We start from the raw sequence: 144,179 nt of genomic DNA, 5'->3' as shown, positions 1-144,179 counted from the left end.
CTTGATTATTTGGCTCACTACGGGAACCACAAGATGTGGTTGAAACAGCAGTCTGAAGGTTCGTTTTTGTATGGAAACCACGTATTGAAACGTCAAATTGCACAAATGACCGAGGGGGCGGAGGCCAAATCAGGTGTCATTGTCTACTCAGCGTTCGACTTTCCCATAGGTTTTGGATTGATAAACAAATCGACAACCGATGTTCGCAATTCAGACGGGGACGCTGTGGCTGTGTTGAACCTGGCTGACTGTGGTTTGTACGTGCGTGAAGAGCGAGAAATTTTCGGTCTTGCAGGAACCCAAGAGCTCAAAGAACAGTTTAACAACTAGTATGTTGCAGACGTTAGATTTAGATAAACAAAGAAAATAACACCGTAGTTGTGTACATATATAGAATTCTTTGCATAAATAAAGAATACACTTTGAATAAGTTGTATAAATAATTTATATATAAAGCAAATAAACTTTTGCATATTTAGCATCTAGCCGCGTAGCTAAGAATTTATGATTATTCCGTCTTTGAACTAGATTGGGAGTATCAAAGGTGATGAAATTTGTTTATTGTTATTGTGAGATTTTCGTTATTTTTGAGCAATATTTTGCCAATGTTTAGGGCGGGGGAGCGGACTTCCTCCGCTGACTGGGCAGAAGTTGGGTGCTAAGTTAGACATGTACATATAGGTGACAACTCTATTGGCGGAATCCATGGGGACTTGTTTGATTCGCTTGACTTCATCAGTAATTTGTTTAACATAATCGTCGCATTGCGTGATGAGTTTGCGGTTGATAAAGTTTTTGGCGGTTTGTCTGTTCATTTGCTCGATATAGTTCATTTGTTTGTTTTGGAATTTTTCTCTAATAGTCTTTTCAGCTATCCACTTTTGCTTGAGACGGTGTTCCTCGCGCGCATCTTCGCTAATGACGCGGTGATAAGTATCAATTTGATCGACGTAACTTAATTTGAACGCTTCGAGCGCAGCTTCAAATTTGGCTTGCTGTTCGAGTTGCATCTGAGTGAGCTTGTCGCTCCAGATGTTGATTTCTTCGATTTGCATCATTTGGAATTTGCGTACCCAGGCCAGAATAAGAATTTTCCAGTCGTCAAGATTAAGCGGTTTGCTCAGGTCTATTCTGAGACCAATGGAAGCAAGCAAGTCGTCCAGATAGCTGACTTGAAGTGCACCAGCTTCGTCCACCACGAGAGGCAAAAACTCACCGTACCCAATGACGAACAAGAAATGCCTGATCAAAGGTTCAACGGCAGGATACATTTTAGCTTCTTCATCTTCCCCAAAATTAGTACACGTGTCGTACGCAGTCTAAAGAAAGCTGTGATAGCGGAAAACTTACTTCGAGTTCAGTTTCGATTTCAGGGAAAATAACAGCTAGATCATTTAAATAGTCGTCTAAACATACAGATGTATTGTTTCCCATAGTTAAAATTATGCTACGTGTTTATATTTGAACGATCAAGCATGCACTTTTACATGTAGCAATAAGGTGTACTATAATGCAGGTGAGATATTAGCGTTGCAAAACACCGCTGTCGAGCAAGCCGAGCAGCTACATTAAATATATACACAAAAAATAACATAAACACATTATATAATACACTTTATGCTTCTGAAAACAATTAGGGCTTTTCGCCACGCACTTAAACCCTTTGCAAAGGATTTTACTTAGCAAGCAGTTTCTGCAACACGTTTAATTGGAATGTTCGTTGTTGGTTCTGCAGCAGGAGTCGGCGCAGCACTCTGAAGTTCCGCAGCACTCATCTTCTTGGCAACAATCTTTGAGTTTGCAACATTCTGATTCTTTACAGCAGTCGTTATCTCCACAGCATTTATCGTCTTTAGCGCCGTTGAAGTTCATGGACGAAAGGTCGCCCATACCGGGCATACCGCCGAGATTTGACATGTCAGGCATTCCATCCATGCCAGGCATACCGCCCATACCGGGCATGCCACCCATGTTGCCAAACTTCGAAAAGTCGAGACCGTCCATGTTGAAATCGCCAGCCTCGTTCTTTTCGTCTTCATCGTCTGAGTCAACCCATCGACTCCAGTCGATCTTTATGTATCTTCTTTTGTCGTTTACAGGGGTTAAGCTTTCCCAGCTTTTAGCTTCTTTCTTAACCAGAATGAGAGAAATTCCGCGAGATTTCACGTATTTGCTCTCGTTGACGTCTATTTCGCTATACAGAGGCACTTCGAGAGTTTTTTCTTCTGAATTTACATGGTAGTGAACAACAAATGATTTTTCAGTAATTTTTACCGAAGCCTTATCGTCATCTACCGTGTTAACCGTAACGTACAAGGAAGTGGGTCTTTGTGCCCATGTGATTTCAATGTTGTTGCTAAAATGAGATCTCCACTAGTTTTCATACTTACCTCATAGTTATCTCTTTTGAAAAAATTTTTTATTATATTCAAATTTAATATTTTATGTTACGATCAAATCATAAATAAATTTAAAATAATATTTAATCGTCTGATTTTAAAATATCGCCTAATTTTGCACAAAAAGTTCATGGTCTTTTAAAATCGTGAACATCTATTTTTTATAAAGGCGGTTATTATCGATAATTAAGAAGAATTCTTAGTTTTAAGCTTAATAAAAATATTATAATATTGAAAACTCCAGACAAACATCATGTCACGAGTAGCCCGAGTTTTGCGTTCGTTGATAGGACGTGTGTCATCCGAAATCGGATTGGGTTCAATTCCCCAGTCCGATACTTCCGAAAAAGTAAGTTGCAGCGACGTATATATAGTTATTAGATCATCCTGTCGTCGCTTGCCCTGATTAAAATTTTGAAACACGGTCGAGCCGGGATTCCCATGGAAGTCATGGGGCTGATGCTCGGTGAATACGTCGATGAATTCACCATCAGCGTTGTGGATGTGTTTTCCATGCCTCAGTGCGGTAATTCTGTGTCTGTCGAGTCTATAGATCCTGTGTACCAAGCAACGATGCTGGACATGATTCGCAGAGTCAACAGACCGGAAACCGTAGTCGGTTGGTATCACAGTCACCCAGGCTTCGGATGTTGGCTGTCAGGAATCGATATCAGCACTCAGGAGTCGTTTGAGCGCCTTGATGAACGAGCTGTCGGACTTGTAATTGATCCCATTCAATCTGTCAAAGGAACTGTGGTAATCGACTGTTTCAGACTGATCCACAAAAGTTTTATGTTTTTAAACCTCGATCCACGCCAAATCAATTCCAACATTGGAAATTGCGCTCGTCCTAATGTTACTGCTCTTATACATGGACTCAACAAACACTACTTCAGTCTTGTCATTTCGTACAACAGGAACAAACTCGAGCAGAACTTGCTCTTGGCACTGATGAAAAACTCGTGGATTGACGACTTGAAAACCAAGCCGATAAACGAAGCCAAAGAAGAAAATATTGGTTTTTTGGAAAAACTCGAAGCTGCAAGCAAGGCCTACATCAGCCAAATAGAAGAAATTACTCTGTCACAAAGCGAAATAGTCATGAAGCAGGTCGAGAGAGAATGTGCTAAGAAAAAGATTCTGCACATAGCGGATCAAATGATCGACAATATTACAATTGACTCCATGAGACATTCCATTTTATATCAAATATTTTAGCTTAATCTACGAATAGTTATAAATGTACGTTTACGATGTAAAAATTTAAGAAGGCACGCTATTTTCCTATGTCGAACGCTAGGTAAGCAATTGAAATGTTCCATAGGGCGCAGTGCTCGTACGCTTCTGAGATCGAAGTTTTCAGCTTCAAACAGCACGTGACTTCTTTCATGTACAGGCGGTACTCCGGCTTCATTTCATCTCCGCCAAAAGTGTCGAGCAAATCAGCGAGGTCTTTGAATACATTGTTCCGGAATTTTCGCAATTTGTCATTCTTGTTGCAGCTAATTAACACAAGGATGTTTATGACGATCAGAACAGTGAGAAACGTTGTGTAGTCGTCTTTTTTTTCAAAAGCTATATTCATCAGGTATTTCGTGTCATAAAGGTATTTAGACTTTATTTCTATTTTTTGGCACAGCAAATATGCCAGCAGTACGAATTCGTATTTTGACCTAGCGTTTTGCATTAGAACCGGCACGTAGTAAGCCAATTTTTTAACATTTAGTTTGGCACTCGCCCACAACGGAATGCTCCGATTCTTTTTGATCCGGTCGATCAGAGGAACAAATGGCTCGTTAGGAACGTCAGAAAAGCTGTCTTCCGGCCTAATAAACTTTTTTTCTACCACATCGTCTTGTGTTTCTGTTTCTCCGTACACGCGCTTCCTAATCTCTTCCACAGTTAAACGCTTCAATAAAATCGCAGTTAGCACTGTGTAATTTTTTTTTGTGAAATCAATTTCTGCTACGATGCGCTGACAAAGCTTAGAAAAATATTGAAGTTGCAATTTTGCCTCTTCGTGTGTGCCACACGTAAGTGTCAGAGATCCAGAAATGTCGTTCATGTATTTAGGAAGCAGTGTATAAAATACTTCGTTTACCACTCTCTCTAAAGTTTTCAAGCAAATAGTAAGGTTTCTCACGCAAAGAGTAGCTTTCAACGTTACGTGCACTGGTAACTGCAAATCTTCTACGCGTTCCAGCCGAGCTTGGTCTAAATAGTCGATTCGTTTTTTTTCTAGCGGGTATAGTTCATTGATAATATCGACAGAATTTGCTCTCAACTGCTTGTCTAATATTTCCACGATTTGTTTTTTGCAGCTTGAATATTTTTTATACAACATGAACAAACATTTGATTTCGTTCGTTATAAATGGGTGGCAGATGAGTTCTCGGATGATATTAGCTTCAAATGTTTGTTCTGACGCTAACAAATCTACCAATTCGTACCTTGATTTTTCCAATTTTTTGTTTAGCTCAGGAAGCACCAGAGAAATTTTTAAAATCTGGTTTATTTCGTAAACATTTAACAAATGCTTCTCAGCTAACATTTTCTGATATCTTTCAAACAGTAAAGTCACCATCGTGTTTCTTGATGTTTCACTGATTAGAGAACTCTGTAACAACAACAGAACAGACTTTAAAATTAAAACAGGATTTTCTTCTATTTGACTTATCAACTTATGCATCAATTCGTCTGACGACATTAATTCTTTACCACCTTCTTTCACAACTTGAATAAATACTTTTACAGCTATAATGACGTATTTATTAGAATGCAAAAGTTTTGTGAAATGTTGCTCTCCAGCTAAGGTTTTGTAGTCTGTCAAGAAAATTTTTTCTAAGAAATCTGAAATCTCTTCTGTAATGCAAACTGTTTTCATCAAATCCGGCAACCATTTTTTCACGACCGATATTTCTTGTTTTGTAAGTTTTTTAGTTAAAAGATTAAGTAGAGCGACAAAGTACAAAACAAATACGTCTTTGTGATAATTTTTGAAAAATTTGCTTTTTATATTAGTAATCTTCTCGAGATTGAAATCAGGAAGCGCCGCAGTAATTATTGACAAATCAAACTTATTTTCAACTCTTGTAAGAAACTTAAACACGATTGTCGTTGTATCAGAAATATCAGTGAAATTGGTGGCTAGCAAGCTTGATAGCTCAGTCGTTGATAGCTTCCAGACTGCTGAAATGGCCAATGGCGATTTTTCGCCGATAGTATATATTAACTCATATAATGCACTTTTAGACAATTTCAAATGTTCAATATCAAGACTAGTTAAAAATGGTTGTGATATATTCATCTGTTCATGATCTAGCATTGCTAAAATACTGAGCTTGTCTATAATGTCAGCTGGATCAATCAAATTTAGTTCAGGACTTGAGAGTAACTTCATGAGTATATTCAGAAAATAACTAATTGTACTGCCTACTACATCGTTAACATCTGAATTTAAAGTAATATTATTGTAAAATTCAATCTTCCACTTAAGTTCGATTTCATCTATCTCTTCTAAAATCTCTTTAGTTTTTTCAGGAATATTTTGATATTTGCTAAGCTTAAAGTAATCCACAACCGAAATAAATAATTCATTTTTTTTTAGTAAGCTGGAAACATGATTATTTTCTAACAAAGCTTTAGCAAGATTATTAAGTAATATATATTCTTCAATTTTAAGCCTATGAACCATTGGAAGAGTTAAATCAACGTGAGAAAAAAAGCTGAAAAATATCTGTTCCACTAGTACGCTAAAATCTTGTTCATGCATATTATCAAACTTAGACAAAATCTTTAAAAGTAATTCTGAGAGTTTTTTATATAGATCAGGATTTAAACCAAGTTTCTGAATTCCCGCATTCATTATATCAAACCCATTAGCTAACTTAAACAATTGTTTTATATCACTGATTTCAGCAAGAGCTTCAATAACATTGACTATAACTTCCGTTATTTCAACTAAGCTATAACTATTGCTTTCAATGTCGATGGCAATTTGATCAAGAATTTTTGAAATTTCTTCAATCTTACTTTCGTTCGGATTTTTATTATAACTTGCTACTAATACATTAATAATAGCAGAAAGAATTATAGGTTTTTTATCTTTAGCCCAATTAAACAATTCTACTAATTTATTTGCTTTATTTGAATATAGAACTGAAGCATCGACTTTAGTAATAACTAATGAAATAACTTTTATTAATTTAGAAGCGTATAAAGATTCATTTTTGTCAATTAGTAAAATATTGTTAACCAAAACAGTAATTAAGCAGTTATCAGATTGATTAGTATTAATTAATAAATTTAGCAATAATTGACAACCTTGTGTACTTTTTGAAAATTTTTCTACAAGACTTGGGCAGTCAATTCCCGCTTGTTCATCAATTTTTTTCTGTAACAATTGTTTAAATAAATCATTGGAAACTAAATAATTGTAACAACAGTCACTGAATTCTGGAAGAACTGCAACATCTAGTATCAAATTGTAAAATTTAAACTTGAACGAGTGTGGTAATAATTGTTCAACCAATTTAATGTTTTCCACAGAAAATAAATATTTAAGAGTGTTTAAAAGTGAAAGATGGCTGTTGTCAAATTCTTGTATCGCTCGTAATTGTGTCAAAACATCGTTTTCATCTTGAATATATAAGTCATCTTTTAAACTTAATCTATTATTTCTTAAATTTAATTTAATATTTTCTACGAATATTATATCGAAATCTAAAATTAACCTCGCAAAGAATTCTTTAAGATTGGTTTGCTTTTTCACATGATTAGTCAAACTATGGATAATGAGTACTAATAAACAATATATCTGTTTTGTATCATTTAATATCAGCTTGAAATACAGCTTTAGTTTAGATAAAGATTTATTTATTATGTGTATATAGTATTCGTGCACAGGCTCTAATACCAATATTGATTGAATTTTTTTTAATTTCGACAAGACCAGCGTGGATAATGGGATAATTTGAGAAAATATCAGGAGTTCGAAATTGCTCTGCTCTGTTAAACAAAACTTATTTTCAAATTTTTGGAAAGCAGCTAAGATTGTGTCGTTCGTATTTATTTTATTTTGACATGGAGCATTTTTTATTAGTTTTACGATCAACGTAACACAAAGATTAATTACTTCACGATCAGTCGATGAAATAATCAGTCTGCACGTTGTAGTAATATAATCATTGATTGTTGTTTCGCATTTATACTTATGTCGATCTTCCAAGCTTATTAACAGTGATAATATAGATTTGGTCCAAGTTTTATCTTTGTTTAAAATGTTGTAAAAATTCTTCTCTATACCGTGACGAATTAAATATTCAGCTAACTCTTTGTTCTTTAGCAATAAAATATTTTTGTTGCATTTTTCAACAATGTCAGCGTTCATTGATTTATGCGATTCTTTTAAAGTTGCATAAAACAATTCAAATTCCGGCAACGTTTTAAGTATTACAAATGGAACGGATGCAATATGCTTGTATATTGCATATTTTATTTCTACTTCACTAGGAGATAAAGTTAAAATTTTAAACCCAAGTAACAAAACTTCTAAATTTCGAGTATCATATATTTTTCTGTTCGTGTTTATGATTGTTATTATATCAAATAATTTTGCTATATACAAATCGAATTCTTCTTTTTTGTCCACTTCATTCACTAATTTGATTAAAAGATTGTTTATTTCTAACTCGAGATTTATTTTTTGTGACAGCGTTTTATATATTTTACTAAAGTTTTCACCAAAATCTAAAGCCATCATAAAGAGTTTGAATGCATTTTTATATCTTGCTGTATTTTTGCGATCTTCGATTTCTTTAAGCATAGTGGTTAACAACGATTCAAGTACTAATTGATTTAAAACTTCGGTTGTATCGATACTACTAATAAATGAAATCACTTTTTGAAGTAATGAAAAAGCCCTATTGTATTTTTCAGCTTCATAGAAACTGAGAACGGTGTTAAAGCTTCCGTTAATTCTAGTAACTAAATTTTTAATCATGTTTCGTTTTTTTTCAAAGTGTATCATTATTGCTAAATTAACTTCTGAATCAGCAATATTTTTGAGTTTATCAACTAAATATGTGTATATTATATTATATTCCTCTTCTTTCATTTCTACTGTATCGATAGCTAGCACGATAGTATTACATAGCATCTCTCTTGCTTCGAACCACATTGGAAATAAAGCCGTACACTTAAGCATTTCAATCATTGTATCGTTATCAACGACTAATACCTCATTGTTTTCTTTTACTTTTGCAAATATCGTATGCAAAATCTTATAACCTATCATAATTGCATCAGATTTTTTCGACCATGAATTAATTAGTTTAACCATAGCTTGAATAAATTCGCAAACTTCAAGTGACTTGAAATTTTTTAAAAGCTCAGTTCTATTATTGATGTTTTCATGTATAGCATTCAGACACACTTCTAATTTTTTAACAACTTGCACTTTCTCTAAATTTTGATTTAAGTTCATTATTAGATAAGTGAAGTTCGCAAAATTATCATCATATACTAAGTATAATTCAGTATAAAACGATAATATTTCTGTTTGTTCGTTTTCTTCTGTTATTTTTACACCTTCAATTACTGAGTCAAATAAAAACGCTCTAAAATCGGCTACAAGACCAGTATCGAACGCAAACAATTTAGGTTTCCGAAAGACGAAATAAAGAAACACTAGCTTTTTATATTCTTTATCCTCAGTCGTTAATTTTGTTAGATCATATTTTGATTTCAAAATATGATTTATTATATGAGTAAAATTAATAACTGGATTGTCTTCTTCTTCTAACAATTTATGAAGTGTTTTTTTCCTATGGGCTATTTCCAGTAGATTTAATAAAGTGTCGAACTTTGCATCACAAAACACATTTGCCAATGATTCTTTTATGTAACTCAGTTGAAACATCAATTCACATCTTTCAATATGCATGAATTCGTTAGGTATTGAGCATAAACTCAAAACCAAATCAATAAACTTTGAAACTGTTACTCGATCAGAATTTAAGACTATTTTTAACAGTCTTTGAGTCAAAAAAGTACACAACTCAATATGAACCGATGGCATCTCATGAGTAACCAGCTTTCTGATTAAACTTAAAACCACTCTAAGGTCTATTACGCGACCTAATTGTTTAGTAGAAACGAAAGTACTATAAATAAACTCAAGAAACAATTTCATTAGTTTGACGGTACATTCTCTCATTTTTATCTTATCAATTACAGAAATGCAAAATTGTCGTTCAACGAGGTTATTAATAAATTGTGCATCTTTAATCAGTTTATCTGACAACAAGATAAAAATTCGTAGAATACATTCAAGCTTTTGTTCTTTATTTAACACTAGAGTATAAATTGTTTCCAAAGTGAACTTATATTTATTAAAATCATTAATATTAACTAATATCATAATGGCGCCTTCACAATTGTCAAGTAGCTTAGCATATTGGAGCACATTGAATAAGTAATCAATAGAATCAATTTGTTGAATTCTACTCATAAAATAAGGAGAATAAGAACACACCCAAAGGCGTTTATTAAGCCAATGATCAAATCTAACTTTATTAACAATATCAATTATACAGTCATCGTAAAATTTTTCATCCAAGTAGTTATCGAATATATGAATTATACTCATGTATAACTCGTCTTTATAAAGCAAATCGTCAAATAAGATTACTAAATTGCACAAATCTTCTTTGCTAATAGATTTTAGTTTCACTAGCTGTATAATTATATTGAGTAATTTTTCAAGCACTTCTTTGATATTAATTTGTGAGATAATTTTAGTGAAGTAGTTTAAAATTTGAAGAATTTTTATTCTGTTAATGACTTGCATTGTGTTCAGTTTATGAACAATCTTTGTACTTAGATCTAGTAAATTTTCAAATTCATGTACGGTAAAAATTTCAGGTGCTTCAAATAAAAGATATATTACTTCCAAAATGGAAGTTGAAATCGAAGTTTTATCGATTACACTTGCTATGAGATCACAGATAATTTTTTTATTTACATCCGGAGCAGAACTTTGAAGTAAATTTACAAGTGTGTCTAAACCTCCTTGTTCTACAAATATTAAAAAGTCACCTGAACTACACTTATTTAAAATCTTTTCAAATATACTTGTTGATAAATTAAAGACTGACGTTTTATTAACAAATTTATTCACATGATTCAGACACTTTCTAAGGTCATCTCCATTAATAAATTTTGAGGCATTTTCACCATATTTTACTTCTTTTACATTTAACTTAGTTATCAAATCTTTGAAAAAAACCTCAACAGGATCCAACATTAAAACTACCTAATCAAAATTAACAAGATTTTCTAAAAAACATTAGTAGCTGATACAAATTGTGAAAATGACACGAAACAACACACAATTTGCATGCATTTTAAAACGCATGTTCTGGAATTATATAAACTAAGTTTATTTTAATTAACGCATACGGATTTATTTAACAATTACATTAGCGTAGCGCTTGAACTATATTAATCATATTAAAATTTATATTTATATTTTCATAATCGCGTGTGTTAGTTCTTTTATATTAATACACCGATGTTAGAAAGTAGTTGCATTAATACTTAATGTTTTCTCAATCCAGTAACAATCTACGAGCTAGATTAGAAAGTCTACAGAGTCAAATTCAACAGTTTGAACATAAAATCAGTTTTGGTGTAGAGCAAAATTTAAAAGAACTTGATCTAAAATTTAAAGTAAGTAAACGAACGGAATTAATTTCAGAACTTATCTGAATCCTGTGACAACTTATATAACGATATTTTCAATGAGCAACAAGAACTTAGCATAAGCTGTCAAAACTTTCGAGCTCAACAAGAAGCTGAACTCGTTACTATTAAAAAAAAAACAGAGAATTTTTATTTGGATATTGAATATAAAAACAAGCAAAAACTTGAACATGCTTTTGAATCAGTTCAAGTTTTTACTGGCGTATTGGAGTCACTAGAACAGAATTCCACTGTTGAACTATTACGAGAAGAAGTACAAAAATTGATAAAAGTTCTGCAAGCTATGAACGACTATCTTCAAGAAAGAGCAGAGAAACAGCAAGATGTTCATGAAAAATTAATACTATACATCAAAAAAATAAACGACGAAATTCACGCTAGAACTAATAAAATGTATGCGCGGACGCTCGATTTCGGACAAATGATAACTAATTTTTATCGCGAAATGACAAAAAAGAACGAATCGAAAATTAATTTTGATAAAATAACACTAATGCTACAAAACGGCGAAGTCGTAAGTGACGATGTATTTGAACACTACATTGATAAATATTTAAATAACTTAAAAGTCGAAATTGAAGAAGAAATTGCAACTCGAATAGTTGCAGACGAAGATATCATGGCGATCTCACAACAATACATACAAACATTACAAAGATCTCTGGAAGCAAACGAAGCACTGCTTATTTTTACAGCCACTAATTCGAATTAGAGGAATTTGCCCACTTCGAAGCAGCTTGAATAAGTTGTTGTATATTTACTTCTGACACGTTTGACGTTTCATTCGGCATGACATAAGATATTGTTTCTTCGTATGTTCCGTTAGATTCATGAACTGTAGATAATTTGATGGGCTTTATTTTTTCTAATTCAGCCACTTTTTCTGCGTTGCCTTTATTGGCTTCAAAATCGATTTGCTTAGAAATAGTGTTATAGGCGGCTTCAAAACACCTTCGCTCGACTAGCATATCGAAAAGATTGGAATAGGCCGTGCTTACTCCAAACTTTGTAAACAATAATGGGAAACGGGACACAAGTTCAATAAATTCGTCAAGCATAGTAATCTTTGTTGCTGCATCAGCCAACACGATAAGAGCATTCAAGTATTTGTGACCTTGTAGATTTAAATTAAATAATTTTTCCCAAAGCCTGAACAAACTAGATAAACTACTGCGCGACAATGCAATTTCCAATATTTTGATTGCAGAGGTAATATTGTCGATGCGAATTTCTAAATCAACTAGCATTTCCCAAGAAGTAGTATTTTCTGGTTCAAGTTCAATATACTTAGCAACAATTTTTCGTGCGTTGTCAATATAGCCAAGGGATAATTCAAATTCCATATATGAATTAAACAACTTACGGTTTTTAAAAAATCCTATAGCATGGCCAAATGATAATCGAGCATTTGACAAATTCCCATTTCGAAAAACGAACTCAGACTGCTTTATCCACAATTTAGAAATACAAATATTAGCTATCTTACTTTTTTCGACCAAATTCGAAAAATAAAAAGTACAGAGAGTATAATTTTCTTCGACCATTTCTAAATAAGCCAAATAAAAATAAACTATGATAAAAAAAGTTCGGCATACAAGATCCTTCTTGGTAATGGTAAAATTGTCAATCAGCCTTATAAAAATTTTGTTTATCTCATTTTTAATAGGCTCGTTCAATTGAGACTTATATGGTTTAATCAGTTTAGCAAATAAAACTCTAAAGAGAAAGTAGTGGTTATGCAGACTGTTAGGATTTTCTTGTAATTTTCTAGAATAGTAAGTTTCAGACTCTTGTAGCAATAGTTTGTCTGACGCATTTAAACCACCTATTCGATATTTCAACTGAATAAGTTCTTTGTTGATGTTATGTAAAGCTGATCCGGATAACAAACCCGTTGCTTTTTGCAAAACAAACTCAGCTTCCTTAATCGACCTGTGCTCTTCTAAAAACCTTGCGTAGGCGATAAAAAAAACGTCAGTCAATTCTTGTGGATAAAAATTTTCAGAACAGTTTTCGAACCAGTACTGTGCAAGATCAAATTTTTTTTGAGCAATGCAATATCGCGCAAGTTCTAAATAACTTGAAACATCAGGTCGATCATGCGTCAGCTGCGACATCAATTTTCGCACAGCGAACTTGTTGTTTAGTTTTTCTTCGAAATCGATGAAACGAAGATAAACGGAAGTATCAGGTTTGTATGCAATCCAACGCGAAAATACGCGTCTAACTGAATACTCATCCCCATAGGTCCTTTCAAATTCCACATAACTATTCCAAAAAGAGTTATAGAGCGGTAAGTAACGATTCACCCGTTCAAAAAGATTTCTACAGCTATTTAAAAATTTAAATTCTCTCTCCATACGAATGTAGGCTTTCCAGATAGTAGTTGACATTGGAATTAGTTCCAAAGCTCTTTCAAATATACTTCGCGCCATATCGATATTGCCATGCAGGCATTCGAATTTGGCATATTGAACATAGACTCGTTCAGACTTCTTATGTTTTCGAAGCTCCTCTTCGTATTTAAACCGAATCTTCGCTATTTCAATAGGATCTGAAACTATTTTTTTCTCGTCTATATGAATCTTTTTTTGTATTTGCTCGTCTTGTTTGCTAATAAGAGAAGCATCATATAGTATTTGTTTCTCAGTAAGTTGAAATTCTGCAATTTTTTTTTCTATTACACGAAATGTTTGGCCTTCTGAATCGAACTGATTCATATTTAATCAAATTTTTAATTCATTTTAACCCTATCAACATTGAAAGCACAAGTAAATCTTTACTAAAACAGCAACGGTGACAATAATATCTATTAAATTATACTTAATTTGAATATTTAAAAATATAAATATTTAATAAGATTTGTAAATATGAACTTTAGCGGATAGCACGTACTGGCACTTGTTTTTCTGCGTATTCTTTCAATTGTAATTCCTCTTTTTTCTTCTTTTTATAATTTTCTTGTTCGGTCGACAGTATTCGATCAATGGGGAGAGTTTCACTCAAAACAAAATGCCTGATACTTGACCCTCGAATAACTATATTTTCAACTGTTACGGGGGCTTTGTTTTTGGCGATTATACGAACGTTTTTTAGATGAGTATTCATTCGAATATCCACTTTCGTTATAATCCCAATAATAGTAGTAGAGTTTTTTAATTCTATGACGACGTTAACATTTGTCAACCTTTGCAGCAAACGAACTAACTTCATTTAAATTATGTTTAATTCATAGTTTTTAAAATTGGCGAAAATATTTTTTAATACAATTTTACTTCTACTGGAGTTGGTAATTATTTTAAATGGTAAAAAACTAATAAAAAAAAGATGAAAGAGCGTTATAAAAAAAAGGCAAAAAACAGCGCTTGTACAACGGCATACAAATAGTATCTCCATGTGTTACTTGTCGATCAAAAACACATTTTATATTTCCGTGTAGGCCAACGGTCTCTTTGATAAGTCCTTTGCTTTTTCGTTTAGTGAACAGATAAACATTGGAATAGTACTCAGCATCATCTTTATTGTTAAACATTTTTTTTACAATACAGCGCTTTTTGTTAATTTTATGTGGATAGCCTGTTAGTAGAATACACCTGAGAATGATTTTTTGGGGGTCTGACAATAGATACTCGCCATGAATAACACTCATATTTTTGCACGGTCTGATTTTAATTTGTGTATCAAGATCGTTTTCACTTGCTTTTACGATTTCGTCAACTTCGTTTTTGTAATTAGATTTGAAAGACTGAAACCAACCGATGTATGACTCTCTAAACTGCTGAATGTAGCCAGCAGCGCTACCAATAGTTCTATTATCTTTGGTCGAATCAAGATACCTTAATTCTTTCAATTTTCCATTAGAAGTTAATACGTCATTTGTTTTTCGAGTATGAGACCAAAGAAACGTAGTTTCGTACCGTCTGAATCCTATTTGAATGAGGATATTTGACTTTCGAGCTATCACGACATTGGCTCTGTCGTCGAATCTGAAAGTTGAAAAATGATTGATAGATCTCATACGCTCAAGTGGTGTCAACGTGGAAGCAATTAAAGGGGTTCTTTGTTGTAATTTATTCATGATCGTACTAGAAGACAATTTACAAACAGATTCTAAATGCAAATAGGTGACCGGCAATTTAAAGTTAGCTACTATACTTTTGTACTTATCTTGAACTTTATGTAAGCTGTTTTTATACAGAGAAAGTGAAACACTTCTTATTTTAGGCATTTCGTTAAATATTGACAGCAATTTGTATTTTTCTGGCACTTCATCTGGAATTTCCCATTTAGAATTATGAAACGACCTAAGTGGGTGGTATTTAGAAAAGCGTTCTCGAACAGTGGTATCAGCTGGCGTGTCGACTTCGTCATCAAACTCACGTTCCCAAGGCTCTCTTGGTTGTAGTTCTAATGTAGATTGCGTAGATTCTAGGTCGTTTGAACCTATGCTACCGTCTGACTCATAATCTGAGTCTTCTATCGGAATTTCAGACTCGGAATCTTCGTTTGAAGAATGATTATATGTTTCATTCTCAAGTTTGTAATCGTCAATATTGTCGTAATTTTCAGTCACCTGTATATTTTGATTATTTGACTTTAAATTTTCAATATAGTCAAAGAATTCGTTGTTTGAAATGTCTAGGAATGAACTCTTTAATTTAGAATAATTCTCTAAAGATATTTCTTCTAATGTTTCAGATTTATCGTTTGAAAACAGATCTTTAACGTAAATAGCTTTGCAGATGTAATCACCAACTCCAGTAATATGAACCAGTGACTCAGTTGTAAATCCTAAACCCTTCATAAACCCAGCAACGGTGATTTCTGTGTCTGAAATTGGCTGAGCGTCAAGTATTTGCATGTAGCCACGGTTAGTTTTTTTCCACACGATTTTATCAGAACAACTTTTTATTAAAGAACCGAAAAATACCATCATAGGTAGTTTGATTTTGTATAATTTTGATTTTTCAATATCTGAATTTGATTGATGGAAGGTATACATCAATTTGGTAATGTCAAAAATGTTGGCATCAGCGCCAAAAGTAGTAGTTGCACTACGTGTCACGTTAGAAAAATTTTTTTCTATCAACTTCAATGCATCTTTCTCGTGATATTTTGCAAGCATGGCGAAAGTTAAAGTCGAAAAAACAGAAAAACCAGATAAACCTTGTTTCATAAGCAAAGAAATAAGTTCATTAGAGTACACATTGTATCCGGCATCATTTACATCACACTCTCCATAACAAATTAATACGTTATCTGCTATTTTCACTTTATCCATTACGTTAATGATGGACGAGTGAATACTGGGGGCATTCAAATCTGTACATTTGTAATGTTCCTCAGGGGTTTCATCGAGTATTATTTTGAGATATTTGTTATTGGCTACAGTAGATGGCAGAGGTACAACAAACAGACATTCATTTTTTACTGATTGGTACAAATCATTCAATGGTTTCAGCATAAAACCGTATTTTTTCTTTTCATTATCTGAATATTCAGAAATAACAAAACCCAGAATGGTTTTAACGACTAATTCTATGTTTACAGTTTCATTTAGCTTTATCAAAACCAAATTTATGAAAGTAAAATCAGACAAATGGCATTGCTGATACTTTTTCAATATCTCTTCTTTGTTTTTTTGTATCAAATGTTTTTTATTTTTGCGTTCTTGTTTACTTAAACATGTGTCTGCCTTCACTTTTAAAAAAACTTTACTCTTTTCTTTTTGTTTTTTATTAGATACAGGCATAAGTAATATAACAGTGCATTTTATGTAAAACAATGAGTTTGTTTTGTATTAAAAAATTATAGAAGTAAAATAATTATCACTTTTAAAGAAACAAATTCCGTATAATAGTAAAGACCTTTACGAACATAATGACTACTAGTTTTGTATTTTATTTTTGCATGCATCGTATTATAAATAAATTAAATGTCTAGCCAATTATCTAATGTAGACGAAATCCAAAATGGATTAAATCAGCTTGCAAATCGTGACCTAAACGCTTTGCTGTATCCTAGTAAATCGAAAGTTTATGATAAATATAATGAATACTACCGAAGCAAGTCTGTAAATTCAAATGAAACCAGAAGACAAAGAATTAGTCAAATATTAACACAAAAATCAGATATAGAATTTCTGGACCAAATCAACCCAGATATGGCTCATTTCGACTGGCATTTAATTCAAACGCATAACATTAAAACTATAAACAGTTTCGACGCTGATGAAAATGTAGCCAATACATTTGACAGCATTGATTTACGATATGAAGAGGCTGTGATAATACCAGCAATTGCTTCTGATGATGAAGAATTTTTTAATAACACAAATAAAGAGAAATTAAATGCATCTAATATAGAAAGTTTCCGAAAAAATAAAGACAAAGATATAAATAACGAGTTGAAAAGGTACATTCCTAATCTTGATTACAACTTTGTATCTGCGTCCATTAAAGACCGTACTGGACGCAAATATATTAATTTCCCCACCAAATATTGTAGTGACATTTTTAGCTTACAACCAGTTAAATATAAAAACCAAGTCACTCACGATTTTAATTTAAATCCTAGGCTGTCGTACAAGCAAAGTACGTTATCAAAAAAGATGTTCAATACTGAAAATCCTATTTTGGCTGATTTACCTACAAGAAGAGAGGGTTTATATCAAGGCATTATTAAAAAGAAACAGTTTAATCGCAAAAGTGATTCCCAGTTGATAGCTAGTGGAGGCCACTTTGGAGGAATTAATATGCCAAAATACAAAAGAAATTATTCCAAACCCAATACCAATTTTTCGTTTCAAGTTCAAACTATTAAATCAAGTAATTCTTGTTTAAACACTCAGGAAAAATCAAAAACAGAAGAGTCAATCAAGTCAAATGTATTATCTACTCAAGTCAAAACTGATAACAGTCCAAACTCATCATCCATACTTAACAAAATGTCTAAGAAAGAAAAAAAAGATATGCAATCAAATCTTCCGAAATCATTAGACTTGAGATACTCGGAGCTATTAGGAACGGAGTTCAATGAAAACAATGACGTATCTAAAATAACTGATTCAATTAGTTTTAAAACACCACTCACTAATCAAAAGGCATTAAGTAATCATCAAAACTCTACTTCTGATTTAACACAAAAAATTTCTGATGACCTAGAACCGATTGATCAGCCTGAGGGTGATGTTAACCCATATGTAATCGGTCAGGAGTTTGACATATCGCAATATGATAAAGACGTTCCTCCACAGCATTCATTTGAAAACATAGAAGTTAAAGTTAATTTAAATGAACATGATAATTTGACGGATATATTAAACAATATGAAGAAACTTAATACACTGAGCGTTGAACTCGAAAAAAAAATAGAAAAATTAGATTCTCTTGAAGAAAAAGTTAAAGATGTATTATCAACTTAGATTATGAAATCAAATCTACTCGTTTCTTTTAAAAAAAATTTTTTCTCTATGAAATATTATTTGCAACAAAAAGTTTACTACTAGAATTGCTTTAATGTTTTTTTGATAACTTTATAAATTAAGAAAAAAATAAGTCTTCAAAATTTTGAAAACTAATGAAGTATGCACAGCTTTATATTGGAGTGGCAGGTAGTGGAAAATCATCTTGTTGCAAGTATGTTCAAGAACACTTAAATTTACTTCAGCGAAAATGTTACGTTGTTAATTGGGATGTGGCAAGTGAAAACTTACCTTATGAAGCATATGCAGACGTAAGGGATGTCATTGATATCAAAGCTTATCAAAGTGATAATTTCCTGGGCCCGAATGGGGCTTTAATCGAAGCAATGGAATCCATTTCTACTGAATACGATTATCTTTCAGACGTTTTTGAAGACATTGAAGATTCTTCGTTTGTTTTAATTGACTGCCCAGGACAACTGGAACTTTATTCTAATTCAATGGCAATTTTTAACTTGATAAAACGACTTATCCAATTTGATTATTCCGTTATATGCATTTTTTGCATGGACATCGCATTTCTAAGTGATGTAAACAAGCTACTTGGCAGTGCCATATATGCTCTTTCATCCATGGTATTACTTGACGCTCCTTTTGTATGTGCTTTGACCAAATGGGATTTGTTGGATGAGTCAAGCGAGTATAATCAAGAAGACTTCAGCGTAAATTTTCAAGATTTAATTTCAATAACTCCAGGAAAACTTTCATTAAAACAGAAAAAGTACATTACCGCAATTCAAGAAACTTTGAACGATTGGAACATGTTATCTTTTAATAAATTGTCAATTGTTGATGATAATTTAATGTCTGAATTTCAAATTAAATGTGACTTAATTCACAATTATGAGCCCGCTAACAATAATTATTTATATGAAACAAGAGACGATAACGATTCAAGCTAAATTCAATTTTTTAATAAAATAGCAGACCATGAAATTAATAATAGTTTTTTTATTACCAGAAAAATCATATTGTTATGGTTATCCTATCTATATTGAATAAGTTCAAGCAATTAGATAAATCAGATTTCGAGCTTCTTTGTTAGCGTAAATCAAATGCATTACTATTTTTTTTTATGTTTGATCAATAATCCATTCAGATCACTCGCCAAAGATATTATACATGAGCATGAAAACAATAGCAATTTTAACGATTCAAACCCTAATATTGTTTTAGTAAGTTTTCGATTTATTTATTCTGTATTTTAGCAAGCGAAAATTCCATATATTATACCAAGAGCTAAATTCTCTTCGAACTCTAATACTCTTTCTCCAGAATCTACTTATCCAAAAATAAATTTTAATAAAGCTTATGGTGAAGATAATTTTAATGAGACAAATAGCAGTAAATCATCTTCAAAAAATACTATAAATCGAGCAAACAATGATGGCACAGCTCAGTTTGACTCATCCAACATCGGACATCAAAACAATTATTCTCATATTCAAGACGAAATTGCAAACAAACTTAAAGCAGACGATGAAAACGAAAAAGAGTTAATAAATAGGGAGAAAATTGCCTTAGAATCTAGTTTGTCAAGCAATAATGATGAAGTTGCTGACTTTGAGAAATCTATTGGCAACAAATTTAGAAACAATATTCAAAAAAACCTACATGCTTCCAACGACGATTCTTTCGTCAAAGACATAATCAAAAATGAACACAAATTAGCTAATAAATTACACAACTTTCAGCACAAAATTGATGTAGAAAACAAAAATGAAGAGAAAGAAAACGAAGAAAAATTAAAAGAAGAAGAAATGATGAATAGTTTTTCTAACATTCCTAGTACACAATCTAAACCACAAGAATTTCATTCAATTAACCACCAAGATCATAGCGATCATGACACTCATTGCGACCACTGTGTCAATAATACACCAAATCTTGCGACGGAGTCGAACTCTAAAATTAATCCGTACAAAGATCCCGGATGCCCAACAAAAGAAGTGTTTGACAAACTAAACTCAGTAAAACTTGAAACTAAGCCAACGTTACATTTAAGATATGAAAAAAGCGCAAATGGTAACGCTATGAATGAAAATAACCATTCCAAAAAATCTTTCCTTGAAGTTACCAGCGAACAAGCTGAAGTTTTAGATAAATATGCAAAAGATCTAAATGATAGATTGAAACAGGATCAAAAAGTTAAAGATAAATAAACAGATAACACATAATGTGATCAATTAAAATCACAACTATAGATCATAAAGCTCAATTACATCAATAAAAAAAACTTAGTTCTGACTAAGAACTGAGCGGATTGGGGCTGGATCACCACCTGGTTTGTTGAAAATTATTTCGCCGTTTTTGTAAATAACGACATTTGGAATTGAAGTAATATCTAAACTCTCAGCAATCTCTTTCATTCCTTCGTCATCAATGTTTATCTTGTAGAAATTCCATGAGGAAAATTCATTAGCGAGTTTTTCGAGTTCAGGAGCGAATCTTCGGCAAGGACCACACCAATCGGCGTAGAAATCGACTACGCATCGCCCAGAAGCGACCTTGTTTTTGTAAGTGTTAGAATCTTGAATTCGTTCAACCATTGGATAATTAATAAATTATTTATTATTATGTGTGTAATAATAATCTATTTAATTTATTACATTTTTTTATTTTCGTATTAATATTTTGTAATTACCAATCATTTTTATAATGTATTTATTTTACAAATGGAAGAAAGTTTCTTTAAATACAAATGATTTAATTAATTGTCTTGAAAATGATTCAAAAACTCTTCTAGTTATTTTATCTAAAAACAAAATAATTTTCATTCCTATATTAAACAATGTTGAACCAACAGATCCCCTGATTCCAAGAATTTATTTTGAACCTAAATTTATTTCAATCGAACAAACCGACCTTAAACTTCAATTAATCGATGAAACAAACCAAAATTTTTCTTTCATTGAACGCGAAAACAATAACAAACAAACGTATCTAAATGCTAGTCAATTTTCTTTAGATTCTTCCACTATGGAAACTAATAATTGCAAAGTGTGGCGGAACGTTTTACATTCTCGTGCTGATATTGAGTTTGCAAATATATCTGATTTATTTTTTAACGCAAATTCAAGGAATTTATATTTTTGTCTGTTCATTTCCTTTTTTGATAAAACTAACAAGTTGTTACTTTTTAATTATCATGATTTACTATACAAAATCCAACCAACATTCTTAACATTGAACATTAATACTTATTCCAAAAAACAGCCTGATTACCTTTTTATACAATCATTAAATAGTACTTTTGAAAACAAAAACACTTACTCCAACATTGATATTGACCAATTGATGCAAAATACTGTTTGTTGCCAAAATTTGAAGTATTTTTACCACAAGGTGTACGACATAAATCAAGATGATCGGCCAGACTTCTATTTTATGTGTTACGTAATAGATAATGTATTCTTATTTTATTCGTTAAATAATCTAGTCGATATTGAAACAGGCAGCAGTAATAATAGCATGAAAATAATTGGTGGATTTGAAATATCATCACTATCGTACTGTACTTTTTCCTCATTCAGAGATTTGCTATTTGATATTTGCTCCATCAATCAAATTTTAACTGTTATCATTTTAACACCTAACATGGATTTCTTGCTTGTCATTTTTGACAACCAATCAAGTAAATGGAAACTTGAATTTTCAAAACAGCTAAATCTCAAGATTCTTCCCATCGACGTTAAAATACTCTATTTTAATCATATTAATAAATCATTCGGATTGTTTATACTGTACACTGGAGTTTTAATATTTCCATTGTGTGACAATTCTTTTGAAAATATTGAAAACTTAATTTGCTTGAATGACAGTTTTAATACTTTTGATCTTTCGACCTTAAATATAAAGTTGGTTGACGAAACACTTACTATTGAAGTTTTTTCTCAAAGTCAAAGATACTTTTCTAAATTTGATATAAACAAATTAGCTACCTTAACTTATCAAAAATGGCAAGCGGTAGATTGTAAACCCGCTATTATAAAAGAGTCAAAAATCTGCATCAGAGATCTTTCTAAAATCTCATCGAATCTGAATTTAAGCAAAAAAAAATTTATGACATCTAGTTGTCTCGTTCACGCAATCAACTCAAATCTACTGGAAATCGATATTAAAGTTATTCCAAGTAGAAAACATATAATTCAAACATTGTTGGAAGATTTAAACTTGTACTATAACAATATAAATAATCCAAGTTTAAAAGATCACATTTGTTTTAAAAATTTAAATGCCATTAAAAGAAATATTGGATTATATTATTTTCACCCCATATATTGGAAACATATTAATTTCGAAAGTGGTGTTAATGTTTTTCAGTTATTCTCATCATTCTTTAAAATTGTTTTTGACAAAGAAAATATCCAAGAGTTGATAAGTGCTTTCAAAAATTGCACTAACGCAATTAAAAAAGAAAATAACAATCTTTTATTTAAGTTTTATATTTCTTTACTGGGTTGTTGGATTAATCAAGAATTGATTAGTACTGCTGAAACGGATGAATTAGAGAATATTTATAAATTTGTTTACCATATTGTCAAACAATGTAAAAAAACTGACGTCGTGTTTGATTCTAATTTTTTATTAATTGAATTTGACAGTTATTTATCCTATTTGATAGATAACCACGTTTATCAATTTTATGAAAAACATTATTGTAAGTTTAAGTTGAAAAATCATTTTAGATTGCCCACATTGCTGTTCCATAAATAAAAATGAAATAAGGTGTATTTATTGCGATAGTCCGATTATTAATTTAGTCAATCAAATCAACTGTAGCTGAAACATTTTTATTTGCGTTGATAACAAGTTTAAGAACTAAAACTAGTTTATTAATCAAAACAAGAACTTTTTTTTTGTTAGATATTTTGTAATATTTTTTTGCTAGCATTAAGGCTGAAGAATAATCTTGAAGATACAACTTTCTTTTAAGAGCGATATTCCAAAAAGAGTTTTCGTAAGGAAAACGTAAAATTGAATCATTTACAATATAGTCAAACAAATCATTGTCTCCAGCACGTACTGCGTAGTCTAAAACTATATATATGATTTCTTTTTTGCTTTTATTAGCTCTCAAAATACGTCTGACGATCCTGCTCAAATAGTCTTTCATGGTTCGACGACAGGCCTTTATTTTTTCATAAAGCTTTTGGTTTTTTTTCGCAGCATTGTCGCTTAATAGAACATTAATTTTCTGTTCAAGCAGACAACACAGATTTACTAGAAAACAATACCACGAAATAGAAAAAACAATACTGTCGAATTTCGAGTTTTTAATCAAAAAATTTTGCTCCAGCTGACGGTTTTGATTGGAAAGCGCAGTAATAGCTTCTTTTGGTATTAAATTCAACGAAGACGCCAAGAATAAAATCTTATTGTACTTAGAAGCATCGGTTTCACGATACCCTTGTACAACTTCGTATGGAGAAGCCATACGTTTTTCGTTTCAGAACTTAATTAATGTGGAAAAAATTTACTTGTCTTTATCAAAAATTAAGTAATTAATATGAATAAAGATTTTAGGGCGTCAGAAAAAATATTTCGATTAAATATATTTAGTAAATTTAGCATTGTTTTTTTTATTTGCACCCTACGAATTCCTCGCCGATTAAATGACAAGCCAAATGAAATATGTCAACACATTCCGATAATCGATGGGACGGAATAAACACTTCAAATGATTCTACATACCAAGAATGTTATGAAGTTGCTTCAACTGATCCAATGAATGTGAGTTTCGTTAAGTCTTATTATTTATGATTAGCAAATGACTAATTCAAACAATGAGAGTTTGCAAATAAAAGAGTCTCCTTTAATGATGAATAAGTCAGAAGTCAGCCCGAGCATTGCAGCAATTCAGCCATACGAAACGGCAACTAATCAAAATATTGTCAAATTATTTTTTCCAAGAAGTTCTATAACGACTGAGTTGCATGTGATGAAAGCTAAGTCCATGAAAAACAACAATAACGAGCTGTTTCAAAACGAAAACGAGATCCCTTGGTGGCAAGGATGTGATTGGTTGTGGTCTTCACACGTTGTTAACGGAAATGTTGTTTGGCCAGATAGTGCTAACAATACTCCCGTTGAACTTGTTCCAGTCTATGAAATAGATCGAGAACAATACAATAAAAACGTTTTGAAAAACACTATGTAAATAAATATATTATAAAAGGGTTTTGATTTAATCTTGCGACTTTGAGAAGTTTTAATACTGAGCATTTAATGAATAAATAAATAACTTAATTAGTTAATTAAACTTTAGTTATTTATTGTATTTTTTTAAAAATGTATACCGGAAGCTTTAATTCTTGTAAATATAAAAATGATTTAAAACACGAATTTGACACATTTGGGAAGTTTTCTGAACTTGATCAATCTCAGTTTTTCTCTCAGTCATATAATGTTTTTAAGAAGTTAACAAACCAAGAGATAGAAATACCGAAAAAATTTAGAACTAGCAATATTGTTTATTTGCGACAGAAATATAAAGCAGACTCGATTTCCAGATCGATGTCCAGTTTGTGTTACCGTAAAACAAACATCAATTCGAATAAATTGAATTTTACTAATTATATGTTTACTGATCAATTCGACGAATTATATAGTGCAACTTCTAAATCAAATTCTTTGACTAACAAGTCAGCTTGTACAATGGAACAAACGGATGGTACGTTTAACAGCAATTCTTTCGGTGGAACTGCACTTGAAAATCATAACACAAATAATTCGAATAATTTTTGCACTTTGAATTCTTTTTCGAGTGATACCAAAACTGCTGAGACTGTTGACTTTCAACAGTTATCTTTCAATGAACTTAAAGCTCAAATTGAATCTTTTACGATTGATGTTCATTTTTCTAATAGTTGTGATTTTAAAAAAATAAATAACAAATATTTATTGATTGATCAAATATCCGTCTCGAATTCTGCAGCTATCTACATCGCAAAAGATATATCAAAAAATACGCGTAACTCGTTATATTGTTTAAAAATCTTTGTTTCTGAAAAAAGCAGCCAAATGCTTGAAGAATTGATGCTAAGTTTAAAAGTATCAAAACTTAAGCATGTGGCAGAAGTATACGATTATTTTTATTACAATACCCAACTTTGTATTGTTATGCCTTATTTAGGAATTAATCTTTATGAATTCATCAATATTTTTAACGGTGAAGTGTCGCACGAATTACTTGTTGAGATTTTCAGACAAGTTGTAAAAGCGATTTTAGAACTTCACAAGAACAACATTGTTCATTGCGATATAAAACCTGAAAATATTTTAATAAATGTTGTGTCAGACAAAGTTGAAGTCAATCTAATTGATTTTGGCGTCTCATATGAAATTGACCAACTAAAACAATTTATAAATAGTCAAAACAATCCAGATAAATTTTATATACAAACTAGGCCATATAGAGCTCCTGAACTACTCTTGATGACTTCCATCAATGAAACGATAGACTGGTGGTCATTAGGATGTGTTATACTTGAAATTTACGCTGGGTATTGCGTGACGAACGCTGATTCGATTCATGAACTAATTGCAATTATAGAAGCAATAACTGTTGGAATTCCAATTGAAATGTTTCAAAAAACCAAAAATAATCACATTAACTTTAATTATGATGGATCATTCGATAATTATGAAGCTAATGAAAGGATAACCCCTATAAAAACAAATCCTTGGTTTTTTCATATAAAAAATCTTCTATCGTACCAAATAAATTTAAATTCAAAGTATATTCAACCAATTATTGAACTTTTGGAAATTCTACTCCAACCTGATCCGAAACATCGCACTTCTAACGACGAAATCTTAGAAATCGATTATTTCAAACTAGCTAATTAGTTACATAGACTAAACTATTAATTAAAAATCCTTAAACATATTTTAAGAGCGCTACTTTTTTAAAATATTTAATAGGTAAAAGGCCATTAATTCCCTCACTTAAAAGAACACCATTAGAACTAGTATAAAATATTATTCCATCTTCTACACAGGCTTTAGCGTCGACAAAAATAGCAATGTTACTGTTTTTCCGAACTCCACTTATTACGTTAATAGATCCTGGTAATCCTTTAGCAAAATGAATATTTAGACGATGCATTCTTCGCAGTCCGCCGTAAGCAAGTATATGTATTAGATTGATATGCGTTGTTCCGTGAATACAAGGATCTAAACGGATTGGATCTGTTAGTTTTTTATAAATCAATGATCGTTCAATTAAGTCCGAAGGGAAACTGTGACCCTGAGCGGCTCTAATGAAAATTTTTTTACAGTACTCATTATTTTTATAATATTCACATCGTTTTTCGTATGAACTGTTAATGGATTCTATGGAGTCTAAAATGCTTGAGGCTATATCCAAGTAAAAAAGATCATCTGAGCATACAAAGTTGTTTTTGTCAATTGGCTTAAATATTTGCACGTCCCAAACAGAAGCAGGAAGCTTGATTCGTTCAAAAGCGATGTTATATGATTTACACAAAGATGACAAAAATTTTCTTAAGGAGATTTTTCGGGGTCCACCGTGTACACTGGGCTTGTCATTAGAAACTATGTTTTTATTGTTTACGTCTGAATGTGTTAGTTGATTATTAATATCTGTTTGTTTGGAATCGTTACTAGTTTTTTTTGAGCACATAGAAATAGCGTCATCTAATTCGTCTATCAAATCATTGTTAATTTCATCGTTGTTTTGTATTGATGGATCAGTTCTAAAAATAGAATCTTCAGTAGACAATTCGTAAGGATCAAAATCTTTTTTACTGTCCTGTTGTTCAAATTCACCCTCATCATGAAATGAGCTTTCGTCGCTATCATGCCCCGATTCAGAATTACTTGACAAATATTCCGTCAGTTCAGGTATGTTAATGCTAGAAGAGAAATTGTTTAGTAAAGGATTTATAGACACATCTTCAAATTTTTTTTTAGACAGACTGTAAGACTTTTCTATTAAAATTACACTTTTTTCTTTTAAACCGTAATTTGTAGAATTAAATGCGAATGCATTACATGGGGCATTTAGTAACTGTTTGTCAGTAGTAGCAAGAATGTATCTCTGTTTGTAATTAGTTCGTATTACATATAAAATATCTTGCCAACTATAATCAGCAAGTTCTTTAAGGACTAAGAAAATGTCGAGTCTGACAAATGCGTCTTTTCTTAATTGTAATACTTTAGGATCTCCATGGCGAAGTAAATATGAAAGCGATTTGCAACATAAATAATGTTTATGGCTCCATGACATATTTTTATTTTCTAAATTTTACATTTACATGTTGAATTAAAATTTATAATAGCATATTAAACAAATCTCAGAATTTGTGTTAACAAAACTCGTTGCTTCATTTTTTAACATTCGACCCAGTGTGCCGTTGTTTTTTCTAAATTTTTTTATTTGATTCCCAATTTTCACTTATCGATAACTATTTCAAAATAATAGATAACATATGATCAGACATTTGATTATCTTTTCCAATTTAATTGTTTTTTGTATAGTAACAAATCATCTTGAGTATGCTCAACGTAAATCAGATTTTACGAAAAGCAGATTTAAGTCTTTTTATCAGAGCGAAACATTTAAAGAGATGGAATTGCAAAAACTAGGAATTAAAAATATGATTTCTAATTTCATTTTAACAAACGAGCTTAGACCAAACCAGCTTTTAAAAAACATTCAATCAGATTTGTGGGGAAATGATGAATCAAATATTGAATTTAAATTGATAAAGGAGAGTATTCGAAACGTTATCAAGGAAAACGAAAATATCACTATGGACGATAAGATTAAGTTTATTGATTGTTTCCAATTTAATTCCTTATTGTCTTGTGTGAATTTATTGGATAAAAAAGTACACAATATTGTTGAAGATATAGTGAAAATGCTGGAAGCTGAATTATTAGATACATATCTAAAAGCAAATTCAATTCCAAACACAAGTCAAGGTAAAAAGAATTATCCAATTGCAAACGTTGTATACAACGTGGATTGGAATAATTTGGGAGATGAGGATAATTATTTTGTGAATGTCAAAAACGATATGAGTATAAATTCAAATTCTAGCATGAGAGTTCCACAGAAAAATATAAAGGGTAATTTTTTCTCTCATCAAGAACATAAACAGATTCGTCGACCTATGAATTTGGAGTCAAAATATATAACCAGAAGCAATAAGGATAAGGATGTTGAAAATAAACAACTCGTCCAGTACAATTATGAATGTTATGATGAATATGATAAACTTATTGCTGATATTGAATTTACAACTAATTCTGTTCAAGTGGAGCAAGATGAATTAATGGGTAAAGTCGTTCAACTTTGCAGAAATATTAACACTAGAGATAAATTAAATGACTCTAAAAAAAAAATCTCGATTAAGCTTGAATCTAATAACTCAGATGAAATCAAAACAAGCATCACTAATCAAACGTTTTATCCAAATGAAAACTTCGAAAAGATATTTGATAATTTTGAAGAGATGTTCGATTCATTCGATGACGATTCGATGTACACAGATGACTTAGAGTTTCCAGTGAAAAACCAATTTTTTAAAGGTCAGGAAAATGAAAGCAAATTGAAAAACTTCAATACTTTCGATAATTACATAAACAATTTCGAACACACACGAATAATTACAGCTGGAACTCCAAAAGTAATTAAAGTATCGACTTACAATGAAATTCCAGTTCAGTCATCAATTAGAAATTTTAGTACGAAGTTTAGAAATGCCTCTGTTGAAAAAGAATATGATTATTTTCAAGAAGCAAATGAGACAAGTTCAAATAGCGACAGACCGTCAGTTTCTTTACTAAATCAAGATTTTACTAATAAAAAAAAATCGTCGCAGAATTTAACCGAAAACAATAACCCAATATTAATTAACAAACTTGTTAATCACGATCAATTTTTTACTACTAGCGAAGATACACAGATAAAAGATTTAAAATCGTCTAATATGACGGACAATAATCACTTGGTAAATAGTTTAATTATGCAACCACCCAGTCAAAAAGAATTTTCTCATGACAATGAATCTGTTTATATAGATCGTCGTACTGAAATAGATATAAATACAATATCAAGGATACCAAATGCTCAAGAAGAAAATATAGAACGAAATCAGTTTAAAAGAGATGAAAAAGTAAAAGAAATAATAATAGATCGACAAGAAGAAGAGAAACCTATTAATAATTCTCAAGCTGATATAAATTCAGACGAAAATGTAATTATTCAAAATACAGTTGAAAAACATTGTCCTTTGTTAGATAGTGCAAAGCACATTGTTGAAGAATTGCCAAAAAAAATACTTTCTCTGAACATTTTAGACGGCCACGATGAAAAAAATACCGTTATCATTTCGCAAAAACCACTTTCAGTAGTGAATAACCAAGTGCCAATGATGATTGAAAATCCACTTAACAAGGAAAACAATCAACTTTTACGTGGGTCTGCGGAAAAAACAAGCAAAATTAATGTAATTGACAAACCCAAACCTAATGAAATTGTTGTGCAGCCAATGAGCAATATTTTTGAAGAAAAGGAAATAAACGAAAAATCTGACCTAAAATCAAATGTTTATTTTTTCGACGATACTTTTTCTTCCAGCATAGTATATTCCGTTCTTGATAAACATAACGTTGATTTGGAGAAAACTGACATGAAAAACTTGGCCAATAACACTAACTTATCCTATTACTTCATCCACATGGATAAAAACAACTACTGTGTCTTAAATTCTGAAATGAAAAATGACTCTCTCGATAACGTTTACAATAAAATTCATATCAATAAAAGTCAGCAAAACTTTATTGTAATTAAAACAGAACAAAGTTTTCCTTCGAAAAGAGAAACAAAGCCTACATCTCAAGACCAAATCCTTTGTACTAAAAGGCGTTTTGAAGAATTCCCGATTATTTTAAAAAAATTAAACGATGTAAAAACGGTGATTATCGTCGCTTTGCCAGAAACTAAAACGACCGAAATAAAATCTTGGATTGACTACGTTAATAATCTCAACGTAAAAGTTATTACTTATAAAAACAACGAAAACCTTTACAAGAAGCTTGAAAATTATATAAAAACGCAAGCAAATGCAGTTCAATCTGAACTCTATTCAACATCGGAATCAAGTAGCACGGACGCGGCCCAAAATCCACGAACCATGGTAGTTCCGTTACAAAATCCATTAAATTTTGTGTTTAGTTCAACGGACCAGTTGTTAAACTTTCTTGGCGGGATAAACAAAAAAGTACAAAAAATATTGAATCCAAAGATATAAAAGTTATACATCAGATACTAGAGACTCATCAAGAAAAGGGTTCTCAGTTGCAAATTACCCAAATTAGTATCATCATTTGATTGGTTAAAATCTTTATTGTACTTCTCAAAAAAAAATTAACGACACAACGTTAGAAATATAGTACTATTTGATTTTGAATTAAATAAAATTTTGTTTTATTTATCAGGTTTTCCGGTATCCGTATCTATATTGAAATTTACTAATTATTGTATATTTTTCTGAATTTTCTCAATTTTTAACACAATATGGATAATAATTTAGAAACCGTATTGTTATCCGGTGTTTCTTCTGTTTTATCAGAAGATGACAAAAATTGTGTTCATCAAGTCGTAAGACCTATCGGTTTTAAATCTAAACCTGCTAGAAAGGATCCTGTTAACATAAAGTTTAGTTACAAGCTGGATCCTTTTCAGCAAGAAACCTGCAATGTCATTGACATTGAAGAAAACGTGTTGGTAGCGGCACACACTTCTGCTGGAAAGACCACAGTAGCTGATTACGCGATTCAGGCGTGTTTAGACGATAAATCTAAAGTAATATATACAAGTCCCATCAAAGCTCTCTCTAATCAAAAGTACAGGGATATTATGGATGTTCACTCTTCTAATGTTGGTCTCATGACTGGAGATGCTTGTTATAACCAGGAAGCTGCTATTTTAATTATGACGACAGAAATTTTGCATTCTATTTTGTTCAAAGGAAGCCAGCTGTTGCGAGAAGTTAAATGGGTGATATTCGACGAAGTTCACTACATGCGTGACAAAGAACGCGGGGTCGTGTGGGAAGAAACTATAGTTTTGTTACCAGAATCGGTCAAACTAATTTTTCTGTCGGCTACTATACCGAACTCTATTGAGTTTGCTAACTGGATTGCAAAAATAAAAAATAGTCCGTGCCATGTAATTAGTACAAATTTTCGACCTACACCACTGCGCCATTATTTGTTTCCTAGCGGAGGAAATCATTTAATTCTGGTTCAAAACGAATTAAGAAAGTTTCAATACAATAATGTCAAACACGCACTAGAGTCGATCAATGAAACTGACAATACTGCAGAACCAAAAAAGAAGAGACGTTTTAAAGAAGATTCGAACCAACTTACAAACCAAGAACTAGATATAAAAAAATTGTTGAATTTGTGTATCTCTTCCAAGTATCTCCCCATTATAGTTTTCGCGTTTTCAAAGAAAGAGGTCGAAAACAACGCTCAAATTTTTTGCAACTTAGATTTGACTACAGAACAAGAAAAAATTGCTATCGAGGAAGTGTACAACAGTGCGCTCGAAATAGTGTCATCTGAAGATAGAAAACTACCTCAGTTCAGCACACATCTCGCATATTTACGCACAGGAATTGGAGTCCATCATGGTGGACTGTTACCAATCATCAAGGAAATCACGGAAATCTTGTTTCAAGAAAACCTGCTTAAAATTCTGTTTAGCACAGAAACTTTTAGTATGGGAATTAACATGCCTGCTAGGTCTGTTATTTTCACAGGTCTGCAAAAATTCGATGGCGAACGTCAGCGCATGATAACGCCTGGAGAATATACTCAGATGAGTGGAAGAGCTGGAAGAAGGGGAATAGATACGCGTGGATACAGTATCGTTCTTTTAACCTCTAAGTATAAGGAGGAACAGCTTGAAAGGCTGTTTACCGGATCAGCTCTTATGCTTTCTAGTCAATTCTATTTGAAGTACTCTACAATTCTTAATTTACTTCGTATCCAAGGACTTTCGCCTATGTTCATTATAAAAAAGTCTTTTTTTAAATTTCAACTTGGTTTCAAAAGATTACAACTGGAAGAAGATCTGAAAGACTTGAATAAAAAAATAGCAAACTTGAATGTTCCCGCTATGTACAATACAGTTTTCTACAATGATTCAAACGTCAACGAAGACCCTGACAAAATTACACTGGACGAAAGAATCCTTCCCATGCTCGACACGACAAATTATGATTTAGCCAAATACAGCATAGAAACGTATCTCGAAATGGGATTAAGTGATTATTATGCTATGGTTAATGCGTACATTTCAGCCCACACAAACTATTCTTTTATCATTTCTTCTGCTCCTGAAACGTTTTTGAAGTTTTTGTCTGTCGGAAGGGTTATTTCCGTGTTCTTTTCCAACATGAAATTCTTCGACGGCCAAAACGCCGGTTTCGGTATTATCCTCGGGCTTAAAAAATTATTTTCCAACAGCAAAGATGCGAACGAAAATTTTATAGAAGTTTTGCTTCTGACATCTGATTCTTCTAATTCTGTGAACCCTATTGTTAATTTCATTACTAATACCAAGTTTTCTTGCTCACTGGATCATTTATCATATAGTATTATCAACATTGGATTATCAGATATAATCCTAATTACTAAATATGTTCTCAAATTTAAAATAACCGACCGTTCTGAGAACAACTTAAAAAAATCAATAGCAAACCTTATTACTTTGCTTAATCATAATGACGGAGAACTCGAAACGCTTGACTTCGAGAAATCTTCTACCGCTAAAAGTGAATTCAATAAAACTCTGTACAATAAACTTGCTACAAGCAAGTCAAATATAACTGAAATTAAAATGAAAATAGACAAGTTTAATCTTCGTAATTTTAGGTTATTCAGCGAAGTGTTAAAACTGTATTTCAAAAAAATAGACTTGATCAAGGAAAAATCATCTATCATGCAGGAGTTAACAAAATTTGACGAAGACGAACTTGATATTCAACTCCATAACATGATTAACGTCTTGAGAAAACTCAATTTTATTGATGAAACCAATGTTCCCACACAAAAAGGCGTAGTTTGTTGCGACATCAAGTCTGTTGATTGCTTGTATTTAGGAGAAATAATCTTCAACTATAAATGCTTGGACAAGCTATCACCCCCCTATATTGGAGCTTTACTTTCTATTCTTATTGACGATGAACGTATCAAAGATGCGAATCCCACCGCAGACAAAAAACTCATGAACATTTATAAATCTGTTTGTGAAATACTGACAAATGTAAATAAGGTTATACTAAATTTTAACGTCAAAAGTTCTTTTAAAAGCAATCTAAACAATTTTTCATCGGCTCTTATGATGCCTACGTTTGACTGGCTAAGCGGTAAATCTTTTTCATACATCTGTTCGACTTATAAACTTTACGAAGGAACAATAGTACGGTCGTTTAAACGTATCGAAGAGGTTTTACAAGAAGCTTGCTCTGTTGCACACTTATTGGGTAGTACTTCTTTGGAGGAATTGTTGATAGAAACTTTGAAGTTACATAGACATGGAATAATATTTACAAGCAGTTTATATTTAGTAGAATAAACAAAGCTTAATTCATTTACCTCAGCAAGTAAAGTAACATACAACAGAGCTTTCATAGTTTAAGTAGTTGATGCTGTATATTTATATATTATTTATTATGGTTAGAAAGTCAAGTTGTGCGTTTGAATAAAAGTAATAAAAGTTATCTGAGTATTCCCATTACTTAACTATCTGCGATGGTTTAGTTTATTATATCTGGTTATATTTTCGAGGAATTAAATAAGAATTTAACGAACCGTCAAAAGAGGTGTAGCTATAACGAATCCTGTTATATTGCTCCTCTGCAAATTGTTCGATGACATTCATTGCAACGTCTATCTTAACACGTGAACTAGCTTTAGGAATAACTAAACTGTTAAATAGCCATTCTGCGGCAATCTCCGCTAATGACGCTTTTTTGTTATTTATATCGAATAAAATTTGTTTAGATGATAATACCCAATTTTCAGGAGATTGTAACCAATAAGGATAGCTATCTAAATCTCCACCATCGTAATAATAATCTTCGTTCATTGTGTGCTTTCCTAGAATTTGAGATCTCAAAGCAAAATTATATGGCTTTATAGTGTTTAATTCACACCCTAGGTATTCTAATGGGTAAATATTTTTTCTAGTTTTTGAAGCGTCAACGATTCGTTTACCAAGTAAAACTTCGGTAAGAGATATTCCTGCGCCCCAGATATCGGAACTTAAACCAATATTAACTCGTTTTGATGAGTGCATATCTTTTCTTTTTTTCCCGAAAAATTCAATAAGCTTTTGTTCCGGAGACTCGTACCAAGCTGTTCCTCCTGTAAAATCTGTTGTAAAACCAAAGCTCGCCGTTCCTAAATCAATCAATTTAACATCTATTACAGTGTTGTCGTTATCGTCATGATGAAAATCACAGACAATATTATCAGGCTTTAAATCATTATGTCTAATATTTATAGAATGAAACTGCATCAATCTTTTTAAAGTGATTGCAGCCCATCGTAATTTGTAATAATTATAGTATGGTGGATAATATTCACAATCAGTATATTTTAATGATGAGGAAGATGATTTTAAACATGATAATGGTTTGATATCACTGAAAATATTGATGCCAGATTTTGGTTTAGCTTTCTTGACAATTTTTTTGTTATTGCTTTTGATCAGGTGGTCGTGGTTGACTTGCTGATGACAATGCCCAGAAAGATTATGATTGTTGTAGTTATGATTGTGCTCACATCTAATAAGATCGAAAAAATCAGGCCCACTCAATTTTCGTGTCATCAAAATACTGTTTCCAGGTTTATGATTATCAATATGGTATGCGATTAGTTCGCTTGAAGGCCATGCATCCATAATTGTTTTTGGTTTCAACCATTCATTCATCCGTGTGAAACTATAAACACTAGACTGTTGTTGCCACAATTTTAATTCTTCTTGGAACAGATATGCTAGCTTCATTTGCGTAAACATGTGACACTCCACTTCACGTTTTACACTCCTTCCATCCCTGTTGTTTTGATCAGCAACAAATTTGATTGCAACGGGAATTGCAACTTCATTATCTTCAGCTTTCCACAAATATCTATGTACTCTTCTGTTGCTACTGTTCTGAGAAATTATTAAAGAACTTTTCTCAGGGTAGCAGTACAAATTATTTTTTCCTTGCGTATCATTAGTCAATGGAGAAGCCTGGAAAGTGTAAGAAACGTTTTGTAGATTTGTTTTATTGAAACATGCAGAGGTTGTTATATCTTGTTTCGTTAAGAATTTACTGACACACTCAAAAATTTCAGATATATTTCTGTCACTAGAATTATATCTGTTTGATTGAGCTTCCTTTTCAAATCTTTCACGTGTAAGCTTTAAATTATTGTTATCTGTACTTATATTAATGTCATTGTTTGATTTGTTAGAACTTTTAAATCCAAATGCATTGTGCCCAAGAAACCCCCATTGATAGCTTTTGTGGTTAGTTTGATTAGTTTCTAAAATATATTAGTTCACGATAGTGGCATTATGTCAAACAAAACATGTCATTAACCGATTTAGTTTACTTACTTTTTGCTGTACTTGTGTATTTGGATAATGTAGAAAACCAGCGATTCATACGTGATACTTATATTTATTTAATGCTAAGTGATTAAAAACAAAAAACTTAACACTAAATGCGCAGCAAACTTAGTATGAAATTGTTCGTTTATTTCCGTGCGCCGTGTAGAAGTTGTCATAGAAAACTAAGTTTTCCCAAAAAACTAAATCTATTTATTACATATACACGATTAAGAAAGAAATTGCACAAGCAATTTATAATAAAATAAGAAAAACATAGTAAACCGTAGATTTGTTAAGTCGATAAGGCCACAGTCTAGTTTTCCAAGCGCTATTAATTGCATAAGAAAATTTATGAATGAAGTTTATATTTATTTTTGATTTGAATAAATTTTTTGAATATAGTGATAAAAAATACAAAAGTAGTTTTTCAAGTTTATCATATTCGCTTTATCGCGTATTCAGAATAATGCTATAATCAAAATGAACGCTGTATATTATGTTAGTATATCATTTGATTACAGATGAACTTCTATATGCCGGCTTTGATGAAATAAGAATTGATTATTTTATTGAGTTGCTTGTAAAACGATTTCGACTGACCAAAAATGAAAATTATTTATTAATAGACTCTGAAACATATTTTAAAAATCTTATATACGTTTTAATTTCCATTTTGAGCAACGAAAACATAATTACTACTGTTAACTTACAAATAATTTCTATTTATGAAAAACCTATACTAATTAAGCGTGCTCAAGAGCAAAGATATACATGCGTAACAGATTTTCCGCAATTATTAAAGGAAATTTTTGCCAGTTGTAACGTTACAACTAAATGTTCTGATCAATATATTCTTTGTGCATTTAATTTAAACGAAAGTTTTTTTTCTTCAAATACTGATGAGAAAAAAAAAATTATCACAGCTATTATTAAAAGTCGACGTGATGGTGTAACTCAATCTAATTTGCTCAGGTTAGTCGAAGGCAACGCTAATTCACTTTATCAGATTATTGATTCATTGCTCAAACAATTTATCATTACTAAAAGAACCTTAACAATAGAAAGCTCAAATATTCTCTTCGAGTCATCTTTCGACAACAAATTAAGGTACAATTCTGTATTATGGATAAGATCAAATTTTTCAATAGTTAACTTATTAAGAACGAATGTTTATTTCATGAGCAAAAGTAACAGCGAATTTATTGCAAAGGTGACGCAAATCATGACAAAATATTTAATGTCAAGTGCTACTAAACTTGTTCTTGAACGAGATTTCAAAAAAACTTTTATCGAAGAATATTCATATCTATTGTCTCAAAAGTCTAATATTTTTAGTTCGAAAGTGATGAACTCTATCTATAAGTTCTTTATTTCACTACTGTGTGAAAAACAACAAATATATTTAGTTACGTGCCATTGTTCTGATACAAATAAAGAAGAGCTCTGTATTTCATTACAAAAAGATTTTGATAATGAATTAAACAAGGTAAACAATGATTTAGACTTCACAGCGGAATTATTTAGTGATTCGGATAACGATTTTGAAACATCACAAACAGGTAATATAGAACATGATGAAACAGAAAATGAATCTTCAAACGCAGAATTTATACCTTTCAATGTTAGCAGCATTTGTAAAGCTAATTTTTTATTGTCAATCAGTCGTAATGCAGGAATTTCGCTAAAAGACTTATCCTACTTTATAAATTATCCTTTAAAAAGAATTTATACGTTAATGAACTTGATGGAAGATAAACATATATGGCGTAAAGTTTCTCATCGCGATGGTAAAATTTTCTATTATCAAATTTATTATGTATTAGATGAGAAAGCATATAAACTTGATAGTAACTGCTCTATGAGTGACAACGATAAAATTTTGTCTACTATGTCTTCAAAATCAAATCATTCGTTAAGGGAACTGAATTCAGTTCAATCTCATCGCATCTGTTGTGTCATTGAATATTTTAACGAAAATCCAATTGCTACAATTCCAATGATATCTGATTACTTACAAACGCGTGAACATCGAACAGGAAGTATAGATAGAAAAACTATAATTAGGTTACTCAACAACTTACTTAGTTTAGCGGACTTTCAATATATTAAGCAAAGTGATACTTCTATTGTAGCTACTACAAAATACATGTTTTATTATAATTCGAAACTAGTTGATTCTGAACTAGAAGCCGCACGATGGGTCATTGAAAGTGTCAGATCAAAAAGATCTGAAAATTGCAAACTCATGGCGACAAGAAATAACAAAATATTGTCTGATTTACTTAATATCAATAGTAATGTGCCTATTAAAAGTTTATCAATCGAAACAATTTCTACAAGTCAGCCATTGACGTTTGAATCAATTTCTCTTAACAAAGATGGAAAGTCATCTATTTCAAAGAAATACAGTCAACGAAATCTACTGTATTATGGATTCATTTATTATCCTATGCTGAGGCTGAAATATTTTCACGAGTTTTTGTGTACTCTGCTTAAAGAAAAGTCTAAATTTACTTCAAAAGAAATTGTAGAAAAACTCCCCTTCTACTTATATCTAGGTATAGTTGGCATCGGATTTGACTTGCCTGTTATTGATGAATACTTATTGAATCCAATATCAGATGATGTAAGTATAGGTTCAATCGATAAACACCAGCTTGATAAATTGTTTTGCGGACAATTTAAACTGGATTTTATGAATTTTGCCATACGGGCTATTATCAAACTATTGAAACAATTAAAAATTTTGAAGGTGTTGAATGTCTCAGTTATTAAAAACTATAGTTCAGAGAAATCAAATACCGGATTGTACAATATGATAAATATAAATCCATTCGTTTGGGAGATTGAACGAACAGTGCATTATAACTTTCCATCTATTTCAGTCGAACAAGAATTCATATTTCCAAAAGACTTTGATTTCTTTTGGAACTGTTTTAAAACAGAATCTTCTTTAAATGATAATTTTACGTCGTTTTTGATTGACGAAGAAAGTCCTGACCAATTTGCAAATTTTGTTATATTACAAACTATCACCAACAGAAACTGGAAAAATCAAGTTTTGCTGAAACCTTCTGAGCGTTACTTTATTATTGAATATGTGAAAGAAGCTATGAATGAGAGTAATACTGATGATGTATTAGCTGTTTTTAGTGAAGAAAATCATACTATAAATAGGGATTCGTCACATTTTCGAATCATGGCAGACAAATTAAATTTAGAAGTTAATGATGTAGTCGCTTTTGTTCGAAAATATTTCTTGTTTCTTTATCCTGGAAAGAAAGTATTTGAAAAAAACCTGACCGATTATAAGTTCTGCTGTCACTTATGTAACCAATATTATAATCAACTTCCTTCTATTATTTCGCATTATAAAACACAGCATAATCAAGAGATACCAGATGATTCTTCAGTTTATTATATTGAAAAAGAAAACCTAACTACTGTTGAAAAAGTGGAATGTGAAGTTGATTTTTATTTGGTTCTTTCGTTACTGAAAGATAAAAACTTTTCAGATAGTTATAATGTAAATGCTAACAGTGAATTTCGAAGTTACGTGTCACCAGTTTATGATGGAAACAATTTTTTCAATAAGATTAAAACCATACTTGAAATTATTAACGAAATATCGAAAAATGATTTGGATGTTTTATTGTTGTTAGCTTTGGGCCAAAAAGACAAAGACACCGATCATTTTTTGCAAAATTATAATATCGCTACTCAACAAGCTATACTTGACTATTTTGTTATGAATAGAAATTCAAAGACTGAATGTTATAATTTTATTCAAAACGTTACTAAGGAGTCAATTATAAAGCTGCTTGCATGCATAGTTTTAGCATTCAGATATCTAGTAAAATCAAATGAGTTTGGCGTTTATGAGTCAATTTTAGGTTCAACAAAAGAATCTTTGCAGTATATTTGCGATATTTCGCTGAAATCAGTTTTAGTTGTTGTTTTGGCGCATCTTTTTTATTCTAGTACTTCTTATTGTCACACTACTTGGTATATTTTAATATATTTTATTTTTCACGTTTACCCTTCATCGATTAGCAAGAAAGAACTAGAAAAACTTTTGAGATACGATAATCAAGGGATAATTGACACAGCTTTTGACAGTGATGACTGCTTTAGAAAAATCTATTCTAAACCGGAGTTTCTAGGTACAGATTTCCTGTCTCGAAATAGCATCAAAGAAAAATATTTATCTATATCAAATAAATCTGCTATATTCACTACGCCCAATTATATAGCTTTCACAACCATGTATAGTTCTATTTTATCCAGATTATTTACAAATGATAGTTGGGCTGGTAATTTACATTTAGAACCTTCAGACGAAAATTTGCTTTACTTTATGCGTATCGTTATTGAAGTGTTTAAACAGCACAATATCATTAAGCAGTATTCACCCGAAACTGTTTTTATAAATCAACTAAAAAAATTTGCATCGAGCATTCAAAAACCTAGTTTTAACAGAACAACCCTCCCTTGTAAAAAAAAGCTATTTGGAAGTAGAAATGAAGTTTTTTTTTGGAGTTACTACCAAGAGTTTGTTAAGCATATTTCTTCTTCACAGTTATTCGGTTTGAATTGCGATAAAATAACTGATCAACCGTTAGAATTTTTTGTAAAAGAACTCGCGAGAACAAATATTACTATTGACATTGTTTGGGCTAATTCAACATCAACTAGCGTTTTGAACTTCTCACAATATGAAGACATATTTAATATAGAACTAGCTGTTGATAACTACAATCACGAGTTGATAAGAACTTTTCAAGATATCGATAATGAGAACCAACGTAGAGCAAATACTGCGAATGAAGACTTAGTAATTTACGATTTTACTGATTATTTATCAAATAAAGAAAATGAATTTAATCAATTGTCAGATTCTGAAAGTTCTGACGAAACTTATAGTTATAAAATAGATTCTCAAAAAGCGGTATATGGAATTAATTTGCACTTGAAACATTTATTCCACGAACGCTTATGTATGACAAAACTTGTTCTGAACACAAGTAATCTTACTGTTATGACAAATGACCACCATCTTGTGCTTAAAAATGCTTCCCTCTGGAAGTTATATTCTTCAGGAAGCGAAGGACTTAATGAAAAAGTACTTGCCACACCACTCTTATATTTTGATTACTTATACACCCATAAACTGCCGATCAATACAAAGACACTGCAGGAGTATGATGAAAGTAGATCAAAATATGCATACTTCAGGTTCCCTGAAGACGAAGCTGAATATGCTGTCATTCAATCAATTAAAGTTTCATTGAGCTCTCACGAAGATGAAACGATTGGTTCACTGTTTAACTCGATTTCAAATGTGTTGAGCGATGACTTTAATTTTTTGTCTGTGTGGAAGAACGCCGTAATCAAGACAAATGGACGAATTTTTTATTTTTTGGTTTTCATTCATTTCCTTATCATACGATACGAAAACATTCATGAAATGAGTGTATCTCAAATAAAACAATTGCTACAAAATGAAACAAACTTAAGTTCGAACTACCAAGAACTTTGCGGGCTAGAAATTTTGGCATACATAGAAATATGTATTGACTTGTTGGTTATTATGAGAACAATAATACCTTTACCTAAAAATGAAGAGTTTATTTTTGTCAGTCCATCCTATAGTAAGAACTTTTTAGTTCCAGTACCGCATTATCTCGTGTCAATGGATTTTTTGCTTGCATGGAATCTCAAAGATAAAAAGAAAAAAAAATTAGACGCAAATGACGAATTTGAAAAGAATGCTAGACTGAATTATCACGCATACTTAAAAGAATTAAATTGTTCAGCTGAATCAGAATTAGAAACAAAGACTCATTTATTGGAGTGTTACAGTTTGAAACTTCTTAATGAATCAATTTGGAAGTCGTGTTTTATTCCACATAAACTTTGGGCATGGTATGGACCGTCTCCAGGTCTATTGATAGATTATATGATGCTGAATGGATCGATTAAAGACATGGACAAAGAATTCGTTGATAAAATGAGGCAACGCTTAGCAACGTTGATTTTGAAAGATCAAAAAAAACAAAACAGTCTAAATAAACTTCGACTGGCTTTCGCCAATTTCCGTACCGTTCTTATTCCGTTCATAGAGCCTTTGTGCAGAAGTTTTTTTACAAGCTTAACTTTCATTTCAAAGTTTTACACGTACCCGTCGTGTTTCGTTAGAGAAAATGGACGATTCAACGATACATGCGTTGCGTTTTTGACCAATTCCATATACAACTGTTTAAAAAAATCGCCTCTTATGACAAAAAAGTTGCTTTATAACAAAGTATGTCCTTTTTTTCAGTACTGCGAGTTTTCTCTTTTGTGTGACACATTAATTTCAGAAGGCGTGATTCATCAAATTCCACATACAAATAAATTGTACATTAAATAAATTTTGCGTTACATGATTGTTCTGTTTAAAAATTTAAGTCTGTCCATTAACGGATTCAGTGGAGAAAATTTATTTCCAAACTCATCAAGAGAGGTTATTTGTATTTTATTAACGTTAATTGGTGTATAATAAATATCTTGAACACTATTTAGTATGTCAATGATTCTTTTTTCGCTATACTGCTCGTTTCGAAAAATCAGTAGTAAGTCGTCGATATAACGATACAATGTTAGATTTGAGTATTTTTTCCGCATTTCAGCGTCGTGTCTTTGGTGGTATATATTGCACACGAGTGAAGAAATTGGGTTGCCCTGAATAATATGATCACCGGGATTAGTAATTTTTATAGTTTCATGTATATAGTCTATCCATTCGTAAGTTTGCATTTCTATTACTCGACAAGGATAGATGCTGATCCTACATATATTGGATAGCTTCAAGTATTTTTTTAAATCATTAATACTACAAACATACAACATTTTAATTTGGATTTCGCGACGAAATTCAAGTTTGACGTAACACTCTAGCAAAGAGAGACTGAAATTTTTTGTCAAAAACTTGAATTCTAACAAGCTGGAAAGTGGCACGTTGTCAAAACAATCTTTGAAATCTAGAACAACCAACGTACTATTATTAGAAGGAAGTAGAATGTCTTTTAATTGAACCTGTTCAACATTTACGAAATTCAGACGTAAAATAGTTTTGAGGATATTTAAAAATACTTGAAACAATTCTTTTAAATTTTCTGTAAAAGGAACATATCGATATTTAGAGCTCAAACAGTATACAGTTCTTTTTCTAATAAACTGATTAGATCCATTATAGTTTAACTTGTAGATGGTTCGCGGTAAGTAATAACTGCTGGGAAAACCATTTTTTGATATTGGTTTTTCTTTTTTATTGTAAAAATGATTATACGTAAAAAATAAAGTTTTCCTGTTTATATCGATAGCGATCCAGAAAAGATGGCTTACTACCGGCACAATAATGCCATAGCAATATAACATATGAAGCGGTTCTTTGAAATAGATTGTTTTTCGGCTGCTTAGGCTGACAAGTTTTCGTGTCAGCGAACGTACTAGTTTGACATCGAGAAGGAATTTAATATTTTGACAAGTTTTCGGTTTTTTTGCTAAATCGAATAGCTCTGTGAAGAGCTTGAGTAAGTTCGGAATTAACACATCCGATTTGCTAACACCAGTTATTTTTAAAATACTCTTGTTCATAAAAAGCAGACGATAAGATTCAGACAAATAAATTTTGTACAGTTTGTAGATTCTTTTTATGGAATCATACAAATCTGGTCTTCTACTAAACAAATACTGTTGAAACTGGTTTTTAAACTTGTTTATGCTTAGGTAGTTACTACAGTAAAAAGTTGTAAACTTGGATACATCATACTTCGGCTGTAGACTGTCGAATGATTTGTTTTTGAAAACATTTGTTTTAGATTTGACTTGTAAAAAATAACAATAAAATGAAATATACTTGTTACTTTCACCAACGTTTAAATTAGAATCTAAAACAATAACTTTATCGTTATCATCAATCGAAAATTTAATTACTAGATTTGAACACTTTCCGCTGAGAACTACAAGTGTTTCATAAACTCGTTTATCTATCATATTTTCCGCGTCATACGTACCGAAACTGGGCGAACTGATATTCAAATTCAAACCAGAATTAGCCAATTCAGTTATAGAATGTTGTTCGCGCAAAAACTCTAAAAAAAGCCAGTTTTTTAGTTTGGAATCATTTGCATTCATGTAGACAGCGCAGCAAAACCACCAGATTCAATTCCTCAAACTCATATCTAAAATGTACTGAATCGTTCGCAGCTGAAATACCGTTCAGTATTGAAATAATTGTGAAAGATGTTTACTACTGAGTTACAAACGCAATGCAAGAATTATATAGCAGAAATTAATTACAATTAATTATTGTTGAGACCATGTTAAAATTAGTTTATTAATTTAGAAAATAACTGATGTAGGGCAGCTTGATGAATGCAAGGATTATCTTCTGATTGAGATCCTAGCGTCTAGCGCATACGTACCATCCGCTTCTGCCAGTAAAGGATTGATTTCACATTCTAAAATTGTGTCTCTGTTTTCGTGTACTAGAAGGCTGAAGTTTTGAATATCCAGGTAGAGTTTGTCTAACGCAATTTTGGGATATCTTTGTGAATCGCTCAAGAACGCTTTGGAAATCTTCGTTTTTCTAACGAGTTTTTCAATTCCTTCGATTGTCATTAAAGGTAATGCTACAACAGTGTCTTTGAAAATTTCAACCATCGTACCGCCAGTTCCGAACATAAGGACTGGCCCAACTATTTGATCGTAGTAAGAACCAAGCACAACTTCATACCCTTTACTATTTTCAATCATCTTTTCAATAGTTACACCTTGTATGTTTTCTTTGGACGTGCAAGTTGAGATGTGATTATACGCATCGTATAGTTCATCGTCAGAACGAATATTCAAAAAGACTCCGCCTAAGTCACTTTTGTGTGATATACAAGTAGAATGAAGCTTGGCAACTACGGGATATTTTATTTTGTGAGCGGTTTTGATTAACTCCTGGGCGTTTTTACAAACATAAGTAGAAGCAACGTTTATTCCGTACAATTTCAAAATATCTTTGGATTGAGCGGCTGGAATAACAAAAATATTATTTTTTCTGCACTCGTTAATTATTTCGTCGGCTTTGGCTTTTCTACTTTTATCAGGAATGTATTCCATGATGTTTTCAATAGTCATGTTGTTTAAATTAACCATTATAGAAAGCACTTTGACTGCAATTTCTGGAAAAGCGAACGAAGGAATAGAATTTTCCAACAGCAGCTGAGCCCCACGATTAGTTTGCTCACCTCCTAGCCACGAACAAACAACAGGAGCATGTCGTTGATGTTTATATTTATTGACAACTTCAATTACATTCTTGGCGGCAAGTTCTGGGTTGGTTGTCGACTGGGGAGTAAGCAATATTATTATAGAAACGTCGCTTTTCAACTTACTTATAAGAATTTCCAAGGTTTTTCCATATACTGCGGGCGTTGCATCTCCTAAGATGTCAACAGGGTTAGAATGCGACCACGCAGCGGGAAGTATTGTATTCAGGTTTTCTATAATTTCAGCTGGCAAATCGATAATCTCTAATCCATAACGCTCGCATACATCAGTCGTTAACACACCGGGACCACCAGCATTGGTCAATATACACACATCCGAAGATTTTGTTGCAGGCTGCATCTCGATCAAGCAAATTAAATTTTGCAAATCTCCAATGTTGTTTACTAGAGTTACACCGCACCGCTCCATAACAAGTCTAATGACTTCATGGTTACCCGCCATTGATCCAGTATGGGAGACAGCTGCTTCGGCTGCTTTTTTCGATTTACCTCCTTTTAAGACAATTATTGGTTTTCCCTTAGTATGAACATAGCGCGCTGCTTCCATAAACTTTTTGACACAACCGATTGTTTCCATATAAATGACAATACGCAAAGTATTGGGGTCTTCCGCGAAATAGTTCAAAAAGTGGTACCATTCAACGTGACTCATCGATCCGATACTTATGAACGCACTAAAGCCAAAGTTATATTGCTCACACCATTCCAATAAAGAAGAACAAATAGCTCCAGATTGGCTAATAAAAGCTGTTGTACCAGGTTTGGACTTGTAAGCGGCGAAACTGGCGTTGAAGTTATGAAGCGGCGACTGTACTCCAAGACAATTAGGGCCTACAATCGCGATATTTGCGGTTTCAGCAATATCAATCAATTTTCTTTCAAGCTGTAAACCTTTTTCACCGATTTCCTTGAATCCGGCCGCAATAACGATGCAGACTTGTACCGTGCCCAACTTAGCGAGCGCTTCTAGCTGTGGAATGCATAATTCCGCTCTAACTACGATGACAGCCAAGTCTGGTTCGTAATCTTTCGCGCTGCTGACGTCTTTTAAACACTTTTGGCCATACACAGATTCTCGATTAGGATTTACAAGGCTTAGCTTATATTTTTTGTTTGGCTCTGAAACTAAGAAGTGAGTGATTGCGGAGCCTGAACTGCCAGCTCTGTCTGTTGCTCCGATTAGGATAACGGATTTCGGCTTTAGTAAAGCTTCAACGTGATGCTTCTGAATACACGACATTATTCAGTTATAATACATTTAAAAAGATTAAAAAGAATCAAATTTGGTAGTTTTCCTACTTAATAATTTTCACACATAAAAGAATTTCTTTGTGATTCAAAAATATTTTATATTATTTTTTTCTATTCGTCCATTTACGGTAAATGACAATTTTGTTATTTTGTTGCGAATTTAAAAATCTTTTTTTTTAAAAGCTTCGTTGTCGATGATTATTAAGCATATCGATTTTAATTAAAGTTTCAAGTTTTCAAATTAATTATGACTCAAACCTTTCAATCTAACAATGGAAGCGTAGTGGAATTTTCTCTGGAACAGGATACCTCTAAAAGGTGTATTATTCGTCCTTTTTGTCAAAACGATGCAGCTAAAATTCAGAACATCTGTTTTACTCAATATAGATCAACGTCAATTTCAGGGGTTAGCTATTATATCGTGTCGCATATCGATGATCTAATATTTCTTTGTATATTAGCTTTCTCGCTAATGAACATGAAAAAGGCCTTAATCGCGGTAGTGTTGTTTATTATGTATTTGTTTTGCAAAAGTAGGTTTGAAGTTGAGCATTATATTGTCAAGCATTGCGTGGACTTGAAAAACATTGAAAGTTATTACAAAAAAAAAAGTAATAATAATTTTTGGGTTGCTGAGGTTATTTGCGACGATACTCACAAGAGAGAAATGGTAGGTTGCATCGGCCTTGTGTCTCAAGATAAAGTGTTTGGAAAAATAGTTCGACTTACCGTTAATCGTCGATACCACCGTATGAGAATCGGGTCCCACTTACTTAAACACGCTGAGCAATATGCTAAGAAACTGAATTATGAAGTGTTATACATGTACACAAATAGTTTGAACCCGAGTCACGCTTCGTTTGTTACTGCGCATGGCTACCAACTTGTTAATACTATCCCGAGAGGATTAATGCGAGGGGATCTGTTTATGTGGAAGCGAGTGCTGAAACAATCAATAAGTGCTTTTAGTGACGATGAGCACAACGGTATCAGCAAGTTAAATATACTAGACTAATACCTGTTTATGTAATTAAAGTGGCTACTTCGCGTTACTTAGATGTGCTTTCTGCTGAAAGGACACCTAAGTAAAATTATGAAAACGTTGTATTGTTTATTATAATGAACCATACGAATTAGTCTGCTATTGATCTAACAAACTTTTGCCGTTGCTTGCATTGGAGATGTTAATGATTGTGAAAGTATTTGTACCTTCCATGTTCATTTATGCTTCTTTAACCACTTTATAATTAAATATTCATATTAGTTTGTTAAAACAGATTTACCTGAGATTAGGTTCTCTCTCGACGAAAGTATTATTGGAGAAATTATGTAAACGTCGGGGTTACTGCAGCCACACAGAAAAAAACAAATTTGAACGTAGCACTTTGATTTTTCTGGCGCAAATTTACAAGAAATGTATTTAGGCATTCGAGTGTGCGGAAGCTTGTCTAGCGAAGTTGTCTCCAATGAAGGAAACACTGAATTGAAAAGATTGCTGCAGGTCATAACAATGAAAGGACCAGGAATGGATACAGCCACTACGTTTCGAGTGCTTATTTCGATACCTTCGTTTTCGATTGATCGGATAAAATCTAAGTGGCTACAAACGTGCTGACGGCTTAAAAAGGGCGCCCAAATCTGATTTTGCATTTCTGATTGTTTCAATGTCTCGTTATAGTTGTGATGGCGAATACTGAAGTTGTGGAGCCAGTATTTGATTCCACATTTGTCTCTAATTAAAGAAAAACTGAAGCAGCTATTTGTCGAGTATAAGGAAGAAAGAAACACTTTGTTTTCAAATTTTTTGTCGGTAAACTCCACAATAGCTGTGGAAATAGTTTTGCTGTGAATCGTGCAGCGAGTTTCATTTATGATAGGCCTAGTTAGTGTGGGGTCTACCCTGACTTCGACGTTGTTACTTTTTTGGTGCCATTCAGACCCGTTCCAAACTAGCTCCAGTGAAAACAGCGACTGAAAACGTAAATACTTCCTTCGTTGCAAAAACTGCGAATTATCACAGATACTTTTAATAATGTAAGGAATGAAATTTTTTTCCATTGAAATTTCTCCATGGCAGCAAAAAGGACTGACAGTTGTGCGATCATTTATTATGTGATGCAACTTGCCTAACCTAGTTAGAACATCGTTAATTCTTTCTCGATTCAAACTCGAAGATAGCTTTCCATTGATCAGATTGATGAATATAAGCATGTCGAATTCGTTAGGGATCAGCTTTCTGTTGGCTGACGTGCAAGTGTTTTCGACGACGTATTTCCTGTTAAATTTTACAATGCCGAAGTTTGAAATTGAAGAAAAAAGACTACCTTTAACCGGCTCAGGCTTCACTTTTTTGAATTTCAAAAAGGATTTATCGTGACTTACCGCGTTAACGTATCCAAAGCTTGAAAACATTGTTGTTCCTGCCTTTGGAGTACAAGCGGAAAAACTAGACCAAACATCCTGTGCTGAGCTTTTGGTCTCAAAGTTTTTAGCGTTGCTGATTCCTTGAACACCGTTCTGTTCATTTTCACTATCGTCGTAATTAACGTCGTATAGGTAAGGAAAAGAAAGTTTGCACGAAACAAGCGGTATTGACGTTTTCTTACGTTTGAGATTCGAGATAAACAACGGTTTATTTAATTTAATTATTTCATGTGGATTCGCAACGACGTTTCTCGTGTATTTAAATGAGCAAGGCAGCTCGCTGTTCACCTTGCATAAAACGATTGTTTCAGAGTTTTTTTTTTCTCTCGTTATTTCATTTTGAACAGAATTAAAGTTCATTTTATTGACGGAATTTTGTTAATCCCGAATTTATCACTCATCCACAAAAATTGATTAAGGTGATATTGCCAATATTCGAATAAGCACTTCGTCAAATTTAATTAGATTTTATTTAATAATTAGATAATCCAATAATAAATTGGATTTGTTTGAGTCATATTATACATAAACGTTATATAAAAACTTTAGTACTATCAACTGCGTACGCTTGCAGCTTATGGCTACGCACGTTCATTCGTAGCTTTAATTTTTCGGCCGCTTTGGTGTATTTGTTGTACATTTTTTTCTCTCTGGCGCTGCTGGAATGATGGATAGAATTATCTATTCCGGCTTTTCGCAGTCTATCTGCTTGTTTGTGCACCGCACTTAACTCAAGTTCAGCTCTACCTTTGGTAGCTTTAATTTGAATCAAGTTTCTACGGTTAACCAGCGTCGCTTCGTTCAATGCTAAAAATAAATTATCATTTTCGGTTTTGACCGGGGGTTTGTAACCCAATTTTACCAGCTTTTCTTCCCAGGAAACCTCGTCTTCGTTGTCATTGCTGTCGGCTCCAGCTTTGTCTTCACTTTGTTTTTCCAGTGCTTCGAGCATCTTTGGCGGAAGTGTTAAATCTTTATAAGAAGTGCTGTAATCGTAAAAGTACGCGTATTCGTCGCGTTGGCCGTCCAGGTAAATTCCAATACGTCTGTGTCCTTTGTCGGTCATGTGTTGCAAAACACTGTCGAATGATGAGAACTGCTGGTTGCAGTAAAGACACATTAGTCCTTCATATACTTTTTCCCCCAAATACTGGATCAAACCTTCCACGTTCGTGCAATATTTTTCATCTGGAATTACTAAACTGTAATTGTTGTACATGAATTTCATGTTTTCTTCGAACGAATCCGACACATGCTTACAAAACAAACTCATTGTGGTGTTGTATTCAATGTTGGAAAGGATGTATGTTTCTTCTGAAGCGGTTTCGTTCTGTTTCGCTTCGTCCTCAATTTCAAAAAATGTCTCGTCAATGTCGTTGTGTTTTTCTTTGTGTTGAACGCTGGTTGCTTTGAAAAGTCTACCATGTTTCGAAACTTTGTTTCTTATTTTTAACTCATTGTAAACTTTAATTAAATCTAATCTTTCGTTGTACTCATTCTCAAGAACGGGCAATAAGTTTTTGTTCACTCTACGGAGGTTGTAAGCATGAAAATCACTTTTTATGTGTTTTAAATACGATTCTCGATCAGGATAACTTAAAATGCACTGCAAACACGCAAAACCCATTGCTTATATTTAAAATTGTGTTTTATACTATAGTCGTAATTTTTCTAGACTTACATAATCACTAAGATTTTTTTATTACGTTGAATAAAAAATCAATTATTTTTTGTAAAATTTTGATTTTTTTTTTTTTTAGTTCACAAATCAGTAGTTGACTAATTACTGCTAGCAATATAAAATAAAATACAATAATTTTTATTTATTATTAATTTAAGTTATTATGCCGCAAACTAACATAGTCGATTCTGTTTCCGGCGTTGAAAACGCCAAAGATCGTGATGTTTGTCTTTGCAACTCGTCAACCACAGGAATGTCAATACCGTTAGACGTGTTGATCTCAGCGATCTGCAACACTACTAAGCCAGATCTACGATTATATCTTATTCTACGTACAAAAAACACGCTTCCTGGGTCAATGAACACTCAGATGATACAAAATTTTTGTTTCGCATTAAGCGAACTTGTACGAGCTTATCGTACACGAAGTTCTACTTGTCGAAAAGTTGTTATTATTCTAGAACCAGTATTCATCTACGATGATTCGTTCAATATCGTGCGCGTAGATTTCGAAGAAACCAAACGAATTCTAGACATATTTGCTACTTACTCCTTTACCGCTGTATGCGCTCCGTTAACTTATTTATTATCGAATGATTTACTCTACGATGCTTATAAAAAACTATGTTCTTTATTTGACGAATTCATATTGTATTTAGAAAACATGGATAACATCGCGAAACTCTTAAGCGATAAAGTAACACACTATGTTGTAAACGAAACAGATGTCATTTGCGAGAATAACGAATCAGATTTGAGCCTATTTGTCGCTATAAAATCGGTTGTTTTTGAACGTCATTTTAAAACATTTATCCCGCCTTTTATTGTAAAGTCGCTTCAAAACATCTTTATTATGAGTTAAATGATTGGCAGTACCAACACGTTATTGCAATTCCTTCGCCTGTAGAAATTTATTAACTTTTTTCAATAAGTGTGAACTCCTTACGAATAAAGAATTCATTTTCGTCGAAACTCAGTGCCTGATTTTCCATTAGTCTAAAGGCTTCAGGAACTTTTTTATTATCAAAATACTCTTTGATATTCATCGTTTGGCAAATGAACTTTATGCACTTTCTTATCATTGCGTGGCTACGCTCAGAATTGTGGTCGCCTATTACGTTCAGTAGTTCATAGTTTGTGTTTTTGTAGTTCTAAAAAAAATGAAGCTGCAAGAGCTGACTTACCTTAATTATTTTTTCACTGTGTACTGATGATACAAGTGTGTCGTCGCGCGCTATTATCAAGAGCAATGGCTTTCTAAGTTTAGTTTTTGCAAGGCTTTCTTCGTAAATATCGAGATTGCACTTTGTCAGAATATTTTGCCTGATAAATCCGGCAGCGCTACGTTTTATCATCGCAGGCACGACATTGACAATTCCGTTTTGCTCCATAATCATGTCCATGAGGCTGAAATACGGCGAATCAGCTATAATTCCGGTTATTCTAGAATCTGGATCTGGATATTTGAGTGAAGTGTACGCGCCCATGCTTCTGCCCCACAAAAATATAAAATCTACAGGCAGGTTTTCGTACGCGTATTTAATAACGTGATGAAGATCTTGCACTTCATTGTGACCTAGAGTTACAAATTCACCCTCGCTCATACCTGAACCCGTAAAATCAAAACACAACAGAGTGATGTTTAAGGGAAGTAAGTGATAAATCAAAGAAATCGGTTCGATCCGCGATCCAGCATTTCCATGACAGTAAATGACAACAGGTAATTTTTCTGCTATTTCGGATTGTTTCAAAGGCCGAAAATGACTGCAAACAATTTTTTGCCCGAGGTGATTCATCACTTCGAAATCGTGTCTTATTATGGCAATCCGATTGATAAAAAATTTATCATTGCCCAGCTGGCTAGCAGAATAATTATTACGCGGAGGCCTGATAAAAAGTTTTGATAAGTTTCCGAAAATGTCCATAAGCATAATATACACCGACTTATTTTTTCGACGGTAAAAATAAATAAAATACAAAATCAAATCTTATACTATAATTTCGCCTACTATGTATAAAATATGCGCGAAAGATTGTCTAAATTGATCATTAGTTTGCTTGTAAATCTTTTGGACTTTTGTCTATTACTAGTTCGTGCGTTTTATTTCTTATATTATTGTTCAGCGTGTACAACAAGCTTAAAATAATTGAATATGCTCTGCTGGTTCTTTGGAACGACGCTGTTTTTTTAATAGAATAACTTTAATTTGATCTATCAGTTCATAGCTCTTTATCATATCTAGCGGAGCTAAAATTCTTTTTGTCAGTCAGGGTAAAACTTACTGGGATTGTTACACAAAGCTAGCGTAGAGTTTCTAAGCTCTTGTTGCAACAGTTCAATCTCAACTTCGTCTGTTACGATAATATTCGAATTAGCTGTATTCACGTTGTTATCGCTTGCGTTTTCACCATCCAAAGTGACGGCCACACTCTGCGCCTGTGGTCTAACAATTTTGCGTAGGTCACAGATCGCACAAAGTAAACGTTCGTGAGCGTTTGAATACTTTAGGGAATACTCTATTGTACAATTTCGATGAAATTTGTGACAACAAGTAAAATACGTTGTAGCTTCTGAACTATCAGGAATTATCTCTTTACAAATTTCGCAATGACTTTGCATGTTACATATCAACGTTTGTCTAGGCAAACCAAATCTCACCTAGATCAATACCAAAATTATTGAATAGCGTAATAACTTAAGATCAGACGTTTTTAGCGTAAACTAACTATAAACAATTTAGATTCTGTTTGCTAACAACTATTTAAACAATCAAAACGCGCACCTTATGGTACAACCTCCAAACAAATCATTAACTATCTCTTTGGATAATCAAAATTCGTTTCTCTCTTTTGTTTTTCCCCTTCATTTAAGTTATATGTAGTTCAAATGAATACGTCTGAAGAGAAAAAATATATTGTAAAAAAAACAGCTTTAACACACGCACTTCAAGATCAAATTGTGTCGTTAACCTACATAACGAATCTTTTCAATACTAATTCAGGATTATTCGCGGCTGAGCTTAAAAAGAAAAGCTCTTTAATTTATTTGGTATTGTCTTTTGCGGCTGGAAATTTAAAGGAAGCATGGTTCAAAAACGAGCTTCTGAAAGATTTATTGCAAAAAAACAATTTAGACGCAGCGTGCCTCAAGTCAAGTGGTATTGCTCACTTGACAGAACATATCATTCTCATGTGCAAAAGAAACGCTGAATCTGAAAGTTTAAACGATTTTATATCCAATTTTGGAGGCACTTGTAATGCCATTACTAATAACTTCGAAATTAGATTCGAATTTTCAGTCCCAGTCGAGAACAAAGAACTCGTAATCTCGAAAATACTAGATTCGATCTTGACACCTTTCCTTGTTGCTGAAGATAAACTACAGAGCGAAATCACTATGGTTACTGAAGAGTTTGGCTGTGTTGGTTTTGATGAAAATAGCGTTAACCTTTCCATTTTGAGTAAAATGAATGAAACGTTGTTTAAAATTCCGTATTTTTCGGATATAGCAATCTGTGGTAACAGAAAGACGCTACTGGAAACGTGCAACAACAAAATTTCTGACTTAGCCAAAGTTTGTTACTTTTATTGGCAGTATGTTATTTGCGTCTCGAATCTTCAAATAGCAACGTGTAGCAACTTTAATTCTGATTATTATCTAAATGTAATAAAGCGATTTAGTGCTAAGTTACCACCTTTAATGCAAAAAACTACAGCCACTGCGGACATTAAAGTTTCGACACGAAACTTTAGTTTTAAGGTCCCGTATTTATACATTTGTTCAAAACAAAATTACAATTTGACGTTTTCATTTGCCGTACCAAGCGAAAACTTTTCTTTTGTAATAAAGCATATCGTGTCCTTGCTAAACTACTTATTTTCCTGTGTGGAAATCGAAGAAATTCTATTAGAATACGCCGAATATTTTGATTCTATAACAATCTCTAGTAATTATGAAGGGTGTAATTTGACACTGATTGACATAGACTTTTACTTTATTTCTACTTCGTTGGCTACAAAATTTATTAATCAAATAAATCCCAGATTGAACGACATATTTTTCAATCTAATACAGCTGGTTTTCAATTTCGTAGACACTTGGATACAAGATGAAGACGAAGTAGAAAAATTTCTAATAAAATTTTACTCCGTACGTGAAATGCTCTACCGTTATTCGTTGATGGATGATTGGCTTGAATACTTGTCTAAAAGTACAGGAGCTTTGCATAATCTTGTGAATTTTTTTCAAGATGAATACGACCGTCGATCTCTTTTGAAGTTTGTTTTTTTCAATTTATGTGAAGTTCTTGTTTACAAAGAACTGTTTGAAAATTACAAATATGTTCGAAACAAATATTTAAACTTACAAAACATTCTTGTATTGTTATCTACGGCAAGTAAAAAAGCGTATACAAGTATTCAATATAACTCCAGCCCGATTTTAAAAGCCAAGGATTATTATTTCAACACGGAATTTTTTGTGTTAAAGTTGGCCAGCGAAAAAATCGAACAGCCAAAGTGTTCATTCAACGTTAATGAAGGAAAAAAAGACTATCACTTGTTGACGTGTTTTAATGACATTTCTCTAGACTACTGTTCACCTTTAGTTTTAGAGGCAGGAAACGATTCAAATGTAACCAGTCAAATCAGCTTTGCAAAAGCAACAGACGTAAACAAATTAGAAGAACCAAGTTTGGACATACATTCCATTATCGACGTACCAACTGGAAAAAATGACTTAAAGAATGATCGAGGTATTGAGTTCTTGAGAATGAAAACGCTGAATCGCAGTTTATCTGTACTTTACAGCCTAAACAAAGAGCAAGCTTCAACGTTCAGAGACTTGCTAGAAATTCCCTCTAAAGAAGATTTTCTTTCCCGTGCCGAAAGAGACCAACCAGAAGAAATATCCAGCGACGTTGCAAAAGAAATGCTTTTGAAAGTAAACTACAAAAATTTCCTAGATTTTTCGCGACCTGTTATTTACTACAAATGGTATTTCATTTATGACGACGAAATATTGAATAACTATTCAATGAAATACAACTTGCTGACGCTAGTGTTGATTTCCTGTTTCAAGAATAAATACAAAGACTTAGTCAGCAATCGGCACATTGCGTTTTTTACTTCTTTCAATATAAAGACGCTTTGCACAGTAGACGATAATTTCATCGGCTTTTGCATTTCGTTAACCACGCCTTCCGGGAATAAGGGTTTGAATATATTTTCGCAGCTATTTCAGTTATTGCATTCAACCACTCTAAAAGAACTTCACAAAGTTTCTGAAAATTTGTACGGCGACATTCTGAATCTAATGAACAAAAAAATAAGTCAGCCGGATTCTTTGATAAAATTAATAACTCATTTCAACTATACAGAAAATCCCGTCCTGCTGCAAATATTGAATACAAAACCCGAATACCAATTTAACACGTTTAGTAAGTGGATGAAGAAATCATTCATCAACGTTATGGTTGATTCCTCAGAAACCTCTGACTACCAATTTTTCCCCAGTTTGTTTAAGGGTTACTTATCATGGGTAAACATAGGAGGTAACATAAGCGAGGAAGAAGTCGAACATCAAATAATAGCCAATATAGACAAGTACTTCAAAGCAAACAACATCAAAGCAGGAAGTGGCCTAAAGTATGATTTCACCCAAAGTTACCCAAATATTTTGTTCAACGAAGACTCTATATTAGTAGAATGTGAACCGAAAAGATCGGACATGACCGAACGTACACATATTTCATGCGAGCATTTCCATGAAAAAAATGTTTTAAAACTATTCCAAATCACTGATTCTCAAGACGTAATCAATTTTGTAAAATTCGAAAAACAGAAAATTGAAAACAAGAGTTTCATGTTGCTACTGATGTCACACAATTTCTCATGTGGATATGCCAGACTGATTCTCAACTGCTCTGGCGTAGAAGAATCGATCGTAAACTTTATTGCGTTTATGTTAGAGTCTGAATTGATTTCTTTTTACCGCAGATATTCTGACAAGGTGTACTTCACAAGCAGTGAAGCGGTGTTTTGTTCGAACAACCTGAACTACGTGGAAGTAAGCATTATGAAACCAGCGTCAAACGAAATAACTACCTCGGCTTACAAGCTTATAGAATTTTTAAACCTAGACAGATGGTCTCTTGACGAGAAAGCTGAACTCTGGTTTTGCGACTTTTGGAAAAACTGGAACAAAGCAAAGGATTTTGAAAAAAAGAAACAAGGATATATAACAAGATGTCAGTCTGAAAGCTCACCAAAGGTGGATTTCATGGCGAAACAGTTCAAAAAAAATTCGTACTTGATGCGAGCTAATTCAATTGTCATAAACAAAAATAGTTTAAATAGTTTGAGCTTAACAAACTTTAATAAAATCTTTAAAGATTTGATTTCCAATAAAATGCAATTCTTAATTATCGTTACTGATAAAACGACTGCAGGGGAAAAACATGTCACCAAACGCTAGTCAAATAAATTAATAATAGCTTTTGAGTTCCGTTTGCCCCTGCATGTTTTGTCTTAATTAAAATAAATTTCGTTTAAGATTTTACATACATTATGGGTCACGGAGCATCGAGATATAAGAAGTCGCGAAGCCGAATGCGCTGGAAGTGGCAAAAAAAGAGAACTCGAAGACTTCAGCGCAAAAGAAGAAAGATGAGAGCAAGATCTAAGTAAACAGCATAACCACCGAAGTGCTTTGTGTCCACAAAATAAATTAGCGCTTGGCAACCAAACGTTTTTAATTTACATTAGTTGACTATAATGCTGATAGTATATTCATTTTTAGCTTCCTCTTTTCATATTGTAAAATTACATTGATAAACATAGATTTGTTGACTATTAATTTAGCTTATCGATCATTTCACTTAAAAAGAAACGCTTTGAGTGTTAATTTAGCCGAAATTCATTCTTTTTTTGTTTTATGGGACGGCTAGTTTTATGTAATTAGAGCTAACATAAAAATAGTGTGCAGTTTATTAAATAAATCCTCTTTCTGAGTCAGATTTATAAGTTTATCCGTTCTGCTGACGTAGCAAAAGTGCTCGTGAATCAGTCCAATGACAATTTTGTAAATTGAATCTTCAAAAACAATTTGTGTTTTATTGTTTAGTTTGATTTTACTATACACCTCTTTAGGTAGTTCACATTTTTCGCTGAACTCATTTAGTTTTTCCATATTTTGATTAAGGTAATCTTCAGCTACGTGGCATAACTTACTCATCAGTACCACCAGTGGCGGATCAAAGTCAAATAAGCTGAGTTCAAATACACTGTAGAGTTTGCTATACTTTTCGTGGTCTCTCTCGAAGTTAACGTACAGCTGCACACAATTTGAACATGGCGCAAAAAAACGAGCAGCTAGTAGTGTAATTATGATTGAAAACGTTACGTACATATTCACTTAGTGTGTTTTGGCCGTCTAAAGCAGACATAGCTGTTGCAAACGTAATTTTGGTTTCAAACGCGTCGAGCAACCTGGTCATGATTTGTTGTTTCTCGAGCCATATAATAAATTCCTTATTGAACTTCGTTAAGTTTCTATTATGTAAATGATTTCTCACCTTGAAAATATCATGATTTAAACAGTCATCGCCAAGTGAAACATAACCCGGTCTTGGCATCATTCTCGCGTGATTGATTATGAAGTTCAGAACCGTAGTGTAAAACGTATGTAATTCTGTTGGACTTGTGATATCAAGAAAATCAAATTCTAGCTCTACAAATTGTTTACCCAGCCAGGCAACAGCTTCGTTAGTCACGTCATTTCGAAATTGATCGTTAAACTGGAGAGATAAACGTATAAACTCTCTGATTAGATCTTTTCTCGAGTTAGCGTAAACTAAGCTCGATGCGCCAGCTACTACATTCAAAAAGGTTTTTGTATAACCAATATCGAACAAATACCATTCTTGAAACGAAAAGTTGTAAAAAACGTACTCTAGCACGCTATTGTAAACATGCTTCATTATATTAAGTCTCTGCAATAAGTTGGTTTCCAAAGAATCAATAAACGCTTTCACCGTCTTGATCATTTTTGGCGTTAAGTAGATGGAAGACTTGAATAAATACAAATTGTTCACATTTTTTTTTAGCATTGCCAAGTAATTAAGCCCTATTTGCGCTAAAAATACTTCTATCAATTTGTCTAACTCTAGCAGGTGAAACTTTTTCATCACCACGGGAAAAATTGCATATTTATTCGAAATGAAGTATTTGAAGATATTTGCTGTGAAACGCTCGCTAGTGATTTCCCTTTCGTCATTTATTGCAAACAAGAAGTCTCCAAAGTACACAAAAGAGTCTTTGATACTGTCTTTGTCTATTATGCAATAAAACACGTTAAATGTGTTTTGAGCAAACATAAGCTGATACAGTTCGTAAATTAATTTATTTGTCGATATATTTCCACTTGCTTTATAATAGAGAACTTCTAAAATGGACTCAAACTTAACTATTGCCTGCCAACTAAAATACGCAGTCGCCAAAAATGAATTTGTGGTAATAAAATTGAATAACGGGTAGTACCGGATTTTTGTCAAAACATTGTCTTCATCTACGAAACGACTGATAGACATTAAGTAAATCCAGCACTTAATCAGCTGTTCGATCAATATGTCTGAATTTTCGCTTTTCGTTTCAGTAACTAGATTAGCAATAACGAAATCAAGTATTTTGTCAGAAGCAGTCCATGCTCGGCACTTTGCACTAATCTCTAAAAACTCTTCGTCAGACATATCTGCTAGCTTAAGCACAATCATGGCTGCTGTTGTATTTAAGATATCGCCTTTTCTAGATCGTTCCATGAGTTGCAATCGGCTATTTCTAAGCTTATTTGTTGAGCAATCGATAACGAAATTTTTCATCATTGAATCTACGCAATATATCTTGATTATTTCACTGAGTTTATTGTTTAAGGCCAATGATTTAATTTGTTTCGAAAATTCAATTTTATGTACTAGACCTATTCCAGCATTGTCGCAGTAACGGTACTGTAGAAAATTTTTTTTATTTTCTCTTCTGTTTGATGACTTCAAAGAGTTTTTCTTTTTAGAGTGTTTTTGCTTTTTGACCGATTTATTGGCCAGTTTCCGATTGTCAACGTTATTAAATAACTTGACGTTATGATTTGGTTTTAGTTTCAACACTGCGAAGTGTTCCATGTACGCAATGTTCAACATTTTCATCAGAGTTAATGCATGATTAATTGATTTTTTAAAAGTCTGTGTTGTATTAATAGTTAAATCCGCAAAGTTTAACTTATCTTGTATCAGGAAAGGACTCCAATGACTCTTTTTACTAACTAAATCAAACTTCTTCAGCTGCAACTTCTGTTTGGGCGATAAAAGATGCCATTGGTCATTATAACGGAAAATTCCTTTGAGGACGTCTTTGACATCAAACTTGAAATTCTTGAGTTTCATAATGTTCAACTTTGTGTTACTGAAAAACTTATGCAATTCAAAGCAGTTGCTCGCATAGGTTATAGGATGGTAGTGGATATTTTCGCAAATAAAAGATCGAATAGAATTTATAACCACTTCTACATCAAACGAGTTGTGGTCTGAATTTTCGAATAATTGAAATTTCTTTCGCCCAGGATATGCCAGAAATAAATCTTTAATATCGTTAAAATTAAACATTTCGTCGAGTTTTCCGTGAATCCACAGAATTGGCAAACCGTTGTTTTTCTCGTTTAACTTCGAAAAAAACTTGATATTGCCTTCGTTATTGTAAAGTTGTTTGGCGACACTGATCTTGCCTAGCAAACCAAACTTATCGCGCGCAAATTTATTTATCGAGACAAAGGAAGATTGCAAGATGATCGCAGCAAAATGTTTTTGCGATTTGCACTCGACTTGTTCTGCGCTTTTTAAGTTTTCAGGCAGGTTTGTAAATTTGTATGTATTAACAATGTTTGGCATCTCTTCAGAATCTACTCCTTGCATTTCCATTATGTGCCTAGCTGCTTCTAAAACAACTCCAGATCCTATACTATTACCCCACAAAATAATGTTGGCCAGAGGCCAGTTGAGATATTGATGCACAAATGTAATCACTGACTTAAAAATTTCGGCAATAAATTTGATACTTTTTTTTGAGGCGTACGTATCGTAGCCTGGATACTCCGGCACAATTATATGACACGAAAGCTGATCGGAAAACTGTTCAATTTCTTTACGTAACCTAGAAAGGTTTGTAGCGTTTGCATGAGCATAAATAATGATTAGGGGCAAACTTTTTTTGCACATCTGAAACAGCACGGGAACGTAAGTGTTTTCGACTGATATTCGATACACATTGTGGTATAGTTCAGTTACACCTGAAATACATCCTGGGAATATAATATTTTCGATCATAACGTTTTACTAATACGCTTCTAAAAACTGACAAGCAAATTCTTGATCTGTCTAATTAAATTTTCCTCTACAGTACCTTGAACTTTGCACAATCTAATCACGTGTCTAACTAATCCAGTAGTCAAATCTTCTGCGATTTTTATACATGCAGTTACTGCTAACTGTGGAAAATGGATTTGATAATAATCAAATTTTAATAAAGGTAATATTTTTGACTTCTCTAATGTAAAAACGTTATAGAAAAATAGCGGACAAAAAATTTTCTTCTCCGAGCGACGCTAGCTCGCTGGCTAAGTCAAAATCAGAAATTTCTTGGAGTCCAGGATAAAGATCTTTATGAAATAGTCTGTTTTTTATCAACTGCTCAACATTTTTTAATGCTTCTATATTGTCAGGCATTTCGAAGTTTAAATTAAACTCTGCCAGCAAATTTTCCAACTCGGACGGAACGTATGCACGACAATAATAAGCACAAATATATTCTTTTTCGAGCAACACCAACAAAGAAATAACAATGTAATGTTGATGCGTTAGTAGCAATGAAACAAATAGTGTATAAAGCGTTTCGTTACCGATCAATGCCACTTTTATTCTATTTTTGTCTTGGCGAAGCGAGCTATAGTCTATTCGCTCGTTCGTTTCCGCTTCAATCAAAAAATTTAAATAGTATGTCTCCAGTATTTTCTTGAATAAATTAATCAAGATGTTGATGTCCGACAGACAAAAACCTATGAGTAGTATATTTGAAAAATCATTTATTTGTTCATAACAATAGTGAGCTTTATCAAAAACGCCTGAATTTAAGAATTCGTGAGCTAAACGTTTCCAGATTAAAGTTTTCTTTTTCGGTGAATACCACCTGTCGTTATTTTTTAATAGGTCAAAAGCTATGCCATACTGCTTGTATTCAATGGCAAGGTTAATCTTTTGATCTAAATTGGCTGATCCAAGTAATTCCAAAGCACAGTCTATCTTTCCTTTGCTTGCTAAAAATCTTGATAAGGCGTCGAAATTAATTTGGTCTTTATGCTCTATCTTTTCGAACAAATTAGCGTCCCACTCTCCATTTTCGACCTTCAAAAGCAAATTAATTAAATTTTCGTCTATTTTGTACAGCTGCACTGCGTAATCTTTGTCTAGTAGAATCAGATAATTATTCTGCTCCCAATATAGAGAATTAACTACATATGAAGATTCTACCTGCTTAACACGTGGGTAGTCGTAAACAAATGATGCGATATATAAACTCAAATCTCCTTGCGGACTGATGTTAAACAAGCCGTTAGAAAATTGATTATAAATCTGGTAATTTGATTTTAAGAATTTAGTCGCCTCTGACGTTTCTGCCGAGACCATGTTGTTAGTTTTTTCGTTGTGTTTTAGATCTTTCATGTTGAAAACGTAATGACTGTTTCCGTGATCCTGGCATACAAAAAGCTGCAGCTTATTGTCATTAACTTTTGCATGAAACGAATTAATATCTGAAATTGCGATTCTCCCGACTTTCTTCCACGTTGGAATATGTATTATATCAATTTCGCTTTGGGTATTGGTAATCAAATAATCCCTAACAACTTCAAAGCTTACAACCCGCTTTTTTAAAGTTTTTTCTGCCAACTTTTCATTGTTAATATTTTGTACGGAAACTGTTGCGTTACTGTAATTGTTCGCAATGCTTACTAAATCGTTCCCATACCATTTCATCAATGACTCCTGGCCCTCTAGTTTGTGTCGAAGCGACTGGGCAGAAACTATTGCCCATTCTTTTTCGTTTGCCAGCAAAAGCCATTTGCCGTTATCGGAAAATTGAACATCGGTCGGTCTAAAAGTTAAGTCACCTAATTTTCTAAAATTTTGGTTCAAAGGCAACTTGAAGTTAACCCGATCAAAATTAAGTGTGTTGAAGTTTATTGTCCAGATTTCAGTTGTTCTCGCTATTACGAATTGCTGACTGTTCGAAAAAGCTAAAGCGGGCCGCATATTCACCATGCAAAACACTTCAACACCGTAGTCTCCACCAATAACAATCACGTCTTCATCTGCGTCAATTGACCAAAGCCTTCCTAAATGCGTCGCTATTCGAGAATGTATTTCGTAGTTGTCAACATCGATAAAAACCACGTACCCGTCTTCGAGCAAAGCTGCTATTAAGTTTAGTTTTTCCAAGTAAAAAAGCTTGTTTACAGCGCTTTTGAACGAGTCCATTTTTCGCAATAATTTTTTGGAAAGTACGTCAGTAAAGTGAATTGTCTCGTCATCTGAAGCAGTCACAATAACATTTTTATTGCCGATGCAGACTGATACAACTGAGTTTATTCCTTTATAGTGCGCAGTCGAAATGTTTGTCTGATAAGATACGTTTTCTTCTGAGCAATCAATCAGTTTGTTGTAAAAATCGCTTTGCAGAGCTTGTCGCCCTTTGGACCATTCGAGCACGGAAATAATGTTTTGAGGGATAGACCAAACTTTTATGGTATTATCTAGTGACACTGTTATGAAGTCAAATGAGCCTGGAGCACTCCATTCACACGACATCACGTAGTCGCTGTGGCCTTTAAACAAGCATAAGCAATCTATGATGTCCGGCTGTAAATAAAATAACTTCACCGTTTCATCGTCTGAATACGAAAGCAACAATGGGAATGTTGGATGCAGCAGCAATCCCCGAACATAGTCGTCATGAATTTTTATCTCGTTAACTTTTTTACCGGTCAGAGGGTCTAGAAAATACAAAAAGCCTGAATTTCCTGCAACAAGTATTTGATCCAAAAAACTTGAATACGTCACAGCCCGTAGCACTCCGGCCTTCAGATTTGTTTCCCACGTCATTTCAATATCGGAATAGTTTTGGTACGGAAGTTTTGAAACGTTCATGTAGATTACCTTGCCTGTGTACGAAGTACAAACGAATTTGTAGTAATCATCAGCCTTACAAACGGCCTTGATTCTGTCGGAATTCAACAAGCTACTAGACTTTATCTTCATAATTTTATAAACGTAAAATAATGTAACTAAAAGCTATTCCACAAAAAAAATAGAAATTACGTCTTATTCACTTTATAGCTATGACCGAACAGAGAGTCAAAAATACAATATAATTGTGCTTCTAATTTATCAACTAAACAACCCAGCTAACTTAAGAATATCGTCACAGATAAGCAAATTGTGGTTATTCGATTCCTTGATTATGTTCAAAATATCTTCCGGAATGTTTTCCATGCCTCGTTTAGGTTCGAACGTTTTTTTTGGCGCCGACGACGCGCTCTTTCCCAGCTTCAACTGCTTGTAAACTTTTTCGTAATATTTGTCTAAAAACAGTTCTTCTTTACCGCCGGCATCTTTGTCTGTTGACTTGTTCACGTTTTCATAGTCGTCATCTGTATTATTGTTTATCAAAAAATGCAATTTAGGCGAAATTACGGACGCACGCGACGCGTATGGCGAATCAAAATCCGTAACTTTGTTTCCCTCAAATAAATCTGTACGATGCATTTTCTTCCTTTGATTAACCGCATAGTCTGCAATATCGATGCTCATAGTCTGCGTTTCTAACGAGTCAATCCTGACAGCACTGCGCAAGCTTTTTGCCAGCGCATCTGTTACGAGGTCTTTTTCTAGTTCAGTACAACTTTCTGTCCCACCTACAGATGTTTCTGAATAGTCTATATTTGTAGTTGAAGCTGGTAGTTTATCAACATTATTCGTTGCTTTAACAATTTCGTCGATTACATCGCTTTTAAAACACGAAAAATAATTTATGTTTCGTTTTTTCAGCAGTTCGTTAATTGTCGTACTGTTCAACAACGTTGAAAATAAAATAATGTAATTCATTATTTTGAACAACGGTTCTTCATATTGTAAAAACTTTTCTGGTGACGTCACCAGTATGGCATAGCGAAACTTGATCGTAGATATCAAAAATTTAGCGGAACTTATCGACGTTAGATATATAACCTTATTCAATTTAAGCTCTGCCAAACGACTATCGATTTCATCAAAAGATTCTTTGTTTTTCTCATCTACCAGCAAATAAATGACGTATTCAGACTTCATTTAAACCAACACTCAAATTTTTCTTCGCTCCAATGTTTTCCATCACTTGGGGAGTAACAATGCGCAACTACCATGTTTAAAAAAGCAAGTTAACAATTTCGTTTTCAACAAAGTCAATAGACTTCAATTCTGTTTATGAAAATGAAACTTAATATGCAAACACCCACATTACCACTATAAAATGTACAAATCAATTTTAGGCAAGTTTACATATATTACAATTCGATCAAATTATTGAGACGCGCAATAGTCATGCAAACAATAATATTGAGTAACTCTAAATGAGGAAAACAATCTACGCCTTGGTTTTTTTCTTATGGTTTTTTGCGTTTTTGCCTGATTTGTTTGTTTTCTTTTTTGAAACAGTCGTGTCCTTATTTTCGGCGCTCTTATCACTTTCTACGTTGATTTTTTTTTCCGCTATTTCTACTTTTTTAACGGTAGATTCATTCTGCTTAAGTTTTTTTATTTCTTTACTTGGCCTACTCGATTTGCTTTTTTGTTTCGAGTTTTTAAAGTCAGCACTGTTTGTTTTATCGACTGGCTTAATTACGTTTGTGTTCATTTTATGGGGAACCAAGCAGCCATAAGTCAGGTGACGTCTTGATTTCATCTCGTCGAACGTGTCGTTGACTTCATCGAGCTGATTCAATAATCTTTTTTCTTCATCTACCAGTAGTTCCAAATGCTTAGCGTATTCTGTTCTTTTGTAAGCCACTGCTTTATAGTCGTTCTTTATAAATTTCAAAAATTCGGGCACGGAATTGTTTAGTTTTTTATTTGCTTCAACCAGTCGCAAAATTCTAGTTTTTTTGTTTCCGATTTCCACGTTGAAAAGCTGAATTTTATCTACGAACTCTTGCAGTTGCTGGCTAATTTGTTCATTGTATTCGCTTTTTACGGTATAATTATTGTTGTCAGGAACATTTAACGCATTTAACTTTTCTATTTGAGCATCAACTGACGACTTTTGTGCTACCAAGAACTCGTAAATTGTACTTAGTTTTTCGATTTCTTGTAAAATAATTCTTTCGTAAGAAAGAGCTGGCGATTCCTTTTTTTGTTCAAAATCAATTGAATTTTCAGTCGTTCTAAAATTGATCAACTTTGCTAACTTACAGTACAACGGACATCTTAATGTTTCTCAATATATACGCTACCTAAGATTTGTGCATGCATCATGCAGAAAAATATTTTCAATCTACTAATAATTTATAAAACATGTAAACAAAACATGTCAGTTTTTTGCTATTAGGGTTAATTGCTATATTTCTTAATTTGTTGCAGCCCAAATGATCTTCCAACAATTTTGTTAAAATCAGAAAATAGCACTATCGGTATAACGGGAATTAATTTTGTAACATACCCAATTTAAAAAAATAATGATATTTATTGTGTTTTGAATTTCTTTAAAAAAAATACTTCAGTAATGTTTAAATTTGACCTGGTAGAATGAATTCGCAATGTAATAATCACATTTAAATAAATAACTCATATTTACATAAAAGGAAAACATTTGACGCAATGTGTGTGTAAGCTAGCTTAATAAGAGCACGACTAATTTCATAACTAAATAAATAATGGCTGGCAAAAAAACGGTTCAGATCGAAGCTGAAGTGGAAACAGAAGATGTTTCGGAGACTTCTCAGACTGTGGAAACCGAGGACGATATTTTTATAGAAGTCGACAAATTACAAGAATTAGGAATCAATGTGGCGGATATAACAAAACTGAAACTGAGCGGGTACAACACAGCTCTCAGCATAATTCAAGCAACAAGAAAAGAGCTTTTAGCCATAAAAGGTTTCAGCGACGCAAAGGTAGAAAAGATTATCGAATGTGCTCAAAAAATCGAGCAGACAGACACTTTTATTTCTGGGATAAACTTGCTGAAAAAAAGATCTTCTTTAATTAAAATAACTACAGGCTGTAACGCTTTGGACAATCTTTTGCAAGGGGGTTTGGAGGCCGGCTCGATGACGGAAATATTTGGTGAAAACCGAACAGGCAAGACACAATTTTGTCACACTTTGTGTGTTACTGGTCAATTGCCATTAGAGCTGTCAGGTGGTAACGGGAAAATTTGCTATATCGATACGGAAGGAACGTTCCGTCCGGAGAAAATAGCAAGTATATGCGAACGGTTCAACTTGGACTCCGAAGCCGTGCTAGACAACATTTTGTACGCGCGCGCCCATAATCATGAACATTTGATTCAACTCATCTGCTTAGCATCGACGAAAATGGTACTTGAACCGTTCAGTTTACTGGTGATAGATGGCATTATGTCGCTGTTTCGGGTAGACTTTTCAGGTCGAGGAGAGCTTTCAGAAAGACAACAGCTATTAGGTAAAACACTGAATCGCCTGCAGAAACTCGCAGATCAGTTTAATATCGCAATTGTGTATACGAACCAAGTCATGTCTGACCCGTCAGGAGCCATGACAATGGCTATTAATCCTGTAAAGCCCGTCGGAGGGCATGTTTTGGGCCATGCAAGCACACATAGACTAATGTTCCGAGTTGGAAAAGGCGACCAGCGAGTATGTAAAGTGTACGACAGCCCGATTTTGCCTCCTGGTGACGCAACGTTTCAGCTTTCTTCGCTGGGAATTTGTGACGTCAATGAATAATTAAACTAGGAAATAACATTTATCTAGTTTTTATTTTTATAAATCTCTAACTAACTTTTCTAATAGATTTGTAACGTTGATTTTTGACTACTGCATGACAATCATTTTTCCATTTTTTTCACTGTAGGTTAATCTAAAATTTGTGTAATGCCTCTTGCAAACGAAACGAGAAAAAAATGCCAGTGAAATTCGATTAGTGAAATTCGAAACCATTTGATCTAAATTTGACTGAAAAACCGAAATAAGTTTATCAACAAAAAAACTTTTTGCGAAAAAGCTATCGTTATCAATAACAAGAACATTGAACTGTTGATTCAAGTTGAAAATTTTTTTCTTGCATTCGTTCAGCAAGTAATTGAATATGATTTCAATCAGCGAAGTATCCTCCTGCAAATATGCAAAAAGCTCGAAAAAAGATAAACTTTTGTAAACGTGAGAGTCTTTGAATTTTTCATCCGAAACATCAAACCAGTTTAAAGAAAAAACGGACATGATTTTTTCTCTGTAAATAAATACGCTGTTTTCTGGGTTAAGATCTTTTAGAATGTAGATAATACTCGGTAAATAAGAGAGAATTAACTTTAAAACACTGTGTTCACCTAATAACAATAGCTTATCTAAAAAGTGCGGAATGAAAGAAAAAGTTTCCTTCTTGTTTAGCATTGCTTCCGCTATATCAGCTGGAATTTCAACAAATTCATTAGGTGTGTGATATAAACTATAAAGCGTTTGTATTTCTTGATAATAAGCGATATACTGTATAAGTTCAGCGTATTCAGAAATGGACTCCGTGCCCAATAGTATCGTCTCTATAATAAAATTGAAACTAGAATCCGAAATCAGAAAATTACTGTAAGATTTTTCAGTGATGAAAGCGTTAAAATTATAATAAATTCTTTTTTGTGAGTTCAGCACAAAAAGTGACAGGCAAGCTTGGTAAAATACGTACTGAGTGCAAATACTGACATGATGCCCAAAACTAGAGTTCCAACTTCGGCAGTGTAAAGCTATGGAGCGATCGATCGGTAAATTGCACTGGTCTTTAAATTCTTTTGTGGTAGTCTCGTCAAAAAACCTGACGTAGAAAATGTTTTTGTCTGGAATGAAAAAAGTAATTGTCTTGTAAGACATATTCTCGAAAATACCTCGAACATTGAATTTTAGATCCAAAACTTTTTTCGGCGAAAAACAAACCAAATTCGGCTTGTCTACAAAAAGATTTGTTATTTTCGCAGACATCAAAGGTAAACAATCAATTATACAAAAATTGAACAAACCATTTGTAAATTTTATGCTGCTTCGCGTGATTATGTTGGTTGTAAGCTCAAGTAAAAACACAAGTGAAACTTCATCGTTGTTCTGAATTATAACAGAATTGTGTCTAGAAAAAATAAATAGATGAAGACTATAAGGAATTGTGATTTCTTGAAGCGTCAACGAAGATTCCACCACTGCATTCAATGGGAAGCCGGCTAAGTTTAATCGCTCATTTTGCAAGCTCGCTTCTGAGCTTTTTTTATCACAAATTGCAAGTTTGACGCACGCTTCAATTATCGATTGACGAAAGCTATTTAAAACTTTACTGATTTCATTAGAAGACGAAAAATCAACGTAAGTAAAATTTCTAGTAATCGGTACTGGTTCATCGACAATCATAGTTCTTTGGTCTGTAAAGCACTATGATTGGTTTTAAGTAATTAACACGCACTTTGAGCGCTCATTTTCCTGTTTGGAAAATCTGATTATAAAAATTTTATTAATGTTTTTTATTTGTATTTTAAATAATTAAAGAAAACTCCCTTAGTTTAAAAATTGAAAGATGTCGATAGTTCAACCGACCAGATGGCTTGACAGCGCTATATTAGCGATTGTTGTACTTCTTATTTCGGCGTAAGTTTTAATTTGGAGTTAGTTGTAGTTCCGTTTTGCACGTAATCTCGTACTCGTACAGTTTGCTGTTAGCGAGCCAGTGGAAATACTCTTCTGCCGCGATAATTTTGAGAAGAATGATTAATGTAAAAAAGATCGATTATAACTTTACACAAATATTACTGTTTTCCATTCTCATTTGCATGCTATCTTTCCGGCCAGACACAGAAGATGAAAAACACAAAAAAAAATCCAAATAAAAGAGTATGGAGTCCAACGTATCGGAAAAAAATTCATATCGTTTGATACACATTTGAACTGTTGATTCATTAAAAAATTTTATTTATCCAATTTATTCATAAATGAAATTAATTCACATAAAAGCTTTATTAAAACGAGCTTTGTTGATAAAATCGTAATACTGAAAAATTGAATAAATTTGATATGTAATGTTGGATATTGAAACGATTGAGGAGGCTTTTCAATCTCAGTATAAAAATCTTGCTAAAGCTCATGAGAGATATTATTCTGTCGAAGACGTCTATGCTAAAGAATTAGAGGCATGGTATAATCATATGGAAACAATAACTCGTTTTGAGACATCAGCTCGAGACCTGTTGAAAGATGGTGGCTTAAGGTCATTTGAAGATGTTTTTTTACTTGATTTCATGTTTGTTGGTTGTATCAAGAATATAAGTAAAGCCAAAATCAGCCTGGACGCTTTAAATGACATATTTGAGTCATTTATCACGATGTATACCAATGAAATGGTCGATCTTATGAGTTTCATAACCTTCTTTTCAGAAACAGTAGCCAAGTCAATGCTTACGTACTTAAAAAAGACAGGAATCAGAATTATAGACATAGATGCTTTTCAACTAGCGAAAAATGATCGATTCATCGCAGATTATGTACAGAAAGTTGAAGATATAACGACAAACTTACTTGGCCACTTTTCCACACTTGTTTATTACAAGATAGAATTGCTAAAAACTATGTCGTATGTAGAGGAACTGAAGTATAATAATGACCTTATTTTGAGTCGTCTTTTTTCAGTTCTGCAACTGCTTTACCAGTTTTTTGCAAACAAAAACGCTGCAGAGTTAATAAAACGCAACGATTTAGATGGAATTAACTACCGATTTTTCACAGCAGCTACCGATTTTGAAGAAAGATTAGAAGGGAGTTTGTTTTTTGATTTTAAAATAAACTTGTCGCGGTTTTACGCCCAGATGGAATACAGAGACATGCATTATATCTTTCGCAGCAAGATGATCGATGATATAACAAGGATTCAAAACCACATGGGACGTTTAATCGAAGAAAGAATGGAGCAAGAGACAAATCAATTGTATGATTTGTACGAATCTATCGATATAAACGAGTCTAGTGATTCGGCCAAAGAAGAAGAAGTATTAAATAAAGAAACATTTTCAAAATTAGACGCTGTGGAAAAGTCAGTTTCAAAAGAAGTACAAAACGATTTAGTAATGATTACTAAGGAACAAAGGAAACTCTTTGATTTATTGGTTCAATACTACAACCAAAACGAAAAAAGTAAAACAATCGTGGAAAAATCTGCTGATATCAGCACGTTGCTTTCAGATTTAGAGTCAATGGATTTTGGTCCTCATTCTAAAATGTTATTTAACATTAATAATCATATTTGCAAAATGACTGATGGTTACAAAAATCCATGGTCGAAATTTGAAAGTGCCGACAAATACGTGAAACAATACAATTTTTCCAACCTAGAAATAAACTTCAATAATTGGAATGGCGAAAGCGTTTTTATTAAAGAACCTATTGATGAAAACAGGCTCAGTTTTTACAATGGCGATTCTTACATGTATGAATTCAATGAAGACTTGGTGGAAACTTTTGAAAGCATCAAAAAAATTGAGGAAGATGTATTGTTGAAACTGGTGAACAAGAACGAATACATATTCATCAAGGGCACCTGTTTCATTATAAAGAATCTGTTTCCTTTTTACTTCATCAACAAAGAAATTTTAGACTCCTACGTCTTAAGCAACAGAAAAATGTTGCTCCCTAAGTCTATCGTAATCTCACAAACTGTCTTGAAAAATGTGTTCGTAAGGTGTCAAGATGCGTTGATCAATTTTGACTGGCTGATGCTTGAAATTGATTCGAAATGTGACAAAATGCTTCAGATAATCCAAAACACGAACGAAGCTCTGGAGCGGATTCACCGAAAAATCATGTATCTGTATTTGTTTTCAGCGCTAGAGAAACTGCCTGTTATAAAAGAATTTTATGCAGAATCCAGCCCCAAAAAACACGCCATAATTAAAAATGTTTATATCAAACAATGTGTACGGACTTTGAAAAGTTTTACAGAAGCGCTTTCTGGAAATCCAATGAAAAATGAACAGATAAGCGATAAAGAAATACAAAACATCATTGGTAAATGCAAAACTATAAGCGAGAAGCTCGATAAAATTAGATTATAGTTTAATCACCAAAAACACAGTTGTCGGGCCACGTTGGGCTATTGAAAACACAGTGGATTGCGCCGTATTTGTTTGGCGTATTAGTTTTACAACATATATTCAGCGTTAGTTATCGTCTGGTTTGAATGGTATAATATTTTGTTTTTCTTCTGTACTCAAGAATTTATAGTGGTAGTCGTTTGTTCCTGTTTGATTGGGTTTTTTCGTAGCCACCAGCACGTCGACATTTCCACAAACAATGTTTGAGCATTCAGTGATTGAGCCGAACAAGACAGACAATCCGTCTTCTAAACTTAATTTTTCATCATAATGTGCATTTAAAAATTCGTTTATTGGTTTAGAGTTATTTCCAATGGCGTGTGCTTTCCAGCTAATTACGACACCGTTAGACTCACATTTGTAAATTCTAGGCTCACACTGATATGTGAAGCCGCAAATTAAACTAGCAACGCCAAAGGGACGCAGTCCTCCTTGTATTGTGTATCGCTGTTGAACCTCAGCAATGTACTTTGCGATATAGGTGCAATCAGCTATTTCGTCAGCTGAGAGCTGGTAGCTTTGAGCTGCATTTCTAGTTTTATTTAAAAGGACTCTAGCGTCGGCTGCGAGTCCCGAAAAACATCCGAATACTCGGTCGTTGATAAAAGTTATTTTTGAATTCGGCGCCACGTCCTGCAATTTTTGTTCTTTGCAGCGTTCGGCCAAGATAATTATATAATCTGCCGATTTGATGGCAACAACAGAAAGGCTTCTCGAAGCTGCTTCTGCTGCGTACTGAACTTGTAGTAAGTGGCCATCCGGGGAAAATACAGTTAATGCTCGATCATAATCAGACATTTTCGGTTTTTCAGCTTATAGAATATTGCCAATCAATATAATAAATTTACTAAAATAAAATCTTTTCATATTGTTTATTTGAAGATTTCTAAGGCAAAAAAATAAAAAAATATTTCATTTTGTATGTACCTATATTTGTTAAGAATCTCAAATTGTTTGAAAACAAAATCTAAATGCGCTTGGAGCGCAGTAGCATCTTGTAGGATAGTGTGCTATAAATGTTAAGTATTTATTTTTTGCTAGTATAACGTATATTTTTATTTCTTGAGTGATACTGAATGGCTTATTTTGATAAAAACACAACAGTGCTTGTTTCTCGATATAGGCTAAACGGAGTGCTAGGAGTAGGAAGCTACGGCAAGGTATGGTCTGCTTATGATCAGCTTACAAATAAGGTCGTTGCGATAAAAAAGATCGCAAGGTTATTCAATGATCTAACCGACTGTAAGCGAGTACTACGAGAGATATGTTTATTAAATTTGCTAAAAAGTCACAATAACATTGTTAAGTTGTATGATATGTTTATCGATGAAACTCAAACTCTAGACAATTTCGACACCATTTTCCTTGTGCTGGAAATTAGCGACAGTGATTTACGAAAAATTTTGAAACAAAATATTTATTTAACCGAGCTACACGTAGTGAACCTCGTTTACAACTTGTTGTGCGGTTTACACTTTTTGCACTTGAGTGGTGTCTACCACAGAGACTTGAAACCAGCGAATTGTCTGGTCAACAAAGATTGCGTCGTGAAGATTTGCGACTTTGGTTTGTCACGCACTATAAACTCTGGTATTTGTTCAGAAAACGAATATCTAGGAAATAGAGCGATGAAAAAACAGCTGACGACTCACGTAGTGACACGATGGTATCGTGCCCCAGAGTTGATTTTACTCGAAAAAGACTACACAGACAAAATAGACGTTTGGAGTGTGGGATGCATTTTTAGTGAACTTTTGCAAATGATTCAAGAGAACTGTCCGGATTACAGGGCTAGGTGTCCTTTGTTTCCCGGAAAAAAATGTTTCCCTCTTAGTCCAGACGCTCGCGTTGGACACGAACGAGAGCCCGGGGGAAAGTTCAAAAAAGACCAACTAGCATACATATTCGACATCTTAGGCACCCCTTCTAAAAAAGATTGCGAACTAATTTCTAGAGAAGACGCCCGCAACTACATTAAACTCTTTTCAAATAGGGCTCCCATAGATTTCAAAACCAGATTCCCAGGCTCGTCAGATCTTGCACTCGATCTGCTGAAGAAACTTTTGATTTTCAACTGGAACGAACGCATCAGCGTTTATGAGGCGCTGATGCATCCTTTTTTTGACAAGATCCGAAATTTAAATGACTTGAAGGTTAATACTAATCTTATTCAACTGCCATTTGACGATTCTCGCCGACTATCTGATACGGAACTTCGTTCTTTATTCACCAACGAAATGATGAAATATCGGCCTCTGAAAGAAATTAATTTCAAAACGCCGTTTTATAAGCAAATCTCATCGTTTAAAAAACAACAAAACAGCGACAATCAGTCAGCCAGCCCAGACAGCCAGTTACTCAATGAATTTCATTCGAATGAAGTTCGTTACAAGCCGTACAGTGCGTGGTCACAAGGCCGCCACCTGTCTTTTCCTTTGAGACATTCTGCCGTTTAAGCTTTGAAAACAGAAGTGAAAAGCAAAAGGCAATTCATCGGCAATAGTTCATTGTTAAGATTGTATTGCAAACTGATAAAACTGTGTAGAACTCGAACCCTATCAAAAAGCAAAACTAATTTTAATCCTAAATTAGAGCATAACTACTAGCTAATGAATCTAAAATGAAATCAAAAGTAAGATGAGTTTTGAGATTTAAACAAAATACATTAATCTATTATAAATGAATATTTAATTATAACCATAATATAGAGCTTCATCAATTTTTGGAGGTAGAGATTCAATTTGTATTCCTAATTCTTTTTCGATACGGAAAAAACGATCTTTGTCATCATAAGTAACAAAATTTATAGCAAGACCTACGTTTCCAAAACGGGCTGATCGGCCGATTCTATGTAAGTAAGTGTCACTTTGCATTGGTAAGTCAAAGTTGACGACGACGTTGACTGTTGGCACGTCGATTCCACGCATGAAAATGTCAGTGCAGACAAGGCAACGAGAAGCTCCAGAGCGGAAATCGTGGAAAACCTTGTTTCGCTCGGTCTGCTCCATTTGCCCGTTAATATACAGACACGAATAACCGAGTTCTGCAATTTTTTTAGCCAGGAGCACGCTGCGTCTGGTGGATGAGCAGAATATCATAATCTGATTTATTCGTAATATTTTAAAAAGCAGTTTGATACATTGGACTTTTTGCGCTTCAGTTAAGAAGACGTAGTACTGTTTGAGTCCAATCAAAGTAAGCTCTTTCATTACATTAATGTGTTTGGCTTTAGGAAGATAACGATCTACGAAATCTTTGATGCAAGACGGAAAAGTAGAGCTGAACATCAGTATTTGAACGTTAGGTTTTATTTTTTGCTCGATAAACGGCGGAAGTTTTGGGATCGCTCTTTCTGAAAGTAATTTATCGGCTTCGTCTAAAACGAGAATTTTCAAATCGTTTAATACTAGTAAATTTCTAAAAGTCAAGTCGTCTATTCGTCCCAGTGTACCAACGACGATGTGGACGTCCTGCTTGAGACGTAAGAAATCTTCCTTTAGATTAGTACCGCCAGTGCAGACCATGCAGTTTACTTGCATAAATTCTCCCACTGTTTTAACAACATTAGAAATTTGCATGGCGAGTTCTCTAATGGGTACTATTATTAAGGCTTGTATATGCTTCTTGCGTGTGCTGATTTTTTCTAAAATAGGTATAATAAAAGCAAGAGTTTTACCAGTTCCGTTTTTGGCTCGCGCGATTAAATTTGCTCCAGAAAGTGTGTATTGCAACGATTCTTCTTGGACAGGGGTCGGGTACTCCAAACCCATTTTTGTAAGACCTTTTAGCAAATCTTTATTTAAGAAATAGTCGCTGAAAGTCATTGTACGGGAGCCAACAACGTCATATGTCCGTTTGAGAACAGGATGTAACTTTGGCATTTGAGGCTCTTGAACTTCATTTTTTTTAGGTTCACTAACAGCCTCCTCTGTTGGGTTCTTATCGACATTTTCATTAGTTATATTCTTTGGGTTGTTTTCTGGAATACTACTTAGGTCGATAGTATTTTCATTGTCAAAGAGTGATTCGGGAAAACTTGGTATGCTTTGCAATATAAATGACATATTACTGTAATATTTCTTGTATTAATTTTGGTTCAAGTTGTGTGTCTTAATATTTGATATTTTGGATTTAATATAGTAAAATTCCAGCGTGATAGAAGAATAATTTATTATTTTTTAAAATTATTACTATTATTCTAAAAAAAAAGCTTTAAATAAATAAAAGTTAAAAAAATAATTAATCCAAAATTATAAAATTTTATTTATGCATATTAGTGGTCGTGGATTTCTTAATATTATTTTTCATATTATTTAATTTGTTTGCAATGTATTCTGGTAAAGGCTCACATGAATTTGAGCGAATAAACGAAGCTGTAACGTCTCATGGATGCCCAATCAGCATTTATCGTTCAAATCAATGTGGATTAACTGTTTGTGTAATCTCATCTCCCAATCCAATAATTCGATTGAACTTTTTGGTACCAACGTTAGGATCACACGATGGTGGTGAACCTCACACACTCGAACATTTAATTTTCCGTGGGTCAAAGCATTACCCGTTAGTCGGGTTTTTGGATACAATTAGTAATATCAGCTTTACCTCTGGAACTAATGCTTATACTTGTGGGGATCGAACCGTCTACAAACTTGATTTTGGAAGCAACGATGGGTTGCAACGTATGGTTCCAATCTACTTAGATCACATCCTCTTTCCCACCATATCTGACGAGTCTTTCAGATCTGAAGTTTTTCACATAAACGAAAAGGGTGTTCATAGTGGTGTGGTTTACAGTGAGATGGAAAGCGCGATGAGTGATCCACTTTCATTAGTTGTTTATGGGTTATGCAAAATGGTTTACCCAGAAGATTGTGCATTCAGGTACAATACAGGTGGGGATCCTAAAATAATTCCAACCCTTACCCGAGAAGAGATTGTCAAAACCCATGAAAAATACTACAAACCGTCTAATATTCTTATTTCTGTCATAGGGAAAGTTGACGTAGAAGAGCTATTAGATGCTATTGCAGGATATATTTACGAGAACCTTTCTGAACATCCTTACCAAGAATCTACTACACCATTTATGGAAGCTCACGACAACTTTCCTCCAGGTGGTTTAGTAAAACAAATCAGTTATCCTGCATCACAAAGTGATAACACCTATTACGTTGGTTTAGGTCAGATGATAGGTTCGCAAACGTCATTAAAGCAGATCCTTTCATATGAAGTATTAGCTAAATACCTTACTTCAGGGCCAGCAAGTCCGTTTTATAAGTATATCATAAGTGCTCCAGGAAGTACTACGATAGATGTTTTCTACGAAATCATTCCTTTCGGGTACTCGATGCTTACTATTCTTTTTATGGACAACAAGCCCAACACTGCAGACTTAGCTACTGACATCCTCAACAAGATTGCTTCTAAAGAAATTCCTTTTGACAATGCAAGAATGAAAACTATCATTAAGCAATTTATAAACTCAAATCTTGAGAAGATGTCGAAAAATCCTGAAAAGTGCTTGATCGAAAGAATTCAATCTTGGTGGTTATACTGCAAAAATGATCAAAACGGCAAGTCAAAACTAGATTACTACTTGGCTCATGAAACTGTTTTGGAAGACTTGATTTGCGAGAGTAACGACTACTGGCTAGGACTTATTCAACAATCTTTGAATAACAAATTCCATGTCATAATTGCTGAACCAGATCCAACGCTATCCCAATCTAAAGTCGACGAATACACAAAAACTGTTGAGAAAAATTTAAAAAACAATCTAGGTCGACCACTTGTTGATGAACGAAACACTGAGCTAGTTACCAAACAAATTTCTGAGTACCCCCCGATTACCAGTTTCAAGAACTTAAGCAAAGAAGACCTGGACAACTATTTAATATACGACATGATACATGACGCTTATTATACTACTCCAAAACGTCTATATTTATATGACTATAAACTTGAACTCCCATTTGTAACTCTTGTCGTCTGTCTTAACGTTTTTGACAATGAAAACTACAAAAATGAAAAGGGAGAGTTCCTGGAATTGATGCAGCTTATTAAATTAAAAAATTATGACGAAGATATTCAAAACTTTTTAAATGTGCTTGCGGATGTTAACATAGATGAAAGTATTGACGGAATTAACAAAACAGTTCAAGTGATTTTGGAAAATAGAGAAAAGAATGCTTTGAAAAACTCAAACAATGATGAAGAAGAAGCCAGTGATGAATTAGATTCTGGTCAAAACATAAAAGAGAGTTCTGATGCAGACTCTGAAGAATCCGCAGAAAAGAGTGAAGAATATTCCATAAACGACATTGCTCCAGTTGCCTTGTTGTTCGCCTTAAACAACTTCCACGGGGCTCACTTGCTTCCATTGATATCTGCTTGTTTCTTTGAAAGCAATTTAGTATTGCCGGATGAGGCTAAAGATGTTTTCGGGTTGTCTAACGAGAACGTTACTCCTGAGATTTTAGAAGGATTACTTCGTAGGTACTTTATTTCTTACGATTGCATCCAAGGTAAAGATTCAAGCCATAGCTTTGAGGAAGTTATCCAATTCAAGGTCAAGATGAACGTTGCAGATGTTGAAAAGGCGCTTTACCTATTAAATAACGTTTTGAAAACAACTAAAGTTACAACAGAGATCATCTTAATTTGCACAAAGCGTTTGTTAGGAGAACTTCAAGAATACATGAGACGCGGCAGCAAATTCATTAACTGGGGTTTTGCTCACCAAGAGTATAGCTTGAAGAAATCGTCTCACAACATTGATTCACCTTTTGTCCAAATCCTGCTGCTTCGCTTGGTGGGTTTGTATCCGGAAATTTTCCTACCAATCATTCAATCGATAATTGACTCTTTGGCGGATAACTTATTTGTTAACCCTGTTCAGAAAAAAGGAGAATACATTTTCGTGACAGCGAGTACCGTACACAAAAACATAATATTGGAAAATTTAAAAAAGTCGTTTGAACTTAAAGACTTAAAAGAATCAACAAAATTCGAGGGTCAAATAATCAAAAACGTGTTGAATGATAAAATTGACATCCCTAAAGGAAACAATGCTGAAAATCAAATAGTAATTGATTCGCCTTCAACCGATGTTGCCCATATGTGCATCAAGGCTGACGTTAAACCTCAAATGATTGAATCTATTGCTAAACTTTTCAACGTTGACTCAGACTACTTCAAAGACAAATCTAGTTTCAAATTAGAAGACTACGACGCCCCACTCTTGGTTTTGCAAGAATACTACAGGTCTACTGAAGGTCCGTTCTTTCAGTCTATTAGAGACAGCGGTGCGGCTTATGGTGCTGGTGTTTCTTTCGACTCTGAATTACATGAAATAATTCTGTATCTTACACGTTGCAGCCGTGTCGACGTAGCGTATACAATCGCTTTAAAGTCGATTGAGAAGTGCTTGGAGAACCCTCCAAACAAAGAGTTATTCTACCAAGCTAAGAGTACTGCGTTATTTTACTCTTTAAGGCTACACGATGACCCACAGTCAATCAGTTTCCAGCTTTGTGAAAGCAACATAAAGGGTATCTCTGACAGACACAGCGTGTATAACATAGGTTTGGTAACGTATGAATCGTTCTTGGACTTGCACAAACAATGTATGACTGTTTTAAAAACCGTTTGTGAAAACAAACTTATATTAATAGGTCGTAAAGATAAGATTTCGGCTTTGTTGACGACAGCCAATAATGAGTTACATGAGTCAGCTAAGATTTTGACTTCACCAATTTCCGAACCAGATTTCATTGTGAAGAATTTAATTCTAAACAACAATGATGCGACAAAATTAAAAAAACTACTATATGTTATTCTCACTTGTCCATTATCTGTTATTTGGGGTTCGTTTTCCGGAGTTCAAGATGAACTTTGCGACGATTCTTCCGATTACGACAGCGACGATTCTTCCGATTCAATAGATTAATCGTGGTTCTATTGGCTATATTAAAAGAGGTGTCAACGGAGTTTTCAGCAAGGTTATATCATAGTAAAACGTGGCTAGTAATAAAAAATCTAAGGTTGCTAAAGGTAAATCATTTTTGACTTCGATTTTTGCGTTTTGGCCTTGCCGACATGCAATTCTCCGATCTTGTAGCTTGATCTGTACCCAGTTGGACGGACAGCCAACAAATTCTTTTTCTCTTTCGATGTCCTTGTTTTGAATGCTACAGTACGGAAGATCGGTAGTCAAAAAAGAAATTGATCCCTTTGCTCCAATACTTGAGCAGCTATTCGTTTTTTCATTATAAATTAAATCGATTGGGCATTTGCTATTATTCATTTTACATAATTTGTTTTTTTCTGCGAGACCTGCAAAAATAGACGGATTTTTTGTGGATTCATCTGTTTGAGCGTAGGTCACGGCGCATGGCCACGATAGCTTGCACTTCAAAGTCGTTTCGACTCTTTTTTCGGGATTTAAATACATAGTAGACAGCATGGAAATGCATTTATCGTCATATTTGAATGTTTCGTTTCGTTCTGCGACGCGTACACACATTCCTGCAAAATATACCGTGTTAAGCGGGCACCTAGTGCCTATCAATTCGTAAACAGCACACTGTTGCTTAGAAGAAGGTAACTGGTCACTTTTTGTTTCGATTAAATTAAAAAGGGTTTCTAGGTCGTTTTCTTTGTCATCGCTATGGCTAACTTTTTTTACCAGGTCTAACTGCTTTTCTATATTTAGATCTATATTGGGTCGCACAAAAGTAGCGTTGATCTGCGTTTTAATCGTGTCTTTAATAAGGTCGTTGTTGGGTGAGCTCGGAATGTTTTCAGATTGTTTTTTTACGTCGTATAGCGCAGAGGGAATTTTTTTGCGCTCTTTTTCTACAAGATTTTTTAAATTTATATGTTCGTCAGAGAAAAGTTCTTTTAAAATGATTGTTGGCTTGGTCACGACAACTTTTCGACTGCTTTCAAACATTGTGCAAGTAGCAAAAATCAAGTTCGTATGTTTGATTTGGCTAAACTAAAATAATATTCTAATGTAAATAGCTAATTATTTTAATATAAAACCAGCCTATTAGGTTTTTTGCGTCGTTAGAGCATTGCGCTGCTTTCTGGTATTAGATTTTCTGACAAGTAAACTGGGTAGTTATTTTTTAAGTGCGCCTTGTATAAAGTCACGGCAATCACGATCAGTATGCCGCCAATCAACGTCCAGTAAATTATTGGTAGCAAGAACTTCACAACGACCATGACAAAAAATGCTAACCATGTTATGGCTATCGCGTTGTGACTAGCTAGGACCGACTTGAGCTTTCCGGCTTTTCGTAGAATAGTTTCGCCTGTCTGTATGACATTGATCACTTTTGCTACTACTTCCTGGCTGGCGGACCTGTTCATTTGTATTTTTTTTTCACGAATATGCAATTGTTCGGAGCAGCGAATTATGTTTTTTTCCCAAATATCAGCACCATGGAATTTTGCTAATAATTTAGTAGCGGCCCGATCGAACTCGCAGTTTTGATCAATTTTATTTATTAATATTGATATGTTTTGTTTTGTTTTAAAGTTAGATCTCTGTATATCTTTGTGTTAATTTGGTCAGATATGCTGTGAAAATGGCCAAGCATAGCTATAATTTGGTTTTGTTTGTCAAAGATTTCGTAATGGGAGTGCTGGTGACCCTATCGTTTGCCTACATTATGGTCGACGATTTTTCCTTTTCGTATCATGTTTTGCTTAGCCTCAACATACTGAAAGACCGTAAACGCCACTGCCGACTTTTTTCTGATGTTTCGGTTGTTTTTTGTTGCGTATTTTTTTCGCAGTTTTTCGTCAAAGTCTTGTACCTGCTGAAGCTGTGCAACGGGAATGTGTTTCTTTTGAAGAAAGATAAATCTTTCTTGTTGAGTTTAAATACGATTAGTTGTATTGTGACATTGCTTGCTCTGGGTTTGCATTGGTTTTTACTGACCAAACACCAGTACTATAAGTTATATAATTACGTGTCGGATTACGAAGAAGCGAGATTATTAAACATATACAACAATACAGACGATTTTTTCATTAGTTCGGCTGAAACCAGTCCGAAATACAAATCAATTAGACGAGTGTTAAACGAAGGTAACGATGCTACAATGCTTACGTCTAAGGTGTGATTTTAATAATGTAGCTATTGGCAGACAAAGTTAAGATTTATCATGTTGATGTTATTAGATAACGCATACGTCGTTGGGTAACAATGATTTTTGCTGTATTGCGGATTGTGAACAAAATTTTCGTCTAGTTGTCCCGTAGAAATCTCAGTCACAGTCAATTTTCTAACGAAAGACTGACACGATTTTGCTTTTGTTGCGCTACAGTACTTATTATGCATTTGAAAAAGCGACGTTTCAACCAACTGGTTACAGCTTTCACACTTGGTACACGCTTCAGGGTGATGTCGTCGGACATGCTGGCATGAGTAGTTGCGATAAGATATCCAAGTAGGTTGCTGGCAGTATTCACACATATAAAACTTCTTGACAGCACCGTCGGGCAGTTTAAAGTTTAAAACAGTGCGCGTTTTCTTTCTGTTGGCGTACGTACAGTCGCCCCTTATTTCAGCCGTTAATCCGTCTGAATCCGTAAACAAAATGTACCAAAAGTGTTCTTTTAAAAACGGTTTCTCTCTCATGTGTAGACTAGTATTTAAACAACGTGCAGTTGGTTAAAAAATGGTAGGCTCACCAGCAATTAATTTTCAGATAAACTTTGTTTGATACTGTTTTCATGTGAATGTAACTTCATGGCGCGGAATCGTTTTCTGTCTTGTGCGATGCTTATTTGCATTTAAAAGCATTGTGTACTAGATTTATTATATGCTGAGATAGCTAAACAAATAAATTAGAATTTTTCTTTTTTCTTTATTCGAATACAAAATGAATGTCTTTACATAACGCTCAAAAACAATCTAAAAACAGGCAGAAACAATGTGATGATTTTCTATGGGAACAAGCAGAAGAACTTCCAAAGGTTAAACCTTTAAAATCTTTGTCGTTCGAATTTAAAGAGGACGATGCAATAAAAAATAATTTGTACGACGCCGAGGTTTACTTGAAAAGTTCGAAGTTTTCGAAACACGGAAAATTTGGTTGTTGCAACGAGTTGAATATTGATCAGTTAATTTCAGACGAACCAAACACGGCACTAAGGCTAGTTGACATCCAGGACGTGTTCGTGGACCTTCCAAAAGAAGTTCTTGAAGATGAAAAAAGCGACGACGACGACGAAAAACTAAGCGATAAATATTTACAATTCGATCTCGATCCGCAAATGACACAGGTTTATAACAAAGCTAAAACCATTCTGCAGGATCCAAATTTCAAACTTAACAAAATCACCAAGGAAATACTTTCATTAGGCAATAACGTAACTGTTGAAAAAATATTGTCAAAACTCGAGAAATCGCAAAGCACAAAAATGTATTTGGAAGACCTGGTTGCGCCGGAAAAAATTTACGACATCAATGAAACTCCTGAACTCAAAAATTGGTTTTCACTAATACGAAGTATCGAACAGCCGTTCAATCGTGATTTGAATAATCCAACAACTTTAAAGGCGAGTTCGAGTTTTGCTTCTAACGAGATTTCGAGTTCTGTCAGCGACACTGTAATACCAAAACCAAGCGATGTTCAAAGTACAATGTCTCGTTCAGGGTCTGAATCAAACAGCAGCAAGTCTGGCATAGAAATAAAGTATGAACAGCTGGATGACGTATGCAGTGTGGATAACTTGTTTGACGAAATCGACGCAGACTGCTGGGAGCCCGAAAAAATAAATACCTTGATAGAAAAAGAACTTGGAAGCAACTACTTGTCGTCTCAGACTACAACTACTACAAAAACTGGTGCTAATGTTTCCATCGACGCAGTTACTAAAAAACTTTTGGACATCAATCGTACTGTGTTTAGCCATTCTGATTTTCGATCTCAACAGCTCAACGCTATTAAGAGCTTGCTTCAGAATAACGATACAATTTGCATCATGCCCACGGGAGGAGGTAAATCTCTGATCTACCAAGTCTTCGCAATATATTCGAAAAAAGTGGTTATTGTCATCATGCCGCTCATTTCACTAATCGAGGATCAACTTCGGCAGTCTTTGAAATACAACATTAACGCCATTGTATATAGGTCGAAAGCAGAATTAATGCAGGTGTTTGACGAAAACCGGGAACTTGTAATATTCACAACTCCAGAGAAACTCGCTAGCTCGGACACATTGAAATATTTTTTAACCAGATTTATAGAACAAAACTGTATTGCAGCGTTCGTCATCGACGAGGCGCACTGTGTTTCTACTTGGGGATCGACATTTCGACCTGAATATCGTCTTTTGCGAGAAAGATTACAGTCAACGACGATTCCAAAACTTTGTTTAACTGCTAGCGCCACTACCGAGGTTTTAGCGGATATCCGCAGCCAACTTGGTTTGAAGAACCCCAGAGAATTTATTTCTTCAATTTGGCGAGAAAACATTCACATAAGCGTCGTTTCGGTCAAAAACGATGCGGAAATTCTGGAAGTCGTCAGTAACCTTTTGAGAGGCAGATATTACAATAAGGTAGGTATTATCTATTGTTTGTCACGGGCTGACTGTGACACAATGGTGAAAAAACTACAGGCTTTAAAAATGAAAGCTTTGAGTTATCACGCTGGCATGACTGTTACAAAGCGTAAAACGACACAGACGGCTTGGATTAAAGAAGAAATTAAAATTATCGTAGCAACTATTGCATTTGGTATGGGAATTGACAAACAGAACGTACGATTCGTCATTCATACGTCGTTGCCCAAAAGTCTTGATTCTTACTACCAAGAATTTGGGCGAGCGGGTCGTGACGGAGAAAAATCCGAAGCAATTCTTTACTACAACGAAAAAGATCGGGTAGGCCATTATTGGCTAGAGTTTTATTCAAATGGAAAAAGTACGACAACTACCGCTATTTTTCCAAACAAAAACTTGCAGCATGTACTAGAATACGTGGTTAACAACCGTACATGTCGTCATAGAATGATATCTAATTATTTTGGTGATTCCTTGGGAAACAGAGATTGTATGACAAATTGTGACGTTTGTGTTTCGAGGTGTAGGCCGCAGGGAAGTTTGATTTCGTATGAGTTTGTTGCAAAACAAATAATTGAAGTGGTGAGAAAATTGTCGAATGAAACAAACGGCAAAAACGGGGTGACCTTGCTTGAGTTAGCAAGCGTATTACTCAATAAAAAAATTAAGAAAGAAAGCACGTACTCGGTGTTGAATCAATACAAGGGAATAGGTAAATCTTTAGGTTTAAAAAACCTCAAAAACATTTTTATACTTTTGCTTGCCAAGGATTTAATTGCTGAAAGAGTTGTAAAAGGTTTTAAAAAAACTCTATTAGTCTATTTATGCCGTGGGAAGAATCTTTATCAAAAAGAACTTCTTAGCAATCTGCAAATACATGTTGCGAACGATTTAGACCAAACGGGCGAAACAGAAACAGAAGTGCTTGAGAGCGACCAGTACGAGTATGAAGTAAAATTCAATAGAAATTTTGAAAACCAGGTTAGCGACGGTTGCGACGATTTGAGCGGAGCCAAAGTTGAAGAGTACAAATTTGCAAACAGGTTTAAACAACGCAGACTCGCTTCGAATAGTGAATATTTGTTTGATGAAATCAAAATTACAAATATGTTTCAAAATACAGATATTTTAGAAACAAACAAAAGGCTTCCTAATTATACAAAACCAATATGCAGTATAACCCCGACCAAAAGACCGAATTTGTTAAAAGTAAAGACTTCAGTACCAGAACAAAGAGATTCGTTTCCACTGGACACAAAAAACGATTTTAAGCTAAACTGGATTGCAAGTTCCAACTGTCTGCTTAAAAGTCTCTACAATGTCCCGCAAAGAGAAGAACTGTTTAAAAAATTGTTTTATTTAAAAGAAAAATTGTCAGATCATGCAACAAACCAGGACCAATCTGTTTCTCTTGATTTGATATATTGCATTACTAAAGAATTTCCGGCTATAGAGTCTATGAAAAGTGTAAGTCAATTTTAAAAAAATTTTTAGTTAATTCGTTACCGTCAAGAGTTCATCGAGGAAATTTATCAGTTTTGCAAAGATTTGATAAATTGCAAAACGTCAAAAATATTATGAAGCTATTAAGTTTTAAAATTTAAAAGATCTTTAGAATGTACTTTTATTATTGTTATTTATGGTATTCGCATTTGAAAGCTAAAACGCTTATCGTAAATTAACAATGTAACACGAATAAAATCGAACGAAGCGAGTACAAAGTATGTGCTAGTTTTGTTTTGTTTATAAAAATTGCACCGTGCAGTAACCATAGCTAAAATTTAAAAAGAGTTCGAAGTAAATGAAAAGTTATAACATCATTGATTAACATAGGATTAAAAAGAAATAAAGCAAAAAAGTTAGATTAAGTAGACCTGGGTTTCGATTCTTTTTATTCGAAATTAGTAATGAATTGACTGACAATTCGTTCAAGCGTTTACAGCGGACTTCTCTATTTGAATAGCTAGCAGAAGTTATCCTAGAATATGTCTATAAAAGTGCTCGTGTCTGGCGAGTCAGGGCAGTATTACGCAAATAATATCCTGTAAAGTGGCTCGCCAGGTTTATGATACAGTAAGCTCTGAAAAATGTAATATGATACTGCGATATTGTTCATTTTGACTGAATAAAGAGAACTGTCAATCAAATATATTTTATTTGTAATACAATTTTATCACAGAAGAGTAAATCGAATAACAAAACGTTAATTCAGATCTTTTTACGACGCCATCGAAGCCTATTATCTAGTAAATTTGTTAAAAATGATAAAAAACGCTAATAAACTTTTGTAAATTTATTGGTAGTGGCATAAATATCTAGTAAGACAATCCGTCGATTTTAAGCGGGTAATCTGGGTTTTTTCACTGTGGATCTAATGTTGAGTTAATAAAATTATTGTTGAAAGCTTATGCCATTAATTAATCGAAATTCGCTTATGCTGGCTCAAATAAAATAAAGTCAGACTAATCCTCGATTATTTTTTGGATTTTTACAACTTGCTTGTGGATGCATCCATCTTCACTGTTGTCACTGTTAGTTTTGGGCGAGAAGTGTGATTCAGTTTTTGATTTTCTTGAAGTGGACTTGGAAGAAACTTTTGTCGGAGTTTTTGTTTTAGAAAGGCCAAGTGCTGTGAGAAGAACTTCTTTTTGTTCTTGAACGTGCGCTTCTTCATTGTGGATTTCTGGGAAAAGCGGGACGCTGTATTCTTTTGAACTGTTGTTTGTATCCTTGTGCCATTCATTTATAGTTGGCGAATTACTGGGTTTTTGCTCATAAATGCACTTTGTCGTTAAGTTATTGGTGAGTTTCCACGATTCTGGCTGGTCAGTGTTTTTCGGAGAAAAAGAATCCATGTAGGTCTCACAGGATTTGACTTTTAGTTCGAGATTTTTATCAGAACAATCTTCAAAAATGTATGAAGAGATGTAATCGTTTTTCGTAGCAATGTTGCACTTTTGATTCAAGACGCTTTCTTCAGCGATTTTTTTTTCAAGTGAATCGTTGTTACTTGCGTAAATCGCGTAGTCAGAACGAACCAGTTTTGGTAATGGTTTCTTTGAGCTTGCACCGGTTTTTTTCGCGTTTTGTGTAACTTCAGAGTTATTGGCCAAACTTTCAATGTGGTTACTATCTGAATTGGAAGGTAAATAATCAGACAAAGGCGAGTAATCGATCATTAAATGAGACAGATGTTTGGGATTTTGATCAAATATTTTGTAGTCTTGCGTTACTTCATTGGGGAAAGTTTTAGCCAAATCTTCCTGATTTATTAGTTTGAGCTGATTTACGAATTTAGACTTGTTCGAAATTCTTAGATCATCTGTTAATTTTGACTGTGTTACAGATTCGCAACGCTGTAGCAACTTAGGTTCGTTTATTGATTTGAGATGATCTTGAAATGTAGGCTCATAAATCGATTTCGGTTGCGTTGCTAATTTGGATTCACACAGAGATTTGCGTTGATTTATCGTGTTCGGCTCATTTACCATTTTAGTGTGGCTTATTAGCTTAGAATTGTTGGCGATTTCAGTGTTACTTACTAAGTCGACGTCTTTCTCGTTAACAGCTGCGACAGGATGACTAGTTTTGTTTTGTTCATTAGTGTTGATATTATCAGGCGGATAATCAATACTCGCGATAATTAAGTCTTTAAAATTATGTAGACGCAACTTTTCTAAGCTCAAAGACTGGTCAAAAGACAAGTCCTTAATAGAGCAAATACATTCTCCAAGCTGGGCTTCGCCTTTGCAGCAACATTCAAACGATTTTTTCGAGTCAAAAATTTCTCCAACCACGTAAAGCTCGTTGTCGAACGAATGAAGTAGTAATTTCACTTTGAAACAAATATTTGGGTTTGGCTTTATCAGTGAGTCAATGTAAGTAATGAGCGGCAAATATTTTTTTCTAAGACTTTTGTGTTGAGTACTTCGTTCGTCTTCTGAATATTCTAAAGTTGCATTCGCACTTGCATTATTCATAGCATTAATTGTTTGATCATTTATAGCGCTAGAACTCGTTATTGATAGTTTTCGCGCGGATGGGGATAAGTGTGTCACCTCGTTATTCATTTTACTTTCGTTACAAGAGTTATTTTGATTTATTTTTAACGCTTCACTGTCTCTGAATGAGTCACGTTCGTAAGGGGAATAGTCGGAAAATACGTAATTAACACTGTCTTAAAAAAAATTTTAGTCTCGTAACTTACAGACATTTTTTCTCATGAATTTTTCGTCGACATCCGAGTTTTGAAGTGAAGCAGACTGTGGCTTTCTCGACATGATGATAAGGTATATTTTTTAATGGCTAAAAAATGAATTGTAATACTTTTTGTACTAAAAATTTTGAGCTGTCACACATTTCAATTAAACTATAGAAACAGCGAAATGAATTTTTGCTTTTTTTGAACCAAGTAGGCGCAGCGGACAACGTACGATTTAAGCATACGGAATATCTTTGAATTTATATGTCGAATAAATTTTTTGTAATTGCGGAAAGAAATATTTTTGTTATTTATCTGTATGATTTTGACTTGTTATTATGATTCGTGCAACGTGTTTGATCCTGCCCGCGATTTTGTTTTTTTAAGATCTAGATTGGTAAGTTTGAGGCAAAGTATTGTTTTAGGGGCAGCCCACTTTCAAATTGTATCCCATGAGGCCGACTTTCAAAGAGCATGAAGAGGTGTTGGTAACACCTGAACATGATCGAACCGGCTTGATAAAGTTCGGGCTCGTGTTGTTGTTTTTGAATCTGCCGCTTTTTAATATTGTGTGGTACGTACTTTATATTTATGTGGTCCAGATGCGGTTTTATACAGTGATGTGTCGAAAAATAACTAAAATAGGTCAATCCATCAGGATATTGATGCATAGAAATTCTGTTGTGAAAAGATTATTTTTAATTATTGAGTCGTTGAGTCCTATGTACTCGCATTATCATTCAAACACTACAACCATAGCCAATTGATACGGTAAAGTGCATGTTTCTTTGATTGTCTGTGTTGCATGTAAAACCAAACAATAAAAATTAGCTGAAAACCATCATCTATGATTACTACACGCTCTGTTGCAGACTTAAATACCTCAATTGAAAAACTGAAACTATTTTTGTCTGATAATAAGCGTGACGTACATGTGATGAATGCTGAATTACAAAGTCTGAAGAAAGAAATAAGTATCATGAAGTCTGAACGCAAGCAAAGATGGAAGCTCAACATGAACGATTATAAAACAGCTAAAAACGAATACAATGTTTACCGAAGGGCAGAAGAAATTTCTATTGAAAAAGCTAAACTAATTTCTGCAAAAGCCAAACAACGTCTGAAAAACGGCCGAAGTTCTTCGTTAAAAAATTTAAATGATAGTTCGGATTCCTCAAGAGTGAAATCTACTTAAAAGAACTGCGTTTGAAAACAGCATATTCAAAGCGAGCGCAGAATAAACTGAAATTGCTTGATTAATAAATTGTATTTATGTGTAATATATCGTCAGTAGCCACTGGTCTATGCTTACAAACAAATATTTATACACCCTTACAGTAGCATCTTATATTTATTTTTAGATGGCAGAGGCCTTTTGCTGGTTTGCCGTATATTACCTATTTTTTGTGTGTTTAAACATTGACGCAGGTTTGCAAAATACATTTAAGTAATGGAACACTAAGAAATATATGCTCTTCTCTTGAATATGCAACATTTTTTCCACTTGTCGTTCGTCTCCAAGCTTTGCAGCTAATAATAGCTTGTTGGACAAAATAGGGCTGGCCATATAATCTGAAAAACAGGAAAAAAGTGAATTAATAGCTGAAAGCCGGAAGTTAAATAAAAAATTTAAGTAATTATCTAAACGAAACAATTGTGACAAATTGTTCTGGTTTTGCAGTAATACATCTTCGACGAATTCAGCAATGTCAAGGGAAATTACGTTTTGGTTAGACAGTTTGTGTAAAATGTCACAAAGACTGTTTTCTATTTTAAAGTAGTATTCGATTCGCGCTGTATTGTCCATTAAAGTTGGATGTTCTGAATTCAATAGCTGTAAATCATATGTCAGTTTGAGAAAGTCAATCAACTCGGTGTTGTTAAACTCAGATTCTGCGCTGAGTTTTCTTAAAGTGTGAAACAAATAATCTACAGATGCAAATTTTGATTTACGAGCTTGCAACCAGTTTGTTTCTTCGTCTAAGAAAAGAAACTCATAGAAATATCTGCACAATTCAATGTGCTCTGACATGTGTTTATAAGCCAAAGATTTATTGCTGAATTCAACAAGCTCGTTTAGTGTATTAAGTAATTCGTAAGTTTTTTGGCTGCCGCAAAAAGGAATGTCAGGCCGATGAAAAATGTTATAATAAATCACGGCAGGTGCTGAATAGAACTCAGTTACTTTCATGATAATTGAATATGTTTTATAAACGTTGAGTTTTGTAAAGTATTCGCTTAAATAAATCAAGCAAAGTTCGTGAAAGATATTCCATGGTTTGCCTTCAGAACTTTTAGCTTCGGTTGCAAACAGATTAGCCAATTTTATTAGCAGGTCTTTAGTGTCTTTATAGACTACTGTCAACTGAACGTCTGCTTTGGTTAAATATTTAGCTACAATATACTTCCCCCAAAGCACGTATTTATTGTTTCTGTTACCCGTAAAAAAAATTGTTAATATGTATATACAAATAACGTTTGTTTCAAGAATGCCAATTTCATTGTTGGCAAAATTGAGGCCATAATCAAGATGACAGTCAGTCCACTCTAGTCCGTCCACGTACATGTCTCTAAGCAACGTGTTCATGATACAAAATTTATAGGGTGTATGTGACAAAGTTTCATTGTGGTAATCATCTATAGGCCATTTGTCCAAAATTTGGTAGAATCTTTTTTGCCAATGCTGGATTTCCGTACTTTTCCATTTTAATTTTTTAAATTCCTCAAGCAAATCGAGCAAAGTTAGCTGCCATAGTTCAATAATTTTTAAGTTCGACGCTTTAACTTGGGAGCTTTGACCATCAAGAAACTTCAATTGATCGTTAGGATCTACTGGGTTTAAACCAATTTGCATGGGTTCGTTATTTAATACATTTCTAATGCATTGTAGTTTGTTATTTTTAAGTTGGTTGTAGCCTGTAGAAACTTTTATGTCAGAAATCAGTCTTTGCAAAGTTTCCCATGCCGGCATGACTAAATAAATTTAAAAATAAAAATGTAAATTTGAATGATTACATAATTTGTGGCTACAAAGCCCGTACCGACATACCGTTTATTATAAATTTTTACATTGATATGTTAAAATGAAAAGCAAATGATTGATAGTATCGTTTGTTTGCACCATTGCAAAAAAATTATTTGATATGAATTAACACAATAATGCTTAGTGGTATCTTACGGCATTATTTCAACTCTTCACTTGGGAACTTATTTCAAAGTACGTTTAAACTTATCAGAACGAGTTAACTTTATTTTAGAGCTGCCTGATTCAGACTTAAAATTCGACTCTAAAAGAGGATTGAGACTTAATGAACTTCATGTGAACACAAGCTCAGTAAATCGCTATCTTTCTCAAGTCAACGCTAGATCGCGCTTAATGTACGGTGATGTGCAGAATTTTAACCTCTATTACGATCCAGAACCTGGCTTGATCAAACTGCATATTGACCATTTGGATTTAGGAATCAAGCCAAACACAGTTCAAACTATGACGCTCACTGCTAAAAATTTAGTAAGCCGTACGTTGGCGTCGTTTTTGCAATCATATGGCCCAGAAACCTCAGCAACAGCTTTTTTAAAAAGTAGTCCGATCATGCAAAAATTAGGTGCTATACTATGCTGCAAAGATAACAGTATTTGTAGCACAGTGCTCTATGGTTCACCCATAACAAAAGCTGGTTATTTATATAGTCAAGAGCTGCAATCTGCGCATCCGCATTTTTCTTCGATATATCCCTATAGTACGGTTCCACCCTACGGTGCATTCACGGCGGCAAACGGCGGATCTTTTCAGATCAAACAATCTGGCGACTTAAACAGAATTTATCAGCAGTCTGACATTTATAATAACGACTTGAACCTCGATTTTGACGTTCAAGAGCAGCCAATAATGACTACTTCAATTCATGAAGAAGAAAGCACCATCGACAATCCCAACACCTACGCCGAACATTTCAATCTCACAGCGTATTATATACCTAAAATTAACTTTAACCCTAGTATCGAACAAAAAAACTTTTCGTCTGATCTTAATTATGACGCAGAAAATTTTACGGCAATAAACGACCAGGAAGTCATAGAGCAAGCTGCTGAACAGACCTATATAACAACTATTTCTAACAGTCCAGAGTTAGAAAAAAACGTTGAAATGTATGCTCCCGGCTCCGCGAAAAACTCAGCCAGCAAGTTAAATGCTAAAGTTTCTTCTAAATCTGAACCCAACTCGATTAAAAGAGTTAAAGATTATCTAAATAAATAATTTTGAAAGTCCACGCAATTAAAATTTTTGATTTATTTACATTACATATCCTGTTGTACCTCAGTATTTCGAATGACTTTCAAAACTTGGTCATTGAGTAATTTTCCTTATCTAAAAAGAACGAAAGTGAAAATCTATGATCAAGGTTTAGATTCAAAAGACGATTGTACGTTTACGCAATCCAGAATCATAAATCTTTTTAGATATATGTGTAACTGTGGACGATCTCGTGTTTCACATCAATTTACGAAAAAAAGAAGTACGAGCAATTCCTTATAGTGTATTTAAATACAAAGCTATTACGTGTATAGCTTATATCAAAGACACACTGGTGGTGGCTACTGAAAAAGGCGAAATATTGTGTTATTTAGATAAACAGTGGAAACTTATAACTTGCGTTAACATAAGTGTTGTGTATATGTGCGTGTCGGAATTCAACGGCAAGTTGATGATAGTAGCTTATGTAAACAAAGACTCCATCATTTTTGTAGAACTGTCAGACTCGTTTTCACCCACACTGTATCCCAAATTTGAACCAGACGTTATTTTAAACAAAAGATCATGCTTAGTCACGTCGATCAACTTGTACGATTCAACGTTATTTTTAGGAATATCATCGGGAGAAATAATTCTATTTGATATGAAAGAATTATTGGAACGCTGGAAATACAACCTAGACACCCGTTATGTCAGAGACATAAGCTGTGACGTGCATTCACTTTTATCTTCAGATGACGAAATCGCGAACTTGCTTACTTTAAACTGTTATAATCAACATAACATTTTGCACGTGAAAAATTATTTGCTATTAAAGCTAGACAACATAGTTGTTGCGTTGAATTACAACTCCAACTTTAACAGATTTGAAAAGATTGGAATTATATTCAATGGCAACCTACTAGCAACAGTGTTATGCTTTGAAGATAATATGTTGATGTTAATCAGTGAAGAAAAGCTCGTTACAAGTTTCAACTTTTCTACGGGATCGATTGAAAAAACGCAAACCTGTTCAGTAGAGTTCTTTTCAGAAATCAGCGATGCTAAAAGTTTAAAAAATAGTTACACGACTTACAACGGAAGTGAAATTATATTTTTCGAATGAACTACATTAACAGTTGAGATGAACTAAAAATTTCTTTAGAAAGTTCGTGATCGGATAAATTCGGTTTTGCTTCATATACAGCGTCAACTACTTTGTTAGAACTCTTGATGACTGTGCCCTGTAGACCTATGTATTCAATATTAAATTCTTGTTTGCTTAAGAAAAATATTGATAGCAGCGTGACGTTTCTAAACTTGTAGGCAAAAACGGAATGGAAAGTGTTTCCACACGCATCTTCAACCACACTTAATTGCTGGGTCGCCGTATTTGGTTCCATGTACATACAAGAGACTTGATTGTTGTTTCTAAACAGGAGCATTTCTGATGGCCAGTTTTTCGCTTTGACAAACACGCCCGTGAGATTAATTGTTTGAGAAAATTGAACTTTTACCTCAAGCAAATAGTTCCCGGAAAAATCTGTGTCTGCAACGGCTTCAAATGCTTCAAATCTTAAACTGTGGTCCCGAATAATCTTTGACGGGGTGACAAGTTTATTCTTTTTGTTGAGGATTTCAACCGCGCTGATGCAGTTATTCAACCACTGTGAACCTGCTCGAGTAGCTTCAATGCCGCAATTGCAACCTTCTCCGTGAGACCTCATTGTCATCTCACCTAACGCATGTGTGTACTCAAAATTACACTGCCTCCACAACTGAATCGAAACTAATAAAAATGAAAAATAAAAATACAGAAATTTGTTTAAATTGATAAGATTGGTTTATTAATTTATTATAAGCATAGCTTAAAAGTAATTTAATTAAAAAACCATTGACAAGAGTTTATATAAAAAAAATATTCTTGCGAACTAATTCTTCAAGAGTAAATTTAAGCTTATTTACTTTTATTTATAATCATAAAAACAGAAAATTTGTTCTGAGCTTTCTTGGATCATACTAAACCTTCGATTAATCGTTAGTGAATATAACTTTGACCTCGTTATCATATTTTTAATTAGCAAACTCAATAGTTAAATGAATGAGGAATTAATAAAATCACTACTAAAAAAAGCAGAAGAAAAAAAGTTTGATTCGAGTTTCGACAGTGACGCTAAAATTTTAATCTTAAAAAACAAGATCGAACAACTCATAAATAAACAGAAAGGCTCCAACAGTGCTATTTTTTATCAACTGGAAATATCAACACAATATAAGAATTTGTGTGAAAGAGCATCTTTAATTAAAAATAAATATTGCAGGAAGTCGTCATTATCGAATGTCGAACCAGATGTAGGAACCCAAGATAGTAAAACCAAAATTGCTAGCGAATCAACTAGCAAATTTAATTCTCCAAAATGTTCAGAACCAATAACTTCTAGTGCGTTGAGAAACAGATCTTTGGACAAAAGTCTTGATGATAAAAATATTATTGATAGTGATTTTTGCGTCAAACTTTTAGAAATGCTGGAAGAATCGAAAATAAAATGCGGAAAAAATAATGAAATACTTGAAATCGATAATTTAACAAAGCGAATGTCGGAGTCTTGCAGAAATATATCTAAAAACATCAAACAAGAAAACAAAACACTTAGCGAACTAAAACATCTCCAATTAGATTCAATAAAGTTGTCGAGAGAGTCTGAGTCGAAACAAAAGGTTTTTGAGTAAGTGGATTTGCGTTTATATTTTTTTAGGTTTAACAACTACAGAACTTTTTGGAAATTGATTCCAAACGTTTTAATTTCTATTGTATTGTTACTGCTGGTAATAATATTGCGGATCATTTAGTTTTGCAACTAATTAGTCAAATTCTACAAGTGAGCCAATTATTTGATGTACTTGATTCTGACTGTTGTCTTTATCTGATAAACTAAAATTAGCTAAAAATTGTGTATCACTTACCCAACAGTTAGAATTTTGATGTCTTGATCAACTGAAATGACTTGACCAGAATCGCCTAACACTAAATCGTTTACGTTGTTTTCGTTTTTTTTTATATAAGAATCTTCTGGAAAATACTTGCATGGGATTTTTACATTAAATACGGACATCAAGGAGCACAGCATTTCAGAGTGATTTAAAGACACGACTTTACATAGCAAGCGATTATATGGATTGGGCGATAAAATCAACACTTCAATATTTATCTTAATACTTAACGTTGAATACGCATCAGCTTGATAAGAATAAGCCACGTGGTCAACTGGTTTGAGTTTTCTAGCTATCACCCATATTCCGTTTAATTCAGGAAACAAGTTGTTCACGTTCTGCAACAATCTTCTATAAACAAAGCCAGAAACATTTTGTAGCATTGGAGGCGTTATCTTTACGTAACCACTGAGTTTTGCTTTAGAAAATAAATATTGACAAGGGTAGTTCTTGTGCGATTCACTACCTTCCAGAATTTTTATGTGACGTTTATTTTCTAAAATGCTCTGTAAAGCGTTTTGCAACGAAAAAATGTACTCCTTGGAAAAGTCACCAAGTTTCCACAAATTGCAGTGAACAATTCCTGCTTTTCTAACAAATTCAAACGCATCTTCTAGCCTTATTTTAGTCTCCTCCAGCACTTTCCACGCATGGCCAGACATGATACAATGTTAATTAGAACAAATAAATCAATAAAGTTTGTTTTAAATTCCTTTCTGCATGAATTAACTTATCTTTGCGGCTAAATGGTAATTTTATTTATTCTACAACGTTACATATTTATTTTAAGGGTTTGTTTTTATTTATACCAAATTCTCATTTTTATTATTAATTATTATTGATAATTAATCGTAGTTTTGGCGATGTGTTACCTTGTGTATTTATAAGCTTTTCCAATTATCTGTAATTCTTAATTTAGGGAAATATATTCCATGCCAATTTGATCTTTAGTCACACTGCATAAACGAATGCCATCTATTCAGAAACATGAAAAACTTCTATTTGATCTGCCTGCCAATCCAAAAAATGACATTTACATTTACGAAAAAAAAATCTTGGACTCCGATAATTCGGGTAAAATGGAAAACATAACTGAAAATAATTCGGAAAAACATTTTTATACTGAAATATTCAGCTCAAATAATGACTTAGACAAAAATTTTATTAGCGAAGAAGCCGATGATTTCGACGAGCTACTCTCATTTGATCATTACAATTCAAAACGGCTGAAAAGTCTAGCTTCATCAACAATCAAATTTTTTTTGTCTGAATTTCCTGATCCGAGTTCAGAAGCGACATCCAAAGGCATCATTAAAATTAATTCAAACTATGATAAAAATTCATTAAATAAAAAATTCGTTCACTTCAAAGACAGCGCTGAATTGTTTTTATATGAAATGTCAAGTGATTCTATTAGTTCAACGCATCAAAAAACAAAAAGAATATCAAAATTACGAGGTGTCTTGACAGAAACTCCGTTGAATAATCCCAGTATATCAACGGATCGATACTTCAATATTTCTAATAACGATATAAATTTATTGTAATAGTGAATTTTGGACCATTAAGACCAACTACACTATAACTAATCGAAGAAAAATTTTATAATTAACTTGAACACGTATTACAGTTATATAGTTTACATTATTGTTGAAAAGCACATAAAAAATGAATTTATTTTTATTCTTTGTTCAGTCAAAATAATGTAAGTATTATTTTTGTGAAGAGTTATAGCGATAAGATGCTCAAAATTAAAATATTCAACTTACTAAGTACAAATGGGAATTAAAAATTTATCTAAGTTTTTAAATACAAATGCGTCTAATTCAGTCAAAAACGTGCCCATCAAGCAATTCAATTGCCAGAAAATAGGAATAGATATTGCTACATTTCTCTATGCTTTGCTTGTATCAGTTAGACTAAACGAAACAAATGCGAATCTAACAGACAACGAAGGAAACGTGACCAGTCATATTTCAGGAATTCTTTCTAAAACTGTTAAGTTATACGAGTTAGGGTTGAAACCAATCTACGTGTTTGACGGCACACCGCCCGAACTTAAAAACGACGAGTTGAAAAATCGCTCTGAACTTAAAAACAAAGCGCATATCGAGTTACAACAAGCTATAGCAGATGAGGATAAACAGAAAATTGAAAAGTTTGTAAAACGCACGGTTCAAGTGCAAAAGAGCCATATTGAAGATATAAAAACTCTATTGAATTTTATGGGAGTCCCTTATATTCAAGCGAAAACTGAAGCTGAAGCTGAATGTGCAAATTTATGCAAGAAAAAAAAGGTCGATGTTGTTTTTTCCGAAGATTCTGACACACTGTGCTACAGCGTTCCAAAATTAGTTCGCTCAATAAATTTTTCCATACCGAATCCAATAGGTGTTGAATACAGAATTGACAAAATATTAGATGAACTGGATTTGACCATGAAACAATTCATTGAGTTTTGTATGTTGTGTGGATGCGATTATATTGCTAACCCTCCAAGTGTTGGACCGGCAACAGCTTACAAACTTATACAGACTCACGGATCTATTGAACAAATTGCCAAGGAAAAGCCAGAACTCCATCTAGATTTAGATTTATATGCAAAGATATACAAACAGTTTACAGACACTGAAGTTTACTCAGAAAAAGAACTTTTCAACATGAATTTCAAAGATGGAGTTCTAAATGAAGACGGCTTAATCGATTATTTAGTGAATAAAAAATCTTTTTCGGAGCAACGTGTCAAAAGTTTAATTGACCGATTTAAAAATGCTAAAAAAAATTCTACTCAAGTTCGGTTGGACTTTTTTTTTAAACCTATAGCTGAAAACGTCTCGAAGCCAACATCTTCTACAAATAAAAAAAGTGCCCAACTCAATGATAAGTCAGCTGCTGTTGTGAAAAATGCTAAAAAGAAGACAATAAAAAAGAAATAACCACTTTACGTCGAATATGATAAATGGTTAGCGATAAACATTATTACTTTTTTATTCTTCTGTTTCTGTAATGAGAATCTCGTTCAATATTGTCAATATATGTTGCAGCTCATACATGGGATGCGTGTTTAGAATTAAAAGATAAAAGAGCAACCAACCTTTTGAACGTTTTGAAAATTCAGACATGTCATTACTATTAAGATTCCAAGAAATTCCTAATTGACACAGCATTATGCGAATACGTTTTACTAATATCTCGTCATTGCTGGTTTTGTCAAGTAAAAGATTATAGGGCGAGCAAGAAAATTCAGTTATTTTACTTTTAACTACTTTATCAATATCAATAGTGGTTCTATGAGCTTTAAAGTGCAAAGTTGATAATAAGTCTAATATGGAAACTTGCTTTTGTTTATTTTTACTACTGTAACTATTTGAGTTGCTTAATAAGCAATAGTTTGTGATTTTCAAAAATAGGTCAACATACGGAGAGAGACTAATAGGAGATATCTCGAGTTTACTGTTTATTAACTGAATAAAAGAAAAATTCTTTTCAAGATTGAGCGATATATTTTGCATTTTCAACGTATTCTTCTCCATTGTCGTAACGCCCCAGTAGTAGTACTTTCGATATGTATGATACAGTCCAATTGTTACTCCGAATTTTTTCCTCAAGTTTTTCTGACCAAACAAACGCAGGAATTTGACAATATTATTTGCTTCATAATTGGTAATTAAAATTTCATAAATGCCGTTAGAAGTACCTATGAGCTTATATGCTGGAAACAAGTCGTTAACATATCTTGGTTTGTTCAATATATAAAACAAATCTTCAAAATGGCAACGGTGTCTTATTCCATTTTTTTTCATTGGTTCAATTTCGTACTCGCTCCTTAGACTTTCAAGCTCTATCAAATTCGTCAAGATATCTGTTTCTTTAAACCCAAGCAAATTCAAGACGAGTTTATAATTTACGAACGAGTGTTCTGACAAAAGTTTGAGAAGTTCTAGTAGTAACAAATCTTGCTTATTGTTAGCATCTTTGATATTGTAACAGTTTTGGCTGTTTAGCGTCTGCAAGCGCAAAACATAATTGATTTGCGGTGTTCTAATTTGGCTATTCAACGAAAAAGAAACAATGGGTGAGTAAAATATGCTATTTTGATTTTTTGAAGTACCAGTAGGTTTTAGCAAATCTTGCATTTTAGAATCAGCAAATATGTCGACTAAACATTGAGCTTCTTTGACTATGTTCGAAAAATTATAATTTTTCAGTTTGGGCTTTATTTTAATCCACGTAGTCTGGTGTGGTTTTACGACCGTTTCTCTTTCCGTTACTACTACTTGCTCGATCTCAACTTCGTCTTGGAGCTCTATTTCTTCTGCGTTTTCAAGTTCTATCTCATTATTTAGATCTAAACTCAAGTCAGTAGATACATCTACATTTTTATCTGTGGGCTCTAAAACTTCGCTCAAAAGAGATTTTGTGGCGGAATTATTTTTAGCATTACTTTTCGAATTAGTGCTAAGCGCTGCTGTAGATTTTTCGCGTTGAGCCTGTTCGATAGAATCTACCAATGCTTGTATGTACTGTCTCTCCTGCTGAAAACAATTTTGATCGAGCTTAGTAAGTTCATTGTTAGCATACGTTAACAACTCTTCAGCGTTAGTTTGTTCATTTTCTTCTACAAATAACTTTTGAAGATTCTTGTCGAGTTTATTTTTACTAAGAAATTTCTTGTTATCAAGCGCGTGCTTAATATGGATATATTGTAGCAAAGTTCGAAGGTTCTGTTGTTGGTTCATCAGTTTGTACGAGTTTTCATTGACGTAAGATTTAACGAGGCACCAATTCAACAATGCTAAAAGATTTTCATCTATTTCGTTGGAATGTGCTTTAAGTACTTTCACAACTTCGGATATTTGTTTTTTCAAAAACGTAGGAATCAAAAAAACCACGGTTTGTCCTTTCGCAAGGTTACGCAATCTCCAGCAGCCTTGTACCAAATCTCGAAACATAGTGTCTTTACCAATCGTTACAGCACCGCAAGCTTTGGGGTGAATTTTGATATCTTGTCCGAATGAGTGAGCTTGGTCGAAATAAACAAACCTGTTTTCGTCGCAGTATCCATCGTTATAAATTAATTTTGATATTTTGCCATTCAAGGTGTTTTTGACCAGCAGCGTTTTTTCGTCAGATTGTTCTTCGAAGAATAAAACTTCGTGACATTTGCTGGTTATTCCATTGTTGCTCAAAATGATGTTGGCGGCTTCGAAGTTGTTTTTGTCAATCATTAATGCGCCAGTATCAATCAGCACATCACATCCGTTGATAAACACGTTAAACACAATTAGATGAGACTGAGATAAATCTTTGTTCAGATTTTCCAAGTCTATATAGACAATCCTAGCGACCTTGGGGTCGCATAGTGTAAGCATGACATGGTAGTCGCATCGCCTGTCCAAGCAACAATTGTCAAACTCAATGGGCAAAAGTTTACTGGGCGTACCGCTGAAACTAATTTTGTTTTTGCATAGTAGTTTCGACGCCAAATGATGTCCGTAAGCAGCTATCACATTCGAACTTTTCTTCAAAAACACTGGAAAGAAAATTTTAGTAAGCAAGAAATTGATTGCAAGATGGTTGTACTTAAACGTTTCAACGAGCTCTGACATGATTATTAGATTGCTAGTGTCAATTTGTTCTAATGGAAGTAGAATCTTGTTCCAAACAATGTTGCTCCGGTCAGAAATTTTTTTATTTGCGTCGTAAAACAGCTCTGTTTGATTACTGACGACGGCGTTGGCACTGCGAGCCCAACTTAAGTACAGTTTATTTGCTCTTGAGTTTTCCAAGTACAAGGTTTTTTCAGACTTGAAAAACGCTTTCAACTCGTTAAAAACTAGCTCTACCAGTTGCTCAGAAAGCCCGTTCAAAAAGTAGCAAATTATCGTGTATGCGATCAAAATTTTTTGATTGGCAAACTCGCTGTTCGCTGTGGGTGTATCTTTTGTACGGTATGGAACGGCTAAGTATTGTCGTGTCATAGCTAAGTAATCATCAGCACTAGTTAAAGCCACCGTTTTTACGGAACTCATCAACAGCTTTTCCGCCACTTTATTGGTATGTTGGAAGCCGAAATTCACTCTGTATGTCTTTGTCAGTAAAAAAGGAATGTATCTGTTCACCCAATCGTACATTTCGTACAAAATGAGCCGAATCTGCGTTCCAATGACAGAATACTCACTGACTTCTTGAATGTTGCAAACTTCACGCGCGAACGAATCTATTTTTGTCTTATCAGACATGGCTTTTTCGAACTCCTTTTTAATATGCGCTTCACCGTTTGCAGCGCTCGTGTAACTTTGAAACAGACCGAGTGTTTTGAAAAGCCAAGCCAGCCACGATACCATAATGGGTTTTATGACAGAAAAATAGGTCGATATTTTCAAAATTACCAGGTTCGGATTGTGAATACACAACTTTTTTTCCAACAGCTCAGCAAGTTTCTGATTTAACATCTCTGGAAATTTCGAGTTTTCAACCGTCATGTGCAAGTCGCGCAAACAATTGCAATAAACGGGTCGACCGTTGCTGTACAACAATTCGCAGCAGTGCCACGCGATAGACCATTCGTGATACGCTAAATAAAGTCGTTCTTGCATATTTTTTTGTATTTCGCTGGACTCCAGCGATAGAGTCTGTTTGCATTTTTCCGTCTCGCTCACTCCTATTATATCATTACCAATATACTCGACCTGTCCTATGGGCCAACGCAGAGTGGATCGCATTGGGTGAATCAGTTGATCGATTTCGTCAAGCACAAAAACGACGTTTTTTTCCATAAACTCGAGAAGTTCGGTTATGAGAAACAGTTCTTCCAACTCATCTTCCTTAGTATGCGTGTTTTTTTCAATTTTATTTTTTTCATTCTGCAGGTCGCTAGCACTAACTGGGCTACTGCTTTTAAATGCGCGTTTGATTAAGGCCATTCCAAGGCTTTTTTTTTTTGTATTTTTGGACTGTACCTGTGTGATTTTATCGTTGTCCTTTGAATTTTCGAACATCTCGACAATAGAAACGCCCAAACTTTTTAGACTCTTTTTGATGTAACCATGGCTCAGACTGTGCAATTTTACACGCACCAGTTGTATTTTAGAATTGGCTTTTCTGTCGATATCTATTTTAAAGTACTCTGACTCGTTAAAACGGAAGTAGACATAAAGACACCGCAAAAATAAAGATTTAACATCAAGATCGGAAGTAACCAACAATTTGTTTCGAGAGAACGCATCCTTCACCAGCTGTACGAGGCTTTTTGTTATTTGGCACGACCTGCTGAATTTAAAAACCAAAACCCCACGGTCCAACGCAAAGCCTATACGAGACTCCAAAGCTTGTTGGGTGAAATGGACCAGGTTTTTCGGTGTTACGCATACAGCGAGAATGTTTTTTTCAAGTAATAATTGAGAAACTAAAGGCATGATAACAGTGGTTTTGCCTTCTCCCATCATGATTTGTCTACAGTACGGTTCTCCGCAGTCGATTGAACGTAGAATTGAATTGCAATATTGCACTTGATTACGTCGCAATACCAAGGAATTAACCAGCTCAAATAGCGCAACTTGAATGTTAACATCGAACTTATCAGACACTTCTAGATTCTCTAAATGCTCCGAAATGGAGAATTTGTTCTTTTTAGCCGGATTAAAACCCAGTTTTATTGCGATTGAATTTTCAAACGTATGACCTAAATTTTCAATTATAGCGTTCAAACTCAATTCGAGTTGTTCATGTATGGACAGCTGGTCGTACTTTGAATCGATATCAAATTTGGGTGAGTCCACGCTAATACTGCTAAACAGGGTTTTGGCGTTTTGAACCTCATTCAGCGTTTTAGTCGCTAAAGAAAAACGTGTATAAGATAAACAAAGGTGAATGAGTAAATATTTAACAGTTTCCACGTCGCATGACTTCAGCTTTAGTATGTCTGTAAAATCACGAACAAAATTATTACTATTAAGTAGGTTAATAATTTCTTTCACTAGAAAAGCTAAATCTAGTGAATCAAGAAGCAGCTTGCCTTTGACAACGCAAAGACTTTGAAAAATAGTTTCGTAGGCGGTGTTTAAAAGCGCATCTCGTAGCTTTTTTTCGTTTCTCAGTACGAAATAAAGATCACTTTCTAACTCGGTTAAACTACGCTTCAAGCTGGAGTAAGATTTATATAGAACAACATTTTGCGATATTTCATATGGAAAAGTTTCATTCAATCGATCTGTTATAACATTGTTTGGCTCGTTAAATACAGTTAGTTTGTTCGGGCCATAAATAACGTTTCTAACGACGCTGAAATGTTTCAAATATTTTTTCAGGGGTGTGATAAAAAAGTCTGGCGACGTAGCGTGACCAGAAATGTAATTTATAACGTTCTGGTATTTAGGAGTCAGCATTCTGACAAACGAATTTAGCTCGACATGAAGCGAGCAGGTGTTCGTGTATTGTTTTTTGGTAAAGACATACAGTTTTTCGTTGGAATTGCAAAACAAATTTTCAGTTGCACATTGAACTATTTTCTTCAAGTAGAATTCCGGTTTGGGAGTTCTGACGCTCTCAATGTCGCCCACGCAAAGGCTATTGATAAAGTAGAACAGCTCCGTAAGCCAAGCCTTGCACTTGATAGAATTCAATATTTCAATCTTGCTTATGCCTATGCTTCCCAGGATTGCTGTCGACTTCTTGTTTTTAGCAGTCTTTGGGTCGTCCAGCTTATATTTAGGCGCCTGTACGAGTGCGATTGCGGGATTGTACACTAGATGATATAATACTTTCACGAGTGGATTCATTAAGGTTATGTCTTTTCCGGACAACATGTGGCATAACAGCAAGCCAATCTCTGTTGAAATGTCTTGATGGAATATTTTGACTTCGACACCGGTCGTCAGCAACCGGTAAATGAACGTGAAACTTTTAAACAAAGATAAACCCGAAAAAACCGTATCTGAGTGAATTTTCGAGTCTACTGACAATTCAGACGACAACCTTTTGAACAGAAAAGCCAAACCGTCTACTCCGTTTAATTTATCAGGAACCGCCTCGTCAGACAACAAGTACTTAGCCAACGTATTAATGTTGTTGTTAATAGCAATCGAACTAACATTATTTAAAAATCCCGGTTCCAAGCTTTCGAACTCGGATCGTGCGCTGTATGCAACAATTTTTTTGTCGATTGATGTAAACTTTTTACGTAATGTCTTTAGACGAATGCCGATCCACTCAAACTTGCTAACCACGCCGAGCGAGTTACAATGATCAAGTAAGAACATTTCTACCTCTAGTTCTATTTGATACAAATTTGGTAATTTGTAATGGATTATTAAATACTTGTTATACAAATCTACAACATCAATGACACTCAAGTAGTTGCTCGCACTCTTGTTGTCAACCGTTCTGCATTTGTACCAAAACACAAGCATTAACGGAATAGCGATACCAGATAACTTTGCAAACATCCAGGAATTGTTTCTGATATATTTGCTAAGAGCTTCGTGATATTCGTCTGATTTTTCTAAAAACGCCTGTACTAAGCTCTGCTTGAACAGATGGAATGCTTTCCTGTATTGTTTCAAAACAAAATACAAGAAAAACAATATTGCAGCGGATATCGAATTTTTGGGCAACAAAAACGCATCTGTTGGATGCAAGTGGTATAAAAAATGCGAATCAACAAACGTTTTATTCAAGTTGTCCAAATTGGATTCAATTACAACTGAACACTCCGATTTTTGGTTTATTGTGACGATTGAGTGGAATTTTCTAAACGAAAAAATAAATAGAAGCGACGAGTTCAACCCTTTAAGCGTAAGAGAATACTTTTCTATGATTTGAGCTGAGCACTTACCAATATTGTTGTAATTAATCTTACCAAATAGTATATAGTACCCTTGATACTCGCTTGAGTAGAACTGGCCATCTCTCAGTACAAACTTGAGTTTGAGTCTGGGAAAATCAACTTGAACAATCTCGCTTGGTTTTGTAAGAAACTCTGTATTTAGAAAATTATTCACAGAATCATATAGATTAGAATACAAACAGTAATAATAATGACAGAACGCGCACGAAAAAATTTCAAAGTCTTTGGTGTCGGTGTTGTTACAGTAACTACTCAAAGTTTCACAAAATTTGGGAGTGAGCAAACGAGAAAATTCATCGAGTGGAACCGGAAGCCGCGCAAAAAGCAAGATATTTGACATTTCTTCAATTTTTAACAAAACTTTGAGGTAAGAATTCCAACTGTTTTCAAAAATCAACAGCGTTTGCGAATTAACCAAAAACAATTGTTGGCTGTCATAGGTAGACTGGACAAGTGCTATGTTGTCTTGCCAAACTTCTAGTTCTGGTGTCAGCACTGGGTTTTGATTAAACCAAAGTTGTGTAGGCAACACCTCAGAATTTTTCCATTTACAACAATAAGGCTTTAATTTAGGTGGAAATAGTAAAATATCGATCTTTTCAGATTTAATATGCGAAAAAGGCTGAAAGAACCAAGAAAGAATTTGAGAAAGTTTGTAAGAATAAATGCAATGCGTCAGCACATCAATGGAAAAAGTTGATAAATTGTTCAGGTCTATACACTTGTTTATTAACTGTTTTTCGAAAAAATTCAACGAAAAAAGAAAAGGCGATATACTGAGCCAAAAATTTACGGATTCGATTAACACAGCAGGTAGTAATCCGTTGAGCAAAAAGTTTGGCACATAAATTTCAGTGGGATTTCGATGCGAACCGACCCACGACATTATGTCTTTTATTGCCAAAATGAAAACAATTGACGCCTCGTTCGAAATTTTCGAACTAATACTTCGAATGCTCGACAATAAAAGAGGAAAATCGTGTTCCTTAGATTTTGCAGAAGCTAGCAACATGAGGTTCGAAAAGTTTGCTCGAGTGTGACCGGAAACGTACGTTTCGTTATTTTCATTTCTCTGTTCAACGTCCCCAAACGAGTACGAATATTCAGAACCTTCATTAATACATTCAGAATACACTAACACGCGTTTTACAGAAGTCCCGAATGGCAATAACTCGTAAACGTCAACTTGTTTAATTTCGTCAATATACATGAATTCTTTAATATTGTCTAAATGGTCTACCAAGGTGGCAGCTTCATTAAAATTCACCTGAGACAACTTTTCTATGTAGCCTTTCTTGATCCCCAAAAATCGAACGAACTTGACAACCATATACGGGTTATCTTCGCCGACTGGATGCTCGTACAACAAATAATTTTTGAAATGTTTACATTTCCATAAGTTGAACTCTGCGTATTTTTTAGTATATAACGATTCTAATCTATCTCGTGCGCATAGAATACTTTGAACTAAAGTTTTAAGATTAACATTAACCTCTTTTACAAATCGGTGTGTTTGATTACTTGAAAATTTTTCATTTACTTGGTTTTTACTGAAGAACGAAGTAAAGCGCATTTTTGTAATATTAGTGTTCAGACTTGCAGTGGTTTTAACGGCATTTTTTTCGTCGTATAACAGTTTTTTTTCACAGTCATGTAACGAAACTAAATACTGATCTAACGCTTCACTACTAATAACAACTCGATTGTTAATGAAATACTCGTAAAGTGTATATTCACTCTGTAATCCAAGTAATTTATACGAACAATTAAAACTGTTTTGTTCAGTTTTCAACGCTAAAAGATTATTTATAGTCGAGCTGTAACTTAGATGCTGAAGTACTTGTTTGTAAGAATCACAAAAATCAATATAGTTTTCCAAGTTGATCACTTCGCCACGCATAAAAGATACAGAACCGACTAAATAGTCTATTATAGCTACACCAGAATCGTTCAGTCTAATGTAACTTCCGTTTATAGCTGACCGTGAAAAAATATTTTGCCTTAGCGAATCTGACTGGAATTTTTTCCAAACAAGCTCACCAGAAAGTTTAAGTTCTGTATTCTTTTGCTGATTACAAATGTACAACACAATTTTTTCGCAAATGGCACAACGAACCAGATCACTTTCGTCAAGCAAATCCAAGCAGAATTTATTTAATTCAAAAAGCACATGGTAAAGTTTTGCATTATGAAATCCTGGAATTATTTGTTTTATTTCATCAGTCTCGGTAGATGTACTTGGTTTGTTTTTCTTAGCGTTATTTTTGTCATTAATTTGAGAAAGTTTATTTTCATTCAGCAGGAAAAATATCGACAAATAAAGGTTTTGTATCATACAAAATAATTCGGCGCCACGAAGAGGTCCGAAAAAAAATTCGGTTCCAATAAGAATGTGATCTTCCAAGTTATTTTTATGAGCTGAGAGTTTGTCTGAGTCTAGTTCATGATGATATTTATAATAATTTAAAAGCACATAATTAACATTGAACCTAATTACCTCGCAAGTTTTTACTACGTCAGAATGTTCAAACTCAAGGCCTGTTAACCACTGGTTAACATGTGTCAACAAGAAGTCTTTGAAAACGTAAAAAAGGTTCATTAGATTTTGGTGGATTTCTATTACGTTAATTGTCAAAACGAGCTGTTTGCCATACACCAAGTCCATCATCAACACAAGCACATCCGAAACAAACTCACTTATGTTAGCCAAAGCGACAAAGCTACTATTCTGAGAAATATCTTTTTGCTTATTATCCAAACCAATACATTTGATAATTAAGTTCGAGATCGTATCAACGAAATTGCTACAGTTATAGTATATTTCGTTCAAGAGAAGACTCTTCAAATTAAGAAATTGCAAGTCTTTTTCGTCTTCACTTTGTAAATTAAAACGCGGGATCATATTATGTACAGTGTCTATCAATAAACTAGAACTTAACCTCCATAATTCATCCGTTTGCCCAACGCAAAACACGCAGGAGTAGAGTATATCCCAAAATCCAAAATACGCTGTTAGTTTTGGGTACTCGTTAAAAAAAATTAAAACTGAATAAATTCTGGTATATTCGTAATGAACAAAACTCAACAAACTTTCCACATCCGAAATTGGTGTATTTGTCGGTATAACGGGTAAATATTTCAAATTCAACAAATCTATTTCAACGATTTTGTCTTCAGATCCAAACTTTGATAAAAGTTCTTTGCAATACGAACTGATGCTGATGTCACAAGGTTGGTTTTGCGGATCGACAAATATTGATTTATACCGGGACTCGATAATGTGGCTTATGTGTGTCAACAAAAAATCCGTTTGCGAATATAAGTAGTAATAACAAGCTGCAATAGAGGCAGGACTATAAAGTAGTTGTACCGAGTCCTTGTCGGAATTCGTGCTGAAAACATCTACTAAACCCTTAAAAAATTTCCCGCCATCTGTAAAATACTTGGTTATTTTATAACTTGATGTTTCTGGATTGTTAGTATCGATATGTTTAGTATTGGTTCCCTGATCACCAGAGTATGGTTTGTACGACGGAAGAACGTTTTGAATATTTTTTGCAATTACGGCATTTTCAGCAGTTTTCTTATTTTTTGTTTGCGATGTTTTTGAATTTTTCGAAACAGTATCTGAGCTTACAGAATCGCCATCGTTTTGATGTGTTTGTATAAAAGCAAATAATGTAGAACTGTCGACGCAGTTCCATGCAACTATTGATTTCAATACTGCACTGTCACTATAGTAGTATGAAAATACCGGTTTGTCCGAAGAATTTTTAAAACCTTTAGGTAACCAATACAAAGAATTCGACGGGAAATGCATCAGTGTGTTTCTCGCTACAGCTAATGCAAATTTGGTTAATAATGTGATTTCTCTCAACTCGTAGTATACATTATGGAACGCATGTATATCGCACACTTTACAGTTAGTTAAATTAGAGCTGAATTGTAAAGCAGTAGTTTTATCTTTTTCTGGATTAAGTAGTTGACTCACGAAGTCAGCAGATTCAAGGTTAAAATACTTGCTAAGATTTTTCAAATAATGAGCATCTGTAGCCGATAAAAGAAAGCCGTATTCTTCAAATGCAAAAAGTTTGTTCTGGCTGTCTTTATTCAAATTACAGTATGATAAAAATTCGTTCATTGTTAACAAAGCAAAAGGTGATTGAGCAAACAGGTTGTTTAGCAAATTAGTTACTCCGCTGAAATTAATAGTGTACTTGTCCACAGTTTTAGTAGCTTTTTCAATAGTTTGCTGAAACTCGTAACAAATTGGCACTGCCTTGCCTGCGGTCTCCGATCTCATTAATTTATTGAACAACAAAAATAAATCTAAACATACCCACACAAATTTTGACAACTGACTAATAAAATGGCTTGAAATGCTGTTTCCAGATGCAGCAAAAGTTGTTCTAAAACAATTTATCGAGCTGTTTATGTAATACCGCATAATAGCCGTCAAAGTGGAAAACACACCTTCGACGTTTTCTGTTGTTATGTCATCTTCAATCATTTTACAAACAGCTACTTTGTCAGAAAAAAACGTTTCAATATAAGTACTTATCAAGATATCTTTATTGCATATGTTTTGATAAACTAAAAATCTAATATTCAACAAAGCATAGGACAAAGACACTTTGTCAGTGATTGTGTCGACTTTCAGTTTCAGCTGATGCGAGTCGTTCGCTATTATTGATTTGATAAAAGAATTGTAATTAAGCGATGTTAAAAGCGGAAAATTGATTGGAAATGCATTCTCAGCGACATCAATTGAATCGTTACTTTCATCATGTATGTCAGTGATTGCATAAGGTAATGTGTAGTATTTTTTTTTAAGTAATGCGTAAACTTGATCTCCAACACTAATGGCAAAGCCATTTAACCAATTTATAAATGCTTCGTACGCAAAATAAATACTTTGATCTGTCTCATTTAAAATAGGATTTTGCTCAGAAACGAATTGGGGTAAACTTTGAAACAATGAGACAAATATCTCTGTTACTATTTGAGACCAGTCTGTAGTATCAAGATTAACATTTTTTTTTTTGTCTATTAAAGCCAAATCTAGCTTCGAAACAGACCAAAACACAAGCAAGCACGTGATAGCTGACCAGATAACATGGTTTACTTCGAGCAGACTTTGCGGTCTTCTACAAAGTAATTTATTATAACAGTCGTTTGCAACGCGAGTCGCGAATAGAGGCAAAATTCTGTTATACAAAAGCTGTGACGAGCCAGCTACATGATGAGTGCTAAGATAAGCTAATGACAACCAAAATATAGGTTTAGTAACGTCAGAATTTTTCGAAATCCAAAATGTAAAATTCGAAATACAATAACAATCTTTGCTATTGTCGTAGCGTTCTTGGAACGGTTCAACCAATCGGCTATCGTCATACAACGCTAAAAAACATAAATTATTGGGAATATCTTTTTGCATGAACAATACCAGAAACCGGTCTTGGTCGCTTTCCTTGATCGAAAAAATAATGACTTCGCTGTCGTCTTTGGAACTCTGCAAGTAGTTGCAAATGAAACTAGTTTGCGAATAAATAAAACTAACTTTATTTTCTGCGGTGATCGGGCAGCGATCCACGCAGAATTCAACCGCCTTCGAAATGTTTTGCGCCCAACCAAAATTTTTAAACTGCTGAGCCCATTCAAAAAATATTTTAGTCAAAACTGCGTTTGAGTCATTCGTGTAATCATTTGACTTAACTTCAAAAAAATTTGACAGAAATTGCAAAAATAAGAACTGATTATTTGACATAATGGTGTTTAATTTGCAGCATAAGAACGTAGTTACACAGAGGCGAAATTAGAAGTGAACGATAAATAAAATAAAAATAATCGGAGAATGAAAATAGAAAGCAAACAATGAACTAAATCATTAAGATGTTACAAACACATGTCAAACTTTTGTGATGACGGTGTTGTTTATCGTAGAGATATGAAAGAAAATAAATACATAAATGTGTTTATTCAACTTTGCAATCGCATGTATCGGTAAAAAATTTTGGAATCTGATAGATACATAAGAGATGCAAGTAGTTAACAATGTTTTTAATTGCCGTAAGTAAAAGCAAATTTAACTTTTAGCTATTTCGACGCGATTGCCGAAGATAGAAAAATACGCTGAAGAACAAAGTCTGTTCCACGTAAAATTGTACGATAAAGACGGCAACCTGGTCCACTGGAAATCTCTGAAAAATTTGAGTGTTGGACTGTTATTTGGGGCTTACGATCTCCGTAAGTTTCGTAACGCGTTACCACATTTGATACGATTTTACAATAAGATCAACATGGCAGGTGCTAAGAAAAGACTCGAAATCATCTACATACCACTGGACAATTTACAAAGCGAGTACCAAGTAGTACGTGCGTTGATGCCCTGGTTGTCAGTAAAACTCAACTCAGACTTGCAAGAATTTCTAACCACCACATTCAAAATTCAGCCCATTGAATCAGTACCGATAAAAATAGATTATAACCATTTTAGCCTTCCGGTCCTACTCATAATATCGAGTCGAGGAACTGTTTACAAGAGTTTAGAACTTTATAAAACTACTTCAGAACTCGACGTATTGCTTTCCAAATGGGATTATGAACACTGCCGCTTTAAATAGATTTTGGGGAAAGAACATTGCATGAAGTAAGAAAATTTAATTGCATGTAGTTATATCTTTTTTATAGCAGTTAATGAACAATGTCCTTGTCATAAGTAAACTAAGAACCATAGAACAATATAATTACATAAAAGAATTTATAATGAAACTATTCAGTTTATAAAGGGATAGAAATATTAGCAGCTTCAGGGAAGGTGTTAGATAGAGGACCCTTGGCTCTGACAATCTTGCAAGTAACACCATCTGAAACAATCTTGCCTTCGTCCTTAAGGCTAAGATAGTCGTCAACAGTGAGGTTGGTGAAACCCCATTTGTTAGAGATGAAAACGGTCTGGCGACCTGGGAACTTGTATCGAGCTCTGTTGAGAGCAGAGAAAGCTTCAGGAAGTTTGTCTTGCTTGCATCTAATAGACATCAGGGTTTGTCCAATGTTTACACGGGCAACAAGACCGGTGGGCTTACCAAAAGCGCCACGCATACCAGTTTGAAGTCTATCGGCACCGGCACATGAAAGCATTTTATTGATTCTGATGACGTGGTATGGGTGTACTCGGATTCTGAGGTGGAAACCTTCTCTTCCAACCTTTTTAATCATATATCTGTTGGCGGCAACACGAGCCGCTTCGATTGCTTCAGAAGAAATTTGCTCGTATTCCCCAGAAATGAGGTGAACTACTGCGGGGAATTCACTGACATCCGCCTTCTTTTTTCCTGCGTCGTATATCTTGATTTTTGGTTCAGGTACGGCTCGGCAAAAACGAGACTTGGGATAAGGCTTGTTTTTGCAATAACGATAACAACGAGCAGGTCTACGCGCCATTTTTTAGTTCTTTTTTATGAGCTCCGAAGAATAAAAAAATTAAATTTTGTTTTGTTTCATGGAATTTAAACGAGTTGAAAATTAATGCCGATTTCATCGCTCGCCACGCACTATCAACCCCAAAAAACGTTATAATTTAATGTATGTAACTGTATAACTATTTACTAGTATAAAATCGGAATGCTGAGATTAGGATACCGCGGTATTCGAAGACGAAACATAAAAATAGTAATTTATTATAAACTTCAATAGTCTTTGAAATTGTTACACCTATGAAGCTTAACATCTCATACCCGCAAACTGGTAAGGTAAAAACAGTTGAAATTGATGACGAAAAGCGTCTTGTGCCTTTCTACGACCGAAGAATTGGAGCCGAAGTTTCCGCTGACACTCTCGGCCCTGAATGGAAAGGTTACAAAGTAAAGATAACCGGAGGAAATGACAAACAAGGTTTCCCCATGTTGCAAGGTATTCTCTGCAACCACAGAGTAAGAATTTTGATGAAAAAGGGTATGAAGTGTTTTAGAGAAAGAAGAAAGGGTACTGCTAAGAGAAAATCCGTCCGCGGATGCATCGTCGGTTCTGATATTTCCGCTTTGAACCTTATCGTCGTCTCCCGTGGCGAAAACGAAATCGAAGGTTTCACCGACGTTGTCACTCCGAGAAGACTCGGGCCCAAGAGAGCTTCCAAAATCAGAAAACTGTTCGGCTTGTCTCCAGAAGACGATGTTAGAAAATTCGTTGTCCGTCGTGTTGTTTCTGAAAAGAAAGCCAAGGCTCCTAAGATTCAGAGACTTGTCACTGCCGAACGTCTTGCCCGTAAAGCCGCCTACAAGAACGAACTTTGCAGACGCGCTGACAACTCTAAAAAAGCTGCAGAAGAATTCCAAGAAGTTCTCAAAGCGTACAAACAAAAGAAGCTCGCAGCTATGGACTCTCTCGTTAGTGCTTAAACATAAAGTTTAATTTTTCTGTACCAGTTTTAAACCATATTTTTGTTTTTTATATATTAATCTTACCGAGTTCTAAGGCATTATTCTGCTAATATTTTCACGCTAATCAAATTTTTCTAAAAAATAAATATTATTGATAATTGTCTTCACGGCACAAATCGGAATTGTCAAATGCGAAGCTCAAACAATTTCATGGAATATATTGCAGAGTTCCACCCCGTAACTCGGCTGTATCTATTATCCTCAGTTTTTATCACATTACTTTTGGTGCTTAGGATCGTCAATTACTCTACCTTGGTGTTTGATGTCGATAAAGTATTCAGAGAATTTCAAGTTTACAGAATTTTTACAGCTTGTTTGTGTACTGGCACTATTTTAAACACTTTTTTCAAATTGTATTTTTTTTCAAACATTTCGTTTCAAATCGAAGACGACATTCGCTACAAGTCTGTTTCCGGCCAATACTTATACACGATGATGCTAATAATGCTGGCGTCGAATATTTCTGTAGCTTTAATTGGTAGATCTAAAGTTACTGTGGCGTACCCAGTTTTCCGTTCGGCGATAGTTTACCTCTGGGCTCACTTGAATCCAAACACAAAGACGAATTTCTACGGAATGCTGATCAAATCAGCTAATTTACCATATTACTTGCTGGCCGCAGACGCTTTGTTTGGAATCAATCCACTGCATGGCGCAATCGGAATCGGTATCGGCTATTACTACAACAGACTCGACTCTAACCCTAAGTACCGCAAACTCTTAATTCGCCCAAAGTTTTTCGAGCCGTTTAACCAATTTCTGGACATTACGAGCAAGAATATGCTTATGAAAATCATAGTGGTTATGGAGTATTTGATTATGAAACTAGCTGTTTCTCTGCGTCGAGCAAACATGCAAACCGCTGCATTCAAGAACTACTTTGAGCCTAAAAGCAGAAGAGTAGGCGACTAATTAAGAATTTTCCTCACAACAGGTTCGTGGCTGTTCTGTGTGGCAAGTTCGTGATCATGTTTATGAAACGAGCGAAATGGAAATTACGAGATCGCCCCTCACAACTAATAATTTATACTGTTTCTCGTTCACTACTTTTATAACCTCGTCACGGGCTTCGTCGTACACATACGTTTTGATTAATTCCTTGACCGGCCCCAGTAGGATGTTCAAGTGGATGTCGTACGCGTGTATTATACCTTCCAAACACCGTCCGTTACGACATTTAACTCTAATACGAGAACTTATGGAATACTTTAAAAAATCGAGTGGTTCTATCAGCCCAGTTTCTTTTCGTCGCACGTACCTTTGAGAATGACATTTGCCTGTTTCATAGCGAAGGTAATTGAGCAAAAATAATTTTAATATAAAATACTTTTTAGGTATTCTAATATAATCAAAAATAAACTCGGAATGTTCTTGTTATATGAGGAAAAAAGATACATAATAGAAAAACAAGAAATATTATCTATCGACGATGAACATTCTGTTATCAGAGTAAATCGAATTCCAGATGAATTGCTTCACAACCTCGAAAAAACAATCAGGATGAACATGGTTACCATTTACCAAACGTCCAATTATGCACTGTATGACTCAGCCAGTAAACTCAGGGAACTGAGCATATTTGGCTCTTTCTGGTTTATTCTCAACACGCGAAACAGTGTTTTGGCGTTTGCCAAGATTTTACATGACTGGGTAATCGATTGTCCAGACACGCTAACTGGCTATTGGATCCTCGAACTGCACGCTCTAATAAAAAACAAAGGTTACGGCAGCAAGTTGCTACGTGTCATGATAGACACGATGCTACCCAACGCCCCCATAGGTCTCTGTTGCCAAACAACCAATCAGCGACAGATTAATTACTACTCGAGGTTTGGATTTAAAATTTTTTACTCGTCGAACTCGTTCGTTGAAATGATACTGAAAAATGGAACTGAGAAATATTAAAATTTAATTAGTGAAAAAACACCGCAATGAAAATTTTTTCAGCAGTGCTTTTTTAAACCTGCCAAAAAAACCTTAATTTATGCTTTGTGAAAAATAATGGACCGATGGATTTTCAAAACCGTACACACGACATTTGTGTAGAGTGTTCTAAAGATGGAAAAAAATACACGTGCCCCGTGTGTCAGCGAAACATTTGTAGTCTTTCGTGTTCAGTCAACCACAAACAAAAATGTGTCAAGCCAGACACACCGCTAAAGTTTGTTCCGAAAAAGAATTTTGACGCAAAGATACTTGAACAGGACTATCAATTCCTAAGTGAACTTGGCTCTCAAATTGAAGAAATAGCTCGGTTCGAGTACAAGCTTTCGCAGTTAGAGCAAGGATCTAAAATGATTTCTGCGTCCGATCTCTTTCAAAAAAAGCTGCACACTAGAAAGGGCTTTACAAACAAACAGCTCGAAGTTATTTTAGGCGCTAACATAATTCTAATAAAAGCGCCCACGCTTTCCAGTTTGCACTGCAGAAACAAAACGCAAATTACTACTGGCAAGAACCAAGCAATATCTTGGTACTGTGAGATACAGTATCAGAATAAAACCTATTGCAACTTCTTCGTAAAAAGTTCGACTACTTTTCAGCAATTGTTTGACCATTTAAAAAACGCAGAATTCATATATTCGGCCGACCCGGAAGACTACTTTGTTTTAATCAAAGATCAAAACAACCCAAACAGCACGAATAGCTACTTTTTTCTCGACACAACCGTTGAAATTCAAAACGCACTTTACGGTTTAGTAATTAAAGAATTTCCGGTATTCCAGCTAATCGAAAAAAACGATGTGGATACATCTAATACGAAGTGCAGGTGTATAATGCCGACAATCCACAAAAACGTTGATTTCTGTGAAAATATCCGGGGAAATTGTATTGGTTTTTGGAAAAGCAATTGTTTACACAGAAAACTGCAACTGACGGACTACTCCTACATAGCCGACTTACTATACTATATTGAAGAACAAGAAAAAGAGCCAGATGAAGCACTGGAAGAATACACCCGCAACGAGTTTTTTGAAGCACAAAATAACAATTTTATTAAATCTGAAAGCGTTAAGAATGAACAGTTTTTGATAAAGCTAGAACAACTCAACCAGCCTGAACCTGAACCAACTTAATGAGAAATTCACACTAATTTTGTGTAAGGAATGTCCACTAAGTGAAATGTTCTGAGGTTAGTTCTCAGCATAAAAGCTAGTTAATTTTACCTTTAAATTATTAAAGTTAAACTATCAATTAAATGACTCGTCATCTTGAATTTTAAATCGGTCTTCTCTTGACTCCTTAAGTAACGTTTTTAGGTGTTTCACCAGAAGTGCATTCCATTCGTTTTTTCTTTGTAAATAAAAAGTTTTCACCGTTTGATTGATACTTTTCTGGTGCTTCCGTGTATTAGTTTTCGCAGCAATGTCATAGTAATCATAAGAAGATATTTTAAGCTTCATAAGATAAAGAATAATGATAAGAAGAGAAATAGGCTGTTTAATGATTTTATACGTGTAAAGCATGAGAGTTTTCGCAAGCGCTACTAAATGCTCAAGGAAATAAATTGAAAACGCATAAATCCGCTTTATAAGAGGAGAAAACAAACGCAAGAATTTATACGGCACGTTGACTCTCCTCTGCAAATTCAAACTCTTTTTCCAGCAAGCACTAGCGTGATAAAATAAGTATTCGTAACTTATACTATCTGACAAACTGAAAATTATAATTAACATCCTTTGCACAATGATAAACTGTAGTAACTGAATTTTTATGTTAGTCCAAAATAAATCGACGCGGTTTACAAACATTTTGAACTTTTCTGGATAACATTTTGTTTTAATTTTTCCGATTTGTAGATTATAATGATTTGTAATCCTTGCGTAGAAGGGCACTACAATTTTTCCCCTGGCACCTGAATCCGGCACAAGAAATTCAGCATGATCGATAAATTTAATTTCTTTAATTTCTTCATTAGGCTCAATAAAAGAAGTACAATTTTTAAGTTTAATATATATTAAACTTTTTTCAATTGCAAGTACAAAAAACTTCATACTTGTGACTGAAGTAAAAGATAAACCAAACTTTTGTTGAAATGCTCGTGTGACGACTGATAACAAACTCAAGCAATGCTTATTTGCTTGTTCTTCTAGCAAAGGATTATCAGACAAGTTATGATTCACAACAGAAAAAAAATAATCTACATAGCTACAAAACTGACTGACCTGTACTAGTTTCGTAAGATAATCACTGCTTTGAAGTATTTTAAACGTTTTTGATGTGATATAGTGTCGTAATTGTAATTCGTTTTTGTACAAGTCCAACAACTGGCCGAAGTCAAATAAATCTACTATCTCGGAACTCTGCATCACCAAAAATAAAACAGAGTAATTTCTAATTTTGAATACGGCATAGTTGATTTTATACTGTTCAAACACAGAAGTAATGACTCTATTTTTTTTGAAATCTGCGAAGACACAGCGTTTCAAAATGGTTTCGGTAGAATCTGGTAATATTCGAAACTCAAACAAATTTAACTGAAAAGTGACAAAAAGTTCATTATGCAGTGAAAGCTTTGTTTCACCTGTGTAAAAATCAAGCTTTGTAAAGTTTCTATTTTTTATTTTTGTCACCCGTGTCTTAGTTTTGCAGAGGAATTCTACTATATTTTTTAGTTGGCAAACGTCAGAAAAAAATTTCTGATAAATTTTATTCAGCTTTTCAACGCTTAAAAAAAAATAGAAGAAATCAAAAACAATTCTCGTAAAATTGCAAGATTCATTAATTTTTTCCAAAATTCCAGCTAAATCTAGAGAATTCATTCTTTCAATTGAAATATTGGAGCAATTCATGTCCTCAACAAGTTCAAATAGTTCAAGTCTTATTACAGACAAAACAAATGTAACGTTAAGAACCAGAAAATCATCAAAAATTGCAAAATCAGCGCTGTTTAAGTGATCAAATATTTTTGTGATTTGTAAACCTATTTTCTCGTCGTTTAACACGTTTTCAAAATATCTAAGTAGTAAGGCTTTGTAATTTGATTTAGCAAATAAAAATTTGTACAAATTAACGTGATTAAAATACTTTCTAGTGACAGATAAACACACTTTATGGTAAAGATGGTTTATAACAGAAATGAAATAAATATTTTTGCGATTTTCATTCGTAATTCTCGGTTTTAAATTTGAGTTAATTATCTTTAATTTTGAGTTGAAGAAACTGCATGTTGAACTCGTTCCAAGCAAATGTTTATATTCATAAATGACGTCATTTAATACAAATGTTTTACGTTTTTGAGAAGAAATGGTCACGGAATAACTCCCTAGTTTTTTAAGTATCAACTGCGTTTTGGGTAATTCAGTAGTTGGAATTTTTAAAAGGCTCGAGTAAGAGGTTATTGATTTAAGTCCGTAGTATTCTTTTTCCGTCGTTTCGATGTTATCAGCAAAATAATTAACGCTTAATTCGCTTTTGTTGGCGAGCATGTTAGCGTAATAGAAAATTTCAGCGCTATTTTCATAGCATCCAACATCTGTACTTGAACAGTTAGAAGCCGTCTGCATAATAGTAGTTTGCTGGGTCTGTTCTTTCATTTGCACCGAAGATTTTGGTTTGTCATTGGGGATTCTTTTTCTATAGTTTTCTAAATAAGAATTAATGTTCAGAAAAATAGATCAACGTACGCTTTATGGAGTAAATCAAATCATCATTGACTGTCAAGCTTAGTAGTTTGTTTTTGCTATTTTTTCCAACGGCCATTTACGATATAACTCATTGTGAAAAAGTTCGCCGCCATAAATCAAATTAATATTATAATCGAACAAATAATTATAATAAATAAAGCGACTGATTTTATTTTGGCCGAAAAATGATGAGATAATAATAAAAGATTTGCTTCTTTAAGCGATAAATCGAGTTATATTTTGATATGTGATATTAAAAAAGCGAACTTCGAACTTTAAAGTGATCACTGTCTAGTTTCCTTTATGAATGACGTTAATTTACTACAAGATTTAGCCAAAGATAATTCTTTTATCGAAGCATGTACAAAAAAAACTATAAACCTGAGTTTGTTCAAACGGAAGTTTCATTCACTCGATATGCTACTACAACCGGAAACCTATGATTTGTTCAACAGCATAACGATAAATGAGGTTCAAACGATCAATGCTCGAGAGCAACAAATTATCAATGTAAACAATATTTTATGCGCAAGCAAATCACCTTTAGTGAAGCTGCAAAATCTTTTTCTGGGAGATAATATTATTATAACTATAGATCAAATCCAACTTCCCAGTCTTATAAACTTATCGTTAAAGTTGAACAGGTTGACAGCTATTCCGGAGGTTAATCCAATTGTTCCTTTAAAAATTCTGGATTTAGCGTCCAATAATATAACAAAGTTGAATTTCACATCTTTACCCGAAACCTTGGTAAAACTCTCACTTACAAACAATTTTATTGATGTAACTCCTACAGAGTTTGTCGATTTTTGTCATGAATTTGTTTTACGTGGTATCAGACTTAAAAAACTTTATTTTGAAGGAAACCCGTTGGAAAAATCGATACCTTACTATTGGTATTATGCCATTTTGACTATTCCTACGTTGGAACAAATCGATTATTATGTTCACGTCGGTAATGGTTGGGTCAATAGCAAAACAAATGAACTTATAATCTACAACGAATGGATCGACAAACTCAGCTATTCAGAAGAAACTTTTTTAGATGATATGAAAATACCTTCACTGTATCAAGCAGAGCTAGAATATAAAAATTTCCAAAAGGTTAACATTTACAACGACGTTCACTTGTTATTACTTTCAAAAATTGCCGAATATAACATCAAATACATTAACGTTCCGAATTTTTTTACCTTTCTTTTTGATTATATAAAAGAAATACTTGAGGAAAAATACGACGAGGTACAGAAAGGTTATTTATATTTTTATGAGTCAGCGAAATTATGGTTTAATTATACTCCAGAAGAGAAAAGTTTTTACACAAAAAATATAAGTCCGATACAGTGCAATGATTCGGTCCAGAAAGCAATGCAAGACTTGAAAAATCTTCTCATGATTGTAGCAAGCCATCAAAGTTTAGCAACTGAGTTGCATCTTTTAGTAGCAGGAATGATTTATTTAATACCAACGACGTTTGTTGAGCTTGGACGCAACATTGCCAGACTATTGGCAACTGTAGATGCCATTTCAAATTTAGAAAATAAACTCATAACTGATGCCTTACAAGACGTCCTGAGCAGTTTAGTATATATGTCTTTGCCAGAACAACGATTTTTACTGCAGAGCGTAGCTCACATTGTCAAACTACTACCCCGAAATCAAGTACCAATTAGTAAAACTGAAGAAGCTTTACTTGTACAACTTAAAAATCAGTTTGATAATTATTTACTAGTATTGTTATATAAACTGCAGTTAAACAATTACAGTCTTTTGCTCAACCACGCAATCTCAAATTTCTGTATAACTACACTTCTACATATTGAATCTAGTTTTCACATATTTTCTCTAATTAATGCTCATTCTAGAGAGATAACAATAGATACACCCAAGCACGATCTGGATTTAATTTTAACAATTATTTTAACCGTAAAAATCTTACTGTTCAATATTAACGAGTCAAAAGCGTTCAATTCAATCAAAAAAAATACGCCTTTATTCAATATTCTGATAGAGGCTAGTTTAGAATACATAACAACGGCTATTGATCCTTTCATCACACCGACTGAAAATATTACTTTATCTAATCGAATTGAAGAAAATGACTTAGGATATGAAAGATTGCAAAACACAATTAACAAGAAATTTAACAACCATTACATTAGTTGTTTTTACTACACAGCCTGCTTTGAATTAATTAGTTCTTGTATAAGTGCTAACACTACAGAAAATGAAACATTCATTTTGATGTACAGATTAGATTTTTATTTTTTAATGATTGTCAGTAACTTTGAATTGTTCAACGCACATTTGATTGATGCGGCGCTTCAAGTACTAATTGAGATTGTCAGGTCGCCGAAATATTCGGAAAAAAAAATATTGGAAATGGTTGAAGTCTTAATCAAGCCCTCTGGTGATTTGTCGATTTTCGAACGCATATTAGTAAACGTTTCTTCTTTAAAAACTTTTGACGAATCATTGCTGGTTAAACTGGCTTTGAAACTCGTTGAAGAAAAAAAGATTAGATTAAGTCGAGATTCTTATTCTTTAACTGTGTACTCAATAGTAGGACGTATAGTAAATTTCGTAAATTTGTTGGAATATTCTAGTAACAAAACGTACTCTTTGAAACGATTCATTAAATCTAGTACTGTGTATTTAAAAGTTTTAAGACGGCTAATTGGTATTTTATCGAATGATATAGAAAAAATAGTCAGATACGATTGGAAACTCGACATTTTTATTTTAGAAACTCTAAAATTTGTTAATATTCCAAGCATTTTTGACGAACTCGAATTTCAATTTTTTTTAGAACTGTTGCACATTCTTTCAGTATACAAAATAAACTTGGATACGCTCATACAAGTAGAAATTCTTACGTCAAAAGCTTTGATCAAATTTCAACTTGAGCTAAACAACATTGACTTTCATACAGCACGAAATATTTGGTTTCAGATATTGGCAATAATTCGTTACTCTTTAATCAAGTTTCCAATCGACTGTAAGTGTATCAGTCAAAATTTATCATCATATTTAAATGTCTTGACAACCATCTATTTCACTAATTATAACTATACAGATCTTGTAGAATTTATATTTGATGGTTTAGAAGATATTTTGACGTTAGAGCATAACGTTTCATTTACAGCCTATGATACGTTTATTGAACAAAATATTGCCTATTACTTGACTCCTTCAAAATTGTTAGATGCTTTGTTTCTTGTAGCTCCGTCTTCAAAAATCGCATTACGCATAATCAATACACTATGCGATATTTTCTCATTAAAAAATTCTAGTACAGCAATGTTATCAGACGTTGAGTCGGTATTGAATTTATGCGATAAAATCAGCAGTCGATCTTCTAAAATCGTCGAATTATTATTGAAGGAGTTTTACACATCAGATGCCGAATTTCAGGAACGAAAAGAGTTCTTAATGAGTTACGACATAGAAGACTTGTTCTTATCTTTAGTGAATTACATCGAATGCAGAATAGTTCCGTTGTTCGAGAAATCTTTTAATGAAATGGACAAGTTGTTAGAATCTAATACACTCTGGATAAACGTTATTAAAACATGCATGGTTGACGTTGAAAAAGACCCTAAAAATGTTGAAAGTTCTATAGATCTTTTAAATTCAGTTTTACACTATTTATATAATTCAGATAGTATTCTAAAGAAGGTTTCTTATATGGGATCCTCCAAGCGCAAGTTATCGGCTAGAATTGGAAACATAATAATCAAATCGTTGACCTTAAAAGAGAGTTTTTTTGCTACAATTCAAAGCTCGTTAAATGTCGAACTTAATCATAAAATTGTAGCTATTTGTGACACTAGTTCTACTGGTCTGCCGCTATATTTTATCATTAGTTGTTTTTACGACTTGTTTTCACTAATGAACACAAGCCAGATTCTTCTATGCATTGACAGCCAAATACATTACAATTTATCGTCGGTTAGACTAATAAAACTTTTAATTTTTTTAGCATTATCAATAAAACCAGATTTTGCTCTATTAAGAAAACTACTTGATTTGTTCTACGAAATATTAATACTAGGTTACAATGAAGTTGCTTTATCTGCAGATTACTTGATTATTTACAATCTTTTATGTAACTTTCTCAAACGATTACACGAAAAAACCTCGACAGTCTTATATAATACATTAAATTCATTCTTCATAAGCAAGTTTAACCAGAACAACCGCTTTGAAGATTATAATGCTTTACACACTTTACCATTACTGACTTCTTTTTTAATCAGCTTAGTAAAAATAGTACGCTTAATCACTCAACAAATCAAATATATAAAATTTACCAAATATGTACAAGTAAACCAAAAATGCATAAACCTAGCCTACAGCAAACTTATAGGTGATTGGTTTTTTGCTCTAGTTGGCAAGATCATTTCAGCAGAACATAAACTTACTTTAGGATCTGCATCAGGAAGTGTCAATTTTCATCATCACACTTTTTCTGCTCTTTTTCAAGATTTATGGCAAATTGAGTACGAATTAAACTTTATTTTTGCTGATTGTAAACTTTATTGGACAAAAAGTGAAAATCTCGAAATTTTAAGACAACTGACAACAGCTTGTTCCAATTATAATGTTATTTTGAGAGCGTCATTAGTGTATGGAATATCTAATCAATATCGATTAAACAGGATTTGCAGAACGCTAGAACAGGAACTTTCCAGACGGTACGATGCTGCCATTAGAATCGTTGAAATACAAGATTGTTTTTATTCCGTAGGTGCTATATGGGAACGAAAGTGTATAGCCGTTTCAAAAAAATCTTTTGTTTTATTTTCCCTTAACGACGAAACCTATAATATAATTACAGAAAAAATAATCTCTGATATCAATTTTATAAGCTGTAGTATATCTTTCGGCTATATTATTTCTGTCACATTTCATGATAAATCAAGAGTTCACTTGATTTTTGATCAACAACAAACAGCTTTAAAAATTTCTGCAGTTCTTTATTTTTATAAAAGTCAAAATAATATTGAAAAGATATTCGTTCAACCAGACCTCGTTTTGGCAAATTGTTTTGCACAAGTTTGCAAAAATAACAAAATTCGTTTTGACGATCTTATCGCTTATTACTGGTGTGAAATTGATAATCTTCCCATTCTCATTACACTTTCAGAAACACAGGTTTGTTTTTTTGAAATCAAGCTGGATTCTTGGTTTGCTTTAGATCGAGTTTTTGCTCGTCAATGTGGTATTGTTATCAACCAGAATTTTGAAGATAAAAATGGAATTATCGCTAAGTAAGTTTATCCGAATTCATTTTTATTAGTGCAATATCGCGAAATCTATGTTTTATTAAGACAAACGCACAACATTCAATTGTTGATACAATTTTTTTAGCTAGCAACAAAGACGAAGTAAGTAATTATTGCAAATAATATTTTAGGAACAAGAAGAATCAGCTTTTTCTGCTATTCCTAAATGGTTAGAATACATGGATGAAAGTATGGACAGAAACGAGGTACTTTTGACAAAACTTTCTAATGTTGCAGAAGAATGTATTTTGACCAAATCCTGCATTCGCATTTCAGAAATTAGAAAAATAAGATTTACTGGATTAAATAGCTTAACCGTTGAAATTCATTATGAAACCATGTTGGCAATTGAAACGAAGGAAAAACAATTTAGATCAATTATCTTTTCATTTCTGGCTGACTCGTCAATTTTGATGTTTAAAAGCGAATTAGCTAAGTGTTTAGCTGAACAAGAAAACTCAAGCAAGTGGAAAAGACAAATAAAAAATAAATCTATCAACGCCGGGTATTGAAAAAAAAATGTCCCATTGAGGCACATTAAATTCTTAATGAGACGAACGAAGCACCTATAAAATTAACATAATTAAGATGGTGATTAAAGTTTGTTCGATCTTAATTCCTCTCGCTTTAGTTTCAGGACAGGTGTATTCGTCAATTCCGGCATTAGACAATACAATTGTTTGTGAGTCTTCTGTTCCAGGTGCCTGTGATCCTCGTAAAGCTTTGAAACCATTTTTAAGATGTCCAAAAGGAACTTTACATGGCGAACATTGCGTCGTGCCCACTGTAGGAATTCTTACTTGTGACGAAGGCAGTGTTTTAAAAGACTTTCAATGTGAATCTATTGAAACTATCCCAGCTGAACCATCTTGTCCTGTGGGAACTCGTGATATTGGAGGTCTGTGTCAATCAACCAAAATAAAAGGCATAATGGAACGTTGTAAAGCTGGAGAACTTGAAAACAACCAATGCGTTGTATACATTCCAGAATCACATCACAAAATCACTGGATGTCCACTCGGATATACTGAAGCCAGAGGATCATGTTGGAAATCAGTTGAAATGGATTGCACACCCAGAGAAGACGCAGGAATGGTAGAGGCATCAGTTCATGCTGAAACATGTTTAAGACACCGCTTTAATGATAATAATAATAATAATACGCTCCCGGATGCTGAAATCGGTGTTAATCAAAGGGTTTGTGAAGTCGAATTAGAAGCTCAGCCAATTTGCGAGTCTCGATGTCCTGAACATGCCATTGAGAAGAATGGAAAATGTTACAGTCGCAAAGTTTATCCGACAGATGTCTATTGTTCATTAGGACATAATAAAAACTGTTTCCCTGACGAATTTCTAAAACCTATTTTCAATTGTCCTACTGGATACCGGTTGAACAAACATGTTTGTGAACTTTTAAAAACGACTCAGCCCAACAAACAATGCAAAAAAACAGACATTATGTTAGATGATCAAAATTGTTACACTATTTTAGGAGCAGCAGAAAAAACCTGTTCCACTGGCTATCAACTTATTGGAAATTATTGCGAACTAAGTGACAGCCCTTCATTATATAAACGTATGTATTAGATATCAATTATTTCATCGGTAGTTTGAGAATTTTTTATATATAAGTTCATTGTTAATTTATCAATATAATACTTTTCATGACTGAGATTTAAACAGTTAATTGATTTATTTGATGTATCAATGTATAAAAAATTTTGAATATGATCAGACAATTGTTTAATAATTTTCAAACTAAGTTCCAAGCTTAGTACGTTAAGAGTTTTTTTAATGAACTCCTTTACTCTATGCAAATACTTAGTGTTTTGTTGTTTATTCCATTTGTTGAAATAGTTTAAATCTCGAGATATTATTTGAAGCTAATTATAAGTAAAAACTAGTTAACTTACTATTTTTTCTAGTTCCTCATTTTTTATGCTAATATTGAAAGAAGCTAGTGTAAAATCATCTAAATCGTTATTACTTTTTTTTGATTCTTTTTCAATAAAATTAGATAAAACTTCACTTAGGAAGTCGACGGTAACTTTTTCTACAGCTTCGAGGGCTTCACTGAAACTAAGCGTTTTTACACTTTTTAAAAAATAAGGTAACACACCATTTTCTATGACTAGAAAAGCAAAAAATCGCGGTCCAACACGATTTCTTGTTTGCCTATCAGCGTAAAAGTAAGACGAGCCAATCAAAGATTTTTTTTCTATCTTGATGAACGCATCAGGTAAACAATATGGGCAAGGTAAGATGATTCGTTTTAAAAAGGCTAAAACGCTGCTATCGTGATTTTGTTTTATTGTTGTTAGCAACGAAATAGAGTTATTTGGAATTTTAAATTGAAAAAAGAAGTTTTTTTTGGCTTTGCAAACACAACAAACTAATGTTTTTGCTTGCTTACTCTTCATCAATAATCAGAGCTATTCATAATTTTATCTACAAATATTTTTGTTTATATAATAATTTAGAGATTTATAAATTTTGCAGTTTGATTTATTCAAAACATACGATAACTATAGACGAACAAATCATTAAAAATGTAAATTTTAACTATATGAACGACCATAACAATAAATCATATAAAATTTTTAATCTAGTAGATTTGAATCCTGAACTTCCCGAATCAGTCTTGCAAAAATCTTTAGCTGATAGAATATGCAATTTTTTGAAAAATCCTGAAAATCATACAGATTATTTTGAGTTAGGATCAACTATTGACTTAGCAACTCAGAAGCGCGAACAAGTCAGAATTAATTCCCGGAATTACAAAAAAAATATGCAAAAATTTATCCATCAAATTCAAAAGACACACGAAGAAGTAGAAAAAAATAGTGATTATTATGATGAACAGAACATTTTTATACAATTAAAAAATTATCTTATTAAGTTGAGATACTTGAGCACCCTCAGTGATGCTTATTCAATAACTTTTGCCGATGGTATCGGAATGATTAACAACTGTAAAATTGGAAGCAATCAAACCTATCAAATCAATTTCAACGAAGTTAGTACTGGGTTAGGAGACATAGCTGCTTTGCTTTCAACGGTCTCGGAGCGTCTTTCTTATAATATCAGCAATAAGTTTGTATTAGCAGGTTCTCGAAGTCTTTGCATAATTAATGAAATATCCTATCCACTTTATTTAACTGATAGCATTTTTAGTACTTATTTTCAGAAAAATAAATTTTCTTTAGCTCTCAAAGAATTAATTGGTGTATATTGCGATTTACGAAATAAAGTAATGCAAAATAGTATATCAAAAGAACCTTTTGATACATCAACTCCAGGATTAATAAACAATTACTCTATTGATTATTCTGTAACATCCGAACAAAATTGGACAAATGCCATGTATTTTTTACTCAAAAATTTAAAATGGTTGTTATCTGAAGTAATTTAATCAAAGTAGCTAGTTATTATAATTCAATAAAATTATTGATCATATAATTGAAAAAAAAAATCAGAGTAATATTTATTCACGAAAATTATTCAAATGGAGGATGTATATGATCTATTATTAGCAAGCTTTGATAATGATAAACTCGTTTTAGCGAAACAAGAAAATGGAGACATAGTTTTAACTCATGGAGGGACCCAATTTTTGCATTCTCAGTTTAAACAACCTTGTCCACTTTGTGGATCACGCGAAGGAAAGGTATCAGAAGTAACAATTAAATACTTCCACTTTTTAGCCAATATATTAAATAAACGACAAAATATGAATAGAGAATTTGTAGAAAAAAACAGATATTTGTCAGATCTTCTGGATTACATTCCACAGCAATTTATTTTAAACAAATACTATTCAAATTTTTTCAGAGAAAAATCGAAGCTTGGCAGTGGAGCTTATGGACAAGTTTATCTTTGTGAACATGTTTTAGATGATATAGTATTAGGGTATTACGCAATTAAAAAGATTCCTGTTGGAAATGACAAAAAAATGTTAGCTAAAATGTTAAAAGAAGTTAAAATGAGAGAATCACTTAACCATCACAACATTGTTTCATACAAACACAGTTGGTTAGAATTTCATAAAGGTACAGCACTACCTCCAGTTTATGTACCGTGGTTGTTTGTGCTTATGGAATATTGTGCAGGAGGTTCACTTGAAGAATTGATAACGTTGGTATACATTCAAAATGAAAGTATACTCAGCGAAAATCAAGTCTGGGTTTTATTTTTTGACATAATATTTGGTTTACAGCATTTGCATCATCGCTATATAGTTCACAGAGATTTGAAACCTTCTAATATTTTATTAAAGTTACAATCCGAGGTTCATACGGACAATGTTGAAATACCTCAAGTTTATGCATGTTTGGCTGATTTCGGTACAGCTGATTATGTTTCAAGCAGTCGAACAGGCGATGGGTACACTGGAACGTTAGAATACACTGCACCAGAACTTTTAGAGCAAGATTCTTATGGGCATTACTCGAATTCGTACGATTTAAAAAATGACATTTGGAGTTGCGGTTTGATGTTGTACTACATGGCTTACGGAGACATATCATTTATTTCACAGTCAAAAGATAGTGATGAAACCAAAAAAAGTATAATGTTTTTGAAAGAATCAATTCGAGACAATAAATACACCCCAAACGATTTACCATTTAGTTTTCATAAAAAAAAAAATCAAATTGTGAGGAGTTATCATATGAAGGCATGTATTCTAGCTTTACTAGAAGTTGATTGTAAGAAACGACCTACTGTAGACATGATCCAGATTGGTATGCAACGAATTGAAACATTCAACACAGTAAAAGTACGCAAATCTATTGCCGACATTATTAAACACAAATACAACACAGATTTAAATGTATCAAATTACATAATTCCATATTTCAAAAACTAAGCAAACATTATTTTAACCCACATGCAACACATATTTTTTTGTTTTAACATTTCGATCTAATTAATTTCTATATAATGTATAGGAAAGAAGATATTTGTATTATAGGTGTGGCTGGACAAGTAGGAACAGCGATTGCAAGCGCTTTAGCACTCAGAAATTATCCTGGAAAAATTTTTGGGGTTGATATCAAGGAAGAACCAGCTATGGGACGTTTGTTAGACATAGATGACGCTACGGGAATAAACAACTTACCATACAACCACATTTCATACACTACTTTCGACAAAGTTAAAAATTGTGACATAATTATTATTTCTTCGGGAGTTCCTCAAAAGCCTGGTCAAACTCGTACTGAACTGATAGATATTAATTTGAAAATAATGAAATCTATTTGTAAGAGTATCAAATCATTAAAACCTACTACAAAAGTAATTGTAATCAGCAATCCGGTAGACATATTAACTTATTTTCTCCAAAAAGAAATAGGTTTGCCTCATAATCAAGTGTTCGGTTCAGGAACATTCCTAGATACGTCAAGACTGAAGAAGCAACTAAACTACTCATACAATATTCCGCCTGACAAAGTCAATATTTATGTTATCGGAGAACATGGTGATGACCAATTCGTCGTATGGAGCAATGCCACCGAGAATGGTAAATCAATCATTGAGAAATATAAAATTACGAGAGATAATCAACTTAAGATTGAAGAAATAACTAGAAAAAGAGCTTATGATATTATTAATTTTGTTGGTGCCACTTGTTTTGGTATCGGAGCTCACATTTCGGAAATTATTTTTCAAATGCAAAGCAATGCTAATTATATACTACCGTTGTCTCACTACCACGAAAAACTAGATTTATACATGTCAACTCCTTGTGAATTCAATAATGATGGAATAGGAAAAACACTGGATTTATCACTAAATGATGAAGAAAAACAAAAGTTTGATGAATGTGTTGAAAAACTTAAAAAAATTATAAAAGAGCACAATAAGTAAAATGTATTAAACACATAAATTATAACCGTAATTGTGTTAGTAATTATAAATTTCTTTTTCATTAAAAAGATTATAGACATATAATATAAACAATTGATCTGATGATAGGAAAAATATTACAATTGTTGATTATAGCATTATTAATATATGCTATTTATTTATATTTCAATCACAAAGATTTCCCCTTTTTTCACAACATGCTCAGACGCTAGAACAAAAATATTATTTAATTCTACTAAATAATGGTTAATTTTGAAATTTTCAATTTCTTTAATAACAGTTTAAAAGTAACGAAATATCTAATAATGAAAAGGAGTTTTAAAAATTTTACAGGAGATGAAAACGATAAGGATGTCAGCTCGAAACGGATTATTCACAATTTAAACGAAAAAAAAAATGAAAACAATAATAGAAATTTTAAGAACTTTGAAGAAACGAGCAGCAAACCAAACAAACTCCCTGTCGATTTTATTTCCGTACCTAGAGAACAAAAAATTGAGATTCCAGCTAAAAACATACTAGGTTCAAACTGTCAAAGTTCATTTTCAGCTTCGAAAGAAGAAAATAACAAACAAACTCCAATCGGATCAATTGAGTCAATTAAATCTGAATCTACTCTTCAAAGTGATAAATTATTTAAATCCCAAGAAAATTCCACTGCTAAGAGTATAACTGAGAGCGAATCAGACGTTAAAGAAGTTGCAACTCCTGTGAAAAATCTTGAGGTTAAACCGAACCCCGAAGAAAATGCTAAAAAGGATGAAAATTCGATTTTTTCATTTTCTAATTTTGATTTTTCCACAAACACGTCCAGTTTATTTTCCACTTCAAATCTGTTTAACAATTTAAAAACAAATTCATTGTTTTCAGTTGACAATACGAATTCTGCACTTGATGCTAATACCACAAACAACCCACTTTTTAACGCTGAAAATACAGCAGGCCCAGAAGAAAGCTTAGAAAATAGAAAGTACGACGAACATGCTATAACTAAAACCCCAAGCTCCTTTAAAGGAGAAGAAGACGAAGAATTAGTTTTTACTAAGTTCGACGTAAAATTAAAGAAAGTTAATTCTAAAGAAGTCGAAGGCACAATTAAGTACTATTCAAGCACTATTGGTGAAGGTTGTGTACGAATTCTTAAATCTAACGAGTCAGATGATTACCGAATAGTGTTTAGAAAAAGTTTCACTTGGAACGTTCTGTTAAATGCGCCTTTCACTACGTTAAACTACGTAGTTAAATTAAGTGAAAAGTCAATTAAATTTTCTTGTTTAGACATTACTAAACTTTTGGCAGCGAGCGATGATAACAACCAAGTTGAAAACCCATTTTCCTTTTTTATACTTTATCTAGCTGACGTTGAAGATACCGAAAAGTTGTACACTATTTTACGAGACAACCAGAAGAAGCCTGTTTTGTCGAAGTAGAATAAAAATTTTGAATTTAACTGTGAGTAACTATTAACTGAGTAGAATCAGTTAGATAATATTATTTCAACATAGATAGTATAACTATATTGAGTTAATTTTTCAACTTATTTAAATGTGCACTATCGAGTTTGTATAAAAATTATGTTATCACAGATTACGTTTTTTTTAAATTATATTAATATTATTTGCAATTTTAAAAAAATAGTATTTTACACTAAACTAGGATTATTAGCTAAGAAAATACGATATTATATTTTATTAGAATTATATCTAAAATATTTTTTGAAGTAAAATAGTAAACTTTGTTATTATAAACAAAAATTGACTATAAAATAGGAAAAATAGAATGTTAATTACACAAACGAGACATGATGTAGATTTTTATAAACATGTCGAAATTCAAAGAGATAGAAAAATAAACCATATACGTTCGAAAATACCCATAATTAATTATGAATCCGCTATAGTCGAACTCGTTCGCGAGAACTTGTTTTCGTTAGTTTCAGGAGGCACTGGGTGTGGCAAATCAACGCAAATCCCCCAGTTTCTTATAGAATGCGGGTTCAACTTTTCAGTTAGCGATGAAAAAAATAAAACAAAAATATTAAAGATTTGCATGACTCAACCACGAAGAGCGGCTGTTGAATCTATTACAAATAGGCTGAAGTTTGAACTAGGTAGTTTTTCAGAGAACGTTAGTTCGCATATACGTAACAAATATGACAAATGTTCCTCAGACGAATATTTGGTAATAATGACTGAAGGAATCTTGCTAAACATAATACAATCCGATATACTTTTATCCAATTTCTCTGTTATCATTTTAGATGAGTTTCACGAACGATCGTTGAGCAGTGATATTTTGTTTGGCATGCTAACATATATAGTTAGATTGCGAGCATTTCTCTGGAACAAAAATAAAATAAACATTCCGCCACTGAGGGTGTTGCTTATGTCTGCCACTTATAAGCTGTTTGGGAAACCTATATTAGATTTTGATGCTTTGCTGAACGACTTTTCTTTTCAAAAATTAGAAATTGAAGACAAAATTTTTCCAGTAGCAGTTCACTATGCGAAAAAAACGGTAAAAAACAATCTACCTGCGGTTGCCAGTAAAATAAAGAAAATTCATAACGAGTTACCTGCAGGATCAATTTTAGCGTTTTTACCTGGAAAAAAAGAAATTCAATTTGTGCACAAACTTTTATCAGGCGTTAACGGTAAAAATAACGAAATATCATTTGACGCTGATATCGACAATATCACAGCGGCACAGCTGGAGGGATTTGCCGATTCGTCAAATAACATCTTGCCACAGTCTGATGACGAATTTAATGACTCAATTGGTTTCGATTTTGATGAGGATAAAAATAACAAGGAACTATCTGTTGATTCTGATATTGGTTCGATTCGCAAAAAAATAAAAACGGGTGAAGCTGCAAGTAATGAAACACTGCTTGAAACAGATCCAGACTCTAATGTTGAACGGGCATCTTTAGATGAAGACATCAAAAAAAAAGAATATACAGAATGGAAGGGGGCTGATGGAAATGGCACTTTGACAGTGTATGAATTTTACTCTGGTATTAATGAGCAGACTTTTGCGAAAATTTTCAATGAACCCAAACCTTCGGAAAGAATTGTCATACTAGCAACAAACGTTGCAGAAACTTCTCTGACGCTGCCTAACGTACGCTATGTTGTTGATTCCGGATACATGAAGTATAAAACGTACAACCAACTTACTTCTGTAGGTAGCATTAAAACTGTTAATATTTCTAAGTCAAACGCTGTTCAAAGAACAGGAAGAGCTGGAAGGGTTGGAAGAGGACACTGCTATAGAATGTATTCTGCAGAGACATTTTCGGAGACAATGAAAAACTTCATGACCCCGTTGCTTCTGAGCACACCGTTAGAATCTATTTTCCTGTATTTAGCCTCTTTGAAATGGCCAGACCTGATTAATTTTAAATTTCCAGACAAAATTAGCACTAACAAAGTTCATACAGCTTGTAACTACCTTGAAAAAAAGGGACTTGTTAAAGAGAAAAAAACTGATGGAGATAAGATTTACTATTCCATCACTCAAAAAGGCATATATGCAGTGTCTACACAGTTGCATCCTTCGTTGGCGGCAGCTTTTGTGCGATTTTACCAAGTCCGTTTTTTCGAATTGAACGTAGTAGATGTTTTTCTAGCACTTCTGTTGTTGCATATATGGACTGATATTGTTGATCTATTCTTTCCGTTTAGTCTTTCAATATTAACTGAAAAACATCTGATGGACGATTTATCGCTTGTTGTGACGGTTTTAGATGTTATATTTACGAAAGAGCAGTTTTATGACGAATTGTCGTTCGATTTTAACGTTTTTTTTATGAAGTTATCAAAAAAACTTATAGACGCCTTCTGTTCGTTTAAAAGCTGCGCTACCATGGTTAATAAACTAATATCTGTTAATAATTTGACGGACGGAAATGAATTGTCGTTACAAATGGTAACCGGTTTGGTTAGATCAAAAATGCAACTAAAGTCTTTCTGGAAAAAGCATTCAGCCAAAATTCACTCTATCGCTGACACGTTGAGAACGTGCATCATATTGGAAAACTTTGACCAATGTGCAATTAGGTTTAAGCTAATGCACTCTTTGGGAAGTGAAAACAAAGGTCCTAATAATCTTTATAAACAGAAAAAGTATTCGTATTATATCAAAAACTCAGGCACAAATGAAAACATCGAAATAAACAAAAACAGTTTTCTATTTTATGATAAACGCAGACCAGATTTTATTTACTATAGTTTTAAAGTGAATGCGGAAGAAAAAGTTTTGCTAACTGGAATATTAATCCCAGAGTCATATTTGTTAATTAAAAAGATTCTGGATTCAGAAAATAAAAAGTCAGAACTATTAAATCAATATTTAGAAAAAAAATAAGAGAGAAAGCTGCTTCGTTGCAGGCTAAGCTTTTAAGTCCGTAAAAACAGTTTCCAAAAACGTTTTCCTATGCGGTTTGGAAAGACTCTTATAAATGTCAAAACCAACTGGATGTTGCAAGAGATCAAAACATCCAGTTCCTAAGTTAATACGCCTACCTAAAATAATTGACTCTGAAACTCCACAAATTTTTTCTTTTTTTTGGAACGCTGCTGCTTCAAACAAGTGGTCGTTTGTTTGTTCAAAACTTGCTAAACACAAAACAGATGATTTCATTTTTTCGATTCCTTGTCTGCTTATTCCTAAGACTTCGCCGCGTGATGTCATGACGTCTCCTAAAAGAGCAACGTGTCTAGTGTCTATTGATATATTATAAGCATTTAAACAGTCGAAAACTTCATTGATGATCGACTGTCGCGCTGCTTCAATACCTAAGACCTGAGAAATCTCCATAATATTATTATATTTAATATGATTAGTATCTATTCCTTCAGTGTTAAGTATGTTTAAAAGTCCAGTTCCTTGAGCTACTAAGTTATATTCAATAGCTTTTGTGTCAGGGTTGGTGTTTTCCGTTATTATCGCCTGCTTGATCGAGCTCATGCCGCTGATCGGCACCTTTTGCAATTCTTGAATTAAATTATGTATTTCGAACGACGTAAAATCTTGATTTTTAGGCTGTGGTGGATAAATAATAAACTTATACTTATTTAAAGCTTTAAAACTGCAAGCCCGGATAATCTTTTTTTTAATTGCACTCGTGTCTTTGATTCTGGAAATTACACTTTCTGAATCGATGGGCAAGAAGTTCTTTTTGATCAGCTCGTCATTTAATTGAATTACTAAAGTCACTTGAAAAGCCGAAATAGTTTCTTCTATCCATTTGCAAATACTGCCTAATCTTATACACAAAATTTTTGCTTGAATCATTTGAGCATAGTAATAACTGGATTTATTCAAAGCAAGTGGAATTGTGAAAATCGGACTACTTATGTTTAGTGTAGCATTGATGATTTCCTTTAAACGCGGTACTCCTAGCGTGACGTTCATACTGGCAACTCCTGCGAAGTGGAACGTTTTCAGGGTCATTTGAGTTCCAGGTTCCCCAATTGATTGCGCACTTATGGCTCCTACTGGGTCTCCTGGATGTATTTGTGCTTGTTGGAATTTAATCCACAAAAACTGAATGAGTTTATAGAGTATTTCTAAATTCGTTAATGATTTGATAAAAAGAATATTTGCACTGGATGGAAACTGTCCAAATGAATTGAAAAGAGCCTTTGGAATAATTAATAAACGGCAAGTAAAAGGAGTAACTGGTATGTGCGAAAAATGAGTCGGAAACTTGAACTGCTGATAAAAATATGCGTAGTCTTTAATCTCTTGATAATAGTCTTCCCAAGTAAGCGCAGGATTTTGGCCAGAGAGAATTCTCCTATCAACTTCGGACTTAACATGTTTTCCAGCCCAAAGTCTGATTTGATCAATAAATGTCTTTTTAGTTAAATTGATTTTTGGGTCATTTGGATGTTCAGCTTCGTATTGGGTAGTGAATGAAAAAGTCGATGTCTCAGTACAATATTCTCTCAACATGAAAATCAAAAACTCAACCCATTGAATTATTTCATAAGGTAATAAAGGTAGTAGCCGAACTGCGGGTAAGAAATCATCATGTATTAATTTCCAAACGAGTAAATTGTCACGAATTGTGTTTAAATATTGATCGGAAGTTTTAGTAACATCTGAAAGATACTCTAACAACTGTTGGTAAGAATAGTACGAGTTCCCGTTTTCTATACAAATTTTAAGACTTTCGAGTTTTTGCAGAAGCAATTTAGGAAAGTTAGGAATATGTTTGCAAAAGTTGGTTTTTTTTAAAAAATTTGGCAATTCTTTGTAATAGTAATCAAGATCGGTTGGCGGTAAAAAACAAAATTTCGCTACATTAAGTCCATTTATAAAAGGCTGGTTGGTGACTAAAGTACTGTTAGGCATTTGCAATGCCATTAAATCTGCATCCAAAGTAATTTGTAATATTTGCCCTAGTGTTAATACCCGCATTCTACATATATGTTCATAAATTTTGTCAATGTCGAATGGTTGTTTGCTGGAGTTGATCAGTTGCACATTGAGAGAGTCGTCACCGTAAACAAATTGAACAATGTGTTGAGATGAAGTTCTCAAAGTATTATCGTATCGAATGCTTAAATCTTCCAATGCCTTGACAAGTCGTCTCTGTAAATAACCGGTTTCGGCGGTTTTTACTGCGGTATCGACTAGACCTTCTCGACCAGACATTGTGTGAAAAAAGAACTCATCTGGATCTAATCCAGAATAAAAACTGTTTTGTACAAATCCTTTTGCTCGTGGAGAGTCGCTTTCTTCAAACCAGAAGTGAGGCAAAGTTCGTCCAACAAACCCGTTCCAAATACGTTCTCCGTTTACATTTTGTTGCCCAATTAAACATGTCATTTGCGCGATATTAATTAAACTTCCTTTTGATCCAGAATAAAACATAATCAAAGGCTTGTTAAGCGGATGCAAGTGTTTAATGCATTTTTTACCAGAACCCTCTCTGATGGAATCGAGTATAGACTTCGTTCTACGCTCTAAGGTTTGCTTAACAGTGCTTCCCGAATCGGGAATAAGTAGTTTCTGGGAATACTCTTTGTTGAAAAAATCTATTTTTTTATATGCTTCTACAATTAGCTCTTTGTTATCTTCATTGATCGCTGAATTTGGAGTAACGTCTTCAATCCCTATAGTCATACCTCTTTCAGTCAGCCACCGCCCAAACAATTTGCTAAGTCTGTTCAAAATAACGATACATGCGTTGCTTGAATTGTACTCTATTAAAAACGCAATCAAACCGTGTTTATTACCTGAACCTAATACGGATTTTCCTAGTGTACCACAGATAATTTCTGATCGCTGTATAATAACATATCCATCATTTCTGCACATCCATGGATATTTCGGGTTTGACTTGGAATAATTCTTTTCTGCCAACTCTAAGGAAACTAATGTTGGGTCTTCTTTATGAGACCTAATTAACAAACCATATAACTGTTTTCCTGTCCAAAGCTCGACAGGTTTAATAATCGCAGGAATTGGAATATCAATTTTCAATAACGCATCACAAAAATAAGAAACATACTGAGTAATTTGAAATCTAGTAAAAAAAACGTCCTTGTAAGTCATGAGCCAACTACCACTTAGAAAATCTTGTGTGGCAGCAACAACAGGCGATCCGTTTCTCGGTGTTCTTAAGTTTTCTTTAATACTCATCAAAAACTTAGCTTCGGCTTTTGCTTCTTCAGTCTGCGGGAGATGAATATTCATTTCATCTCCATCAAAATCTGCATTATATGGTCCACAAACACATTCGTTGAATCTTAGAGTGCGTTCTGGGAGTACAGTGACATTATGGCACATAATTGACATACGGTGCAGAGAGGGTTGTCGATTAAATAATACGTAATCATTGTTGGCCAAATGACGTTCAACAATATCTCCTACTTTTAAATTGTCTGCAACTGATTTACACTGGACAAACCGCAAAGAAATTTTTTGTTTTTGTGCAAGTTTAGTAACTGACAACGCTCCTGGCCAGTTATTTGGTCCGTTCAAGATGCATTGCTTCAATTTTTCTATGTTGAAAATAGTTACTTTTTCGGGATATGTCATTCGCTTAGCGCAAAATTCTGGGATTACTACATGCTCTACGCTGCAGTTGCAATCAGGACTAATAACTGTTCTACCACTAAAATCTACACGCTTACCACTGAGATTACCTCGAAAACGTCCGTCTTTACCTTTTAAACGTTGAGACACACCTCTTCCTTGCTTAATAACATTTCCTATCCTAGATAAGGAATTTATAACATTGTTAAGCTGAGGATAATCAGAATTTATAAATCTAACGTACTGAACTTGTAAGATGTCACGCAAACTTTGAATTTTGTTGTAGTTGTTACCGTTCTTGATAGCATCTTCAAGTTGAATGGAAGTAAATATAATATCTTTGAGTACGATGGTCAGATCGTCTTCGTTCGTACCAGAATCCATTAAATTTATCGATGGACGAATCGATGATGGAGGTATTGGAATTACTTTCATAATGAACTTTTCCGGGTTTTGAGTAAAAATTAAAGCTCTATCGTTTTCAGGTATCTTTTCAAAAAAAGAATAAATCATTTCCGGTGTTAATTCAACTGTATATTTAGTATTTGAAGTTGAACCGTTAGTGCTCTGCAGTTCGTAATAGAATTTCATAAAAGAGTCTGCTCTTGATAAGTTTACCTTCTTTATTGTTCCTCTGGGCTGACTGCAATATTCACAAACATCTTGTTTTTTGCAAATCTCAATTAGTTTGGAAAACAAAGAAGCTTTAATTAGTATATCTCTGTTAGAGTATTCGATTTTTCTTTTAAAAAATTTTCTGATAGATGAAGGCAAGCATAATCTACTACACTTAATACAAATCGATTGAAGAACGGCAGTTACATATTTGATGTAGCCAGGATGAATTATAGGAAAGGGCAGTACGAAATATCCCCAATGTCCTACGCAGTTTTCGTGGTTTTGGCTACAGGTGCTACATGAATTAGAATCAAACGTTAATAAATTACCATTATCTTTTCCTATGCCCAGTGCCGGATCTAGAAGTCCAAATTTAGCTGGTTTATTAGAGTTATACAAAACTGGATGCACTATTCTTATAACAGCATTTCTCAAAATTTCATTGTGTGAAAATGTATCAAACTTCAGGCTGTCAATTACCCAATAATTTTCAGAAACAGTTGCAAATTCCTTTGTAAAAGTATTCATAATCAAGCAATATTAGAAATCTGGTAATGCCTGCGGAGGTATATATCCTCGTAACTAATTTTGTGGCATCAGTTACGTACGAAAAAAATATGAAAATTTATATTTTGAAAAAAGAGTGGTTATGCTGTAAAAAATAGCGAAAACACCTTCATAAATTATATTAAGTGGAAATGAAACATTAGGATTTTATTATTTCTTTTTGATAATTTTTATTAAGTATTATATTTTTGCTTGTTAACAAATCTGGACAATTAATTCTATTTGATTAAAAGATATTGTTAGAACCATAAATTATTTATGCAGATTGGGATTCCTGTAAAACTTTTGCATCAAGGAACAGGGTTTACAATTATCGTTGAGTTAAAAACTGGAGAATGTGCAAAAGGTACTTTAATCGATGTAGAAGATAATATGAATCTGTTAATAGAAAATGTTTTGTTTACTCAAAAGAATGGTGCAAAATCGAATCTAGGAAAAATTTTTATTCGTGGTTCTCAAATTGAATTTGTGATTCTGCCCAGCATGCTTTCTTACTCACCCGTGTTCAAAAAAAACAACTTAGAAACACCTGTGGCAGTAATAAAAAAATAATTCATAACCTTACAAATATTATTGGTCGTTTGATTTATTTTATTTGTTTATTTTAAGTTACTTGAAATTGAAAAGTAAAAAAAATTTTTTTTATATTACTTAGAAAAAATAGTATCTTTTGATATAATTAGGTTTCGTGCTGGTAACGAATGTCTCTGTCTAATGAGAAAGCACAAAACAATGCGTCAGATGTAAAAAATGATGATACATCTTCTGTGAATAATGTGTCCAGTAACAGCCCGCCTGCTACATCAAAAAAAATTAGTTTCGACTCACTTCATCAAGGTGGAATAAGTCGAGCAGTTAGTTCGGCGAATCTCACATCTTTCCCAAAAGGCAGTAGAAGCGCAGGCCTCAGAGAGGCGAGAGAAGCAGCTCAAATGGCTGCCGATGATAGACGATTTGATAAAAGCCGATCGTTTTCCACGAGTAATTTTAAATCGTCAAGATCATTTAATCAAGAATCCGCATTGAGCTTAAAACCCTCACTTAAATTAAATTCACAGTTGTACGAGTGTTTAAATATTAAACCTAAAAAGATAGATGAGCGTTGTAATGAGCCAAGTTTTAAATCGTCTGAAACTGCAGAAAACTCCGTTTTTAAAGCTAATCTTTTAAATAAGTCTTCTAGACAGTTAGGTTTATCTTCTATTAAAAGCAATATCTACTCATCTACTTCTCAGTATGACAACAAGAATGAAGAACATAGCAGTAGATTTAATTCTTCGTCTGTAAATTCCTCACGTTCTAAAGTATTTAGCTCTCGTTCACTTGATTACTATAACCAGCCAACGCAGCAAAAATTCTCGCAAAACATGACTTCAAAAGTAGATTCAAACAGTCTTTCTGAATTTTCTTTCAGCCCACTTGCTTCAGAAATCTCGATTAACAATGTCGGGATTAAGTCAAAAGCCGTTGACACTGCTTCCAAACCTTCTGAATCGATTGCTTCTTGTGTTGAAAATGCTTTGAAAAGCTCCAATGTAATATCTGAAGAAGAAAAACAAGAACTTGAAAAGCAAAACAAATTGCTAGCTGAACAAAATGAATTATTGGCTGAGCAAGCTGAATTAGCCAAAAAGAAAGAAGCGGAGCACAAAGCTTTATTAAAAGGCCATACACTGATTGGTGATGTTGATACCATTAAAGTTGTTTCTAAAGTTCTTAGAGACATTTTGTCTAGGAGACCTTCAAAGGAAGAAATCGGACAAATGCTGTCTGGTGTTGAAGATGAGTGTAACTTGAAAGAAAGTTCATTAGGTCTAGCTGTTCTATTTGCTGAAGTTTACCGACTATTGCTGGTACAATTAGTAGTTTATGACGAAAGTGTTCCAATCAAGACATTCATTGAAAATAATATAATATCCTTCCTGAGAACTTTATGTCCAACCGTCAAGCAAGTTATTGAAATTTTGAAAGAAATGTTACAGTCGAAATCCATGTACTTTAACTTAATAATGTTCCAAGAATTAGCTCGTATATCTCCCGGGATAGGTATTATCAGAATATCCCCATCGCAAGAACACAAACTTGTTATTATAGTGTATAAAACATTTTTAGAATGCGAGGTTTTTACTCTGGAAATGTTCCAAGAATGGTTATCCTATAAAGATGATATTTGTGAAAACAAATTCACAACAAAATCTATTTTATCCCGTTGGTTATCAGATTATGACTATGAAAATTTAAATTCTTCGAGTGATTCAAATGATTCTAGTACGTAATTTAAATTTTTGAATCCATACGGTTAGAACACGGTAGCTCTATATTTTATTTGTTTTTATCATTTGATTTGTGTTGCTTTCATAATAATAAAAAATTGTAGTATAGAGCATAGTTTTATTTTAAATTAAATTACACGTGGATATGCGTTAATATTGGTTCTGGATAATTCAAACAGGTGTTCACATATTCAAGTCGATACGTTTGAATTCTCGATATGGGTTGTAAAGGGTTACACCAAGCGATTAGAGAAAATACAAGATTTGTCAGTGTAAAGCAATTTTCTCATAAAAGATGTGCCGTTGATGCTTATAGTTGGCTGCATAGAGCTGCTTATTCTGACGTGAAACAAGTTACAAGCGGTTTGGTTAGCAAGAAAGTGACTGCTTCTATTATTCGCAAGGTGAAAACCTTGCTTAATTATTCAATTGATTGTGTTTTCGTTTTCGATGGTGTTTCACTACCAAGTAAAAAAAAAACAGATGAGTTACGAAGGTCTCAAAGAGCAATTTCTTTAGAGAAAGCTGCACAATACCGGAAGAAATCTGATAGAAAGAATGAATTTAAATATTTATCGGCAGCTGTAAGCGTGTCTTGGGAGCAGGTTAAAGACTTGATTGATAATTTGAGAGAGTTGAATATAAAATACTTAGTTGCTCCATACGAAGCTGACTCACAACTAGCTTTTCTGAATTATCAAAATTACGTTGATTTTATATTTTCAGAAGATAGTGACTTGTTACTGTATGGCGCCAAAGTGATGCTTACAAAATACGAAAGCGACGGAACTTGTATCATGATTAAACAAGAAGCATTGATACAGTGTGACATTCTGCCAGTAAGATATTCGACCTCTGCAGTGTGGACGTTGCTTTGTTGTTTAAGTGGCTGTGATTACACGAATGGAATCAAAGGTATTGGAATAAAAAAGGGCGCTAAAGTATTAGTTAAGACGTTAGAAATGTTGGAGATTGATGTACACAACATTGCTGATGATCAAATAAAGAAAATTTTTAAAAAGGCTTGTGAACAAATTACCGATCATTTGTCTGAAAACACAGAGATAATTGACGAATTAACATACGCCTTCTTGACTTTTCGTTATCATTGGGTTTATGATCCAATATCCCAACAGTGTGTTAACATCTCTAAAGTAGAAAATTGTTCAGCTGAAATTTCT

General features: G+C 33.6%; 7 protein-coding genes and 2 pseudogenes across 7 annotated transcripts; 5 read left to right on the top strand and 4 right to left on the bottom strand.

The window, feature by feature from the left end:
* Positions 1 to 2,652: 2,652 nt before the first annotated feature.
* On the top strand, positions 2,653 to 3,622 carry LOC142597900 (26S proteasome non-ATPase regulatory subunit 14-like). The gene is made up of 3 exons (XM_075734914.1): positions 2,653 to 2,748; positions 2,781 to 3,417; positions 3,618 to 3,622. Exons 1-3 carry the CDS (start codon positions 2,653 to 2,655, stop codon positions 3,620 to 3,622), a joined length of 738 nt encoding a protein of 245 aa, XP_075591029.1.
* Positions 3,623 to 18,740: 15,118 nt separating this feature from the next.
* On the top strand, positions 18,741 to 20,807 carry LOC142597899 (GPN-loop GTPase 3-like). Its single transcript, XM_075734913.1, has 3 exons — positions 18,741 to 19,307; positions 19,854 to 19,989; positions 20,719 to 20,807. The coding sequence occupies exons 1-3, from the start codon at positions 18,741 to 18,743 to the stop codon at positions 20,805 to 20,807; spliced, it is 792 nt and encodes a 263-aa protein (XP_075591028.1).
* A 46,170-nt stretch (positions 20,808 to 66,977) lies between these two features.
* Positions 66,978 to 68,030, top strand: LOC142597898 (uncharacterized). Its single transcript, XM_075734912.1, has one exon. The coding sequence runs from the start codon at positions 66,978 to 66,980 to the stop codon at positions 68,028 to 68,030; it is 1,053 nt and encodes a 350-aa protein (XP_075591027.1).
* Positions 68,031 to 75,099: 7,069 nt separating this feature from the next.
* Positions 75,100 to 76,182, bottom strand: LOC142597897 (uncharacterized). The gene is made up of 2 exons (XM_075734911.1): positions 75,946 to 76,182; positions 75,100 to 75,513 (listed from the first exon to the last, which is right to left on the bottom strand). Exons 1-2 carry the CDS (start codon positions 76,180 to 76,182, stop codon positions 75,100 to 75,102), a joined length of 651 nt encoding a protein of 216 aa, XP_075591026.1.
* A 36,865-nt stretch (positions 76,183 to 113,047) lies between these two features.
* LOC142597867 (uncharacterized) lies at positions 113,048 to 113,710 on the bottom strand. Its single transcript, XM_075734884.1, has one exon. It carries the CDS (start codon positions 113,708 to 113,710, stop codon positions 113,048 to 113,050), a length of 663 nt encoding a protein of 220 aa, XP_075590999.1.
* Positions 113,711 to 113,982: 272 nt separating this feature from the next.
* LOC142597907 (small ribosomal subunit protein eS6 pseudogene) lies at positions 113,983 to 114,799 on the top strand (annotated as a pseudogene).
* An 18,468-nt stretch (positions 114,800 to 133,267) lies between these two features.
* On the top strand, positions 133,268 to 134,910 carry LOC142597896 (uncharacterized). The gene is made up of 2 exons (XM_075734910.1): positions 133,268 to 134,850; positions 134,901 to 134,910. Exons 1-2 carry the CDS (start codon positions 133,268 to 133,270, stop codon positions 134,908 to 134,910), a joined length of 1,593 nt encoding a protein of 530 aa, XP_075591025.1.
* Positions 134,911 to 135,551: 641 nt separating this feature from the next.
* Positions 135,552 to 138,625, bottom strand: LOC142597895 (DNA-directed RNA polymerase III subunit RPC1 pseudogene; annotated as a pseudogene).
* An 11-nt stretch (positions 138,626 to 138,636) lies between these two features.
* On the bottom strand, positions 138,637 to 140,131 carry LOC142597894 (uncharacterized). The gene is made up of 2 exons (XM_075734909.1): positions 138,739 to 140,131; positions 138,637 to 138,665 (listed from the first exon to the last, which is right to left on the bottom strand). The coding sequence occupies exons 1-2, from the start codon at positions 140,129 to 140,131 to the stop codon at positions 138,637 to 138,639; spliced, it is 1,422 nt and encodes a 473-aa protein (XP_075591024.1).
* Positions 140,132 to 144,179: the final 4,048 nt, after the last annotated feature.

Source organism: Dermatophagoides farinae, unplaced genomic scaffold (genome assembly GCF_024713945.1).
Source record: "Dermatophagoides farinae isolate YC_2012a unplaced genomic scaffold, ASM2471394v1 contig1, whole genome shotgun sequence".
In the NCBI taxonomy this organism is placed as follows: domain Eukaryota; kingdom Metazoa; phylum Arthropoda; class Arachnida; order Sarcoptiformes; family Pyroglyphidae; genus Dermatophagoides; species Dermatophagoides farinae.
The sequence above is the reverse complement of the archived record's forward strand: the minus strand, read 5'-3'. Positions and strand labels throughout refer to the sequence as shown.

What these genes read in the sequence shown, in the direction of transcription:
- LOC142597898 (XM_075734912.1), top strand. Translation starts at nt 66,978, where the DNA reads ATGGCTGGCAAAAAAACGGTTCAGATCGAAGCTGAAGTGGAAACAGAA.
- LOC142597900 (XM_075734914.1), top strand. Translation starts at nt 2,653, where the DNA reads ATGTCACGAGTAGCCCGAGTTTTGCGTTCGTTGATAGGACGTGTGTCA. An exon ending in AGTCCGATACTTCCGAAAAA is followed by an intron (nt 2,749 to 2,780) that starts GTAAGTTGCAGC and finishes TATAGTTATTAG; the next exon opens with ATCATCCTGTCGTCGCTTGC.
- LOC142597897 (XM_075734911.1), bottom strand. Translation starts at nt 76,182, where the DNA reads ATGGGTTTGGAGTACCCGACCCCTGTCCAAGAAGAATCGTTGCAATAC. An exon ending in CAGTGGGAGAATTTATGCAA is followed by an intron (nt 75,514 to 75,945) that starts GTAAACTGCATG and finishes CGAATAAATCAG; the next exon opens with ATTATGATATTCTGCTCATC.
- LOC142597896 (XM_075734910.1), top strand. Translation starts at nt 133,268, where the DNA reads ATGTTAATTACACAAACGAGACATGATGTAGATTTTTATAAACATGTC.
- LOC142597867 (XM_075734884.1), bottom strand. Translation starts at nt 113,710, where the DNA reads ATGGCGCGTAGACCTGCTCGTTGTTATCGTTATTGCAAAAACAAGCCT.
- LOC142597894 (XM_075734909.1), bottom strand. Translation starts at nt 140,131, where the DNA reads ATGAAATTCTATTACGAACTGCAGAGCACTAACGGTTCAACTTCAAAT. An exon ending in AAAATCCGTATTAGGTTCAG is followed by an intron (nt 138,666 to 138,738) that starts GTAATAAACACG and finishes TATTTTGAACAG; the next exon opens with ACTTAGCAAATTGTTTGGGC.
- LOC142597899 (XM_075734913.1), top strand. Translation starts at nt 18,741, where the DNA reads ATGAAGTATGCACAGCTTTATATTGGAGTGGCAGGTAGTGGAAAATCA. An exon ending in ATAATCAAGAAGACTTCAGC is followed by an intron (nt 19,308 to 19,853) that starts GTAAATTTTCAA and finishes TCTGTATTTTAG; the next exon opens with CAAGCGAAAATTCCATATAT. An exon ending in TTTTAATGAGACAAATAGCA is followed by an intron (nt 19,990 to 20,718) that starts GTAAATCATCTT and finishes CTTTCCTTGAAG; the next exon opens with TTACCAGCGAACAAGCTGAA.